This window comes from Pan troglodytes, chromosome X, assembly GCF_028858775.2.
Source record: "Pan troglodytes isolate AG18354 chromosome X, NHGRI_mPanTro3-v2.0_pri, whole genome shotgun sequence".
In the NCBI taxonomy this organism is placed as follows: Eukaryota; Metazoa; Chordata; class Mammalia; order Primates; family Hominidae; genus Pan; species Pan troglodytes.
In genome coordinates this window covers 86,811,405-86,955,583 of record NC_072421.2, presented here as the reverse complement: position 1 = coordinate 86,955,583, position 144,179 = coordinate 86,811,405, and positions in this window count along the sequence as shown.

Below are 144,179 nucleotides of genomic sequence, written 5' to 3'. Positions count from 1 at the left end.
CAAAAAGCTTGCTGGGATCTCCTTCATAATATCACTAATTTTATTCATGAGCACTCCACCTTCATGACCTAATTATGACCTAATATTTCAAAGATCCCATCTCCTAACATTGTTGCATTGGTGATTAGATTACAACACATGCATTTGGTGGGGAGTAGGAGGGACACAAACTTTCAAACCATAGCACAGATCTTAATGAATTAATTTAGGAAAGTCACAAAGACATAAACAGCAGCAGCTGCAACAAAAGCAACAATAACAAATTGCAGCAACACCAAACACCATACCTAGGTAAAAAGAACGAAACTGGAGGAATCATATTATCTCACTTCAAATTATACCACAGATCTATATTAACCAAAACAGCATGGTACTGGCATGAAAAACACATAGAACAATGGAACAGAATAGAGAACCCCAAAACAAGTCCACACACCTACAGCAAACTCATTTTTGATAAAGGTGCCAAGAACATACACTGGGGAAACAGAATTCTCCTCAATAAATAGTTCTGGAAAAATTGGATATTCATATGCAGAAGAATGATACTAGACCCCTATTTCTCACCATATACAAAAATTGAATCACAATGAATTAAAGACTTACATTTAAGACTGAACCATGAAATTATCATAAGAAAACATTGGGAACAATCTGTGCTACTATATGATCCAGCAATCTCATTGCTGGGTATGTACCAAGAGAAAGAAAATCATTATATCAAAGAAATATCTGCACTCCTATGTTTCTCAGAAAACTAAAAATTGAGCTATCTTATGATCTAATAATCATGCTGCTTAGTATATACCCCAAAACTGGAGATCAATATATAATAGAGACATCCACAATCCTATGTTTGTTGCAGCACTGCCTACAATAGCTAAGACTTGGAAGCAACCTAAGTGTTCATCAATAGATTAATGAATAAAATATGTGGTGTATATACACAATGGAGTACTATTCAGCCATAAAAAAGAATGAAATTCAGTCATTTGCAACAACATGAATGGAACTGGAGATCATTATGTTAAGTGAAATAAGCCAGGTACAGAAAGACAAACATTGCATGTTCCCACTTATTTATGGGATCTAAACATAAATAACATTGAGATTACGGTCATAGAAAGCAGGAAGATAGTTACTGGAGACTGGGAAGAGTTGCAGGGGTTTGAGGAAAACATGAGGATGATTAATGAGTACAAAAAAAAAATAGAATAAATAAGACCCACTATTTGATAGCAGAGTAGCATGACTACAGTCAATAAAAATTGTATATTTTAGAATAACTTAAAGAATGTAATTAGATTGTCTATAACTCATAAATGTTTGAGAGGATAGTTACCCCATTCTTCATGATATACTTATTTCACATTGCATGTCTTTATCAAAATATATCACATACCCTATAAATATATACATGTACTGTGTACCCACAAACATTTTAGAAAATAATAATGAAAAAAACTTAATTAATGGTATTGGAAAATAATATATGAAGGATCTGTTTCTTCTCTAGCTTGGCCTGATTATTAGGTAAAGTTTTGAGTTTTCTTTCATGTTGTATTTTTAGGGTGTGTGTGGGTTGGAGAGGCATTATAATTTACAAACAGTAAAATGTACCCTCTTCCCTATAGAGTTCTATGATTGCTGACAAATATATCCAACCATATAACTATCAGAAAAGTCAAGATATAGATTTGTTCCATTACCCTAAAACATTTTATTATGCTCTTTGTAATCAATTCTTACCCCCAGTACCTGACAACCACCCATCAGTTTTCTCTTCCTATTGTTTCATCTATTTAAGAATGTCATATTAATGAAATTACGTATAATACACACTTTTAATGTATGTTTTTGCTTTACAGAATACATTCGAGATTCATCCATGTTGTTGGTTGTTGAGTGTATTCATAGTTGATTCCTTAATTGCCGAGTAGTATTCTGTTGTATAGATAGATGTACTTTTGTCTGCTTATTCATTAACCCATTAAGGGGAATTATGTTGTTTCTGTTTTCTGGCAATTATGAATATAGCAGTTGTAAAAATTATCGTACAGTTTGTTTTTCGTGTGTGAACTTAAAATCTTATTTCACTTGGGAAATCACCTAGCAGTAAGATTACAAGGTAACATGTTAAGTGTATGATTAATGTTCTAAGTAACTACTAAACAGTTTTCTCAAGTAGCAATATAATCTTGCTTTCCGACCAACAGTATGTGAGAGATCCAGTTGTTCTATATCTTCATCAATGCTTGGTATGTCATTGAAAAAAATGTTTTTGCCATTCTAATGCATGTTTGGAGAAATCTCATGTTTTTCCCCTGGCAATTCCCTGATAACTAATGGGGTTAATTTTTCACATTCTCATTTGCCATATGAATATTTAATTTATTCAAATGTCCATTGATATGTATTGTTCTTTTTTGAAAAATTGTTGTTTACACAATGTTGAGATTTGAATGTCCTTTATACATTCTGGTTATATGTCCCTTGTCAGATATATGATCTGAAAATATTTTCTCCCAGAAAAAGTGTGAATTTTCTTTCCATTATTAACAGTGTATTTGAAAGAGCAGAAGTTTTTAGTTTGGATACTTTTCAGTTTATCTAGGTTTATTCTTCTGTGAATATGCTTTTTGTAAAATATGTAATATATATATTTTTGTAACTCCAAGAGGAAAACATTTTCTCTTACATTTTCACCTTGAATTTGTCTAGTTTGCAGTTTTATATTTAGGTCTATGAAACATCATGAGCCAGTTTTTGTATATAATGCATTTTGTATTAATTTTATTTTTATTGGCACTAGAGGAGCTAAACTTCCATGGGGAAAAAATACAAACCTTGCCCTAAACCTTACCCCTCATGTAAAAATCCATTCAAAATAGATCATGGACCTAAATGTAAAGCACACACCTGAAAACTTTTATTAAAATCATGGTAGAATATCCTTGGGTCCTATGGCTAGTCAAAGTGTTCTTAGATTTTATAACAAAATCCAAATCCATAAAACTTTGCTACATTGGACATAATTAAAATTGAAACTAAAAACATTTGCTCTTTGAAGGTCCATGTGAAGAAGAAAAGACAAGGAACAGACTGGGAGGAAATATTTGCAAACCACATATCCAACAACAGCAACAACAAAACTTGTATCTAGAGCCTATAAAGTACTAATAGCACAATATTAAATAATTAAATAACCCAATCATAAAATGGGTTAATAATCTGAATATACATTTCTCCAAAGTGGCTCTCTAGATAGTATTATAAACACACAAAAGTATTTTCAACATCATTAACCATTATTTCCACCAATTCTCTTTACCATAATAAAAGCTTCCAATGCTCAAGTTAATGTTCAGATATCTCCTAAAACAATTGTTTGAAACATCATAGTTAAAATCTTTTAAAGCTAGCAAATTAAATATTGTAAGGGTACAAAAAAGAATCAGAATTTAGTCCAGAGTGGCTGATCATTAACATTGCTAACTTTGATGAAATTAAATTTCTGTGAAGCTCCATTACTTTGGTTTTCCTAATATCATCAGATATTCTATGTGTCTTCATTTGAAGAGTTTAAGCCTATCTCATACTTAATTAGAATTTTTAAGGAAGAAGTAGTAGAATAAATATTTTTATAAACTTGATAATTTAGAGCAGTTTTAAATAAAAATAAAATCGTATGTTTTCCATATACTCTGCATCCAGTTTCTCCTATAACTAGTATCTTATATTAGAAAAATAGATTTGTTATAATTAACAAACTAGTATTGATATCTTATTAACTAAAGTCCACATTTATGCACATTTTCATAGTTTTTACTTCATGTCCTCTTCCTATCTTAGATTCCCAAACATAATACCACACTATATTAGTAGTCATGTCTCCTTTGGCTCCACGTAGCTATGATGGTTTCTCAGATTTTCCATTTCTGTTCTGATGACTTTGACAGTTTTGAGGAGTTCAGGTTATTTTGCAGAATGTTCCTACATTGCAATTTCTTTGATGTTTTTCTCATTAGGCTGGGATAATTGATATTTGGTTGCAAGATCACAGAGATTAAATGCCTTTCTTGTCATAGCATATCAAGAATATATGCTATCAATATGACTTTTTAATGTTGATATTAATCACTTGGCTATGGTAGTTTGTCAAGTTGCTACACTGTAGTTCCTTTTTTTATTCCTTTGTAATGTGTATTTTTTGGAAGAAAGTCACAATATAAAGACCACATCTAAGAAACTGGGAGATGAGCTCTGCTTCCTTAAGGTGAATGTATCTTAACAAATTATTTGTAATTCTTCTGCAGAGGAGATTTTTCTATTCTCCCTTATTTGTCTATTTATTAATTCATTTTTAATATCTGTATGGACTTGTAAATATTTATTTTATAATTTTAGCTATAATGCAATACTACTATATTCATTTTGTTCGGTCTGTCATCAATACGATGTTCTTTGTAAGTTTTCCTATCTGCCTTATTAGATAAAGGATGTTTCCCTCTGAGATGATTTGGATCTGTTTACCCATCCAATCTCACACTGAAATGTAATCCCCATTGTTGGAGATGGGGCACGTGGAAAGTGTTTAGATCATGAAAATGTGTATCCCTCATGAATGACTTAGCACCATCCCCTTAGTGATGAGTGGGTTCACACAAGATCTGGTTATTTAAAACTCTGCAGGATTTCCCATTCTCTCTCTTGCTCTAGCTCAAGCCATGTGATGTGCCAGTTCCCACTTCGCCTTCCACCACGAATAAAGGCTCCCAGAGGCCCCACCAGAAGTCCAGCAGATGCCATCACCATACTTTCTGCACAACCTGCAGAACTGTTAGCCAATTAGGTTTATTTTCTTTACAATTTATCCAGTTTTGGTCATTTCTTCATAGCAATGCAAGACTGGGCTAACACACCTTCTATTCCTGATTTTTGAGTTTTTAATCGTAAATGGATATTAAATTTTGTAAAATGCATTTAATGTATCTATTGATATGATTTCTCATATTTAGCCTGCTAACAAGATAAATTACATTGATTGATTTATGAATGTAAAACCATACTTGCATTCCTATAATGAATCAGTTGTGGTGAATTACTCTTTTTATATCTTACCATTTTTGATTTGCTAATACTTTAAAGGATTTTTGTATATACTCTATGTTCGTAAGATATGTTGGTATTTTTTTAACCGTAAGTGTTATTTAGAGCTATATGCTCTATTTTATAAATAGTTCAGGTTTTATGGCCATATTTCAGTTACTGATTTCTTCAGTAAATCTGTTACCCTCTGAGAACGTACTTTACATAATTTCTAGCATTTTCAACCTGCAAATGTTTATTTTATGGCCTATACTGTGATGTATCTTCATGAGTGTTCCATCCTGATGAGTGTTCCATCTGCACATGAGAAGAATGTGTATTCTTATGATGCTGTACAGAATATTCTATAATGCCAATTTGTTGATAGTGTTGTTCAGTTTATCTTTAGCCTTATCATTTTCTGCCTGCTCTATTTATCATTTACTGACAAGGGAGTGTCAAACTATGCAACTATAATAGGATATTTGTCTATTTCTCCTTTCAGTTCTATAAATTTTTGCATATATTTTGATGCTGTTTTGTTAGGTACACACCCTTTTATGATTATGTCTGCTTTGAGAATTGATCCTTTTTTCATTATTTAATGTTTCTTTTACTCCTGATACTCTTTTTTGTTCTGAAGATTGCTTTGTCTGAAATTAATAGAGGTAATTCAGCTTCTTTTTATGCTTTGTGTTTGCATGATATATCTTTCTTCATCACTTTCTTTAACTTCTAAAAGTCTTTATATTTAAATTGGGTTTACTCTACACAGCATATAATTAGGTATCATATTTTTGTTTTGTTTTCTTGATACTGTTTTTTGTTTCTTAATCTAATCTACAATTTATGATTTTTTATGCCATTGAACTAACAAATGTGCATTTTGTCTTTACTACATATGTATGTCCCCATAAACAAATATTCTATTAATTTGTGTTTTAATTTATATATGTTGCTTCCTACTCTAAGTACCCTTTTGAAGGTTTGATTTTTACTTAACATTATCTTTTCTTTTTTTTTCTTTTTATTTATTTATTTATTATTATACTTTAAGTTTTAGGGTACATGTGCACAATGTGCAGGTTAGTTACATATGTATACATGGGCCATGCTGGTGCGCTGCACCCACTAACTCGTCATCTAGCATTAGGTATATCTCCCAATGCTATCCCTCCCCCCTCCCCCCACCCCACAACAGTCCTCAGAGTGTGATGTTCCCCTTCCTGTGTCCATGTGTTCTCATTGTTCAATTCCCACCTATGAGTGAGAATATTCAGTGTTTGGTTTTTTGTTCTTGCGATAGTTTACTGAGAATGGTGATTTCCAATTTCATCCATGTCCCTACAAAGGACACGAACTCATCATTTTGTATGGCTGCATAGTATTCCATGGTGTATATGTGCCACATTTTCTTTATCCAGTCTATCATTGTTGGACATTTGGGTTGGTTCCAAGTCTTTGCTATTGTGAATAATGCCACAATAAACATACATGTGCATGTGTCTTTATAGCAGCATGATTTATAGTCCTTTGGGTATATACCCAGTAATGGGATGGCTGGGTCAAATGGTATTTCTAGTTCTAGATCCCTGAGGAATCGCCACACTGACTTCCAGAATGGTTGAACTAGTTTACAGTCCTACCAACAGTGTAAAAGTGTTCCTATTTCTCCACATCCTCTCCAGCACCTGTTGTTTCCTGACTTTTTAATGACTGCCATTCTAACTGGTGTGAGATGGTATCTCATTGTGGTTTTGATTTGCATTTCTCTGATGGCCAGTGATGGTGAGCATTTTTTCATGTGTTTTTTGGCTGCATAAATGTCTTCTTTTGAGAAGTGTCTGTTCATGTCCTTCACCCACTTTTTGATGGGGTTGTTTGTTTTTTTCTTGTAAATTTGTTTGAGTTCATTGTAGATTCTGGATATTAGCCCTTTGTCAGATGAGTAGGTTGCGAAAATTTTCTCCCATTTTGTAGGTTGCCTGGTCACTCTGATGGTAGTTTCTTTTGCTGTGCAGAAGCTCTTTAGTTTTATTAGATCCCATTTGTCAATTTTGGCTTTTGTTGCCATTGCTTTTGGTGTTTTAGACATGGAGTCCTTGCCCATGCCTATGTCCTGAATGGTAATGCCTAGGTTTTCTTCTAGGGTTTTTATGGTTTTAGGTCTAACGTTTAAGTCTTTAATCCATCTTGAATTAATTTTTGTATAAGGTGTAAGGAAGGGATCCAGTTTCAGCTTTCTACATATGGCTAGCCAGTTTTCCCAGCACCATTTATTAAATAGGGAATCCTTTCCCCATTGCTTGTTTTTCTCAGGTTTGTCAAAGATCAGATAGTTGTAGATATGCGGCATTATTTCTGAGGGCTCTGTTCTGTTCCATTGATCTATATCTCTGTTTTGGTACCAGTACCATGCTGTTTTGGTTACTGTAGCCTTGTAGTATAGTTTGAAGTCAGGTAGTGTGATGCCTCCAGCTTTGTTCTTTTGGCTTAGGATTGGCTTGGCGATGCGGGCTCTTTTTCGGTTCCATATGAACTTTAAAGTAGTTTTTTCCAATTCTGTGAAGAAAGGCATTGGTAGCTTGATGGGGATGGCATTGAATCTATAAATTACCTTGGGCAGTATGGCCATTTTCATGATATTGATTCTTCCTACCCATGAGCATGGAATGTTCTTCCATTTGTTTGTATCCTCTTTTATTTCCTTGAGCAGTGGTTTGTAGTTCTCCTTGAAGAGGTCATTCACATCCCTTGTAAGTTGGATTCCCAGGTGTTTTATTCACTTCGAAGCAATTGTGAATGGGAGTTCACTCATGATTTGGCTCTCTGTCTATTGTTGGTGTATAAGAATGCCTGTGATTTTTGTACATTGATTTTGTATCCCGAGACTTTGCTGAAGTTGCTTATCAGCTTAAGGAGATTTGGGCTGAGACAATGGGGTTTTCTAGGTATACAATCATGTCGTCTGCAAACAGGGACAATTTGACGTCCTCTTTTCCTAATTGAATATCCTTTATTTCCTTCTCCTGTCTAATTGCCCTGGCCAGAACTTCCAACACTATGTTGAATAGGAGTGGTGAGAGAGGGCATCCCTGTCTTGTGCCAGTTTTCAAGGGGAATGCTTCCAGTTTTTGCCCATTCAGTATGATATTGGCTGTGGGTTTGTCATAGATAGCTCTTATTATTTTGAAATATGTCCCATCAATACCTAATTTATTGAGAGTTTTTAGCATGAAGCGTTGTTGAATTTTGTCAAAGGCCTTTTCTGCATCTATTGAGATAATCATGTGGTTTTTGTCTTTGGTTCTGTTTATATGCTGGATTACATTTATTGATTTGAGTATATTGAACCAGCCTTGCATCCCAGGGATGAAGCCCACTTGATCATGGTGGATAAGCTTTTTGATGTGCTGCTGGATTCGGTTTGCCAGTATTTTATTGAGGATTTTTGCATCAATGTTCATCAAGGATATTGGTCTAAAATTCTCTTTTTTGGTTGTGTCTCTGCCTGGCTTTGGTATCAGGATGATGCTGGCCTCATAAAATGAGTTAGGGAGGATTCCCTCTTTTTCTATTAATTGGAATAATTTCAGAAGGAATGGTACCAGTTCCTCCTTGTACCTCTGGTAGAATTCAGCTGTGAATCCATCTGGTCCTGGACTCTTTTTGGTTGGTAAGCTGTTGATTATTGCCACAATTTCAGATCCTGTTATTGGTCTATTCAGAGATTCAACTTCTTCCTGGTTTAGTCTTGGGAGAGTGTATGTGTCGAGGAATTTATCCATTTCTTCTAGATTTTCTAGTTTATTTGCGTAGAGGTGTTCGTAGTATTCTCTGATGGTAGTTTGTATTTCTGTGGGATCAGTGGTGATATCCCCTTTATCAATTTTTATTGCATCTATTTGATTCTTCTCTCTTTTTTTCTTTATTAGTCTTGCTAGCGGTCTATCAATTTTGTTGATCCTTTCAAAAAACCAGCTCCTGGATTCATTAATTTTTTGAAGGGTTTTTTGTGTCTCTATTTCCTTCAGTTCTGCTCTGATTTTAGTTATTTCTTGCCTTCTGCTAGCTTTTGAATGTGTTTGCTCTTGCTTTTCTAGTTCTTTTCATTGTGATGTTAGGGTGTCAATTTTGGATCCTTCCTGCTTTCTCTTGTGGGCATTTAGTGCTATAAATTTCCCTCTACACACTGCTTTGAATGCGTCCCAGAGATTCTGGTATGTTGTGTCTTTGTTCTCGTTGGTTTCAAAGAACATCTTTATTTCTGCCTTCATTTCGTTATGTACCCAGTAGTCATTCAGGAGCAGGTTGTTCAGTTTCCATGTAGTTGAGCGGTTTTGAGTGAGATTCTTAATCCTGAGTTCTAGTTTGATTGCACTGTGGTCTGAGAGATAGTTTGTTATAATTTCTGTTCTTTTACATTTGCTGAGGAGATCTTTACTTCCAAGTATGTGGTCAATTTTGGAATAGGTGTGGTGTGGTGCTGAAAAAAATGTATATTCTGTTGATATGGGGTGGAGAGTTCTGTAGATGTCTATTAGGTCTGCTTGGTGCAGAGCTGAGTTCAATTCCTGTGTATCCTTGTTGACTTTCTGTCTCGTTGATCTGTCTAATGTTGACAGTGGGGTGTTAAAGTCTCACATTATTAATGTGTGGGAGTCTAAGTCTCTTTGTAGGTCACTCAGGACTTGCTTTATGAATCTGGGTGCTCCTGTATCGGGTGCATATATATTTAGGATAGTTAGCTCTTCTTGTTGAATTGATCCCTTTACCATTATGTAATGGCCTTCTTTGTCTCTTTTGATTGTTGTTGGTTTAAAGTCTGTTTATCAGAGACTAGGATTGCAACCCCTGCCTTTTTTTGTTTTCCATTTGCTTGGTAGATCTTCCTCCATCCTTTTATTTTGAGCCTATGTGTGTCTCTGCACATGAGATGGGTTTCCTGAATACAGCACACTGATGGGTCTTGACTCTTTATCCAATTTGCCAGTCTGTGTCTTTTAATTGGAGCATTTAGTCCATTTACATTTAAAGTTAATATTGTTATGTGTGAATTTGATCCTGTCATTATGATATTAGCTGGTTATTTTGCTTGTTAGTTGATGCAGTTTCTTCCTAGTCTCGATGGTCTTTACATTTTGGCATGATTTTGCAGTGGCTGGTACCGGTTGTTCCTTTCCATGTTTAGCACTTCCTTCAGGAGCTCTTTTAGGGCAGGCCTGGTGGTGACAAAATCTCTCAGCATTTGCTTGTCTGTAAAGGATTTTATTTCTCCTTCACTTCTGAAGCTTAGTTTGGCTGGATATGAAATTCTGGCTTGAAAATTCTTTTCTTTAAGAATGTTGAATATTGGCTCCCAGTCTCTTCTGGCTTGTAGAGTTTCTGCTGAGAGATCTGCTGTTAGTCTGATGTGCTTCCCTTTGAGGGTAACCTGACCTTTCTCTCTGGCTGCCCTTAACATTTTTTCCTTCATTTCAACTTTGGTGAATCTGACAATTATGTGTCTTGGAGTTGCTCTTCTCGAGGAGTATCTTTGTGGCGTTCTCTGTATCTCCTGAATCTGAATGTTGGCCTGCCTTGCTAGATTGGGGAAGTTCTCCTGGATAATATCCTGCAGAATGTTTTCCAACTTGGTTCCATTCTCCCCGTCACTTTCAGGCACACCAATCAGACGTAGATTTGGTCTTTTCACATAGTCCCATATTTCTTGGAGGCTTTGCTCATTTCTTTTTATTCTTTTTTCTCTAAACTTCCCTTCTCACTTCATTTCATTCATTTCATCTTCCATCGCTGATACCCTTTCTTCCAGTTGATCGCATCGGCTCCTGAGGCTTCTGCATTCTTCACGTAGTTCTCGAGCCTTGGTTTTCACCTCCATCAGCTCCTTTAGGCACTTCTCTGTATTGGTTATTCTAGTTATACATTCTTCTAAATTTTTTTCAAAGTTTTCACCTTCTTTGTCTTTGGTTTGAATGTCATCCCGTAGCTCGGAGTAATTTGATCGTCTGAAGCCTTCTTCTCTCAGCTCGTCAAAGTCATTCTCTGTCCAGCTTTGTTCTGTTGCTGGTGAGGAACTGCATTCCTTTGGAGGATAGGTGCTCTGCTTTTTAGAGTTTCCAGTTTTTCTGTTCTGTTTTTTCCCCATCTTTGTGGTTTTATCTACTTTTGGTCTTTGATGATGGTGATGTACAGATGGGTTTTTGGTGTGGATGTCCTTTCTGTTTGTTAGTTTTCCTTCTAACAGACAGGACCCTCAGCTGCAGGTCTGTTGGAGTACCCGGCCCTGTGAGGTGTCAGTCTGCCCCTGCTTGGGGGTGCCTTCCAGTTAGGCTGCTTGGGGGTCAGGGGTCAGGGACCCACTTGAGGAGGCAGTCTGCCCGTTCTCAGATCTCCAGCTGCATGCTGGAAGAACCACTGCTCTCTTCAAAGCTGTCAGACAGGGATATTTAAGTCTGCAGAGGTTACTGCTGTCTTTTTGTTTGTCTGTGCCCTGCCCCCAGAGGTGGAGCCTACAGAGGCAGGCAGGCCTCCTTGAGCTGTGGTGGGCTCCACCCAGTTCGAGCTTCCCCTCTGCTTTGTTTACCTAAGCAAGCCTGGGCAATGGTGGGCGCCCCTCCCCCAGCCTTGCTGCCACCTTGCAGTTTGATCTCAGACTGCTGTGCTAGCAATCAGCAAGACTCTGTGGGCGTAGGACCCTCTGAGCCAGGTGTGGGATATAATCTCCTGGTGCACCGTTTTTTAAGCCTGTCAGAAAAGTGCAGTATTCAGGTGGGAGTGACCCGATTTTCCAGGTGCCGTCTGACACCCCTTTCTTTGACTAGGAAAGGGAACTCCCTGACCCCTTGCACTTCCCGAGTGAGGCAATGCCTTGCCCCGCTTTGGCTCATGCACGGTTCACGCACCCACTGACCTGCACCCACTGTCTGGCACTCCATGGTGAGATGAACCCGGTACTTCAGATGGAAATGTAGAAATCTCCCGTCTTCTGCGTCGCTCTCACTGGGAGCTGTAGACCGGAGCTGTTCCTGTTAGCCATCTTGGCTCCTCCTCAACATTATCTTTTCTATATTTATCCCTCTTGATACAAGTGAATCAACTGAATTCATTTCTAATATTATATACTATTTTCTTATAAAAATAAGCTATCTCTAAGTCACCCATTTTCCTATTGGCAGAAAGTTAATTTATTTACACTTTATTTGCTGATATAAACAAGCGCTAAAGTAAATACCTTTTTTCATATGTTTCCTGGCATATATAAAATAGAACATATCTGATATAGACATTGAGGGTTGGAATTGTCTGGTCATGAAATATGCACATTTTTAATCTCACGAGATATTACCAAATGGCTCCCAAAAGTGATCATACCAATTAAAACTCTAATAAGTATTGTGTAAGAGTGTTCTTAAGTCTACCTCTTTCCCTACATTGGTGTTTATCAGTTGATCATACTTCCCAATTTCTTTTTTTTTAAATTCAACTTTTTTTTTAGATACAGGGCGTACATGTGCAGATTTTTTACATGGTTATATTGCACCCAGGTACTGACATATTACCCAATAGGTAGTTTTTCAACCCAGCTCCTTCTTTCCACCTTCCCCGCCTAGTAGTCCACAGTGTCTGTTGTTCCCTTGTTTGAGTCCTTGTGTGCTCAATATTTAGCTACTATTTATAATTGAGAAAATGTGTTACATATACACCATGAAATACTACACAGCTATAGAAAAAAAATAAAAGCATGTCCTTTGCAACAACATGGATAGAACTGGAGGCCATAATCCTAAGTGAATTAACACAGGAACAGAAAACCAATTTCTGATTTTGACTGGTGTATTTAGACTATTCAGGTATAAAGTGATTCCAAATATATTTGGAAGAAACTATATATACTATCTGTTTCTTTCTTTTTTTTTTTTTTTTTTGAGACAGAATTTCACTCTTGTTGCCCAGGCTGGAGTGCAATGGCATGATCTTTGCTCACCACAACCTCCACCTCCCAGGTTCAGGTGATTCTCCTGCCTCAGCCTCCCGAGTAGCTGGGATTACAGGCATGCACCACCATGCCTGGCTAATTTTGTATTTTTAGTAGAGACAGCATTTCTCCATGTTGGTCAGACTGGTCTTGAACTCCTGACCTCATGTGATCTGCCTGCCTCGGCCTCCCAAAGTGCTGGGATTACAGATGTGAGCCACGACGCCCAGCCTATTATCTTTATGCTTTGTATTAATTGCATTTGCTCTTTCTTTTAAATGTTTCCTTCTGTGGCTCTCTCTGCTATTTATTGAACATTTATTATGATGCCATTTGTCTTCCATACTGACATATCATTTATACTTCCTTTTCATCATTTTAGTGGTTGCCTGAGGGTTTCCTATATATATTTTTAAACAATCTAAGTTCCTCTTTAAATAATACTATTTCATTCAGATATAGTGCAGGTAATTTATGATAAATATTCTTAATTCCTCTCTCATCTCTTCTGACACAGTCATCATTCATTTTATTTAAACATATGCTATAAATACTGCATACATTATTATTATTATTGTTTTAAAGTGTCAATTATCTTTTGGGAAATTAAGAAAAACATAAAAGATATTTTACCTTTATTTATTTGTTGTGCTCCACTCTTCCTTTATTTGTGTATTCTCAATTTTTCTGACCTATATAAGTTTCTTTCTGTGAAGAACTTCCTTTAACAATTTTTGTAGGGCTAGTCTACTAGTAATAATTTTTTTTTGAGAAAGGATTTTTTTTTCAATCTTAAAGTACATGTTTTGCTGAGTATAGAATTTTTGATTGGCAGAATTTTTCTTTTAAAATTTTAAATATTGTATGCCATTATTTTCCTGTTGACATAATATCTGATAAGACGTCTTCGGCAATTCTTATCTATGTTTTGTTATGTGTGATAATTAATTTTAAGTGTCAATTTGGATGCCTCATTGTGCCCAAATATTTGGTCACACATTATTCCAGATATTTTTATGAAGATTGTTTTCCATGAGATTAGCATATAAATTAGTCAACTTTGAGCAAAAGAGATTTCCCTCTGTAAGTTGGGTGGGTCTCATCCACTCAGTTAAGAACTGAATAGAACAAAAGTACTGACTTCCCCCAAGCAAAGAGTAATTCTGCCAGTAGATATCCTTTGGATTTGAACTGCAATGTTGGTTCCTTCCTGAAACTTTATTCTGATGGCCTTCAGACTTGAACTACATTACTTGCTCTTCTTTGGGTCTCCAACCTGCCAATCCATCCTGCAGCTTTTGGATTTGCCTGCTCCCATAATCATGTGAGCCAACTTCTTAAAATAAACTTCTGTATCTCTCTCTCTATAGAAAGACAAAAATAGAGCCTATTTGTTCTATTGTTTATATTTTTTGGGAGAATCCTGACTAATACAGTGTGTATATTTTCTTAGGGTTCTCTAAGCTTCTTAGATCCATGTATTGGTGACTGTCACTAATTTAACATTTTTCAACTACTATTTGTTCAAATTTTTATTTTGTTTCATTTTGCCTTTTTCTTCTAGTATTACAGTTTTGCAGATATTTTCCCACAGTTCTTGAATGTTCTGTTCTATTTTTGTCACTTTTTTATTCAATTTCAGTTTGAAAAATTTCTATTTACCTGTCTTCAAATTTACTGACTTTTTATTTAGTTGTGTTGGGTATACTGATGAACTATGGAGAGCATTCTTCATTTTTGTTGCCATATTTTTTAAAAATAATTTATAACGTTTTCTTTTTATTCTTACAATTCGCATCTCTCCTCTTATGTGAACCTTCTGGTTTTGCCTGTCCTGTACCTTTTTCATTAGAGATTTTGACAAGGTAATCATAATCATTTTTAAATTTCCTCTCTGACAATTCCAACATTCATGTCATAAGTGAGTCTGTGTCTCATTAATACTTTGTCTTCTGACTATGTGTTGTTTGTTTATTTGTTTGCTTCTTGCCTTTTGGGCATGTCTTAGAACTTTTTGTTGAATGCTGAACATATCATATATGTTAATAGATGTTTGGTGTACATGTTATCTGGCCAAGAGTTGTGTTATGTTTGATGTTTATTGTAGCTATGGACACTGGAAGATTCATATTTCTCTAGTAATCATGTTTTTTTTCTCTCCTCTTTAATTTTGGGCTTCTCTATTCTGCTTCTCAGGAAGTTTTATTTATTTATTTTTTCTTTTAGCTCTTTCAGTTGTAATCCACTGTAACCATTATTGGAGGCATTACTAGTATATTGATCATATAGGAAAGAAGGATATAAGGCATTCTCTAGGTTTTATGTTTTATTCTCAAGCTTGGAATGCATAGTAAGCTGTGTTTCAGAGCTGTGACTTTTGTAATTCGTGTTTCTTTTTTTTCTTTAGGGGTAGACTCTTTTTCACCCTGCCTCCTAATTCCTTCCCTTCCCTTGGCAGAGTCACAAAGGGAGCACTCTTAGGATTTTTCTAAATCCACTCTATGAAAGCCTGGTGGAGCTTCTGCAGGAAAGCCTACAGAAATGAGGGGTATTCCTGTGACTGCAGCCTCCAGAAGCTAGCCCACATTTGGGCACCATATATTCATCAAAATTTCTAGTTTAACGTTCTTACTGACTTCTAGGGTGTCTGGCAGTGTCTGCTCCAGATAAGAAATTGCTCATGTGTTTTGTCCTTCTGAAAATAACTGTTTCTAAATATTTCAAGGAAATCCAGTAACTTCACTTCTCTGGTGAGTCCAAAAAGTGTCAACTGATTTTCAGTTTTTCCAGCTTTTCCTTGTTAAAAGAATGAAAGTGACAAATTCTAAGCTCTTATGTGTCTTAGCTGATCTATCTTAGATTTCTGAAGTATCCAAACATGTCATTAGCAATGATATGGAAGGGAAATTCTAGGAAAGGAAGGGCATGATCCCTTTAAATTATACAGAAGGAGGTAAGGTTGTGGTCCCTGGCTAGAACTCCACACCCAGGCCTGTGGCCACAGACCTACATGAGGACAGGCATTTTTGTTTTCCTGCCCAAATGTTGCATTTCCCAAGACCACCCTGGCCTGCCATGGCCCCATCCTGTGCCTGTAAAAACCCCAAGATGCTAGCAAGCAGACACACAGGTGGCTGGACATCGAGAGGAGCACATCAGCGGAGGAACACACGGATGGTTGGATGTCGAGAGGCACACACTGAACATGCTGGCAGGCCACCGACCAGCAGAATGACACAGAGTTTGGTTGGGGCAGTTGGAGGAGAGTCCAGGCCTCCAAGTGGCCCGACTCTAGGGGAAAATCTTCTCCCTTCTGGCTCCCCCACTGCTGAGAGCTACTTCCATTCAATAAAACCTTGGACTCATTCTCCAAGCCCATATGTGATCCAATTCTTCCCGTACTCCAAGGCAAGAACCCTGGGATACAGAAAGCCCTCTGTGCTTGCGATAAAGCAGGGGTCTAATTGAGCTAACACAGCCACCTATGCATGGCTAAACTAAAAGAGCACCCAGTAACACATGGTCACTGGGGCTTCAGCTGTAAACATTTACCCCTGGACACTGCCATGGGTCTCCCTGCCCATCTGTATGCTCCCCTAAAGGTTTGAGCAATAGAGCACTGAAGAAGCAAGCCACATCCCCATTTCACACCCTGCAAGAGGGACAAGGGAACTTTTCCCATTTCAGCAACATCATATATATATGATCATACATGATATATATGTGATATATAATTTATATAATGTTGCAAATTATAAACTATATAAAATATATTAAGTAAAATTTCCTGACAAATATTTAAAATTGGGATAGTAGAAAGCATTCTTGTCTTTTTCCTAAATATAACATTTATTTTCACTGTTTCTCAGATAAGAATTTTGTTGGCTGTTGGTTAGTTATTCACCTCAAAAGAGTTTAAAGTTCACAGTTGGCAGAATTTCTTATAGTCTTAGTAGGACTGCCTGTCTCTGAGCATTGACATCATTTTCAACATGATTTAGGCAGCTAGCATAGACATCCACTGGCTTTTTGTAATGTAGTCTTTCCCTAGGATGAACATCACATCAACCTATTAGAAAATATATGGGCAAACTCAGAGAGGTCCTACTCATGGAGAGACCCTAAAATTATACTAATAATTAGAATAATTATTCACCTCCATGTAAATGACAATAGAGAAAATTATCTTTATGACTCTTGTCCTTGCTTACTTTGATGATCACAAGGGGGCCAAGACTCCAAAATTCTCTATCATAAAGTGGATCGATTTTTATCTTCTCATGGCAGTGTATATACTATAATATGTACCCATTTTCAATCTATTCTAAATGCCTTAAATCCTCTCACTGTGCTCTCTAATGGAAAAATGCTTCAATGTTTTCCTGGATGTATCCTTTACCTTCTTAAATTTTCTGGTTGTCTCCAGAGGACAGTGTTTCCCCCAGGAGCTAAGATGAGTGAAAGAGATTCTATTATCTCACATTTTATGAACTAGTGGGCCTGAGAATATATTGTCTTAGTTTTTTTTTTTTTTTTTGCCAATTCTGGACCATTATTCTTCCCTTCTAATTTACAAAAAGAAAAAAATATCCTTTGAATTGCATGCCATACTATACTATATATTATATATGGTGTTAGTATAACATTTGTATTAGTCTGTTCTCACACTGCTGTAAAGATATTAGTCTGTTCTCACACTGCTATAAAGATACTACCGCAAACTGGGTAATATATAAGGAAAAGGGGTTTAATTGATTCACAGTTCTTCATGGCTGGGGAGGCATCAGGAAACTTACAATCATGGTGGAAGGGGAAGCAAGCACCTTCTTCTTAAGTCGGCAGAAGAGAGAAGAGTGAGTGAAGGAGGAACTTGCCAAACACTAATAAAGCCATCAGATCTTGTGAGTACTCACTACCATGAGAACAGCATGGGAGAAACCACCTCCATGATCCAATCACCTCCCACCAGGGTCCTCCCTCAACATCTGGGGATTACAATTCAAGATGAGATTTGGGTGAAGACACATGGGCTAACCGTATCACTGTCTCTCTTTTTATTTATAGACTGGCTAATTATTTACATTTCTTCCTTCAGAATTTTATGTCTGACTTAATTTATATCCAACACCACTCTTGTCAGTTGTCAGGAATGTTAAAATAAAAACAAAAAAAATCCCTCAAACTGTTCTCTCAGTTTCTTGACTTCATTAGTGTCGGTGAGCTTTTCCTTTGTCCCACCTGTGACACCTCCACCTATGATCATAGACATTATTATTTTCATTAATTACATTTACAAAATCTCAATTTCAATAAATCTATTCACCAGTCACAATATCCTATCTTTGTAGGTCATAGCCTCTAGCATCCCTTTCCAACAATTATTTGACTCTATTGGAATCAAACTTATTTACATTACCACCTTTTCACTTTTCAATGTTTTCTGCATGTATTACTTTCCCTTATTACCCACTTTAGAGTTCATGTTCTTTCATTGCAATCTCTGCCTTGTATGTACATGCCACTTGCCTGTTTGTTCCTCTCTTGCTCACACTTTTTATTTCTCTATTGTAGTTACCTGGAAGACCCTCAACTCTAGTTAATCTAACTCTCTACTTAGTCTGTACCTATAACAAAAATAACAGGTCTGGAAAAAGAAAACAAACGAACAAAGAAATAACAAGAAACTCAAGCTGAAAGGTTTCAAGTTAATTTATGACCAAAGAAATAAAGTGAATTTTCCTGCTGCTTAGCAATCATACTATCTGTCCTAAATTCACTTGATCTTCAAGACAAACATGGAGTGAATTAAAACTAAATTAACATGTCCAAATATGTATCATTGAGTATGTAGGTTATATGTGAACCTGTAAATTCTAGTTGGCAGAGTAACTCTCACAGTTAATTTTAACTTTATAAATGTTCATATGGGGTGTTCATGTCACAGAGCAGATGTCAATCCTGTGTTTTAACACTTCCTAGAGATTTTTATAGCATATTACCATTGATGGTTGAAATCAGACATTTTTCATTCTGCTCCCAGTTTCCTATAGCTTGTAAATTATAGATTGTACAAACACAAGTTCCTAATGCACTTCCACAATAAAAAAAAAAAAGCATGCATTGTGATACTGAGGATCTGCTTGACTATAACTGAGGAGTGTCCAATCAAAGCTTTGAACAGACTGACCAATCCTGCACTGTGTAGGGTGCTCATTAATAATTTGTAATTAATGATGGAAGTGAGACAGTCTAATACTGTTGTAAACCGAAGGTGTTGAAGCCTTCTTGTAGCTTCGCATCAAGGTTAAAAGATTCCATCATCAAATCCATATTTGTCACCCCTGTCCGAAATGTTCTCTGTTGGGGAGGTGGCCAAGATGGCCAACTAGAAGCAGCTAGTGTGCATGGCTCTCATGGAGAGAAAAGGAAGGGGTGAGTAAATACAGCATTTTCAACTGAAACATCCAGGAGCATGCATAAGGACTAATCAAGAAAACAACTTGACCCACGAAAAATGGAGAAAATCAAAGCAGAATGATGGCCTACCCAGGAGTGACATGGAGCCAAGTAACCTCCGTCACCCAAGGAAGTGGTGAGTGAAAGTGTGACTGCAGGAACCCACGCTTCTTCCACAGATCTTTGCAACCCTTGGGTCAGGAGATTCCCCTCATGAACCCACTCCACCAGGGCCTTCAGTCTGACACACAGAGCTATGTGGAGTCTTTGCTGAGCATCTGCTCAGGCACATGTGGAGACCCAGGAGCCTTAGATACTCAGGCTTTCTGGGCTTCCCAAAAAAATTACTTGCAATTCCAGCAAAGTGAAAGGTTAGACCACCTGTACGTATCCCTAGGAAAGAGGCTGAATCCAGGGAGCTGAGCAGTGACTGTCCGCAGGTCCCACTACCAAGGCACCTCACAGAATAAAACTCTGGCTTGGAATTTCAGCCAGCCACTGATAGTAATATTGCGACTGAGATGGAGCTCCTGGGGGTAGGGGTAGGCCACCATCTTTGCTGTTTGGGAGACAGCCGTTCCACCCTGTGGTCTTTGGAGAGTCTAAGCTGACCAGAAACAGGAGGGATCCTACAGCACATCACAACTGCTCTATGAAAATACCGCCAGACTGCCTTTTTAAGATGATCCCCTCTCCCATTCCTTTTCAGTGTGCAGGACTTCCAACTGGGGTCTTTAGCCACCCCCACTGGTGTTCTCCAGTTGACAGAGATTTGAAGCCTCCCTGGAATGGAGCTCCCAGAGAGAGGGATGGGCTGCCATCTGTGCCGTTTGAGTGACATAGTTATTCTGGCCTTTGGAGAGTACAAGGTGACTAGGGGCTGAAGTGGACCCCCTGCACAGCACAACTGCCTTATGAAAACATGGCCAGACTGCTTTTTTAAGCAGTTCCCCAATCCTGTTTCTCATCATCAGTGGGGCCTCCCAACCCGGATCTCCAGCTATCCCCGCCAGTGTTCTCTGGCTGACAGAGGTTTCAAACTCTCCAGGGATGGGGCTCCCAGAGGAGGGGTGAGCTGCCATCTTTGCTGTCTGAGTGACTTAGCTATTCCGACCTTTGGGCTTTGGAGTGTCTGAGGTGACTGGAGTCTGAAGTGGACACCCAGCATAGCACAGCTGCTCCACCAAAACATGACCAGGCTGCTTTTTCAAGCAGGTCTGCCAATCCTGTTCCTCCTCACTGGGTGGGAACTCCCAACCGTGGTCTCTAGCTACCTTCTACAGGTGTGTTCAGGCCAAAAACCGGTCTGGAGGAGAAGGCTGCCATCTTTGCTGTTACACAGCCTTCACTGGTGATACCTCCAGGTATTGGAAAATCTAAGGTGACTAGGGACTGGAGTGAGCCCCCAGCATACTGCAGCAGTCCAATGGAAAAGTGACCAGACTTAAGTGGGTGCTTGGTCCCACGTCTCCTCACTGGTGAGGTCCTCCATGCCTGGGCCTCCAGCCACCCCCACCAGAGCTACTGAGCCAGTAGCAACTGAGAAAATTCCTGGACAGAGCCTCCAGGGACAACTGAAAACTTCTCTGCCACGGCCTCTGGAGTGGAACTGATCTTTCTACCCTCAGACTAACAAAGGAGCAAAGACCCTAAGTCCTTTATCCACACCTCCAATGCGCTGCAGTTAACCCAAGGAGAGGAAGCCAGTCCATGTCCCACAGGTCCCACACCTGTGTGTGTGTGTATGTGTGTGTGTGTGTACACACACACACATACACACACAAAAAAACACAACGTGGAAGATTAAATAAAGCTAAATTAACTATTACATCACTTGCTATCACTTTTAATGAGAAATTTGAATTGCATTCTCTTAACAATTTTTAAATATACATTAATATTAACTATATATAGTTAATATAATTTTAAAATACATTATTAAAATACATATTATGTATTAAAAGTACATATTATTGTATTGTAATAATAGAAATATACATTATTATTAACTATATATGTGTGTGTGTATATATATATGCTGGATTTCTGTGTCTATTATTTGCATATTTGTTCCATGTGTACCCACTGCTTAACTCCTAAAGGTGAGACTATGCAGTATTTGTTTTTCTGTTTTTGAGTTATTTCATTTAGGTTAATGGCCTCCCGCTCCATCCATGTTGCTACAAAGGCATTATTATTTTTTATGGCTGCATGGGATTTCATGCTGTATATATACCACATTTTCTTTGCACAATCAACCATGGACTGACACTTAGGTTGATTCCATGACTTTGTTACTGTGAATAGGACTGCCATAAACATATGAGTGCAGGTGTCTTTTTGGTAGAATGATTTCTCTTCCTTTGGAGAGAGAAGCAGCAGTGGGGTTGCTGGGTCAAATGGCAGTTCTGTTTTTAGTTCTTTGAGAAATCTGGATACTGATTACCTTAGGGGTTGAACTAATTTACAGTACAAGTAATGGTAAATAAGTGTCCCTTTTTCTCTACATCCTCACCAACATCTTTTATTTTTTGAGTATTTAATAATAGCCATTCCAACTCTTATGAGATGGATTTCATTGTGGTGTTAATTTGCATGTATATGATGATTTGTAATATTGAGTCTTTTTTCATATATTTGTTGACTCATTATATGTCTTCTTTGAGAAGTGTCTGTTCATCTCCTTGCTCACTATTTGATGAGGTTATTGGTTTCTTAGTGTTGATTTGTTTAAATTCCTTAGAGATTATGAATATTAGTCATTTATCAGACTCATAGTTTGCAAATATTTTCTTCCACACTGTAGGTTATCAATTTAGTCTGTTGTTAGTGTCTTTTGTTGTGCAGAAGCCCTTTTATTTAATTTTAACTTGTATATTTTTGTTTTTGTTGCACTGGCCTTTGATGCCTTAGCCATAAATTCTTTACCTAGGCCAATGTCCAGAAGACATTTTCCTAGGTTTTCTTCCAGAACTTTTTGAGAATCCAGTCTAAAATGTAAACTTTTACTCCATCTTGAGTTAATTTTTCTATGCAGTGGGAGATAATGGTCCAGTTGCATTATTCAACATTTAGCTAGCCTGTTCTTCCTGAAGCATTTATTGAATAGGATGTCCTTTCCCCAATGTTTACTTGTGTTTACTTTGTCAAGAATCAGTTAGTTGTAGGTATGTGGCTTTATTTCTGGTTTCTTTTTCTATTCTATTGATTTATGTGTCTATTTTTGTCCCTGTGCAGTGCTGTTTGGGTTACTATCTCCTTGTAGCATAGTTTGCAGTCAGGCAATGTGATGTTTCCAACTTTGTTCTTATTGCTTACGATTGCTTTGGCTATCTTGGGCTCTTCTTTGTTTCCATATGAATTTTAGAATTGTTTTGTCTAACTCTGTGAAAAACGATGTTGGTATTTTCATAAGAATTGTATTGAATCTGTAGAATACTTTGGGGTGTATATTCATTTTAATCATATTGATTCTATCCATGGGCATAGCATGTTCTTTCATTTGTGTTGTCTACAATTTATTTCATCAGTGTATTGTAGTTTTCCTTATATAGGTCTTTCACCTTCCTGGTTAAAGGTATTCATAGATATTTTTGTGGCTATTTTAACTAAGATTGATTTATTGATTTGGCTCTTAAATTGAGCATTGTTGGTGTATAGAAATGCAACTAGTATTTGTGCATTAATTTTGTATCCTTAAACTTTGTTGAAGTTGTTTATCAGATGTGAAAGTCTTCTGGAGCAATCTTCAGATTTTCCAGATATAAGATCATCTGATCAGCAAACAGAGATAATTTGATTTTCTCTTTTCCAACTTGGATGTTTTTTTGTTTTCCTCCCTAGTTTCTCTGGGTAGGGCTTTCAGTACTATGTTGAAGAAAAGTGATGAGAGTGGACATCCCTGTCTTATACTAGTTCTTAGGAGGAATGCTTTCAATTTTTCCTCATTAAGTATGATGTTGGCTGCGGGTTGTCATACATGGCTGTTACTAATTTGAAATATATTCGTTTGATGCCTACTTTGTTGAGGGTTTTTATCATAAAGGGATGCTGAATTTTATCTGCAACTATTGAGATGATCATGTGCTTTTTGTTGTTATTTCTGAATATGTTGTAAATAACACATTTTCATATGTTGAACCATCCTTGCATTTCTGGGATAAACCCCACTTGATGATGATAAATTATGTTTTTGGCTTGCTGGTAGATACTGTTTACCAGTATTTGGTTGTGAATTTTGTGTCTATGTTTATCAAGAATATTGACCTAAAGTTTACTTTTGTGTTGCATTCTTGCTAGATTTTGGTGTCAGAATAATACTGGTTTCATAGAATGAGTTAGGGAGGCATGTCTACTCCTTTATTTCTTGTAGTAGTTTTAGTAACATTCATACCAGATTTTGTTGTACTCCTGGTAGAATTTAGCTCTAAATCCATATGATCCTGGGCTTTGGTTGGTAGATGTTTTATCACTGATTCAATTTCATAACTCATTATTGGCATAGAAAATTCCTGGAAACATGCAAACTTCCAAGATTGAACCAGGAAGAAATAGAAATCTATGTCTAATCTATTTCTTCCTGGTTCAATCTTGGAAGTTTGCATGTTTCCAGGAATTTTTCCATTTTCTTTATGCTCTCTAGTTTGTGCATGTAGAGATGTTCACAGTAATCTTTGATGGTCTTTTGTATTGCTGTGGTATCAGTTGTAATATAACCTTTATCATTTCTAATTGTGCTTATTTGAATTGCTTTTCTTAATCTAGCTAGCTGTCTATCAATTTTGTTTATACTTTCAAAAAAACAAACTTGTCATTTTGTTGATCCTTTGTATTATTTATTTGGCCTTAATTTCATTTAGTTCTACTATGATTTTTGTTATTTTTTTCTTCGACTGTCCTTGGGTTTGAATTGTTTCTGTTGTTCCAGTGCTTTGAAGTGTGATATTAGGTTGTCACTTGAAATCTTTTATCTTTTTGAAATAAAAATTTAGTTTTAGAAACTTTCCTTTTAATACTACTTTTGCTGCATCTGAGAAGTTTTGGTGTGCAGTGTCTATATTTTCATTTGTTTCAAAAAATTTTAATTTTTGCCTGAATTTTATTGTTTACACAAAGTCATTCAAAAACAAGTTGTTTATTTTCCTTGTTCTTGTATGGCTTTGAGGACTCCTCTTGGTATAGATTCCTAGATTTATTCCACTGTGCTCTGAGAATATACTTGATCTGATATAGTGATAGATTTTTAAAAGTATATTGAAACTTGCTTTATGGACAAGTATATGATTAGTTTTGGGGAATTAATCTGTGAATTTTCATCTGTGCATGAAATCCATAAATTGACTATATTTCATGCACAGATTAGAAAAATGTATATTGTGCCATTGTTGGATGAAATATTCTGATTTATCTATTAGTTTCAATTGGTCAAGAGTACAGTTTAAGACCAGAGTTTGTTACTTTTCTGCATCAAATATTTTTCTACTGCTGTCAATGAAGTATTGAACTCCCGTCTATTATTTTATGAATGTCTATCTCTTTTCTTAGTCATATTAGCATTTGTTTTATAAATCTGGCTTCTTTGATGTTGGGTGCATATATATTTAGAATAGATAAAACTTCTTTTTGAATTGAACCCTATATCATTACACAGTGCCTTTTTTGTCTGTCTTTACTGTTGTTTGTTTAAAGTCTGGCTTATGTGGTGTGATACAAGAATAGCAACCTTGCTCTGTTTTGTTTTCCATGTATGTGAAATATATTTCTTCACTCATTTACTGTGAGCCTATGGATGTCATGACACTTTAAGTAGGTCTCTTAAAGGCAACATATGGTTGGGTCTTGTGTTTTATTTTTTAAATCCAATTTGCCATTCTATACCTTTTAGTGGAACATTTAAGCTATTTACATTAAAGGATAATATTGATATGTGAGGTTTTGTTCCTGTTATACTGTTGTTAGCTAGTTGCTGTAGTCTCAATTGTATAATTACTTTATAGGATCTGTGAAGTTTATATTTACATGTGCATTTTGATAGAAGTATGATCTTTTTTATTTCCATGCTGAGAACTCATTTGAGCATTTCTTTGTATGTACAATCTAGTGGTGGCATGATGACAAATTATCTTAGTGTTTCCTTGTATAGGAAATACATTTTTTCTGCTTTATTTATGAAGCTTTGTTTGGCAGGATATGAAAATTTTGGATGGCATTTCTGTTTCTTTTAGAAGGCTCAAAATAGAGCAACATTCTCTTCTGTTTTCTGTGGAGCAGTCTGTTGACAGTCTGATGGGATTATCTTTGCATGGGATTTGTCCCCCTTTCTCTATCTGCTTTATGATTTTTTTCAGTACGTTTGACCTGGGATAGTCTGGATGACTATATGTCTTGGTGATGTTCATCTTGTGTAGTATCTTGCAGTTATTCTCTGAATTTTTTGTATCTGGATGTTTATCTCTCTAGCAATATTAGGGTAATGTTCCTGAATTATTGCCACAAATATGTTTTCCAAATTGCTTACTTTTTGTTCTTCTCTCTCAAGAATGCATATAAATCATAGGTTTGGTCACATTTCCTCATCTCATATTTCTCAAAGGCTTTGTTGATTTTTAAAAATTATTTAAAAAATATTTTCTGATTGGATTAATTTGAAAGACCAGTTTTCAAATTCTGGAATTCTTCTGTTTGATCTAGTCAACTTTTGAAGGTTTCAATTCTATTTGAATTTTCTTTTATTTTTTAATTCCGAAAGTTCTATATTTTTAACATAGCTATCTCATCTTCCCTATCCTGAATCATTTCTCTGGTTTTTTTTTTGTTTGTTTTTAATGTTCTATTTCATCTCTTTGAGCTTCATTATAATCCATATTTTGAATTCCTTATTTCTCATTTCAGAATTTTCATTTTGTTTAGGATCTATACTGAGATAGCGAGTCCATTCTGCTGGAGATGTTGAAACAATCTGTCTTTTTGTACTGCCAGAGTTCTTGCAATGATTTTTTTCCTCCTCTGAAGCAGTGTCACTTCTCAGTTTTGTGTTTGCTATCATTTGGATGGGACTTCTTTATTATTTATTCTTTTTTTCCCTTGAGGTTGTTACTGTGGTGTATCTTGTGTAAAATCATTTGGTTTTATTTCTGGATGTTTTCAAGGTGCACAGGTTTTGTATGGGTTCCTTAGTTGTGGATAGCTCTTTTGCAATAATTTTCCCAAATGCATCTTGTTGTACCAATGTGTTGAACATATGATCTGACTATCTCCTGTGGGTCTGAGAATGCAGAAATCTCAGGAAGCTTATATCTTACACTGGCACTATGCCCTTTTAGTAGTAAGTTTTGTATTTGGTAGTGAAGTTTACTCTCCAGTAGAGTAAATGGTGCTTTAGAGTAAGAGCCAGCTCACTCTCTGGTAGCTTGATAATAAATATAGGCATCTACTTTCTTGGGGAGCACTGAGGGGGAGATCATGTTGGAATGCACTGAAGTGTCCAGGTTAGGAATAAGGGGGTAAAGGCTGCACCAGCTTCTCATCCTGGGCAGGCAGAAATACAATCTTCTTCCTTTTGATGCCCCATAACAGGGCTCATGACCTTCAATTCATATGGATACTGTTCTTTGGCTCCTAACTGAAGTGTGACTAGAGTCTGTATTATTTCCCCTCTGGCAGCTACCATCAAAACAAGCTCGAGGCAGAGATACATCCCTCAGTCCAGCACAGAAAGCTCTGTGACTTGTCTGCCTGCTGTTGCCAGGATTTTATTGCTCTGTGTAAAAGGGGAAGATGGGCCTCATATTTTGTGCATGCCCATTCAGTATGGTCTTACTTGCAATGGGAGTGAAACCACTGTATAAAGCAATGGGAAGGTTGTCTCCAAGTAGTCTCACACCAAACCCCAGTGTGAGAGCCTCTACTGTGTCTGTGACAGTCGATGGGGCAGCACAAGATTACCCCTTCTCCACGTCTGTTCCCAGTCACTGGTGCTACCACCCTCAGTGATTGGTGTTTTGTTTACATTTCCTTTGTCCCAAGGTGGCTTTGATGGTCTATGTTCTCCCTGCTCCATAGGGGTGGCCCCTGCTGAAGGCTAGATCTTCAGGGATTATGCAGCTTCTCAGAAACTCGGCAGTCTCCTCTCATTGCCAAAGTCGGAGCAAGTTTTGGGGTATGTTTGCAGGATATCTGGTGATGCAATGATATAAGAGCTGAGTTTCCCTAGACAAAGCAGTGGCTCACATTGGGTACACAGACAGTATGTCTCCGACCATCTCGCTTCAGCCCTGAGAAGAATGTGGGTGCATCTGTGTGAACTGACCGCACAGTGCTCTGTCCCTGGCAATTTCCCAAACAGCCACCAAAAGCATTGCCCAGGGTAACTAAGACAGAAGGCCTCCCCAACCATTTAGTGGTCAGCAGATTGTTGCAGGCATGAGGAAAGTACAGAAGCACTCGAACCTGTCCTTTTCATGGAGCTCCGAGTCCTTTGGGGGATTAATTTTTGCAATATACTTAATATATTTGCTGTTTGCCTTTTAGGCACACCAGCTGTTTCCCCTGGGCTCTCAAAGAGATCCAGGCCTTCTTTCTTCAGCTTTCCATTCAAATCACGGCCACTCATTTGTAACTTTGATCTTTCTGAGGAGACCTGGAATCTGACATCCCTAATCAGCCATCTTAAAAACAAACAAACAAACAAACAAAAACAAACCTGCTGCATGTTAGAAGAATAGTTTTTCCAATTAAAGTAACTAAAGTATTCTTTATTGCCGGTTTTTATATTATTTCTTTCAAAACTTTGAATATTTCATACCATTCTTTCCTTTAGGGTTTCTGTTAAGAAATCCATTGATAGTATGTCAGGACTCCCTTGTATGTGACGTAGTTCTTATCTCCGGATCTGGATTATTTTATTCAAAAATTTTTACTCCTTCAGTGCCGGGCAGAGCCTACACCCATGAACTCAGCAGGAAGCAGTTATAGAAGACAGATCTCCATCCTTTTGTGAACCCCTTGAGTTTAAAAATAAGTATCTAATCTCTGAGTGAGGAATGAGGTAGGAGGCAGGATTTTACTCTGGATCAGACTGAAGACTGGCTGAAACAGGGAAGAGGCACCCAAAGCACGTCTTCATAAGACTTGCCCACCAGTGCCATGTCAATTTGCCATTGCCATGGCAACACCCGGAAGTTACATCTCCATTCCATGGGAATGACCTTGAAATTACCAACCTTTTTATAGAAAATTCTGAATAACCCACCCCTTCATTTGCATGTAATTAAAAGTTGGTTATAAATATGACTGCAGAGCTGCCCCTGAGCTGCTACTCTCATTCCACTGCCTGTGGGGTAGATTTGCTCTGCAGGAGTAGTCATGGAGCTGTAACACTGCCACCTCAATAAAGCTCTTTTAATTACCACTGGCTCACTCTTGAATTCTTCTTTAAAGTGAAGCCAAGAAAGTTTCCATTCTAATCCCCAATTTTTTGGCTCATCTGCCTTACTTCACTATAAGAAAGCACCAAAAACTGGGTAGCTTAAAAGACTATAATGCATTCTTTCACAGTTCTAGAGGTTAGAAGTGCAAGATCAAAGTATTGGCAGAACTGCTTTCTGCTGACTACTGTGAGAAAGAATTTGTTTCATGACTCTTGCCTAACTTATGATGGTTTACTGTTGATCTTTGGTGGCTCTTCACTTGCAGAAGCATCACTCATATCTCTGCCTTTATCATCACATGAAATTTTCCTTGTGTGTTATCTAGGCCCAAATATTTTTATAAAGGACACCAATCATGTTGGATTAGACTATCACCCTACTCCATTATAACATCATCATAACTAATTACATGGTTAATCATTGTGTTTACAAATAAGGCCACATTTGGAGGTACTGGGAGCTGGGACTCCAACATAAAAATGTTGGAATAATTCAATTAATAAACAGGCTACTTACTTCATAAAAAGAAATGATAGCCATGTATATTGCTAAGAATGAAATAATCATCCTTATTGTTCATGAAAAAATACGTTTCCTCTACTCTTGTGCAATCAAAGTAACTATTGTCTCTTTTATCATTGTTTTATGTCAGACAGAAAGAAATTATCTCCTTGGCATCAGATTAATGAATGTCAACATTAAATTTTGCAATAAATGATTGGCAGGGAGTTCAAATACATAGTTTGAGAACTGGTATAACTGAATAGCTGTATTTTTCAGAAACTGTAATGAATAAAATAAAACAATCACTTACAAAAAATAATTTTGTTCTATATTACATCCAGAATCTATTAGTAACTTAAACAACCCAACAAGCAGGAACCAAATAAGCCCATTAAAAAATGGGCAGAGCACATCAACAAATGATTCTCAAAAGAGCACATACAAGTGGCCAATAAACATAGAAAACTATGCTCATCATTGCTAATCATCAGAAAAATGCAAGCTGAAACCACAGTGAGATACCATTTCACAACAGTCAGAATAGCTTTTGCTGAAAAATAAAAGTAAATAAATAAAAATGTTGGCTTGGCTGCAGAGAAAAGAGAACACTTATACACTGTTGGTGAGAATTTAAATTAGTTCAGTCACTCTGGAAAGCAGTTTGGAGATTTCTCAATAAACTGAGAGTTGAACTACCATTCAACCCACCAATCCCACTCCTGAGTGTATACCCAAAATAAAATCCACCATCCTACCAAAAAGACACATGTATCCATACTTTCATCACAGTGGTATTCACAATAACAAAGTAAAGGAATCATCCTAGGTGTCCATAAATGGTGAATTAGAAAAGGAAAATATGGTATATATGCACCGTGGAATACTATACAGCCATAAAGAAGAAATAAGTTATGTCCTTTGCAGAAACATAGATACAGCTGGAAACCACGATCTTAAATGAACTAATGTAGAAACAGAAAACCAAATGCCACAAGTTCTCACTTATAAGTAGAAGCTAAACATTGGACACACACAATCTTAAAAATGGGAACAGTAGATGCTGGAGATTTCAAAAAGTTAGAGGGAGGAAGTGGGGTAAATGTTGAGAAAAACTACCTATTGGGTACCATGCTCACTACCTCAGTGATGGATTAATTTGTACTCCAAACCACAGCATCACACAATATGCCATTGTAACAACACTTCACATATACCCCTAATTCTAAAACAAAAGTTGCAAAAATATTAAAATTATAAAATATATTCTTTTAGCAACAAAAAGGTAAAATTATTTAAAATAAAAATAAGTAAAATCCAAAATCAAAAGACTTAAAGTAGTTGAATGGATATTTAAAAAAACAAACAAATAAACAAACATATGTGCTGTCTAAAAAATCCATACTTGAGATTTAGGGACTTAGGCTGAAAGGCGAGGAATAGAAAAAGATATTCTATGCAAATGTAAATAAAAGAAACGAGGGTGGCAATACTTATATTAGACAAAATAGACTATAATTCAAACACTGTAACAAGAGACACAAAAGGACATATAATAATGAATTCCTCAGGAAGGCCCAACAATTATAAACATGTATGTACATCTATTCAGAGGAACTAAAAATATCTAAAAAGACAGAATAAAGAGACAAACTGCAATACAATAATAACTGAAAACTTCAATACCCCACTCTTAATACCAAATACATGATCCAAATAGAAAATAAAGAAATAACAGACTTCAAATCATTAAAGACCAAATGGACCTACCAGTCATATACAAAACATTCCATCCAACAGCAGAAAAATACACATTCTCAAAATGTCTTAACAAATTTTAAAAGAATGAAATCATACTAAGTATCTTTTTCTCCACAATGGAATGAAACCAGAAACCCATAAGAGAAGGAAAATTAGAATACTCAAAAATATGAGGAAATTAAAAACACAATTCTGAACAATCAATGGGTCAAAGAAGAAATAAAAAGAGAAATCAGAAAATATCTTAAGATAAATTAAAATTAAGATACATAATACCAAAACTCATGGGATACAGCAAAAGCAGTACTAAATGGGAAGTTCGTTATGGTAAATGCCTACATTAATAAAGAAGATTGTCTCTGATCCAGGAGTCTTGTAAAAAATGAAGAAAGGAAGATCACAAATTAACAATCTAACTTGATACCTCAAAAACAACAATAACAAACTAAGCCAGAAGTTAGCAGAAGAAAGAAAATGGTACTATCTGAAACAAAAAATTATAATAATAAAATAAAAATTAGAACAAATCAATGAAACTGAGTTTTTTAATCAACAAAATTGACAAACATTTAACTAGACTAAGAAGAAAAGAGAGAAGACTAAAATTAATAAAATTAGAAATTAAAAGAAGACATTACAATTCTTTCCACAGAAATAAAAAAGAATCACAAACATTGGTATGAGCAATTATACAATAAGAAATTAGATAACTTGGAAGAAATGGAGAAATTCCTAGAAACATACAACCTACTAAGACTGAATTTTTAAGAAATCAAAAACCTAAAATGACCAACGACAAGTAAGGAAATTTAATTAGTAATCAAACACCTTCCAACAACGACAAAACAACCTCAAGACCAGATGTCTTCATGGATGAATTTTATCAAACATTTAAAGAATACATAAAACCAATCACACTCAAATTCTTCCAAAAAATTTAAAAGGAGGGAACACTTTCAAACTCATTTTATGAGTCCAGCATTATTCTAATATCAAAGTCAGACAAAGACACTACAAGAAAAGTAAACTTCAGACCAATATTTCTGATGAACATATTTGCAAAAACCCTAAAGAAAATACAAGCAAATCAAATTTAATAACATATTTAAAAATGTACACTGTGACCAAGTGGAATTTATCCCTGGGTTGCAAGGATGGTTAAACACACAGAAAGACATTAATGTGGTATATCACATTAACAGAATGAAGGATAAAAACCACATGTACATCTTGATAAATGCAAAAAAGTGTTTGACAAAATTCAACACACTTGAGTCATAAAACTCAACAAACTACATATAAAAGAAATTTATATCAACATAGCAAAGGCCGTATATGACAGGTTCTCAGCTAACATCATAGTTAATGTTAAAAAACTGAATGCTTTTCCTCTAAGATCAGACACATGACAAGGATCCGTACTCTTGCCACTTCCATTTAGCAAAGCACTGTAAGTTTTAACCAGAGCAATTAGGCAATAAATAGAATAAAAAGCCATCCAATTTGAGAGGAAAGAAGTAAAATACTCCCATTTGCAGATGATGTGATCTTATATGTATGTAGGAAACCTGAAGATTCCACTAAAAACCTGTTACGCTACAAAAAAAATTCAATAAGGTTGCAGGACCTAACATCTACATACAAGAGTTACTTGCATTTTATACACTAACAATAAGTTATTTGTAAAAGAAATTATTAAAATAATCCCATTTCTAATAGTGTCAAAATATTTGTGTATGAACTCAAACAAGGAGGTGAAAGATTTTGAGACAGGTGGGAAGGGGTCGCTGGAGAAACTCCAACCAGCCTGCCCACGGAGGTGGAGTCTCCGAATTTCACCACATTTGCAGCAGGGAGGAGCCTGGCCCCTCCTCTTCCAGTGTGGAAACAGATTCAAATGGCCTGGCTAGAAGCACTGTAGCAGGCCCTCTGGCCTTGTGACAGTCCCTATTTCCCCCTTTTCTTCCTTTTCACCCAACAAAACCCTGCTTCACTCATCCTTTAAACATGGGACAGACAAGGACCCCATCTTTACCTGAACTAAGGAAAAGTCTTGCAATATTTTTGGCGCACAATATGGAGGCTCGAGAAGCGGTGCGTAAAATGGGGACTCAAAATCTCTCACTGGTTTCTCAGCCTTTTCATCCTTGGACTTCTGAACTTACGGGGAACTGCACCCCCACACCCTGTTGCAACCGGGGGTCGGCCAGCCGCTTCCCCCTCCAGGCTGGGGCTGGGTCGCATGGCCCAAGGGTCTCACACAGCTGGCTGTGCTGGTTCCCAGCCTCAAGCTGCCTCAGCCTTCTCCTTCCCCAGCCAAGGGGTTTTCCTTCTCCATCAGACAGTAATTAAACTTTTCTCCCTGGTGGAGGAACCAGTTGCATAAGAGTAAGAGATTCTTCCCCAGGCAGTCTAAAACTCTTTCTTTTTTCCTCTTCTCCATCCTGTCCGCAGTTAACTTTATTTTATTTTATTTTTTCTTTTAGGACACATTTAACCAGGCCATACCCCACTCCCCCCCACCCCCCACCAACTATCACTGTGTGTATTCTCTGCAAAGTTTTCGTTGTGAAATCAATCTTTCATCTTGTTTTACATCCTGAGGGCGTGGCTTGTAACTCCAGTGTCAAGGCTTTGTTTAGCAATCCTGCCTTAGGAAGTAAGTTTCTTTCTGGTTTGATACCCGCATGTTTTCCTAGCCCTGTCTCTTAGAGGGCCCCACCCAGCAACTAGGTTTTCTTCTGCCTGTGTGTGTACTGTGCGTGATATCTGTAAAAAGAGATATCTAATTAATTTGGCCTAAAGAAAGACAAGCGCTTGGATCTAATATTTTTTACAGGGAAGTTAAAAGCTGTGGAACCTTTCAGTTCATGTGATTTTAATCTTTGAGAAACAAAAACAGCCCTTAAGACCATTGGCAAAATGCAGGTCAGATGCAAGATTTGCTAAGTGTTTTGAGGTTAAAAACTGCTTTTTGGCTTTTGGGAACTATTTGACTTGCTGGCTTCACAATTGGTAAGGCCTGGGGACATATGGAACTAACAACGCCCTTAACTAAGAAGGCAAACCTTGACTGCAGTTAGCACACAATAAAAGCAACTTACCAAGTTTTACCTTAAAGTTAAAAATTTCCAGGAGTTAATTGAAACTACTAGAAATAGATTTACATGCAAGGTGTATAAGAACAGTAAAAAGTGTTTTTTAGTAAAAGGTTATAAGAAGGCATGGAAATGTAAACTTTTGCCTAAAGGACTGTTTTGAGTTAAATTAGGAAAAAGCTGAAGGTTCAAAGAAGTGGTGGAAGAATTGTGGGAATTAATCTTGCAGAAGAGGTTCTCTGTGTGAACATATTGACTAAATTCAAAACAAGGGTATTATATGGTTGGTCTGTAAATTGAGCATTGAAATAAAAGCATAACAAGGTTTTCCTAAGGTACTAATCTGCTTTTTGGCAAAATTTATAAAAGGTTATGAAAGGTTTCTCCTTCTTTAAAACTTGAGTCATCATTTTATCAAAATAAATAACTTATGGTAATCTGGAATTCTATTTCTTAATATCAAGTGTTTTAAACCTCGAACATTTAACAGCCTTCCCCAAATCAAACTTGTGTTGCACAATTGTCTTCTGTGGCACCTGGCTTTTCAGAGGGCTACTGTGGCTACTTCAAAGGGCCCCCAAAGTGTCCAGAAAAGAGAGGTAAACAGGATTATTTCACATGTTTAGGTACCCGAGATGGCCAAAATGATGCTCAGTCTTCTTTAGGTTTTATCTTGGTGAATAATGCTAATATACGTTTCAAAATTGTATGGGATTTCTAAAATTCTAATGTCTGAGTATATGCTTTTGAAAGGTGAAGCCAGCTGGGCTTCTGGGTGGGGTGGGGACTTGGAGAACTTTTGTGTCTAGCTAAAGGATTATAAATGCACCAATCAGTGCTCTGTGTCTAGCTAAAGGATTGTAAACACACCAATGAGCACTCTGTAAAAACGCACCAATCAGAACTCTGTAAGATGGACCAATCAGCACTCTGTAAAATGGAACAATCAGCACTCTGTAAAATGGACCAATCAGCGCTCTGTAAAATGGACCAATCAGCAGGATGTGGGTGGGGCCAAATAAGGGAATAAAAGCTGGCCACCGGAGCCAGCAGCAGCAACCCGCTCCAGTCCCCTTCCATGCTGTGGAAACTTTGTTCTTTTGCTCTTCATAATAAATCTTGCTGCTGCTCACCCTTTGGGTCCGCACTACCTTTATGAGCTGTAACACCGTGAAGGCTTGTGGCTTCACTCCTAAAGTCAGCGAGATCACGAACCCACAAGGAGGAACAAACAACTCTGGACCAGCCACTTTTAAGAGCTGTAACACTCACTACAAAGGTCTGTGGCTTCACTTCTGAAGTCAGCAAGACCATGAACCCGCTGGAAGGAAGAAACTCTGGACATATCTGAACATCTGAAGGAACAAACTCCGGACACATCTGAACATCTGAAGGAACAAACTCCACACACACCATCTTTAAGAACTGTAACACTCACAGTGAGGGTCTGCGGCTTCATTCTTGAAGTCAGTGAGACCAAGAACCCATCAGAAAGAACCAATTCTGGACACACTATCAATCATAATTAAGGTTTTTATGTTACATTATTGTAAACCACGGAGATAACCAAATTTTTTTTCAACCGCGTATCTAACTGTAACTACCCTGGACATTTTGCTATTCACAGACAATTGTTGTCTTGTTTTAATTTTTTTTAAAGATGGTTTCTAATGAGCTACAGAACTATAAAAGGTGCTCCCAAGTACAGGCTGCTGGTAACTTTGTAAATTGTAACAATGGAATAAAGGAAAATGTAAGGACTAAGGAAGAACTGAAATGTTCATGAATATCAAGCAAAACAAGAGTTAACTAAATGAACTGAACTCAGAAAGCTGAAGAAACCTTTTTGATTTTTGGTTGGAATATTGCTGATCCTTGTTTGGTTTTTCATAGTGAAGGAAACTTATTTTGAACTATTTACAGTCTTCAATAATTGAGTAAGATAAACTCCTATGAACAAAATTTGGAGCATGTTTGTTACTCTCTGCCTGGTTACTCTAAAATTTAGAAACTCTCTGTGAGTATTCCTAACTTATGGCAATATAATTGCATCAGTGCAAGAAGAATTCATTTTTCTTTTGTAACAGAACACAACTTGAGAAAGTGGTCATTTTATCAAGTCTTAGATTGGAAGGGTATGCTTCCCTTTGAAGAGTCAAGCTCAACTTACAGAGCCAGTAGAAGCCCAGTGGGGAAACTGGCCTCATATCCTTGTCTGTGCAGCCCTTGTACAGGGTTCCTGACTTGTTGTCCGTAAAGAATGTCAGTTTCAAACAGGTGTAGGAGCTCCAAGTTTATCTTGGAACCTTAAGAGGTGAGGATCACCCTACTCACAGGTATTTGAAGATACAAACCCATGGTTTGGCTTGGCTTTAAAAGGTCTTATTTGAGATTCCTTGTGGAAAAGAGAATTCCATCAAAGGTAATCCAAAAGGCCTATGTAGAAATAATTATTCTTGCTCCACTTTATGCAAATAATCAGTCCAAGTATAAGACTAAAATCTATTTGAATAACTCAGTCCTATGATCATTTGTTTCTTAACAAAAATGAGGACTGGAGAGGGAGACATTATGTTCCAAAACTTATCATACGTTTGTCACTAAATTCTAAACTCATTAGTTCTTTTTAAGTTTTTGCCTACATTTTAGATTAACTCTGCTTGTTCCTGTGAACCTACCAGCAATCTCCAGCTGCAGCTCAGAAAGAACAAAAGGGATGGGTAATGTACAAATCGGTGTCAATATTCTAGTTCCGAGCAATTATCCTGCAAATCTTGCCAGGTGTTAGAATAAATAAGGAATAAATAGGGTGCCCATCACCCAGAGGTTTCCTTCTGGGAAAGTAAAACCAAGGAAGGTAACAAAAGCCAAGCACCGTGCACCCAAATCCTAGCAAGCATAACTATAGCTATCAGTTATCTGAGTGTGTCACAAGACATTCTTTCCTCTCCCTTGCTGGAGGAGAACTCAGTTCCACAGTTTCACCTTAGCCTTTAGCTTATCGTAAGGAGTCCATGCAACCCCCACCCCCACCGCCCTGAGAAACATTTTTGTCCCAGACTCAATTCCAAGCTTCGGGTCAAAGCCCTAGGAAAGAAAACTGGATCTGAGGGATCCAGAGGCAAATGACAACAGAGGTTAAAAGGCACAGCGCAGGTGAGTGTGGCTGTTTCCTGCCAATTAAGCCAACCCCAAACTTCCTGTTTCATGAATAAAAACTGTGTTAATACCCATGGCATAAATGAGGTCTAGGGAACTCTAAGGCTACTGACAGTAGGTTGGAAAGGGACATAGGTGAGAGTGGATAATTCTTATTGTCTAGGTCTCCCTGCTTCATGGGTGCAAGTCCCTGACATCTATGACAGCACCTGCCAAGGTCACTGGAACTCGGGGATGCAAGGACAGAAGAGGGAAAGAGGACCCTCTCCTCTTCCTACCTCATTTACCTCCGGGTATCTGCTAGGAAGAGAAGGGAACCAGGCATGCCTGCTCCCGTCTTTCTAGATAGGTAGCCATTCATCTTTAGTCTGTACCCCTTTCAAATGCATCCTGAGCCCCTGTGGCTCCTTTGAAAAAATGCCATCTTTTTATTCCTTTCTCCTCCTCAGGACTCTCTTCACTGATAGGTAATTGTTTCTCCACACTGTGGGACACTCCCTTCAGATGCATCCTCCAAACTATAAAGAGTAATTTCCTAAACCTTAAACTGGTTGACTTAAGATTGGGCCCAGGGGAAGGGAACCCAGAAGCCCAACTTGCCGGCAAAAGGGTAAAGTTTTTTTTTGTTTGTTTTTTGTTTTTTTAAAAACCGGTTGGGCTTTTGACCTCCCTCTCCCTGTACAAACTGGTAAAAGGCCTTGGGATCTTTCAGCTGTCCTTACCCCTTCTCTTGTTTTGTTTTGATTCATGTTTTCTAATAACCTGGTTCATCTGTTCTTGCCTTCAGGACATCACACTCAAAACAGTCATGCAACCTGAGCCTCTGACGATGGCCCCTTCTGCTGGGATCCCTTAGATAGGACTTTGAGGGAGCTCTGACTACCATTTCCCCCAAACAGCACCCCCTGTCAGCAGGAAGCAGTTAAGTTCATCTTTGTCTTTATCCTTAATCTAAGGGCAGTTAGATGCACGTCTTTAGAGGGGGAAATGAGACAGCCAATTGGAAAGGAGTCCCTGGAGAAACTCCAACCAGCCTGCCCACTGAGGTGGAACCTCAGGAATTTCACAACATTTGCAGCAGGGAGGAACTTGGCCCCTTCTCTTCCTGTGTGGAAACTGAGATTCAAATGGCCAGGTGGGAAGCACTCTAGTAGAGACTCTGGCCTTGTGAGAGTCTCTTTTTCCCCCTTTTCTTCCTTTTCACTGAATAAAACCCTGCTTTACTCACCCTTCAAATTGTCTATGAGCCTAAATCTTCATGACCATGGGACAGACAAGGACCTCATCTTTAGCTCAACTAAGGAAAAGTTCTGCAACAATTTGTATGCCAAAATCTATAAAACATTGATTAAAGAAACTAAGGTAGACACCAATAGAAAGATATTCCATTTCCATAGATTGGCAGAATTAATATTGTTAAAATATGCATACTACCAAAAGCAATCTATGGATTCAATGCAATCCCCATAAATATCCCAATGACATTTTTTCCATAGAGAAGAATCCTAAAATTCAAATGCAACCGTAAAATCTGTAGATAGTCAAAACAATTTTGGGAAGGAAAGAAATCTGGAGGTATCACACTTTCTCATTTCAAAATATAGAACAAAGTTACTATAGTTACCACTGTATGGTACTGGCATAAAAATAGACATATAGTCCGATGGAAGAGAATAGACAGCCAAGAAATAAACTCATGTAGATGCAGTTGCCTGACATTTCACAAGGGTGCCAAGGTTACCTAATCAGGAAAATATCACTCTATTCAACAAATTCTGTTGAGAAAATAATATTTACATGCAGAAGAATGCAATTGAATACTTTTTATTATACCATACACAAAAATTCACTCAAAATGAATTAAAAATCTAAACAAAAAACCGGAAACTATAAAGCTACAGTTTTACAGAAAATATTGGGAAGAAAAACAGTTCATGACACTGGCCTCGGTAATAATTTTTTTGGATATTACACCAAAAGCTCAGACAATGAAAGCAAAGATAAACACATGGGACTACATAAGAATAAGAAAGCTTCTGAATAGTAAAGAAAACGGTTAACAGAATGAAAAGATAACCTAAGGAATGGGAGAAAATATTTGCAAACGATGTATCATAACAGGACAATACTTAAAATGCAAAAGTAACTCCTTTAACTCAAAAGCAAAAAAAAAAAAAAAGAACAAAACCAAATAAAACAATTTACTAGATAGACATCTAATAGATACCTTAATAGTTAGACATTTTTCCAAAGAAGACATACAGTTGACCAACAGATATATAAAAAAGTGCTCAATATTGTTGTTATTGGAAAAGAACCGAGTTACCCCAAGTTACTGGTGGTCTATTCTTACAGATTCGGAGCAACTTCATTTCTTGCCTCCTCAGAAGAAAGAATTCAACTGAGGAGCATAAAGCAGAAAAAGAGACTGAGACAAGTTCCAGAGCAGAAGTGGAAGTTTATTTCAAAAGGCCTTAGAACAGGAAAGAAAGGAAGATGCACTTGGAAGAAACCCAAGCGGGCATGTGAAGGTAAAAGAGAAAGTCAAGTGCCCTGTTTAACCTTGATCCTAGGACTTCTATAAGCTCACCTCTTTCACATGATTCTTCCCTTAGAGTGGGCTTCCCACATGCTCAGTACTTTCCTTACTCTTTGGAGTTGAGCATGCGCAGTGTGTTAAGGGAATTATGAGCCTGTCCATCTGAGGTTTTCTTCCCTTTTCTGGTGGAATGTGCCCGCGGAAGATCATACTTCACCATTTTTGTTTCTTAATGCTCATGTGCAGGAAGTTGCTTCTCCCTTGGGCGTGCATTCAATTAATATTTTGATATTAACAGGTTTGGACCATCAGGAAATGACCTTCCTCTGGCATTACCAAATTAAAGAGGCAATGCAATAATTGCCAGACCATCACCTGACATTCTAGTGGGTTGGGGGAGAGCCCTCTCCTGCCCCACTCATGCCTAAGTATCTGTAACGACGTCACTAATTATCAGAGAAATGCAAATCAAAATCACAATCAAATACCATCTCACATCTCTTACGATGGTATTTTCAAAAAAATACCAAAATATATCAAGTGTTGTTGAAGTTGTAGAGAAGTGGGAACACTTGCACACTGTTGGTGGGAATATAAAATGATGTTTTTGATATGAAAAATCATATGAAATTTCATAAAAAGCAAATATAATGAAACAACCATATGATACAGCAATCCCAGTTCTGGATACATATCCAAAATTACTGAAATCAGTATCTTAAAGTTATATCTTCACTTCCAGGTTAATTGCAGCATTATTTACAATAGCTGAGATATAGAAACAACCTAAATGTTTATCATCAGATGAATGGAAAAATAAAACATAATATATATGTACATTGGAATAGTATTCAGCATTAAAAAAGAAATTCTGCCATATATGACAACATGGGTGACCCTGGAGGGCATCATGCTAAGTAAAACAAGTCACCCACACAGAAGGATAAACACTGCATGGTTCTTTTTTCACTTATATTTGAAATCCAAAATAAACTCATAGAAGCAGAATGGTGGTTGCCAGAGGCTGGGGAGAAGAAAGATAGGGAGTTGCTATTTAATGGCAATAATGTTTGTTATGCAAGTTAAATAACTTCTATAGATCTGCTCCAAAACATAGTGCCTACAGTAAACGATACTATGTTTTACACTTAAAGCAGTTCTTAAGAGGGTAGTTCTCATGTTGTGTTCTTCCCACACATGTGTGCACGTGCACACATATGTACACACAAACAAGAAATATGAGAAAACTTGGGGAGGTGATGAAGACTTTTATTACCTTCATTGTTGTGATGGTTTAATGAGTGTATGTCCATGTTTAAACTCATCAAATTATATAAATTAAATATATGAGGTTTTTGGAAATCAATTATAACTTAATAAAGCTGTTGAAACAAACAAACCAGCCCTAAGTGATGCCATGAGATAAAAAAAGTGATATTGCTCTGACAACAGAGGAGCTCTTGTGATGGCTTTGGGAAAAAAAAAAAAAAAGCCTTTTCAAAAAATGTCCAGTAATTGACAATTTTCCCTGTTATATTCCTTCTGAAGCAGTTATGGCTGGTCGATGTCTGTGCAACTTTCAGAAGCTTGTAATTTCACTTAAATTTTGTTTCCATCATTTTGAGAAAGCAGAAATAATCACATGCAGCAGCAGTGCTGTGGAAAGTATAATGTTACCTATCATCACAATAGGAAAACAACTAAAAGAGAATTGCAAATAAAGTTTTGCGCTCTCTCTCTCTATATAATATATATACATTAGATATAGTTATATATAGTTATGTAATACCGATTACATTAAAAAAGTATTTTCATATTACTAGTGTAAATAAGCTAAGAAGAAATGATGAGCAGAAGAAAGGAAGGAAGAAAGGAGGAAGGGAAAAAGAAAAGAAATGTGGAAGAAAAGAATGCAGCAAAAAGAGTCTAAGATGTCAACAGAGTCAAACTATCAGATCCTTTTTCAAGGTTTATGGACATTTACGTGATGACTGATATGGTGGGTTCATTGTGTCAAGAGTTAGTAGAAGAAAAACTCTTTAACTGATTCCTCCATTAAGCCTATTCTAAACCATTCTTTTACTGGTAACAAATAACAAGGGACAAACTCTAGACCATTTTGACCCATAAGGCTGCCCTTTGGCCAGAGATTGGGGCAGGTACAATTAGAAATTCCAAATCTCTTTCAATATATTTTCCCTCATGTCAACTATTTTAGAATTTCAATGAATAGCTCTATGTTCAAATTTCAAATCCCACAGCACTGCTTTAATAGAATCATCTTGCAAAAAGTTCATCCCTTTCTTCCCTTTACTTGTCAAGGCTAATTATATAGTTTCTCTAAACAGAGAAAATTACTATGCATGTGGTCTGTCAATTTCAGGGACACGGTGAGCTCAATTACTCTTGTGTAATAATTTATTTGCAACTACTCTTCAATATGTAGCCCTCATCAAACATATTTATAAAAATGGTTATTTGAACTCTTTGTCAATGACCCCTTCCCATAAATTAAAAATAACTTTAACCTAATTTTAAATTAAATGATGAGGTAAAGCTTTTAATCTCTTTCTTTAAAAAAGTAATCTAGAGAGCCATAATCTTTTTGCACATTACTCGGACAGTTGAACAAATGTACTGCTATTGTATGCTACAGTTTTCATAGTCAAGAGGACAGTAACAGTAACCTGACAAGCAGTCATTACAAACGATTTGGTTAGTGATTCCTCATCACTTTTTAATTGATAATTTAAAATGTTCTGGTCTCTGGGCTCAGTTCAAAAGTGGAAAAGGCCAAATCTCAATGCGTGAGGGCAAAGAAAGGCACATCTGAGTTTAATGAGAAACAAATTGCAAGGCAGTCAGGAAAATACAAGTGAACTCAAAACAGGTTATTCCTCTTGTAAAATGGTATAATGGAAAGAGATTTTCTTAAATCTAACCAAATGTAGGATGGGACTCCCTCACAGCATTCTGAACAACTATGGAATTCAGCTTACGTTTCACTTGACAACTGGTAAAGAGGAGGGAAGGGAGTGGAAATACTATCTCCTCCCACACCCCTATCAACTGTTGGCAAGATAGAACCAGCTAGGAATGCTGAGTTACTAAGATAAGCAACAGCAGGAAGACACTCTTTTCCTTAAACCGGAAGGGGAAAAAGGAGAGAATAGTATAGTAGTATCAAAGCCCAACAGGAGTCAGATTGTAGTGAACAACTGTAAAGCAATGAGCAATTCAAAGAATAGCATCTCCTGTTAAAAAATGTAATATAGAGGCAAGAATGGAGCAGGTTAAAAAAAATACTGTGGTGTAATAAAAAATGTATTTGGTCTTTGTTTCTGGTTTTAGGAGCTCTGTGCTTAACCTATGGGGTTACTTCCCCATAGGGTACTGCCACTAACAGAAGTTAGTGAGAGAATTGAATTGAATTTTCAAACACTTTGTTGGTATTGGAGAATTGCAGAAATGGTGTGGAAAAATACATTTATTTGTTGTCAGAATAAAATCATATATTTGGTGTCAGAACTGATGTCAGAAAACATAAAAAAAGAACCTCATGGCCTCTTTTTTCTCATTATCCTATCTCTTGCTTCTGCCTTCCCCTGGCTCAACACAGCTGGGAACAAGACCAGCAAGGTAGCGCAGGAAGCATATTCTGACATGGATGTTGTAGGAAAGAAATATGTCATTTCTTCTCATGTTAGGTTGTGTCTGAGGCTCCTTTACCAAAGGGCAAACTAACATGAGAAAAACCTATAAATATATTTGATATAAGTTTTACGTGACACAGGAATCCTTAGAAATAAAAACCCAAAGAAACAGGTAAACCTTTTGAAGAGTGATGAAGAGTGAATCGTCATGGAGAAATATAATTAGAAGACTAAATGCTATAATCTAATGATAATTAGCTTGGGGGAAGTTATCAAGGATTGTTTGTTCACATTTTTCTTTATGTTCCTGTGTTTTCTGAGATAAGAATGTTCTTTCCTTCAGGCAGATAGAGAGAATCTCTTAAATGAGGGTCTTAGGACTCAAATGCCAAGGTGCCATATTTTGAGGTATCATACCCTGAATTCCACCAAGGTCAGTCTCCTGGGTCAAGACCAGAACAGAGAGGGGTAAATAATGGATATAGGAATGGGGTTGGGGGCAGGGACAAATGCAGATAATCAATACAAAAATAATCATAATAATTTATTGAAATTTTAACAAACACCAAATTTCTCCATTCTCTAACTTTCACAGGTTGGGTTCCTTAGAACATGGACTCTGAGACAGAGGTTAGAAGTACTCTATTATAGAATGCTCTTAGATTCAATTCAATTCCTGTGGTAGGAAAGTGAAGAGTTAAATAAAGAATAGGGAGTGGTAAAGCTGCAATGCATTCTGATTGGAATGACTGAATTTAGTCTCTATGGAGTTCTGCAAATGGGGTGACCCTTCAGAGTTGCCCTGAATTAGGGCAAGAAGCAGGCCTTTATGCTCCTATAAGGATCAGTATTTGGCTGCATATCATCTTGGGAAGTGGGCATAACCTTGTTCTAGGCACTCTTCTTTAGCCGAGGCATCCTCAAAGGGGATGACTACTGAGGATTTTCTACTGGCAGCACTCCCAGCAGCTGCAGAATAAGTCCTTTATTTATGAGAGGAGATGAGGTCATGTGTTATGACATCTACCACACCAACTGTCTTGGAAATGTCAGCTTTAAAATGGACTAGAAAGATCTCTAGACATGATATAATTTCATTCACTCATTCATCCACGTATTGAACAAATACTTACTGAGCACCTGCTAGGTGTAAGTCACTGTGCCTTGGTTTGGGAATGTAGCCAAAAACAAAATAGACATGGTCTCTGCTCTTGGAAATTTAGCAAATAAGGAAGAAATGTAAACATCTAGGTGGATAGTATATGCTAACTGCTGAGATGCAGGGAATAGCAGGTGTTTGAGGCCATGGAAATGGGGTTCTCAACTAAGACTTGGAGGCATGCAGGTGAGTTATACTAAAATAAATGAGCAGAGGAGTGGTTTTAAGAGTAAGCAGGAGTTGTCTACGTGAACCAGAGAGGGGATGGTATTCCAGAGAGAAGAATCAGCCTGTGGAGTTTTAGAGACAACAGAGAAAATGCCACGGTTAGAGAACTGAAAGATGTTAAATGTGAAGAATACAGAATACAGAGGGTCATTGGTGGGGACAGTGACAAGTGAAGAGATTGAACATATAAATGATGCAAAGATTATTAAGAAGCCTATAGAACTTGTTATAGAATTTAGATTTAATCGTGAGAGTAATCAAAAGTCATGGAGGAGTTTTTAGTAGATGTAGTAATAATCATATTTGCCTTTTAATTTGTCAGAATTTCATTTTTTTCTTATTTGTTTTCTTCTTTTATTATTTGAACAAATATCAATAAATATCAATTGATAAACTACTATATGCCAGACACTAGGTGCTCAGAATACAGTGTCAAACTAAGCTTTAGAGGATGAATTATAGGGAGCGACACAAACAAAAAGACTAGTTGCGAGGTCATTACAATAGCCCAGTTGAGGGTTGTTAGTGGCTGATAGGATGATGTTTCTGAAAATGTAGAAAAGTTAAAGGTTCTTCAGGGTATTCAGGAGGTATGTTTAAAAGAAATTGGTAATTGATTGGTTGAGAGAGATGATGATGGGGAAGAAGAACTTAAGAATGACTTCCAGGTTTCTGGTTTTAGCAGATAGATGTAGACTGGTGTCTTTCATTGAGATGGAGCGTTGGGGTATAAAAAAATTTAGTTTTAACATCTTGAATTTAAAATGCATATGGGACATGTAAGAGAAGGTTAAGTGGCTCTAAAAATATACAGATTGAAAGCTTGAAAAATATCTCTTTCTAGCTAGTAATTTCTAATAATGTTACATTTACTTTTTTTTAATCTTTGGAAACTGTTTCTCTAGACATTGTAGCTTAAATTTGTTAGGTTTACCATGCCTAGCACACCTAACAAATTATGTTTATATGTACCACCAGTTGTATTGCATTAGTTTCTATCTTCATCAGAATCCTCTTACACCATTAGAAGTATGGATGAAAAGGGGGATTTCACTTACGTTGACATTGTATTTGATGTGACATAATGATGCTTCTATTTAATTCTAGTATTCTTCTAAACAACAGAATAGGATGCCGTACCCTGAGAGAACTGACATTAATTTCCTAGGCACTTCCAAAATATCTTCATTGCTCTTAAATAGTGTACAGTTCCAGGAGACCTGAGATGCATTATTATATTCTGCAAAATTCATGTTTTAGCATAAAATAAAACACTAATTTTAATTTAGATTTAATTTTTATATATTAATTCACTTATTTTTCTTTATATTATTTAGTCAACATTGGAAAAATAATTCTCCACATCTGTTTTATTTAGCTACAAAATGTTGTGATTATTCAGCAAATTCTTGAATTATATCTTTACCGTAACCATACCACTAGCATTCATTATCTGAGTTGCAAAAATAAAATATTAGTATCTACTTGATAAGTGAAAACAAGAATGTTTAATGTTAGAACTTAAAAGGGTTGGAAATCTAAATTTTATTGACTGCCTTGTTCCAGGAACTTCTGGCATGCCATTTCATTAAATCCTCACAAAAACCCTGAAAAGTAGTTTCCCTGTCCCTTTTTACCAATGGGGAAATTATTTCAGGCTACATTCCTGATAACTCCCACTTGGTGGATCTACGGACGCTTTAGCAGTTATTCCAATTTCAAAAGTCTATTGAAGCAGAAACTATCAGTGTTCTGTTTCCCTAGCCTGACTTCCAACATCAAACACCTACATTTTGACAGATGGCTGCCTCTTGCTAGTAGAACCCATTTTGTCCATGTGCATGGCTGGCCAGAAGTACCTGGGAACGAATATTTTCTATTGCACCTTTGTTAAATAAAACATATCTTTTCTTATAAGAAAGCAGCATATAACTGATATCTTGGAAGTACTTCATTTCCAACAAATCAGCATTTTTTTTTTCCTTTTTAGTTCTTCTTTACAGATGAGGTAAGAAAACTAAATATTACTTGAAACTTTAGGGAAAATGAGTGATACAAAAAGAGAAATGATAAAGAAAATGACTGATTATGATTATTGAAAAACAAATTTATAAAACTTTGTTTGGCCAAGGCAAGTGCTCATGCACTTAAAATTTTTAAATGTAAATTTCAATGTCAATTTAAAATTTAAATTTTAAATATAAATTAAATTTAAAAATGTAATTCATGGAAAAGGTAAAAAAAAGGCTTATTATGAATTATTAAATAAGAACGTCTGTGGATTTTTTAAAAATATCTCTGGGATTGACCTTTTTGCAAGCAAAATTTAACGCACGCTTTGCTTTAACTTTTGAAGAGTTTAAAAAGTCACCAGATTCTCTAACTGTCAATCAAAAAGTTTCCAGCAGTACACACTGTTCCATAGCAGTATCCCCCCATGGCAGGGAAGGAATAAATGGTGTCTGAAAATAAAGCAGTTTTATGATTCTTAAAATCCATTGAATTTTAAGACAGATGCAAAGAAAACATCACTTTCACCCATTTGTTTTAGTCTTTCATGCTTAAAATATGCTATGTTGAATTACTTGGATGGAAATAGATAGAAAACTCCCTGACATTTTTTAAGCCATTGAGCTGGATGAAAAGGTTTTGTTTCTCTGGAGAGTTTTCATGCCATCTTTTATGGTAACTGCTGTGAGTAAGAACAGACATGCAACTTTTTCATGTCATCTCTTGATCACTCTCAAAAGAGTCCCACACAATTTCAATCCTCCAAAAACTTTTGTATAATCTTCATGAGAGTGTTCAGTTCTGTGAAATATTCAATTTGTGAGGCAGGTGGGAAAAAAGAAGATATTTGCTGCTAACTGCTAGTAACTATTCAAAAATAACAAAAGGGCTATAAACTCTCTGCTAATTTTTATGGCATTAAATCAAAATTAACAAAGAAGTTGAAATTGTTGATTGTCGTGACAAGTTTTTCAGTTCCTGAAATTACCATTTGCAGTAGTACAATTGTTAGAGTGCTTTTTAATGACAATATGTGTGTTTGTTTATACATGGCACTTATACAAATGACTCACAATCAAGTTATATTAAAAGTTATTATTTAGAATGACAAAGTTATTCTATTAAAAAAAGTTTTCTTATTTTAAAAAATACCTATAATGGTGCTTCATTTTCATTTTGCATTTATATTTATGAAATTCATTATACCTTTGAAATTTATGACTTAGTTCACTTAAAATCTCCCTATTAAGAAACTGCTTAGTAAATTCCAAATGCAATTAGAAAGCAAAAAAGTTTATAATTCTAATTAGACTTAAAGCTATGATTTTATTTTTATTGTTAAATAGAAATAAAAGTCAATTCGAATGTAGGAGATTCTGTCTTATGTATAGGACCTTCTGCTTTAATTTTGTGTCTGTAGAAACTTATGGTTTAGTGTACTTTTATGGATTATTTGCTTAAATTTCAATTGCCTACTCTAATTTTCAGAGACTGAAGTGCTATTAAACATTTTCATATAATAAGAAAGGCACAATGAACCTAAGACCACGTTGACGATATTGGTTGCAGATTTACAGATTTCAAATTCAAACTACTGTAAAATGTAGTTTATTGTGTAAATGTATTAATGTAACCTAATTCCCATAATCATGTTATAGAGTAACTTATTAAAAGCCTACTTACACTACCATGGCACACTATTACTTGCTCGAATAAAGTATTTTGCTGTTATAGTCAAGGTATATTAGTATATTACACTTTCACATTTATTTGGAGAAAAGATAAAAACAGCAAATATTTTTATACTGATATTTAACCCTTAGACATAGTTCCTTGTTTAAGTGAGTAAGAGTTTGTCTTACTATAAAATTATATGAAAAAAAATTCCTGGACCAAGCCTGATCTACAACTTGCAATGGGAAATAGCAAATGCCTGTCAGAGGGAGGATGGAGGATGGGAGATATGGGAGTCAATTATCAGCTCACCTCAGAATAATTATTTTCCCTCTCTCTTGAATTTTTTGTTTATCATACCCATTGCTTCAATGCCTTTTAAAATATGACATTTGTACCTTATTTGATGTATGCAATTGTTGCAATAGGAATTTGGGCCTTTCACCATATACTGTATCTTACTTGAAACTAAATAAATGTAGCTACATTTGAATGTTCTTTTTTTTAACTTAAATATACCTTAAGGAAATAAAAAAGCAAAACACAAAATGAGAGAAGATATTTGCAGCACACATATTGTAAATGACTAATATCTGGATAATATAAAGAACTATTACAAATCAATAAGCAAAAAACAGATAATTTAATAGAAAAATAAGCTAAAGAGGATATTTGCATCACCAGTAAACATATTGAAAGGGTGTTTAACTTTATTGGTCATCAGGAAAACTCAAATTAAATCTACCATACAATACTATTATAATCCCAAAAAGAAGGCTAAAAAAAAAAAAGGCAGCGAAGATGAAGCATTGAAGAGTAAGTGGAACAATTGGAATTTTCACACAGCACTAATGGAGGAATTAACTGCTATAATCATTTTGTTAAACTACTTTGTATTATCTACTAAAGCTTAACATGTGTACATCCTAAGAACTAACCATTCCTACAATAAAAATGCACATATATATTCATGAAAAAACATATACAATGATGTTCATTGTAGTATTATTTATAATAAACACAAATGGAAAACCACCCAAATACTCATCAATAGCAGTTTGGATATATAAATTATAGTATATTCACAATGGAATATACACACAAGGTAACAAGAATTAATCATCTACAGCTATACAGAGCTGCACAGATAAATCTGGCAAGCATAACAATAAGAGTAAGAATGCTTGTGAAACCAAAAAAAAACCCTAGAAAACAAAAGAGCAAATAAAATATGATTCCATGTATATAATGTTCAAAAGCAGTAAACACCAAGCTTTGTTTTAGAATTCAGGGGAGTGATTACTATTAGGTTAGTATTGTTACAGTCTCACCAATGCACCTTAATGTAGCAGTTTTTCTCCATTCAGTATGATACTAGCTGTGGGTCTATAATATATAACTTTTATTGTGTTGCAGTATTTTCTTCTATTCCCAGCTTTTTGAGGATTTTTATAACAAATGGATATTGAATGTTATCCAATGCTTTTTCAGCATCAGTTGAAATTATTAAATTTTTTTTTTGTTTTTTTTTTTTTCTGAGATGGAGTCTCACACTGTCACCTGGGCTGGAGTGCAGTGGCACAATCTCGGCTCACTGCAACCTCCGCTTCCTGGGTTCAAGTGATTCTCCTGCCTCAGCCTCCCGAATAGCTGGGATTACAGGCATGCACCACCACACTCGGCTAATTTTCGTATTTTTAGAAGAGACGGGGTTTTGCCGTGTTGCCCAGGCTGGTCTCGAACTCCTGACCTTGTGATCTGCCCTCCTCAGCCTCCCAAAGTGCTGGGATTATAGGCGTGAGCCACCATGCCCGGCCAAAATTATTAAATGGCTTTTGTCCTTCATTCTGTTGATAAGATATATCATGTAGATTGATTTGCATATGTTGAACCATCCTTGCATCTAAACTGTTTCTTCTTTAGGATGCATCCTAATTGCAGTAACTCTGTGGTTCTTACAGACTCGTAGAGTTTCCATCTTGATAGTTTTGGATAAGATCTGGAAGAATTATCTAGATTACCAGGCTGAGACTCCTGTTCTCTTCCCTTACTTTTCCCCAAACAAACAGAGTCTCTCTCTCTCTCTTTTGAGACACCTGGAGCTGCAGGTGGTGTGACACAAGCACCTCAGTAGTCACCACCAGTGAGACTGTGTTGAGTCAGATCTGAAGAAAGCATAGCATGGGATCTTATCCAAGGCCTGCTGTAATCACTCACTGGCTACTGCCTATGTTTGCTCAAGGCACCAGGGGTCTAAAAACAGCATATGGCAAATCCAGCCAGATCTGTGTCCTCACTTCAGGGTGGCAGCTTCCCTTAGACCCCAGGTCTGTCCAGAGTTGCCATCTGGGAGCCAGAGACTAGAGGCAAGATCCTTAGAAGTCTACCTGGTGTTCTATTGTACTGCAGCTGAGCTGGTACTCTAAACACTAGATGCAGTCCTTCCCACTTTTCTGTTCCCTTTCCAAAGGCAGAAGATCCTCATCTCATGGCCACCACCACCACCACCACCACCATAGACCTATGGGGAGAATTGCCAGACTATCACTGATGTTCCCCTAAGACTCAAGGTCTCTTAAGTCAGCTTGTGGTGACTGTTGCCTGGCCTGGAACTCATCCTCCAGGGCAGTGGGATCCCCTGTGTCCTAGGACAGTTCCAAAAATGCATTCCAAGAGCCGAGTCCTAAAATTTGGGACCTCAAGAGCCTGCCTAGTGCTCTTCCCCATTGTGGGCACGTTGATACTTAAGTTGCAAGCCAAAGTCTGCTTTACTTTTCCATCTGCTGTTCTTAAGTGGGTGGAGTGTCTTCCCATAGCTACCAGAGCTGGGAAAGTGCTGAGTCTCACCTGAAGCAGCGAGTCTCAGAGTCTCACTCACGGCCCTCTATATATAGTATGTGGGTATCACTGCTGGTTATTCAATGCTCAAGGGCTCTTCAGTTAGCAGGTGATACATCCTGCCAGGACTGGTTCCTTCCCTTCAAGGCAGCAGGTTCCCTTCTGGCCCATGGTGTGTCTAGAAATGTTGTCTGTGAGTTAGGACGTGGAAAGGGGGCCTCACAACTCTGATGATGCCCTATCCTGCTGTGGCTTTGCTGGTATCCAAAATACAAACAAAGTCCTCCCCCCTCTTTCCTCTTCTCTCCTCAAGTGGAGAGAAGGAGTCTCTTTTGGCGCCATGAGTTCTGCAGCCTAGGGTTTTTTTTCTTTTTCTTTTTTGAAATGAAGTCTCGCTCTTGTCGCCCAGGCTGGAATGGACTGGTGCAATATTGGCTCACTGCAACCTCCTCCTCCTGAGTTCAAGGGATTGTCCTGCCTCAGCTTCCTGAGTAGCTGGGATTACAAGCTCCCACCACCATGCCCGGCTAATTTTTGTATTTTTAGTAGAGATGAGGTTTCACCATGTTGGCTAGGCTGGTCTCAAACTCCTGACCTCAGGCGATCCACCCACCTTGGCCCCCAAAGTGCTGGGATTACAGGTGTGAGCCACCGTGCCCAGCCCGGCCTAGGGTTTTGGGAGGGGTGATGCTAACACTCCCTTAGCCTCCCCAACTAGTGTCTCAGTAGGTAACATGCCCCTCCAGTCCACTGTCTCTGGGCCCAGTTCAGTACTAGGACTCACCATAGGTGTTTCAGTCTTTGTGGCCTACACTGCTTTTCAAGTTTATTTAACTCCCCAAGGCACTTTAGCAAGCAGTGGTGAGGGATGTGGGAACTCAAGTTCCCACTGCTGGTATTGGTAATTCCCCTCTTGTTAGGGCTGTTTTAAATGCTCTCTCCCTTGGTGGGCATCAGCTGAGTTTGGTGTGGGTTTTTTTTTTTCTGTTATAATAGGACGGCACTGAGTTTAATGCCTCACAAATGCCATGATCTCCCTCACCCTAGTGCACTAAAATGTTTCCACACCATGCCACCACTGCCAGGGGATGGTGAATGGGTGGTGTTTTGGCTATTCAAGATTTTTTTACCTACCTTTTCACTGCCTCTTTCAGTGATACAAAGTTAAAAACAGGTGCTCTGTGTGCTCACTTGATTTTTGGTTCTTATGAACGTTTATTTTGTGGATATATTTGTTAAATTGGTGTCCTTGCAAGAGAGGCAATCAATGGACCCTTCTATTCTGCCATCTTGCTCTGCCTCAAATCTCACCTTGAACAGTTGTTGACCAATTTCAACCCAAGTAGTATATCCAGCTCTGAGAAAGTTCCAAGTTGGCTAGATAAAAACAAACAACAATAATTCTTTGAGAATGGGATAGTACTTTTCCCTTTACTACTAGAAAATCAGTACTAAAAATTTCTTCCAAGAATGCAGTCTATTTTCTTCAAGGTCATCACCAAAATGAGTAGTAGAGGATGGTACCAAAGTAAGTAAAAATGCCACAAAGCTCTTTTACCAAGACTCAGCTGTTATTATTTTCTTCAATAACCACTCCCCTGGTTTCTGTAAGTTTTTATTACATTTGGTGGTTCTGAAAAAGTTGATTCTGATTGTTTTTGCTAGCTTATTCACTGCTTTTTGGGTGGGATGGACATTTTGGGTTTCCTTTCTAGCTTTTTTTTTTTCTAATATCATGTTATCTTAATAAATTTAAAAGAAAAAAATCATAAAATGTATGTCCTTGGACCACAATGGAATTAAAATTTAAATCAATAGGAGAAAGATAGCTGAAAACTTTTAAAATATTTCAAGATTAGGCACTAAACTTTTAAATAACAAATGTATCAAAGAAAAACACTCAAGGTAAATTAAAAAATATATTGTCAACTAAATCAAAAGAAAAATACAACTTATAAAAATTTGTGGAAGGCAGCAAAAGCAGTGAAGAGTGGAAAATGTATAGAATTAAATGCAGAAATTAGAAAAGAACAAATCTCTGAAATCGGTAACCAAAGTTCATCTCATATAATAATAAAGTGACAAAGATAGCCTAAAGAAAGTAAAATAATAAATGACTTAAAGTCAATAATCAACAAAATTAAAAGCAAAAATAATACAGAAAAAAAGGAAAAACCAAATCTGGTTTTTGAAAAGATAATACAATCTTTTAACCTCTAGCAAGTCTAGCCAAGAAAAAGAAGAGATAAATTAACAATATTTTTTACAAAGTAAAGTCAGTCTACTAATCACAAATAATTGACAATAACTCCTAAGAAGATATAAGCAATGATAACATTGTCACAAAATATACTGTTAATATACAAAATTTGATGCCTAGGAATACATCTAACTAATAAGGTTAAAAATTTCCACACACACACAAACACAAACACACACAAATAAATAAAAAAAAAAACTGCTAAAAGAAATCATAGGTGACATAAACAAATGGAAAAGACTTCTATGTTCCTGGATTGGAAGAATTAATGCCATTAAAATGCCCATACTGTCCAAAGCAACTACAGATTCAACACTATTCCTATCAAACTACCAACATAATTTTTTTTTCACAGAATTGGTAAAAACTATTCTAAGATTCACAGAGAAACAAAAAACAGCCCAGATAGCCAAAGCATTCATGTGGAAAAAGATCAAAGCCAGAGGCATCACATCACCCAACTTCAAACTATACTATAAGTCAACAGTAACCAAAATACCATGGTTCTGGTACAAAGCAGACACCTAGAACAATGGAAGATAATATATAACCCAGAAATAAAGCTTCACACCTACATTTATCTCATCTTCAGCAGTCAATAAAAATAATCAATGAGGAAAGGACTCCTTGTTCAATAAATAGGGCTGGGATAGCTACAAGGCATATGCAAATGAATTAAACTGGACTCCTACAATTCACCATATACAAAAATAAACTCAAGATGCATGAAAGATTTAAATGTAATACCTCAAAGTATAAGAATCCTAAAGCAAAACCTAGGAAACACCATTCTGGATATCAGTCTTGGGAAAGAATTTATGACTAAGTCCTCAAAAGCAAATGCAACAAAACCAAAAAATGGACAAGTAGGACCTAATTAAAGAGCTTATGCACAGCAAAAGAAACTATAAACAGAGTAAAGAGACAACCTACAGAATGGGAAAAAATATTTACAAACTATGCATCTGACAAAGGTCTAATATCCAAAGTCTATAAGTAACTTAAACAACTGAACAGGCAAAGAATAAATAACCCCATTAAAAAATGGACAAAAGACATAAAGAGAAACTTCTCAAAAGAAGACATACAAGTGGTCAACACACATATAAATGAATGCTCAACATCACTAATCATCAGAGAAATACAAATCATAACAACAATAAAGTACTTTTAAACACCAGTCAGAATGTCTCTTATTAAAAAAAAAAAAAAAAAAAAAAAAAACAGATGTTGGTGAGGCTGCTGAGAAAAGGGAATGCTTACACACTGTATTCGTCAGGGTTCTCTAGAGGGACAGAACTAATAGGATATATGTATATATGAAAGGGAGTTTATGTTGCTTATCAGCTTAAGGAGATTTTCAGCTGAGATGATGGGGTTTTCTAAATATACAATTATGTCATCTGCAAACAGGGACAATTTGACTTCCTCTTTTCCTAATTGAATACCCTTTATTTCTTTCTCCTGCCTGATTGTCCTGGCCAGAACTTCTAACACTATGTTGAATAGGTGTGGTGAGAGAGGGCATCCCTGTCTTGTGCCAGTTTTCAAAGGGAATGCTTCCAGTTTTTGCCCATTCAGTATGATATTGTCTGAGGGTACAAAATCAACGTGCAAAAATCACAAGCATTCCTATACAATAACAGAAAAACAGAGAGCCAAATCATGAGAGAACTCGCATTCACAATTGCTTCAAAGAGAATAAAATACCTAGGAATCCAACTTACAGGGGATGTGAAGGACCTATTCAAGGAGAACTACAAAACACTGCTCAGTGAAATAAAAGGACACAAACAAATGGAAAAACATTCCATGCTCATGGATAGGAAGAATCAATATCTTGAAAATGGCCATAATGCCCAAGGTAATTTATAGATTCAATGCCATCCCCATCAAGCTACCAATGACTTTCTTCACAGAATTGGAAAAAACTACTTTAAAGTTCATATGGAACCAAAAAAGAGCCCGCATTGCCAAGACAATCCTCAACCAAAAGAACAAAGCTGGAGGCATCACACTACCTGACTTCAAACTATACTATAAGGTTACAGTAACCAAAACAGCATGGTACTGGTACAAAAACAGAGAGATAGACCAATGGAACAGAACAGAGCCCTCAGAAATAATACCACACATCTACAACCATCTGATCTTTGACAAACCTGACAAAAACAAGAAATGGGGAAAGGATTCCCTATTTAATAAATGGTGCTGGGAAAACTGACTAGCCATATGTAGAAAGCTGAAACTGGATCTCTTTCTTACACCTTATACAAAAATTAATTCAAGATGGATTAAAGACTTAAATATCAGACCTAAAACTATAAAAATTCTAGAAGAAAATCTAGGCAATACCATTCAGGACATAGGCATGGGCAAGGACTTCATGTCTAAAACACCAAAAGCAATGGCAACAAAAACCAAAATTGACAAATGGGATCTAATTAAACCAAAAGAGCTTCTGCACAGCAAAAGAAACTACCATCAGAGTGGTCAGGCAACCTACAGAATGGGAGAAAATGTTTGCAATCTTCTCATCTGACAAAGGGATAATATCCAGAATCTACAAAGAACTCAAACAAATTTACAAGAAAAAATCAACCCCATCAAAAAGTGGGCAAAGGATATGAACAGACACTTCTCAAAAGAAGACATTTATACAGCCAACAGACACATGAAAAAATGCTCATCATCACTGGCCATCAGAGAAATGCAAATTAAAACCACAATGGGATACCATCTCACTCCCGTTAGAATGGCGATCATTAAAAAGTCAGGAAACAACAGGTGCTGGAGAGGATGTGAAGAAATAGGAACACTTTTACACTGTTGGTGGGACTGTAAACTAGTTCAACCATTGTGGAAGTCAGTGTGGTGATTCCTCAGGGATCTAGAACTAGAAATATCATTTGACCCAGCCATCCCCTTACTGGGTATATACCCAAAGGATTATAAATCATGCTGCTATAAAGACACATGCACATGTATGTTTATTGCAGCACTACTCACAATAGCAAAGACTTGGAACCAACCTAAATGCCCATCAATGATAGACTGGATTAAGAAAATGTGGCACATATACACTATGGAATACTATGCAGCCATAAAAACCGATGAGTTCCTGTCCTTTGTAGGGACATGGACGAAGCTGGAAACCATCACTCTTAGCAAACTATTGCAAGGACAGAAAACCAAACACCATATGTTCTCATAGGTGGGAATTGAACAATGAGAACACTTGGACACAGGGAGGGGAACATCACACAGTGGGGCCTGTTGTGGGGTGGGGGAAGGGGGGAGGGAAAGCATTAGGAGATATACCTAATGTAAATGACCAGCTAATGGGTGCAGCACACCAACATGGCACATGTATACATATATAACAAACCTGCACATTGTGCACATGTACCCTAGAACTTAAAGTATAATAATAAAAATAAAAAGAAAGGGAGTTTATTAGGGAGAATTGGTTCATATGATCACAAGGTGAAGTTCCAGAAAGGCCATCTGCAATCTGCAGAAGAAAGAACCCAGTAGTGGCTCAGTCCAAGATCAAAAGCCTCAAAAGCAGAGAAGCTGACAGTGCAGCCTTTAGTTTGGGGTTGAAGGCCCAAGAGTTCCAGGCAAACCACTGGTGTAAGTCCAAGAGTACAAAGGCTGAAGAACCTGGAGTCTGATGTCTGAGGGAAGGAGAAACAGAAGTAAGCATCCAGCACAGGAGAAAGATGAAAGCCAGAAGACTCAGAAAGCCAATTTACATTCCACTTTCTTCTGCCCGCTTTTTTCTAGTCATGCTGGCAGCCTATTGGATGGTGACCACCACATTTTGGGTGAGTCTTCCTCTCCCAGTCCACTTACTCATATGTCAGTCTCCTCTGGCAACATCCCCACAGACACACCCAGAAGCAATACCTTACCAGCTATCTAGGAATTCTTCAATCTAGTCAAGTTGATACCTAATATTAACCGTTACACACATCATTTGTGGGAATGTATATTAGTTCAGACTCTTTGGATAACAGTATGGAGATTTGTCAAAGAACTTGCTACAGTTTGACCCAGCAATCCCATTACTGGATATATATCCAAAAGAAAACAAATAATTCTATCAAAAAGACACATGCAAGTGTATGTTTATCACAGCATTATTCACAATAGCAAAGACATGTGATCAACCTAGATGTCCTGTAACAGTGGATTGGATAAAGAAAATGTGGTACATATACACCATGGAATACAATGTAGCCGTAAAAATGATGGACATGGATGCAGCTGGAGGCCATTATCATAAGCTAATTAGCACAAGAACAGAAAATCAAATACCGCATTATCTCACACACAGGTGGGGCTAAACATTGGGTACTCATGAGCATTAAGATGGCAACAATAGACACTAGGGACTACTGCAAGGGACAATGGTTGAAAAACTGTTGGGTACTCTTCTCAGTGCCTGGGTGATAGGATCTTTCATACCGTAAACCTCTCAGCATGACGTAATATACCAAGGTAACAAAACCTTTTGTGTACCACCTGAATCTAAAATAAAATTTGAAAAACAAAACAAAAAAATGTAATTTTTTTAACAGAAATGAACACTTGGAATTATACGTAAAAAATATAATTAGCTTTATAACTTAAAAACAATGCAAAAACACCTAGGTGTATATTTAATAAAATATGTATAGTACTTGTATACAGAAAACTACAAAACTCTAATGAAAAAAGTCACATATATAAATAAATGAAGAGATATTTCATATTTATGGATTAGAAAACTCAACATTGTTAAGATGTGAATTTTTCCCAAATTGACAACAAAGTGAAATAAAATTTCAGAAAGATATTTTGTGGTTTCTGAAAAATTAATATTAAAGTTTATACGAGATGGCAAAGGACTCTTTTTTGTTTGTTTGTTTTGGACATGGAGTCTTGCTCCGTTGTCCTGGCTGGAGTGCAGTGGCTCAATCACGGCTCACTGCAACTTCTGCTTCCTGGGTTCAAGCGACTTTCCTGCCTCAGCCTCCTGAGTAGCTGGGACTACAGGCGTGTGTGGCCATGCCTGGCTAATTTTTGTATTTTTAGTAGAGTTGAGGCTTCACGATGTTGGCCAGGTTGGTCTCAAACTCCTAGCTTCAGGTGATCCACCCACCTCAGACTCACAAAGTGCTGGGTTTAGAGGTGTGAGCCACGGTGCCCAGCCAGGACTCTTAATAGCCAACAAAATCCTGAAGAAAAAGAAAAAAAAATTTGCAGGTATGACATACCTAACTTCAGGCACAGTATAAAGATACTGTAATTGAGACATTTCATTGGTAAAAGAATAGGCATATAGATTAATAGGACATAATAGAGAATTCAGAAATACACCCATAGAAATGTAGTCAATGGGTCTTTGTCAAAAAAAAGAAAAAGAAAAACCGAGGAAATTTAATGGAGAAAGAATAATTTGTCAACAAATGTTCCTGGAATAATTGGAAATACATTATGTAAGAAAAAAAAAGTAATCTAGGCACAGTCTTTATGCCTTTCACAAAAATTTACTCAAAATGAATCAGACCTAAAGGTAAAATGCAAAACTATAAAACTGATAGAAGAAAGCAAGAGAAAATATAGATGGCTTTTGGTTTTAGATGATTTTTTCAGCTACGACACCAAAAGCAGAATTCATGAAAGAAAATTTGATAAACTGGACTTTATTAAAATTTAAAATATCTGCTGCATAATTTATGCTCTTCAGACATTGAAAGGAGAAGTTAAATACTAGAAAAACAATATATCTAATAAAGGACATGTGCCCAAAATATACAAGGAATTCTTGTAACTGAACAATAAGAAACAAGCAACTCAATTAGTAAATAGGCAAAATACTGTGCAAACATGCCATGAAAGAAGATGGTAAATAAGCAAGTGAAAAGATGTTCAAGTCATATGTAATTAGGTAATTGCAAATTAAAAGAATGGGATACCACTATACACTTATTAAAATAGCTAAAATTATAAAACTGACTATACAAAATGTTGGCAAGGATGTTGCTATGGTTTGAAAGTTTGTATCCCTCAAGATTCATGTTGAAACTTAATTTCCAGTGTAACAGTATTAAAAGGTGGGGCCTTTAGGATGTTATTAGGCCATGAGGGATCTGCCTTCATAGATGAGATTAGTGTTCTTTAAAATAGGCTTCACATAGACAGTGTGGCCCCTTTTTTTTCCCAGCCATACCTTCTGCCTTATGAAGACACAGTGTACAAGGCACTATAACAGATGCAGAGACAAGGGCCCTTACCAGACACTTAACCTGCCAGTGCCTTGATTTTGGACTTAGCCTTCAGAACTGTGAGAAAATACATTATTATTTATAAATTACTTACCCAGTCTCAGGTATTTTGTTGTAGTCCCACAAATAGACTAAAACAAATATGGAGCAATGGGAATTCCTTTTGTTTTCTTTTTTTAAAAAATTATACTTTAAGTTCTAGGGTACAATGTGCACAACGTGCAGGTTTGTTACCTAGGTATACATGTGCCATGTTGGTTTGCTGCACCCATTAGCTGGTCATTTACATTAGGTATATCTCCTAATGCTTTCCCTCCCCCCTCCCCCCACCCTACAACAGGCCCCAGTGTGTGATGTTCCCCGCCCTGTGTCCATGTGTTCTCACTGTTCAACTCCCATTTAAGAGTGAGAACATGTGGTGTTTGGTTTTCTGTCCTTGTGTTAGTTTGTTGAGAATGATGGTTTCCAGCTTCATCCATGTCCCTGCAAAGGACATGAACTCATCCTTTTTTATGGCTGCATAGTATTCCATGGTGTATATGTGCCATATTTTCTTAATCCAGTCTATCATTGATGGACATTTGGGCTGGTTCCAAGTCTTTGCTATTGTGAATAGTGCTGCAATGAACATATGTGTGCATGTGTCTTTATCGTAGAATGATTTATAATCCTTTGGGTATATACCCAGTAATGAGATTGCTGGGTCAAATGGTATTTCTAGTTCTAGATCCTTGAGGAATCACCACACTGTCTTCCACAATGGTGGAATTAATTTACACTCCCACCAACAGTGTAAAAGCGTTCCTATTTCTCTACATCCTCTCCAACATCTGTTGTTTCCTGACTTTTTAATGATTGCCATTCTAACTGGCGTGAGGTGGTATCTCATTGTGGTTTTGATTTGCATTTCTCTAATGACCAGTGATGATGAGCATTGTCTCATGTTTGTTGGCTGCATAAATGTCTTCCTTTGAGAAGTGTCTGTTCATATCCTTTGCCCACTGGGAATTCTTAATAATTGCTGGTGGGAATGCAAAATGGTTCAGCTAGTTTGGAAGACATCGTGGCAGTTTCTTAATAGTCTAAAGATAATTACACCACATGATCTAGCAATTGTGCTCTTAAGATATTTATCCAACTGAGTTGAAAGCTTATGTCCATACAAAAATGTGCAAAAAATGTTTATAGAAGCTTCATATATAATTGCCAAAAATGAGAAACAAACAATATTTTCTTCAAGATATGAATGCATAAGCAGACTATAATACATCTATAGGTTGAAGTATTATTTGGCAAAAAATAAAATAAATTAACTATAAAGCAACCAAAAGACATGGATAGATCTTAAAAGGATAGTATAGTATAAAATAAGTCAGTCTGAAAATGCTGTATACTTTAAAATTCCAATTATATGACATTTTTTAAAAAGCAAAACTATAAAGACAGTAAAAAGGTTTATGGTTGGCAGGGGTTTTGTGAGGAAGGTAGAGAAGGCAAAGGTGAAAAAAAGCAAAATTTTAGAGCAGTGAAATTAATTAGTGTGATACTGTAATAGTGGACACATGCCATTATGTCTTTGTCAAACCCATTGAACTTCACACTACATAGAGTAAACCTTAAATGTATGCACATATAAAAATAATTAAGAAGGTCAGAAGATCCGGGAAAGAATGCAGACTGTAACAAGATCTAACTGTATTATCAATGTCTGAAACAGCCTCATTGAAGAGGGTAGAGGAATAAGGTACTGACCTAAGTTACTTAGAAAATGAATAGAGAATGCAAAGCTAAATAAGAAAAAGGACTTGCCCGTAAGTACTGTACTCTTGTTAACCATGTTAATATTCATAGGATTGTGTATTAGTCCATTCTCACATTGCTAAAAAGAAATACCTGCCACTGGGTAATGGGTGTATATATATATATGTGTGTGTGTGTGTGTGTGTGTGTGTATTTATATATATAATATATATGTGTATATATATAACATATATCAGAGACCTTACAATTATATATACAATTATATATATATAACTTACAAATATATATGTGTGTGTGCATATATATATGTGTGTGTGTATATATATAGTTTAGTTTGCTCATGGTTCTGCAGGCTGTACAGAAAGCATAGCAAAATCAGCTTCTGGGGAGGCCTCAGGGAACTTATAGCCATGGTGGAAAGCAAAGGGTAAGCAAGACATCTCACATCACGGGAGCCGGAGCAAGGAGTAGGGGGTGCTACATACTTTTAAACAGCCAGATATCAGGATGACTCACTCAGTATCACTAAGACAATACTAAGGCGGATGGTGCTAAGCCATTCTTGAGAAATCTGCCCCCATGTTCTAATCACCTCCCACCAGTCCCACCTCCAACAATGGGGATTACAATTCAATATAATATTTGGTAGGGACACTGATTCAAACCATAATGTTCTGCCTTTTGCCCTCCAAATCTTGTTTCCTTCTCAGACTGCAAACTACAATCATGCCTTCCCAACAGTCTCCCAAAGTCTTAACTCACTCCAGAACTAACTCAAAATTCTAAAGTCCAAGTTCTCATTTAAGACAAGGTTAGAAGTCCCTTCCAACTATGAGCTTGTACAATAAAGAAATGTTAGTTACTTCCAAGATACAATGGAGGTATAGGCACAGGGTAAATACTTTCATTCAAAAAATGAGAAATCAGCCAAAAAAAAAAGGGGGGGTACTTCAGGCCCTATGCAAGTCCAAAACCCAGCAGGGCAGCCATTAAATTTTAAAGTTCCCAAATTATCTCCTTTGAACCCATGTTTCATGTCCGGGCCACTCTGATGCAAGGGGTTGGCTCCCACAGTCTTGGACAGGTCTGCTCCCTTGGCTTTTCAGGGTTCATTCCTCATGGCTGCTCTCATGGGCTGATGTTGAATTCCTGTGGCTTGTCCAGGTGCATGGTGCACCTTTCAGTGGCTCTACCATTCTGGGTTCTGGAAGATGGTGACCCTTTTCTCACAGCTCCACTAGGGAGTGCCCAAGTAGAAACTCTGTGTGGGAACTCCAACCCCACATTTCCCCTCAACAATTTCCTAGTAGATGTTCTCCATGAGGGCCCTGCCCCTGAAACAGGCTTCTGCCTGGACAACCAGGCTTTTCAATACATGTTCTGAAATCTAGGCAGAGGCTCCCAAGCCTCAACTCTTGCACTCTGTGCACCACAGGATTAACACCACTTGGAAGCTGCCAAGGATTATGGCTTGCACCCTCTGAAGTAGTATCTTGAGCTGTACCTTGGCCCCTTTGAGCCACAGCTGGAGCTGGAGTGGCTAGGATGCAGGGATCAGTGTCCTGAGACTGTGCAGGGTAGCAGGGCCCATGGCCTGGTCTACAAAACCATTATTTTCTCCTAGACCCTGGGGCTTGTGATGGGAGAGGCTGCCGTGAAGATCTCTAAAATGCCTTGAAGGCCTTTTTTTTTTGTATTGGCTATTAGCACTGGCCTCCATTTTACCTATATGAATTTCTGAAGCCTGCCTGAAATGCTTCCCTGAAAATGAGTTTTTCTTTTCTACTACACGTCCAAGCTGAAAATTTTTTAAACTTACACTCTGCTTCCCTTTTAAATATAAGTTCCAGTTTCAGGTCATTTCTTTGTTCATACATATGAACATAGGCCGATAGAATCAGCCAGAGAACATCTTGACCACTTTGCTACTAAGGAATTTCTTCCACCAGATACCCTAAATAATCACTCACAAGTTCCAAAAATCCCTAGGGCATGGGGCACAATGCCTCCATGTTCTTTGCTAAAGCATAACGAATGTGACCTTTGCTCCAGTTCCTAATAAGTTTCTCATCTTCATCTGAGACCACCTCAGTGTGGTCTTTATTGCCCCTATCACTATCAGCATTTTGTTCAAAGCCATTCGACAAGTCTCTAGGAAGTTCCACACTTTCCCTCATCTTCCTGTCTTCTTCTGAGCTCTACACACTCTTTCAACCTCTACCTGTTACCCAGTTCCAAAGTAGCTTCCACATTTTTAGGTACCTTTATAGTAATATACCACTCTTGGTACCAATATTCTGTATCAGTTTTTTCCTCACATTGCTATAAAGAAATACCTGAGACTGGGTAATTTATAAGGAAAAGAGGTTTAGTTGGCTCATGGTTTTGCAGGCTGTACAAGAAGCATAGCAACATCAGCTTCTGGGGAAGCTTCAGGGAACTTACAATCATAAGCAGAATGTGAAGGGAGTATGAGGCATCCTACATGGTGGGAGCAGGAGCAAGAGAGAGAAGGGGGAGGTGCTACACACTTTATACCAGCAGATGTCATGAGAACTCACTATACCAAGACAATACCAAGGTGGATGATGCTAAACCATTCACAAGAAACCTGCCCCCATGATGTAATCGCCTCCAACCAGGCCCACCTCCAACACTGGAGATTACAATTTAACATGAGATTTGGTGAGAACACATTAAAACCATATCAGGGTGTCAGTCAACAATTCTGATACTGCTATATATGTATATTAAAATTGAACAATTACATAAATGTGTAGCAGATGGTGGGAGTCAGGTTGTGCTTTTGTACTGGAAAGTTATGGGAAAACAAGAACAGGCTGAAATAATCCATATGGTAATGCATTAGAGTTGGATGCATCAGGAAATAAACATGTTTAACTAAATGTAGAGACAGATGGTAAAATAGAGACATATTTATACATATGCGTATATAAATAGGTTAGTATACACATAAATAGTTCTTTGCTCTGTCAGCAGAGTGCCTAAAAGATATAATCCTAGTAGCAACAAGACAGCTAGGGCCTAGCTCTTGGTTCCATTCTCTCTTCAAAGATGCAGGACTTCTTTGAAAAATGGCTGATACTAGGATTGCAGTAGGAAATATAGAAGATGAGCCTGAAGATTCTAGTAGTGCCAGAAAATATGGGCGTGTTCATAAACAAAGTAACATTGATGGACTTATGTCAAAGGGATACAGAAGTCAAATGACAAAGCTCTAAGTAGCCAAACCTGGCACAATTTAATCAATAGAATAACTAAAATAGTACTGTAGTATAATACAAAGTCTAAAATAAATACCTATGAGTTCAAACAGAAATAAATGAATTATTGAAAAAATTAAAATTTGGGGAAAGAGGCAAATCTTCCATCTTGGAATCCAGATGATTTACGTAAACACTGCACTCTAAAGGAAGTAGAAGATAACTTCCCATTCCTTAAATGTGGACTGCATATAGTTACTTTCCTCTAGAGTGTACTATATCTTAAGGAAATAAAATTACTTGTAAAGTGGAGAAACCTTAAAACTAATACTTCAGCTAGATAATCAAGATCAACATACTTACTCATAAATCAAGTATATACCTAGATATAATATGAGAAAAATTCCACTTTGTCTCTGTGATCTTTCTCTCCTAAACCCATATCATCAATCTAATCATGAAAATAGAATCATGGGGAATAAAACATCAGGCATATTCTAATAGGGGAACATCTTGACCAGTGGTAAGGAAAAATATATGCAAATATTTGTATTAGAGTTCTCCAGAGAAGCAGAACCAATAGGATATAAAGAGAGATGTGTAGAAAGAGATTTATTCTGAAAGATTGGGTCATGTGTTTATGGGGGATAAGAAGTCCTGTGATCTGCCATCTGCAGTCTGGAGGCCTAGGAAAGCCAATGGTATAATTCCAATTCAAGTCCAAAGGCCTGAAAACCAAGAGAGCTCATAGTGTACCTTCAGTCTGAGTGGGAATGCCTGAGAACCAGGGCACTGATATCCATAGGCAGAAGAAGATGGATATCCCAGCTCCTGAACAGTAAATTTGACCTATCTCCATTTTTGTTGTTGTTGTTGTTCTTTGTAGGCCCTCATTGAATTGAATGAGGCCTGCTCACATTGGTGAGGGTAATTTTTTTTTTTTTTTTACATAGTGTACTGATTCAAATGATAATGTCTTCCAGAAATACCTTTATAGACATGGCCAGAAATAATGTTTACCAGCTATCTGGCATCTATTAGCCAAATAAGTTAACTACGACACTTTTTAAAACCATAAGGAAGAATGTATTCGGGACTATTGCAATAGGTGTTAAGATCATCACGGTAAGGGAGAGGGATTGATTTCAGCTCTGCATATAGCTTAGATATGTGGGAAGTTATAGCCAGTGAACAGTTAAGGGGTCAAAGGATGAAAAAATACCACAAAAGACAATAGGAAAAAAGATATTTTTTGCTAAACCAATTTAAGATTATTGCTGAATGCAGGGCAGTGTGATAAATATCAAGAGTGGGAAATATTTCCAAACCAACTTAGGAGTATTTTTGCTAAAACTAGGCTATGCAAGCCTGGCCAGGATGGGGGCCAAGGTTGAGGCCTAGTCCAGAAGAAAGCTCAGCAGAGCCTGACTGAAGTTTTATTAAGAACAGAGTCTGGGCCGGGCGCGGTGCCTGTAATCCCAGCACTTTGCGAGGCCGAGACGGGCGGATCACGAGGTCAGGATATCCAGACCATCCTGGCTAACAAGGTGAAACCCCGTCTCTACTAAAAAAATACAAAAAAATTAGCCGGGCGTGGTGGCAGGCGCCTGTAGTCCCAGCTATGCGGGAGGCTGAGGCAGGAGAATGGCGTGAACCCGGGAGGCGAAGCTTGAAGTGAGCCGAGACCGCACCACTGCACTCCAGCCTGGGCGACAGAGCGAGACTGTCTCAAAAAAAAGAAGAGAGTCTGTTACCAGTGCTCCTATCAAAGTAATAAAAAATAAAGTCTGAGACAACGTTAAAGCCAAGAGTAACCTAAGGATACATGACAATCAAAGCTAATGTGGTATCCTGAATGGAATCTTGAAGTACAAAAAGGCCATTAGGTAAACACTAAGGAAATCTGAATAAAATATGGAATTTAGTTAATTCATTAATCAAAAAATGTGCCATACTAATGTAAAATATCAATAATGGAATTGTGCAAGTCAGGGAATGGGGAGGTATACAGATACTCTCTGCTCCATTTTTCTATAAATCTAAAGCTGCTCTAAAAATAGTCTAGCAAGTAAAATGAAAAAAGAGAGAAACATGTATTTCTGCCCTACTAACAAACTGATGGGTCTCCTAAGTATAACTTTATTTTGTACAATTAATTAATAAGCCATCATTATGCCTAGAGCTATTCAAGGTTTTATGGAAGATTCTATAGACCTACACTATAGCTTCTGCCCTCAGGAAGGTTGAAATCAACATATCTTCATTATTCACCTATAGACTGTGGATGCAGCAATAAACCTAAGGAAATTAGGAAAGTTTGCCCTTAGACTTCTTGCCCTTTAGATGCCACTCCCCCTACCACAATATTCTAGTCCATATACATACCTATTTCTTCTGCCTTTTCTTAAACATTATCTCATGTTGATGTTCACTCAAGTCAACATTCTCTGAGACTGATTTATGTAGGATTTGATACTGTCCTTTCTCACTTTTGACCTTCATTCTCATACCTGGTTACATGAGCTTCTTTTCCACTTTAAGAGAGGCAGGGCACACCAGAAGTTGTCTTTACTACGGAGATGTGCTACTTTCCCCAGTGCTATATTCTGGACACTAAATTTTAATTTGAAAACTTTTTATGACCCTCATCTAAATTTCCCTCTACTATTGTTTTCTCCTCCAAGCGAGACTCTTTGATCCTGCAGAGGTAAGAATGTCTTACTCTAGGTTAAAATAAAATAAAACAAAAATCCAGCTCATGTTAATGTCCTAGAGCAATGACAAAGAAATCATACCCTGCCAGGTAACAATGTAATTTAGATAATGACTTTCTAGAGACAGTGCACCTACTTTTATTTAATGCAGAGAAATGACTGGACTAATCACTGGACCCATTCTATATTTAGATACAAATACATACCATTGTGTTACCATGACCTACAGTATTTAGTACAGTAGCATGCTGTATGTGTTTATAGCCTAGGAGCCTTAGGCTATACCAGCGAGCCTAGGGGTGTAGTAGGCTATACCATCTAGGTTTGTATAAGTACGCTCTATAATGTTCACACAATGAGAAAATTCTCTAATGACACATTTCCCAGAAAGTATCCCCACTATTAAGTGATGTGTGACTATACTTGCGTGGTGTTCCTTTATCTACACCATTTAGGTGAATGTCTACTCCACATGTGCACAGGAACAGTTATTTATGAAAAACAGTAAAATCTCTGAACTTTTATATTTAGATATATCTAATCTTCAAATATATGTGGAATATTTAATTTTCTTCTAATTTGCAGGTTCAAGGGAAAGTAAAGTATTTGTTCTACAGAAACAAGTCATTTAACTTTGTTTCCTTTGTTAGGGTAATGTCAATTTTTAGCTATTTCATTTATATTAACGTTTAATTGTAAAAATTACATTAGGAACAGATGACTGAAGACATGAGGGTCATAGCTGTGTTTTTAAAACAAATAAAAATAACACTCTAAGTTTGTAGTTTCCCGGTTGCTTTGTCATTGTGACAAGATGATATCATCTAAAAAAAAACTAAAACAGCCTCATCTCCAGGGAGCCTTCAAATAGATCTGCATGCAAAAAGGTTTTATATTTTCTTTTAGCACTCAATCTAGACTGGCAGAGTGTATGTAGCAGGGTAAACATCAAACACTGAATAAAATAAATTTTATTTTATCTTCAAGAATGAGGCTAAATTCAAAAACTTGTCATATCTTCCCTGCCTGATGAAGCTAAACCTGCAAAACCATTTTAAATTACAAAATAAAAAAATCATATCTGACATTAAACACCTATTGAGCTGGAGACATTTTCTTTTTGCTCAAAGAAAAATTAGCCACACACTGCAGCTGCTTTTTTATGAAAAGCAAAGAAGAAAATCCAAAATCATGAGGAAAGTAATGATTAATCTACCAAAAAAGTTAATGTATAATTGGTAGGTCAGCTTCTTCAAAGAAATACCTGCTCTAGTAATTATAAAATTAATGAAAAACTTTCTATTTTGAGAAACACATTATTACTTTACTGCATTATTCTACCTCAACTCACGTAATAAAGCCACATAGTGAAGCTGACTTCAAAAAAACAATTTTCTTAGTTTCTCTCAAGATCTTTGGTTGTAAGATAACAAAAAGGGACACGCCATAATGTAAGGATTGCCCGGGCATCACAACCAAATATGTACATAACCCATGATCCCAGTAAGAGATAATTTTTACTATCGAATCACCATTCTTTGTCTTCAGATCTTAAAGAAATGGTGGTGTATTCTGGAAAAACCTTTTAAAAATAATTGGTTCTTGGCTTCTTCCAAGAAGGAATTCAAGGGTGAGCTGGTGGTAGAAGGAAACAGCTTTATTGAAGTAGCAGTGTTAGAGCTCCATGACTCCTCCTGCAGAGCAGGACTACCTCACAAGCAGTTTATCTAGAGTAGCAGTTCAGGGCAGTTCTGAAGCAGCTTTTATATCAATTTTAATTACATGAAAATTAAGGTGTAGGTTATTCAGAAATGTCTAGAAAAGGGGTGGTAACTTCTGGGTCATTGCCAGGGAAGGGGTAAACTCATAACTCTGGTGGGCATGTCTTATGGAGAGGTGCTTCGGATTCTTCCCTGTTTCTCAGTCTGGTCCGGAATGGAGTCCCACTTCCTATTTCTCTTTCACTCAACTTGCTATGTCATCCCCAGAGAACAACCATACCAATAATATAAAATATTTCAAAAAGCAGACTTTTAACAACAGTGTTTCAGCTTTCATAAGTTAGTTACATTCAGCCCACACTCAGTAATTTTTCCACACCATTTTTCTCTTTAAAGCTCACTTACTGTATTTATAGTTTGCCTCTTCTATTAGATACTAACTACTAAGGGCAGGACTTGTATTTTATTCATCATTACATCTCCCAAATCTGTAGAAGCAGTGTTTTAAGCACAGGAGGCCCTGAATACGGCTGGGCGCGGTGGCTCACACCTGTAATCCCAGTATTTTGGGAGGCCGAGGAGGGCAGGTCATGAGGTCAGGAGATGGAGACCACCCTGGCTAACACGGTGAAACCCTGTCTCTACTAAAAATACAAAAAATTAGGCGAGCGTGGTGGTGGGTGCTGTAGTCCCAGCTACTTGGGAGGCTGAGGCAGGAGAATGGCGTGAACCCCAGAGGCGGAGCTTACAGTGAGCTGAGATTACCTCCAGCCTGGGCCACAGAGCAAGACTCCGTTTCAAAAAAAAAAAAAAAAAAAGAAAGCCCTGAATACTAGTCTCTTATACTAAACTTGGTTTAAAGAGACCAACATACATTAAAGATATAATACAGGCATTACTAGTTAAGGGTGGAGAGCAAGAGAAAGGGAAGGGTAAGGTACAGAAGTGAAAGAGACAATAAGAAATAGTAACAGATTGTTGGAGGTGAAAAAAATATATATATAAGAATAGTAAATAAAAAAGGTAGGAGAAAGAAGACATTAGATGAAATGACCAAAAGGGAGGGATTTCAAAAACCTATTAATTGAACGTAAGACTCTAATAAATGAACTTCATTGCATTATCTTCTTGTTGTATAAATAGCTATGATGTTCCTACTGTGTATCAGTTACTGTTCTAGGTGCTGGTGATTGGTTTTCAGTAGCTGACACTTGTACAAGAGATCAAGCAGTGAGAAACAAATAAGAAATAAATATTAAAAATTAAACAGAAACAACTTATGTGTAAAAAATGATGGTAAATGATACAATAGAGCGAATGGAACCCTAAGAGTTAGTGAAGGACCATTTGAGGAGGTGATATGTATCTAAAATCTAAATGATACTGAGGTCCAGCAGTGTGACATCAGGGAGACGACCAGTCCAGAAAGTGGGAACAGGTAGTTCAAAGAGTATAATATGGGAACTTAGATAGTATATTTTTTTAAAAAGAGCATTGGTATTCCTAAAGCAAAGGGGTTAATGGAAAAGTGGTTCAAGATGAAGTTGAAGAAGAAGACAGAGGCCAGATCATGGGGCCAAGGTATGTAATTTGGTTTTTATTCCATAATAAAGGGAAGAAAACAAAGGATTTAAATGGCCATTGTGTTACCCAATTCCTAGGGATACAATTCACCTAATATTTCTATGAATGTTTCCCCATGTAGATTATGATGTAGCAGGCAAAGAAGTCCAAAGTAGACCAGTGTAGCATAAAATTATCTTGAGCTTAAGAAAGGTGAATGCATAACAATTTTGATCTGTCTAAAAGCAGAGCCTCCCAAAAGAATGCAAAAGAACCCAATTGTCATAAATCTCCTCCCTTGCGGCAACCAAGGAAGACTGACTTATCACCAGAGATGAGTTATTCAGAATTTTATATAACTTTACATGACACCCAAACAGATATGATAAAACGATCATATTTTCCATCTATTCTCCTAAGACCCCTTTGTTTTTCCTAAAAATTGTTTTTCCACAAGTGCACTATACCTCCCCTATTTCACCTATTAAGAAGTCATTTATTTTTCTGTAAATGCCCTTCTCTCCTTCCACTTTTCCTATTAAGGTGGTATGAAAAGCCCCAAATTCTAAATGCTTCCTTGAGTCACATTTTTCTGTGAAATCTCATACATAGTACAGGATTAAACCTGTTTTTTCTCTTGCTGGTCTGTCTTTTGTCAGCTTACTTTGCAGGCTCCAAAGTACAAAGCTAAGAAGGTAGAAGAAAAGATTTCTTTTGGACACAGGCCTGGTAAGCTTGGGCATGAAATGATCTAATTTATGATTATTTTGTTTTAAATTTATTTCTTGTTGCTCTATGGAGAGCGGCTTATAGGAGAAGAAGCAAAGAGACTACATAACAGGATATGGTAGAGAGAGCTATAATAATGGCTTAGACTAGAGAGATAATAGGGAGGAAAGCAATTAGAATTTTAGTATATATTTTGGATGTAGAATTAACAGAATTTACAGATAAACTGGATATGGAGAGTAAGAAAAAAAAAAGGAATCAAAGTTTTTTGTTTTTTTTTTTTACTTTACCAGTAGATTGAAATCTAGTTGCATTTATTGAGATGGGAAAGACAGAAAGAGAAATTAATGGAAGTAAAAGGCCTGCTACTTTGGTTATTCAGTTTGTCCCCTGCACGTCCCTAGAGAAGCACCATTCTCAACTTAGGCATTGCATGTTTTGACATTTGTTTGGGAAACATTTTACAGATTGCAGAAAAGTGTCCTATTTTAATACTATGTGTATATCATACTTTTCTTATAATTATAATAATCGTATCTTAAAAACAGGATTCCATTTTTATAAGTCACATAAAGAAAGGGGCAGGATAAGAGAGTTGAAATCAATACTTTTGTTCTAGCCATATTAAATGTAAGGTATATAGTAGGTATTCCAGGAGAAATGTCAAATAGGAAGATGGATCTTAGAGCCTAGAGTTCTGATAATAGATAAGGGTTAGACTTGCAGATCTGGGAATCACTAGCATTTATTAAGCATTTAAAGCCTAGAAAACAGATAAAATTACAAACGGAGAAAATACAGGTAGAAGTGACATATTAGTCATTTTTTATATTTCTTAACTTTCTCTAATTAAAGAATAAAATTCTGGATTTAGAAGGTAACCTAGAGGACATCTCCATTCCACTCTAAAATTCACGAATCATCATTATAGCATCCCTGAGACGATATCATATAATATTTGAATATTTCCAGGTATAAGGAGTTTGCAGCTATGCATGGAAGCCCATTCCATCATTAAATTATTGGAATTTTAAAAAGATATCCTCACTTACAAGTTCTGCACTGATGACAGTAGATAATTTCTGAAATGCTCGATATAATCAAGCAAAGAGATTTTGATAAGGTTCCTGGAATTGGAGTTCCCCATCTTGTTCCAGCAATCTGAATTAATGTCTCCATAAATTTACCATCAGTAAATAATGTAGCACTAAAAAGACACTGGCTCATAGTATGTTCTTATCAGATTCTAAACATATGTAATAATATTACACATTTTTCTAATCAAGACTTTATTCAATAAGACTCTTATTCACTCAATGTATTTCAGAGCTATGCCTTATAACGATTCATAATACACAGTCAGATAAAAAGTACTTTGTGGAGAAGTAGTAGTGTTCATTTTGTTGTAAAATTGCCTTTTGGTACCAAGAGAATATGCCTGCATTAAAAATATGTAAGGAATTTTCTTCCCAGGTGTTTGAGTTCAGGAATAAATTTTATATAACTAAAGTCACTCAGGGCAGAGCATTTGGAGCCTGCTCAGCAACTGCTGCTGCCCTGAAGCCAGATGCATGATATGAAGTGACCTATGCAGGTTCACTGCATTTGGCGGCTCATACTGTGGCATAGAACAACTACAAGGGCACTTCTCCTATACACTGTGATGTGACTGATGATCCTAGAGTTTTGCAACACAGGAGCCCTGGTCCCAAAAAGTAACCAGTCTTCCTCAGACCAAAATATTGGAAAAGGCAGAGAAGTGGACAATTATAATAATTATTGCTAAATTTTATTGAACAATAAAGGAAATGCTTTACCTTGACATTTTTTTTAACCTTCATAGCAGATAACCTTCATTGTAGATAATATTTTCTGTTTCACAGATAAGGAAAGTAACAAGTACAAAATGACACATTCCTGTTAACAAGTTGTTTACATTCAGTGAGAGAAAAACGTCTTTTAGGAATCATCACAATGCAATTTATTCCTCTTCAATGCAAAAAACTCTGAGTCATCTTTGACAATTTCATCTCTTTCGCCATATTTAGTAAGTTATCAGTTCTTATCAATCACACTCCCAAATGTGTATTATTCTTCTCGCCCCTGTATACCTTCATTGTCACTGCCGTAGTTCTAACTTCTTTTTCCCAGTCTTTTTTTTAAGCCTTCTAACTTGTCTCTCTGTCATTAATTTTTTCCACCTCCAAACTATTGCAGGAATATCTAGTTTTATTGCACTTCATTTTATTGTACCTCACAGATATTGCATTTTTAAATCTTTTATTGGTATATATATATAATATTTTACATATTTATGGGCTACATGTGAGTTTTTGTTACATGTACAGTATGTGTAATGATCAAGTCAGGGTACTTGGAATATCTATCACCTTTAGTGTTTATCATTTTTCTGTGTTTGTATTATTTAAAGTCCCCTCTTCTGGTTACTTTAAAATATACATAATACTGTTGCTAACTATAGTTATCCTAACCTGCTATCAAACATTACAATTTATTTCTTCTATCTAACTGCACTTTTGTACCCGTAGCTAACCTCTCTTCATCTACCCTTCCCTCCATTAACCCTTCCCAGTCTCTGATAAGTATCATTCAATTCTCTATGTCCATGAGGTTGTTTTTTTACCTCCCACATAAGAGTGAGAACATACATTATTTGTCACTCTGTGTCTGGTTTATTTCACTTAACATAATGACCTTCAGTTCGATTCATGTTGCTGAAAATGACAAGGCTTCATTCTTGTTTATGGCTAAATAGCATTGGTAAACACTAAGCTTGATTTCATACCTTTATTATTGTGAATAATGCTATCATAAACCTGTGAGTGCAGGTATCTCTTTGATACATTGGTTTCCATTCCTTTGAGTAGATACTCAGTACTGACTATGTTGGGTCATATAGTAGCTCTCTTTTTAACTGTTTGAGAAATCTTCATACTGTTTTCCATACTGGTTGTACTAATTTACAGTCACACCAGGAGTGTGTAAGAGTTCCCTTTATTCGGCATCCTCACCAGCAGCTGCTTTTTTTTTTTTCTTTTTTGCCTTTTTAGTAATACTCATTCTAACTGGTGTGAGATGATACTTTGTTGGGATTTTGATTTGCATTTCCATGGTGATTAATGATGTTGAGCATTTTTCATATGCCTGTTGGCCATTTTTATGTCTTCCTTTGAGAAATGTCTATGCGTGACACACAGCCATTTTAATTGATGCATTTGTTTTATTGTTTAGTTGTTGAGTCCCTTGTTGGATAAGTAATTTGAAAACATTTTCTCCTACTTAAGAGGTTGTCTCCTCACTCTGATGATAATTTATTCTGCTCAACCAAAGCTTTTCTGTGTAATATAGTCCCATTTGTTTTTATTTTTGTTACCTGTTCTTTTGAGGTCTTAGTTATAAAAATTTTGCCTAGACCAATTCCTGAAGCATATTCCCTATGTTTTCTACTGCTATAGTTTTGACTTTTACATTTAAGTCTTTAGTCCATTTTGAGATTACTTTTGTATATGGTGAGAAATGGGGTCCAGTTTCATTCTTCTGTATCTGGTTATCCAATTTTTCCAGCACCATTTATGGAAGAAGGTTTTCCTTCCCCAGTGTATGTTCTTGGCAGCTTTGTCAAAGATCAGTTGCCTGTAAATATGTGGATTTATTTCTCTGTCGTCTATTCTGTTTCATTGGTCTGTATCTATTTTTATACCAATATCATGCTCTTTTGGTTATTATATTTTTGTAATCTGTTTTTAAGTCAGGTACTGTGATGCCTCCAATTTTGTTCTTTATGCTTAGGATTGCTTGACTATTCTGGCTTGTTTTCCCATATAAGTTTTAGGATTTTTTTCCATTTCTGTGAAAAATGATTTTAGTATTTTGATATGGATTGTATTGAATCTGTAGATTGTCTTGGGTAGTATGTAATTTTAATGATATCAATTTTGATACACAAACATGGGATGTTTATCAATTTGTTTGTGTCCTCTTCAATTTCTTTCATCAGTATTTTGTAGTTTTCCTTATAGAGAACACACCACCTTCATTGTTAAATTTATTCCTGGGTACTTTATTTTCTTTAGCATTGTAAATAAAATTTCCTTCTTGATTTCTTTTTTGGATATTTCATTATTGCTATATGGAAATGCTCCTGTGTTTTAATGTTAATTTTGTATCCTAAAACTTCACTGTATTTATCACTTCTAAAAGTTTCTTGGTAGAGTCTTTACATTTGTGTAGACATACTATCATGTTGTTTGCAAAGATGGACAGTTTTATTTCCTTTTTTTCCAATGTGGAAGTGTTTCGTTTCTTTTTTTAGCACATAGAAACTAGCCATGTATTTAATTTTTTTTATTTTTACATTTTCTAATTTTATTATCTCAATAGCTTTGGGGGTACAAGTGGCTTTTGGTTACATGGATGAATTGTATTATGATGAAGTCTGAGATTTTAGTGCACTTATCACCCAAGTAGTGCATACTGTATACAATATGTAATTTTCTATCACTTACCCCTTCTGACTCTTCCTTCTGAGTCTCCATAGTCCATTATAGCAATCTGTCTGCCCTTGCATACCCATAGTTTAATTTCCACTTGTAAGTGAGAACATACAGTATTTGATTTTTCATTTTTGAGTTGCTTCACATAGAGTAATGAGCTCCAGCTCCATCTAAGTTGCTGCAAAAAACATTATTTCATTCTTTGTTATTGTTGAGTAGTATTCTATGGTATATATATATGACATTTTTATCCACTCATTTGTTGATGGGCATTTAGGTTGGTTCCATATCTTTGCAATTGTTTATTGTGCTGCAATAAACATAAACTACAGATGTCTTTTGGATATGATGACTTCTTTCCCTTTGGGTAGATACCCAGTAGGGGGATTGCTAGACAGAATGGTATATCTACTTTTAGTTTTTTGATAAATCTCCATACTTTTTCCCATGAAGGTTGTCCTAATTTACATTCCCACCAGCATTGTATAAGCATTCCCTTTTCCTCCCATCCATGCCAGCATCTATTGTTTTTGACTCTTTAAGTAATAGCCATTCTGGCTGGGGTAAGGTGGTATTTATTGTGGTTTTAATATGCATTCCCTAATAATTAGTGATGTTGAGCATTTTTTCATATGTTTGTTGGTCATTTGTATATCTTTTTTTGAAAAATTTCTATTTATGTAATCTGCCCAGTTTTTTATGGGATTACTTGTTTATTTCTTGCTGATTTCTTTGAGTTCCTTGTAGGTTCTGGATATTAGACCTTTGTTGGATGCATAGTTTGCAAAGATTTTCTCCCACTTTGTGGGTTGTCTGTTCACTCAGCTGATTATTTCTTTGGCTGTGCAGAAGCTTTTTAGTTTAATTAGGTCCCACTTATTTATTTCTATTGCATTTGCTTTTGGGGTCTTAATCATAAATTCTTGGCCTAGGCCAATGTCTAGAAAAGTTTTTCCTAGGTAATCTTCCAGAATTTTTATGGTTTAAGTCATTGATCCATCTTAAGTTGATTTCTGTATAAGGTGAGAGATAGGGATACAGTTTTATTTTTCTACATGTAATTACCTAGTTTCCCCAGCACCATTTATTAAATAGGGTGTCCATTCTTCAATTTATGTTTTTGAATGACTTATTGAAGATTAGTTGGTTGTAAGTATTTGACTTTGTTTCTGAGTTCTCTATTCTGCTCCATTGGTCTTTATGTCTATTTTTATACCAGTACTGTGGTGCTTTGATAACTGTAGCCATGTGGCATAATTTGAAGTCAGGAAATGTGATTGCCTCTGGATTTGTTCTTTTTGCTTAGGCCAAATCAATAACTAATTTCCTTTTACAAACGTTGCAAAAAAACTGCCTAGGAAAATTATTAACCAAAGATGTGAAAGCTCTCTACAAGGACAACTACAAAACACTGCTGAAAGTAATCATAGATGATACAAACAAATGGAAATGCATCACATGCTCATGGGTTGAAAGAATCAATACTGTGAAGATGACCATACTGCCCAAAGCAATCTACAAATTCAATGCAATTCCTATCAAAATACCAACATCATTTTTCACAGAATCAGAAAAAAACATTCTAAAATTCATATAAAACTAAAAAAGAGCCCTAAAAGCCTTGCATTTTTTTTTGGCCTGATTTCTTCTAGCTAGCACTTCTAGCACTATGTTAAATAGCAGTGGTGAAAGTGGGCATTCTTCTCTTATTCCAGTTGTTAGAGGAATTGCTTTCAACTTTATCCTAATACAATGTTACTTGTAGCTTTGTCATATATGTCCTTTATTATTTTGAAATATGGTTATTCTTGGTCTAATTGTTGAAAGAGTTTACCATGAAAGGTTGTTAAATTGTGTCAAATGTTTTTTCTTTGTCTACTAAGAGGATCATATTTTTTTCTTCAATCTGTTGATGTAATGTATCGTGTTTATTGATTTGCACCTGTTGAACCATACTTGCATCTCTGAAATAAATCCCACTTGATCATGATGTACTTTTTATTGATGTGCAGTTTGATTCAGTTAGCTAGTATTTGTTGAGTATTTTTACTTTTATGTTCATCAGGGATATTAGCCTGTGGTTTTCTTTTTTGTGGTGTCTTGATTTGCTTTTGGTATCAGGGTAATGATGGCCTAATGGAGTAAGTTAGAGAGAATATCCTCCTCTTCAATTTTTAGGAATAGTTTGAGTAGAATTGGTATTATTAGTTTTTCTTCATATGTTTGGTAAAATTCAACAGTGAACTCATCTAATCCTGGACTTTTCTGGGGAGAGGGGAGATTTTCTGTTACTAATATAATTTCATTACTCATTATTGGTCTGCTCACATTTTCTTGGTTTTTTTTTTTTTTCCGATCCAATCTTGGTAGGTTGTTTGTTTCAAGAAATTTATTCATTTACTCTCAGTTTTTTACTTTGTCAGTTTATAGTTGTTCCTAATAGACTCCGATGTTCTTTTGTATTTATGTAGTATTAGCTGTAAATCTACTTTTTCATTGTTGATTTTGTTATTTGGGTATGCTTGATTAGTATTGTTAGCAGTTTATCAATTTTGTTTATCTTTTCAAAGAACCAACTTTTCATTAATTATTTGTATTTCTTTACTCTGAATTTTGTTTAGGTTTCCTCTGATCTTTGTTATTTCTTCTGTCAATTTGGGATTTGGTTTGTTCTTGCTTTTCTAGTTCTTTGAAATACATCATTATGTTGCTTACTTGAAATTTGTCTGTTTTTCTTTATTTGCTTATTGTTATAAACCTCCCTTTAGCACTGCTTTTGCTGTATCCCACAAATTCAGTAGGCTGTGTTTCCATTTTCATTTAGTTAAATATATTTTTTAAAATTTCCATCTTAATTTCTTCATTGGCCCAATGATCTCTTTCAAGAGGACGTTGTTTAATTTCTAAGTATTTGTATAATTTCCAAAGTTCTTGTTATTGATTTCTAGTTTTATTCCATTGTGGAATGAGAAGATACTTGATATAGGTTTGATTTTTTTTTTATATTTGTTGAGACTCATTTGGTGGCATAACATATGATCTATCTTGGAAAATGTTCCATGTACTCATGAGAAAAATGTGCATTCTGCAGTTGTTAGATACAACATTCTGTAAATGTCTGTTAGGTACATTTTCCTTAAAGTCCAAGTTGACTTCAATGTTTCTTTGTTAATTTTCTGTATAGATTGTGCATCAAACGCTGAGAGTGAGGTATTAAAGTCTCCTGTTATTATTGTATTGGAGTCTTTTTTTTTAGATTTAGTAATATTTACTTTTTAAATCTAGATGTTCCAATACTGGCTGCATATATATAAATAAAAATAGAAATAAATAACAAGAAGAATTTGGGAAACTATACAAATATATAGAAATTAACATGCTCTTGAAAGAGATTATTTGGTCAATAAAGAAATTTAGATAAAAATGTTAAAAAATTAATATAAATGAAAATGGAAACACAACATACCAAAACTTGTGGGATACAGCATAAAAACACATAAAAAGATAAATTTCAAGTATGCAGTCTAATGATGCCTCTCAAATGACTAGAAAACAAGAACAAACCAAACCCCAAATTAACAGAAGAAAATCAATAATAATCAGAGGAGATCTGAACAAAATACAGACTAAAAATTGAATTATTATGTCCTTTTGCTGGATTAATCCCTTTATCATTGTATAATTATCTTCTTTGCCTTTTTTTTACTGTTTTTGACCTATAGTCTGTTATATCTGACATAAATATAGCTATTCCTGTCCACTTTTATTTTCCATTTGCATGGAATATCTTTTTCCACTTCTTTATTTTTAGTCTCTATGTGTCTTTACAGGTAAGGCATATTTCTTGTAAGCAGCATATTGTTGAATTATTTTTTGTTACCCATTCAGCTAGTCTATATCTTTTAAGTGGAGAATTTAACCTTCAAGGGTATTATTGATATAGTAGATTTTTTCATATCATATTGATAATCATTTTCTAGTTGTTTCATATATTCTTTTTTTTTCTTTTCTTTTCTTCTCTTATTGTTTGCCCTTGTGGTTCACTGGTGTCCTGGGGTGGTAACATTTGAGTCTTTTCTCTTCTTAATTTGTGTGTTTACTTTACTAGTGAACTTTATACTAACATGTTATCGATGGTAACCATCATCCTTTTGCTTTTAGAATTAAAACTCCTTTAAATATTTTTTGTCAGGTCAGCCTAGTGGTGATGAATTTCCTCAGGATTTGCATGTCTGGCAAAGTCTTTATTTCACCCTTACTTACGAGCGATAATTTATCTAAATAAAGTATCCTTTGGTGGCAGATTATTTTTTTCATTTGGCACTTTGAATATATCATTCCATTTTCTCCTGGCATGTCAGGTTTCTGCTGAGAAGTCTGCTGTTAGTCTGATTGGAGCTCCTTTATAGGTGACTAGTTGTTTTTCTCTTGCTATTTTTAGAATTTTCTCTTTGTCGTTGACCTCAGACAGACTGTAATGTTCCATGAAAAATACCTTTTTGCATTGTATCTGTTTGCATATCATTGAGCCCATTGTATCTCAATGTCTACATCTCTTGCTACACATGTAAAGTTATTATCTATTATTTCATTAAATATGTTTTTGAAAACCTTCATTTTCTCTTCCTTTCTACCTTTGAAGATACTGATAATTCATATTTTTGATGGCATTATGGTGTCTCATATATCAGGAAGGCTTTGTTAATTTATTTTTTCATTATTTTTGTCTCACTGTGTCATTTCAAAAGATCTTTGCTCAAGTTATGAGATTCTTTCTTCTGCTTCATTTAGCTTATTTTTGAAGATATTGAGTGTATATTGTTCTTTATTCAAGGACTTCTTCAATCCTAGGATTTCTGTTTGGTTCATTTAAATAATATTTTCTTTTTTGGTAAATTTCTAATTTATATTATGAATTGTTTTTCCAATTCCTTTGATTGTTTTAAGGAATTATGTTTTATCTTGCTGGGCTTATTTGGTACCATTTTGAATGTTTTTTTTCTGGAATTTTGACAATGTTTTTATTGGGTATATTACTGGGGAACTATTGTATTTCTTTCCTAGTATCATATTTTCTTGCTTTATCTGTCTTTATATTGATATCTACACATATGGTGTAATAGTTGCTTCCTCCAATTTTTTGAATTTGCTTTCATGGGAGGGGACATTTTCCCAAAAATGTACCAATAGTGTCAGTTGAGCAGTCCCCTTTGGCTTTGATTCTAGGTGTGTGCAGTTGTGTAGTCTGCATGTGAGTTTTTTGACTATAAACAACCTCAATGTACCTGTGATTTCTTCAGTGGCCTACAGTGTGGCTATTAATGGAGGCTATGGTAAAATTTTCCTGGGGATGGGGATACCATGTCGGCCAGTCTTCAGGCCCTAGTGGTAGCAGTGGAGGGTTGAGTATGCCTGTTCTTGGGCCCCAGGACAGTACACACTGTTACCAATGTTAGCAGCACCAGCCAAGCCAGTTCTTGAGTCTCAAAGAGGCGTCCTCAAACGCTGGTTGTGGCAAGAGAGGGCTGAGTGAATGAAAAGCTACCCTGGTCCCTGGGCGGCTAGTTTGATGTGGGCAACGGCAGTAGTAGTTATAGGAGGATAGAGTGGGTAATGTGCGGTATGTGCTGGTCTTGGCAGTTGTTGCAATGCAGATTGAACACCCAAAGCCCTGGACAAGTAGTTCTCATGCTTGCCCACTCTAAGCAGCAGTGACAGCATGACAGCACCATGTAAAGGTGTGGAATGGCCCCACTCTTTGTGAGTGAGCCCAAGCATAGAGGCCATGCCACCAGTGGGAGGACTATCACTACTCACAACCTCAGGCGGGCAGCAATTTTGCTCATTCACCCCAGTCCTTGGTAGCAGCAGCAGCATCTGTGGCTGCAGCGGTGTGCAGAGAAGAAAAGGGGGTACTTCTCTCTACGGAGGAGACTGAGCACAGAGGCCACTGTGATGGTTGAGGTAGAGTCACTTCCTCCAGCCTCAGAGGGTCAACTTTCAGACTCACCAACCTGGGTTTCTAGTTGCAGCAACTGCTGTGACAGAGTGCCAAGTGGGAGAGGGGATCATACTGTTTGCCTGCCAGTCCAAGCAAAAGTTTGTGCCACTGCTGGGAAAATAATCTCTTTTCACAGCACCAGAGCCCTTGGGCTCTGGAAAGCATGTGCTTTGGTCATCTTTTGGTGTGCTGCACTGTCCTATTCTCAGGGAGTGGTACTCCCTATTGGCTAGAGTCTTGAGAATCCTGTGACACCTTTGGGTTCAGCCAGCACTGTACCACTGTAGCTCTCTGAGTTTACACCGGGGGATATATGTTGGAGCTCCCAGAATGTGGAGATATGGAGGCTGTGGCTCCCCAGGGCAGGATACAGTCCCATTATGGCTATGCTCTCACAATGGTGCCCTGATCCAACCACTTAGGTGTCTGGGGTGTGAGCGACCAGGAACACATCCCCTGTCTGGTGTAATGCTCTTACAGGGTTTCCAGATTACTGACAATGGTAGTCAGCATTTCTGTGGGTAGTGGAGCTCTCCCTGTTGTTTGGATTGCAACTATTAATGGTGGTGATGTGGACTACTAACATTTCCTCATTTACTGTTTACCTGCAATAGCAAGCTCCTCTAGGCTTCAGCCAATGTCAGCTGAGCTGGCTACTGACATCCATCTTTTTCTGTGCTTCAGGTGTTTCCCATGACTTCTCTGCTGGACTCTAGTGTTCCTCTCCTAGATGCTCTATTTGTAGCATAATTGTCTATTCATAATTTGGTCCTTTGTTTTCTGGAAAACATAAATGTCTAATGTCTCTAGTCAGGTATTTTGAACCAGAATAAATATTGCATTTTTAAAAATGGAAGATCTATGTCACTCCTGCATCAAACATGTTATTGGCACCATACTTCTAACAGCATGTGATCACTATGTCTCTGTGTCATGTTTTAGTAATTCTTGAAATATATTAAACATTTTTCATTATTATTAAATCTGTCATAATGACCTGTGTGTGCAGTAGTGTACTCAGTGATCTTTAATATTATTATTATAATTGTTTGCAGGCACCATGAACTGCACTCATATAAGACAGTGAACTTAATAAATGAATGTGTTATGACTGCTCCATCAACCCACCACTCCCATTTCACTTTCCCTCCTTTTAGTCTTCCCTCTTCTCTGAGAGACAAGAATATTAAAATTAGGCCAAGTAATGACTCTAAAATGGCTTCTAAGTGTTCTGGTGGAAAAAAAACAGTAACATATCTCTCACTTTAAATGAGAAACTAGAAATGATTAAACTTAGTGTGGAAGAAATAGTCAAAGCTGTGATAGGCTGAAAGCTGTGCTTCATGCACCAAGCAGTTAATCAATTTGTGAGTGCAAGGGAAAAGTTATTGAAGAAAATTAAAAGTGCTACTGTAGTGAATTCACACATGATGAAAAGGCAAAACAGCCTTATTGCTGATGTGAAGAAAGTTTTAGTAATCTAGATAGATCAAACTAGCTATAACATTCCTTTAAGCCAAAGCCTAATTCAGAAAAAGGCCGTAACTCTCTTTAATCCTATAAAAGGCGAGGAAGCTGCAGAAGAAAAAGTTTGAAGCTAGCAGAGTTTGATTCTTGAGATTTAAGGAAAGAAGCTGTCTCCGTAAGGCAAAACAGGAAGGGCTGATGTGAAAGCTGCAGTACATTATTCAGAGGATCTAGCTAAAATAATTGATGAAGGTGGTGACACTAAACAACAGATTTTCAGTACAGATAAAATAGGGTTATATTGATAGAAGATGCTATAAAGGACTTTCATCGCTAGGGAGGAGAAGTCAGTGTCTGGCTTCAAATCTTCAAAAGGCAGGCTGAATCTCTTGTTATGGCCTAATGTAGCTAGTGACTTTAAGTTGAAGCTGAATCTAATTTGCCATTCTGGAAATCCTTGGGTCTTTAAGAATTATGCTAAATCTACTAAGCCTGTGCTCTATACATGGAACAATGAAGCCTGGGTGAAAGCACACCTATTTACAGAATCGTGTATTAAATATTTTAAACCCAATTTTATGATCTATGGCTCAGAAATAAGATTTCTTTCAAAATATTACTACTTACTAACTATGCACCTGGTCACCCAAGATCTATGATGGATGTGTCCGTGGAGATTAATGTTGCTTTTATGCCTGCAAACACAACATCTATTCTTTAGCTCATGGATTAAGGAGTAATTTAAGCTTTCAAATCTTATTATTTAAGAGATATATTTTGTAAGGCTCTAGCTGCCATAGATGTTGATTCCTCTGATGGACCTGGGCAAAGTACATTGAAAACCTTCTGTAAAGAATTCACCCTTCTAGATGCCGTTAAGAACATTTGTGATTAATGAGGGGAGGTAGAAACATCAACATTAACAGGAATTTAGAAGATATAGATTCCAACCCTCATGGATGGTTCTGAGAAGTTTGAGCCTTCAGTGGAGAAATTAACTTCAGATGTGGAGGAAACAGCAAAAGAACTAGAAGTGGAGCCTGTAGATGTGATTGTATTGCTATAATCTCATGAAAAAACTTGAACAGATGAGATGTTGCTTTTGATGGGAGAGTAAGGAAAGTGGTTTCTTGAGATAAAATCTACTTTTGGTGAAGAAGCCGAACACGTTGAAATGACAAAAAGTTTTAGAATGTTATATAAACAGTTTATAAATCTGCAGCATAGTTTGAGAGAGCATTTACTTCAATTTTGAAAAATATTCTATGGGTAGAATGCTGTGAAACAGCATTGCATGCTACAGAGAAATCTTTCATAAGAAGAAGAGTTAATTGATGTTGCAAACTTCATTGTTATTTTATTTTTAAAAATTGCCACAGCCACCTAACTTTAAGCAATCACCACCTTGAACAGTAAGCAGCCATCAACATCAAGACAAGACCTTGGAACAGCAAAAAAAATTATGACTCACTGAAGGCTCAGATGATCATTAACATTTTTTAGCAATAAAGCATTTATAATTAAAGTATATACATTTTTAGATACATGCTGTTGCATACTTAATAGACTAATGTATAGGACAAACATAACTTGTATATGCATTGGGAAACCAAAAAAATGTACATGGCCTACTTTATTGTGATATTTGCTTTATTGTGTTGGTCTGGAACATGACCAAAGGTGAAGAGTAGCCTGCATGTACAGAGATCACACGGCAGGAGAGGAAGATAGAGAGAGAGGGAAGGGAGGTGCCAGGCACTGTTAAACAATCAGCTCTCACCAAACATGCAATATCTCCTAGGTATGCCTGTGTCTTTGTTCTGTCAGAGTGATTGTTCTAAAACAAATATCTGAATTTCAGCTGTGTGGTAGATTGAATGCAGCATAGGTCAGTGGTTCTCAAAGTGTGATCCAGGACTGCTAGTCATTCACAACATAAATTCAAAGAATCTGTAAGGTCAAAACTATTTTCTGCTACCACTGGCATACTTAGTCATTGGCCAAGAGCAGCCTAAGGAATGCAAAATTTTAGCACAATGTAAATGGTGAATCCAGAGGTGTGGCAGCATGGAATGTCAGTCAACTGTGCTCCCTGGAGCTGGCCATCTGAGTAAGAGATTTCCATGGCCACTACTGTAGGGGTGGGAGAGTATGCATGTGCTAAAAACAGTGGGGTGCCCTTAGTGTGTGGTGATGATGGTGGTGGTAAGTGAACAATAGGCTCATCTTCCATAGTAAGTAGTCATTACATTACATACAGTGCTGAAAATCAAGGAATAATAGTATAAGCATGTTATTATGAAACCTAGTAGTAAATACCACAATAAATAACTAAAATAATTTTAGTGACCACCTACAACAAGTTTTTTAAAACATGTATGCCTATAACTTTGATATAGAATAAACAAAACATATTTGGACAGGTCACTTACAAGTGGAAACCTCTTCAGTGAATTCCCATTACCTTGAGAATAAAATCTGAACATATTGAAGGCAATGCATGGTGATCTATTTCCTACCTCCCTTTTGAGACATTTCTGGTATTTGCTCTTCTATTGTCTAAACTCCAGCCACTCTGGAATCACCTAACCCTCAAAACACACATTTTTTGGTAACATTAGGATTTTGGACATATGGATTTTTTGTGCTGAACTGTAGTACATAAAACCAAAAGGAAGTTTTCTAGTTGACAGAGGAGATTCAGTATTTTGAATCCACCAAACTTGATTTGAATCCACCAAAACTTGATTACCTTAGTACTTGTCCATACACATGTAATGCTCTATCACACATTATTTGTAGAACTCCGGTGCTTAGGCACCTAGCCGTGTGTGAGAATTCAAAGAATGTGCACTAAATAGACTACCTAGAACAATCATGGAACATACTGAAGCAGAGCTTTGGAAACCCAAAAACATAATGCTTTGGCCTTTCTACTGAGTAATTGAACTCTTAGAATATTTTCTTTATGTTCTTCCTATTGTACCACTATTGTCTTAATCTGTTTCTGTTGCTATAAAAGAATACCTGATACTTGGTAATTTATATAGAAAATATATTTATTTGGCTAATGGTTCTGCAGGCTATACAAGAAGTATGGGGACCGCATATGCTTCTGGTGAGTGGTGCAGGCTGCTTCCACTCATGACAGAAAGCAAAGAGGAGGCTGCAGGTGCAGAGATCACATAGCAGGAGAGGGATATAGAGAGAGTGGGGAGGGAGGTGCCAGGCTCTATTAAACATTCAGCTCTCACGCGAACTAATAGAGAGATAACTCAGTCATTACAGTATGGAGAGCACAAAGCCATTCATGAGGAATCAGCCACCATGACCCAACCACCTTCCACTACGCCCCACCCCCAACACTGGGGATCAGGTTTCAACATGAGTTTTGGAGTATCCAAACCACAGCAATTACCTATAAAATAAGGTAAATACTTAGATGCTCCCTTACCATCCTTCAAGTTCTAAAATGTTTGAGTCCAAACTATGTAAAATTAAACACCTCAAATGGGTACGAAATTTTATTTTCCTTCTTGTAATGGCTGCAGAGAGATCCATTCACTTAGTAAGCATTATTTAATACTTTATGATGTTAATTGAACTTTACTAGGTACTAGGGATATGATGTAAATGAGGTGAGAACACAAGGAACTCGCCAAAGAGAAGCTTAAGATAGATCGAGAAAGAATGACAAAAGGTTGCAAATATATAGACAGATTAACCACTCATGTTCATATATATATATATAGTTTGTTTGTTTGAGTTGGAGTTTCGCTCTTGTTGCCTAGGCTCGAGTGCAATGGCGCGATCTTGGCTCACTGCAATCTCCGCCTTCTGGGTTCAAGCGATTCTCCTGCCCCAGCCTCCCAAGTAGCTGAGATTACAGACAGAAGCCACCAGGCCCAGCTAATCTTTTGTATTTTTAGTAGAGACGGGTTTCACCATCTTGGCCAGGCTGGTCTCGAATTCCTGACCCTCAGGTGATTCACCTGCCTCGGCCTCCCAAAGTGCTGGGATTACAGGCATGAGCCACCGTGCCCAGCCTCATGTTCATAGTTTAATCAAACCACAGGCATGATTGTTCTCTCAAGTATAAAAACAATGCCAAAAGAAAACACAAACATGCACACACACACACACACATGATTATCAATATAATATTAAAACATCTGGGTTTTTATGAAGGCTTGTTTGAACAGGGAGCAATGTGCCAGGGAACATATTAGGTGAAGTGATCTTTATAAGCAAAGGCATTGTTGTAAAATAAAAAGCAGTGCCTATGAGATGGAAAGGATCATGGTCAACTGAAAGAGAAGAGGTATGCTTAGAAGTAACAAGGAATGTTATTATGGAATGAGTGAAGAAGATAGGAAGCAGAGGAATGAGAGCATTTGATTGAAGGACAGCTTTAGATGTCCAGATTAGTAGGTGAGCTTTGACCTTACTATCAAAAAGGTAATCTCTCTAATTTTGTCACATCAAAGAAACCAGTTAGGTTTTTGCAACAATGCAGGGACAAGTTTAAGTGGAAATGGCATAGAAATGGAGAGCAAAGAAGAAACCAAATCGCATTTCAAGGAAAGAATTACGTTACTCAGTAAGTGATTTAATACAGTAAAAGAGAAAAATTAACAAATTTGTAAGGAGGTGTTCTCTGAAATCAAGAGGAAGATAGTACCAATGAGTACCAATGATTACATTCGGGGGTTTAAAAGGGGCCAGATTGGTAGAAAGGATGAAGAGGTAAGATCATTAAGCTAATTTTCAGGGTTTAACAGAGCCACTAGTCTTTTTTTTTTCATCCTGGGTACAGCTAAGTGAAGATAGAAATATAAGTAAACATCTACACACTCCACTGATCTTAAGAGTTAATTAATTTAAAAAGACACATTATGGGCTGGGCACGGTGGCTCACGCCTGTAATCCCACCACTTTGGGAGGTCGACGTGGGTGGATCACGAGGTCAGGAGACCGAGACCATCCTGGCTAACATGGTGAAACCCTGTGTCTACTAAAAATACAAAAAATTAGCTGGGCGTGGTGGCAGGCGCCTGTAGTCTCAGCTACTTGGAGGCTGAGGCAGAAGAATGGCGTGAACCCAGGAGGTGGAGGTTGCAGTGAGCTGAGATGATGCCACTGCACTCCAGCCTGGGCAACAGAGCGAGACTCCATCTCAAAAAAAAAAAAAGAAAAAAAAGAAAGAGAAGACACGTTATGTTCTTACTAAACCTAACAGTATTGAGCTTCAATTATTTTTGTATCTAATGTTCAACCATCTTCAAACTGCTTAATAAACTGCAAACATGGCAAGTGCTGCCTAGATACCTCACTAAACTTTCAATATAGGAATTAGTTATTGTACAAATACTATTATACAGCTTCAGGTTACCATTTTAAAAAGAAGATTTTTATTTAGAATGAAATCTTCTATCACATTATTTGTCTTGGCTTTGGGGCTGTGTCTGAGAAAGGATGAAGTACAAATTTTTTTTTAAATATGCATACAAATTTTTAACAGTTTTATATTTCTTATCTTTTCCCTGAACACACTGATGAAGTCTATTTACACTTATATCAAAGGTTGACTTTGAGGAATGAGGGCATTCATACTAAAAAAAACAAAAATTATGGCATGACATATTCACACAATAAAGTTATTTTAGAAAATCATGGATATTTTACTATATGAATTAGATGAAAACAATCCTCCAAACAGCCTTATTATTTCAGATATTTGGATCTAGTTTTTGGATACATAAAAAAAAATTAAATCTTTAACTTCCATGTTTTATTTTAAAATATTAAAATAACAAAATAAAATGGGGTCATTCATCTCAAATAGTCTTTCAGACTGAGTTGCAATGTGGTATCCCTATTTATAGAACTAAATTATTTGCTGATATCTTGCTCTCACTCTGCAAAAACTATTCTCAGTATTCTCTTATTTTGTTCATTAATAAATCTACATGCAGGAATAACCAGCATTCAGTTCATTTACCTAAAATGAACTTAAAAACCACAGTATTTGTCTCCTCCTTTCAGTACACTTGAATTTCTGATATTACTATTATTCAAAGTCTGTGAACCTGCCTACTTTGAACTAAAACAGTAAAACACACTAAATCTACATTAACTAAAAGGAAAAATAAAAGCTCACTTGTGGTATGCATGTTTTCTTCATAATGTATTCATTTAAATGCAGATGACCCAAAATAATAAAAAATGTCTTCCCCTAGATAGTCACGTATATTACGATGATGGAGTGATTAAGACGTTGCAATTTGGGCCTCATTGGGTCAAGATTTTGGTTTCAAATCTGTTATCAAATTTTTGTCTTTAGAGCTTTGTTTACATTAAAATTATTAGTTGCAAAGGACTTTACCTGACTTAGAGTTTCACAGAATAAAGAAGAAACTGAGTATGTTTAGTAGTTATGGATGCAAGTCTAACAATTGATAGAATTTAACTTATACTGCCCCTTAAATACATAGAAGGTAACTGAATTGCAAAATAAGGACCCCTAGAAAATCTGACTTTATAAAAGAATAATGAGCACCAGTCACTGGGAATAGCCTTTAATGTAACGTTGGAAAAGCAGCAGTGGTGTTTACAGTCTAAAGCATAGAACCTTCTGATATCTTTTTTAACACACAGTAATTTTAGCAAGTATATAGAAATCTATAGTTTCTTCATTTTTTATATTGTTCCAAAAGCAACAACTAGCTTTATTAAACAGTAAATATTTTTATATCAATTGAAAACAGTCACCATATATAAATCAATATGCTATTTTACTCAGACATGTTAGGAATCTAACTGTGATGTGAACCAATATCTTCTGTGTGATGTCTCTGTATTAAAAATAATAATGTATATATGCATATTAAGAAGAGGAAATTCACCTTTAAGGATACGTTTATAGGAGGAATACAATTCAGGATAAATGTTAATAACATTGAATACCTTGTTTTCAGCTGTTTAACGTTATCTATAGTTGATATTAATGATTGCAGCTTTGTGTGTTTCTTGTATCTTTGATCTCTATTATTGGTTAAATAAATTCATCTGGGGATCAGCCTTTTAGCTCAGAGAACCTTTGGATCTCACTGTTTCTGTGTGTATTTTAAGATCACAGAAGCAAATATAATTGGCAGTAGATTAGGTTCAATTTTATAATCTATATTTTTCTACAAATGCATCTTAGTATAATATTTGTGACACAAAGCGTATAAAAATAAAAACTTAAATTTTAAAATTATCTTTTAGAGATAACATGAGAAAGATTTTGAGGTGATGGTAGTATTCTGTATGTTGATTGTGATGATTGTTATACAATCTGTGAATGTTTGTCAAAGAAAAGCTAGAGCTGGATAGCAGTTAAAGCAGTAGAACATATTTTACCCAAAAACTACTGCAATAAGGGGGGAAAATATATCAGAATAGAACTGAAATCAATTCTAAATACAATAAAGAAAAGTGGAAATTTACAGTCAAGAATGTAGGGGAGAAGGTGTAGTTGGAGAGAAATTACTAATCGAAGACATCAGGGATAAGGGAGGATTCTGGCTAAACCTACCTAACATGATTCTTGGTGAGGTCAGACCAGCCATCAGATATCATTTGGAGGATTGCTAGGGATGAGGAACACAATCAGATGTAGAGTAGGGGATTCTGGCTAAACTGGCTTAGCAGGGTTTTGGCTAAAATTGGGCAATGCAGAGAAGAACATGAAAACCCAGGAATCGAATCCTAGTTGGGAGGACAATTCAGAGAAGCTTGAATGGCGTTTTGTCGAGGAGACTGTTATTGAATATCAATCCAAATTTAATGTGCAATAATTTTAAAAATAAAATAATTTTTTGAAAACCTATTTTATGACTTTTATGTTATTTGCTTGTTTTATTTATTTATTTTGAGACAATCTCACTCTGTCACTCAGGCTGGAGTTCATTCTTTTATTTTTAAAGGAATATATATTAAAGCAACTTTACAAGTTCAGATTTATAGGGAATTAAGTGCTCACATTAGTTCAATAGTTTAATATTGTGATATACTTATGAATAGCTAGAAAATATACCTATACAATTTTTTATGGCTCTTGTATTTCTTGAACAAACATGACTAATTTTGCTTTGATAATTTATATTATCAAATAATTTCCCTGTTATTTATTCTTTTTCTAAAAAGTCAACTGAATAGCCAAGATAAATAGTAACTTTCTTATTGTTTCTAGCCCCGTAATCCCAAATATTATATAATGTATTTTACACACACACATACATGTGTGCATACACATGTATATATGTATATCTATATACATACAATATAGAATATAATTTCATAATGTCTGAAATGTTTAGAAAGCAGAAATAAAGCATGCTATTAGTTGAAGGACAAGTACAAAAATTCAATTTATCTCAAAACAGAAAAGAAATAGTTGAAAAACAAATATTTTAGTAGTAAAATAGCATGGTTGGCTGGTGAAGAAACAAATGTACAACAATCACTAACTTTTCTACGTATCAGAAATAATCGGTAGAAATATTAAGTAGGGACACAGCACATTAGTATAAGAACAAAATATGTTATCTAACTAGATAGCATCTTAAATAAAAATACTTAAAACCTAGTTGAGGAAAATTCAAAATTAATTTGTAATTTGGAGACTTGAATACATTTTAGACATTTAAAAATGTTAACTATGTAAAGATATGCCATATTTATTAACTGAGAATTAATTAAAACTCTTACCGTAAGAAGTGTTAGAAACACAATTTCAAAAAGTTAAGCAAAAAGTGAAATCTGTTGGTTTAATATCCAAACTACATGATGGAAAGAAGTGAAACTAGTCTCAGAAATTATAGGAACTATGGACTTAAATGCCGTCAGGACTCTGATTATCTTAATGTGCTTTGTCTCTGCCTGTTAGCAGCAATGGGATTGCCAATGGCACCTGACTCACAACCTTACAGGTCCAGAAACAAGGGAGGAAAGATATTTTCAGCACCAAATCTATGAAATAGATTTTTAGTTTATAAAATGAGTGGAAATAGGGCCAGGCACGGTGACTCACGCCTGTAATCCCAGCACTTTGGGAGGCCGAGGCGTGCGGATCACGAGGTCAGAAGACCGAGACCATCCTGGCTAACGTGGTGAAACCCTGTCTCTACTAAAAACATAAAAAAAATTAGCCAGGCATGGTGGCGGGTGCCTGTAGTCCCAGCCACTCGGGAGGCTGAGGCAGGAGGAGAATGGCCTGAACCCCGGAGGCGGAGCTTGTAGCGAGCAGACATAGTGCCACTGCATTCCAGCCTGGGCCACAGACTGTCTCAAAAAAAAAAAAAAAAAAAAAAAAGTAGAAATCTGTTTGAACCACATTAATAAATACTTTATGAACTACCACTGAGACAGGATGGTTGATTAACATTAAAAAATGGAAAATCCCATTCAAACTGAAAGTATAGGCTGGGGGAAGAGAGGGGAAGGTTACCAAAATAAAGAAGCAAAACATTTATGGCTACTAGGAAAATTGTGGAAAGTTGGACAACAACCCCAGATTCTGATTTTTGTATAGCGAAAGATTGCATATTGCAAGTATGTTAATACTTTAAAATCAACAACAACAAGTTTAGTGCAATTTCAATAGGATTTTTGTTGGTAGTATGGCAGTAAGGAGGGAATTTTAATATAATTTTTCTTGAAGAGGGTGTGGCAGTGAGGAGAGAATTTAGAAAAAAAGATCCTATAAGATATTTGGAGGAATAACTATGGAATATAATCTTTTGTGTTTACATCAGATCATTGTTTTCGGATACTAAGACATATGGGAAACTAATATATGACAAATTCAGTGGCTGAATTTAACAACGAAAGATAAACTATTTTATGCATTTTAATAGCATATATGCTTCTTTAATCTAGAAATAAATGAAAATGAGACTCTCTATCTTATAGAGGAAACAAAAATAATCTCCAGATGTACTAAAGTTTAAAATGTAAATATTAAAAAATCTTGCAGGAAAATCTAAAAGCCTACACGTAAAATTGAAGGGTGTTGGAGTCTTCCCTAACCAAGATAAAAAAATGTAAAGTTAAAAGGATACATGTTTGAATTTTATTTTTTAAAGAAAACAGTCTTTTGAGGCAGACTTGTCTCCTAAGGCATAACTTTATTTTGGCCTGTGAGCTCTTATTCACCTGGGGATACTGGCTACTCAGATTGTGCTAATTTTTCAGGGCCAAAAGAACTACTTCCAGAGAGGAGGTGAACAAGTTCTATTGTGAAAAGCCCAGGGGCCATAGAACCATAGTTAATCATTCACTTAACCAAACAACTCTTCAGGTCTGGGTTTCAATTTTAAATCCTCAGAAGACCATAGTAGACCACTAACTGGGGGAATGGAAAAAGAGAGTGGAGGCGGGTAAATAACACTCCAGTTAGTAGCAATCCTTCACCCCAGCAGTGTTTTATACACTGCTCTGATATTAGAATTATTTACGCTTGCATTAGCAGTGTGGAAATAAATGAAGACCAACCAAATGAAAACAAACAAAGGCTGTTTATTTAGAACTTGCTACAGTAAGGAAGTCAACCAACATCACTTGATTTTGGCAGACTCAGAGATATGCAGGGAAGTGGAAAAACTATGATAGAAAAAGGGAAAGCATCAATTATGTTCTGATTGGAGGTTGTTGGCATGAAAAAGCTAGAGGCATGCTAACTAGAAGTGGGGAATCTTAGGTGATTGATTGGTTTGGGGAGCATATTCAGCTTTCTCTTATTAGTCCCTAGTCCAAAGCTGGGAATAAAAAACAGGGAAGCTTGCAGTCGCTGATCAAGTCCTGACTATTCTGGGATGATTGCTACGTAAGTGGTTTGACTTCCTGGGCTGCTTTCAGCAGAGGCTATAGGTCAGAGTTCTGTTTTCACACATGATCTGGGATAGTCCATTTGTCTATTCAGTCAGTGGTCTGAGTTATTGCCTCAGGATTACTGTAGTGAAGAAGCAGATATTAATTGTTACAAAGGAAATGGCAAGGAGAATGGAAGAACAAAATTCAACAGTTTTTTCAAAAATTTATTCGTTTTCACATTCCACTCTGAATGAGAATCATCTGATAGGCTTGTTCTAACAGTTTACTGGCCACCACAGCCAGGTGTTCCGATCCAGTAAATCCAAGGCGGGGCCCCCATATTTGCATTTTTAACAATTTCCCAAGTGACATTGATGCTGGTTGTCTGGAATCACACTTTGAGAACCACTACTCAAATTTATTATTTCAGAGTTGAACCTGATGCCTCTTGCTATAGACTATAGACACGTACCCTTTCTCCTGCAGAAAGTTAAAACAGTCTTTTGACATCCAGGGATTTTTCTCCTTGTTGTTGCAGATTTCTCTATTCTATATTCTTTCTATAATTTGCCAGAGTTTATATTTTGGGAGGAGAGAACCAAGAACTCAGGTTAGTAATTATTTTGTCAGAAACCAAAACTACTCTAGAGAGACAAAAAGTTACTTCTGTAATGCATACATAGTTCTTTTAAATTGACGAGGAAAAAATGTAAAAATCCCAATAGAAAAGAATGGGAAATAGATGACTAGACACTTCAGAGATGATCAACCCAAAATGGTAAACATTCCACATGAAAAACATTTTAAATTTACTAAGTCAAGGAAATCACAATTAAAGTGATTAAGAGCTATCATATTAGTCTCTTCCAATATAAAATAGTAACACATTTAATATTGGCAGATATGTAGGGGTCTTTGTATTTTAACACCCTGATGAAAAAGTGTGAAGATTTGGATACCAATTTGTAAGAGTGTATATACAAAGATATTTATTGCAGCATTTTTTTGTAGGGTCCAAGAACTGAAAATAAAGTGACTGTCATTCTAAGGTAACTGTATAAAATAAAATTAAGGGGTGAAAAGAGTTCAGATACAAAGAGACTTGAATTTTTTTATAATTGCTTTATTTTTGAAATAAAAATAAATAACACCTTTAATTCTTAAATTAATCTGGGATGTATTGTGTTTATACTATTAGTTTTTATTTTCTCTAAAATGTATTTATGAAACCAACTTGATTGCATATACTAAATTTTCAGTTCGAATATCTGATAAGAGATGTCCCCAGGGCTTTTTAATAACGTATACCTTGTAATCATAGAAAAAATGGAAAAAACAAGGTTATTTTGATAAATTTTATTTATTTATTTATTTTTATCATTTATTTTTATTATTTATTTTTTTATTTTTTTATTTTTTAGATGGAGTCTTGCTGTCACCCAGGCTGGAGTGCAGCAGCACGATCTTGGTTCACTGCAATCTCCACCTCCCGGATTCCTGTGATTCTCCTGCCTCAGCCTCTCGAATAGCTGGGATTACAGGCATGCACCACCACCACCTGGCTAATTTTTGTATTTTTAGTAGAGACGGGGTTTCATCGTGTTGGCCAGGCTGGTCTCGAACTCCTGACCTCAGGTGATCCGCAGGTCTCGGCCTCCCAAAGTGCTGGCATTACAGGCGTGAGCCACCATGCCTGGTCAATTTTGATAAGTTTTAGTAACTGAAAATGTATAAGTTTTATGTCAGAAATCACTGTGAACTGAAAGCCAATAAATCAGTAAAGTGAAAATTCATATATTTTAAAATTATATGTCTTTGTTGGCCATTATATAAAGCATTTTCTGATCACTTACTAATTTATCTATTTAAAAAATACTTATCGAGCAGCTATTACGTGCCAGTCATTATTCCAAAAGTTGGGGAAACGGTATTGAACAAAATAGAAAAATAAAATTTCTGTTCAAAATATAGTGAAGAGACACAAACAAACAAATATATTTGTAATATATAAGTCAGAAAGTGATAAATATTAAGAAGAACAATAATACCTGAAAAGACAGTAAGAGGTACTCTGAGGTGGTTATACCTGGGAGAGGAAGAGATTGCAGTTTTAAATACAATGGTCAGGGAAGATTACACTAAATAGGTGACATTTTGAGGAAACCTCTGAAGGAAAAAAGTGTTTTATGTCCTATGCCTATGCAAGATATCTTAAAACGTTTTTAAAGTTACTTTTCACTCCATAAACACATAGCACATTGGTAAATGATCACTTGAGGCATTTATGTGTCTCTATCTCACCCAGTATGCAGAATGTTACTTTTTTTCTGATATAGTGTATTAGTCTGTTCTCATGCTGCTGATAAAGACATACCAAAGACTGGGTAATTTATAAAGAAAAGAGGTTTAATGGACTCACAGTTCTGCATGGCTGGGGAGGCCTCACAATCATAGCAAAAGGCAAAGGAGAAGCAAATACATGACTTTACAGGGCAGCTGGCACAAGCACATGCAGGGGAACTACCCTTCATAAAACCATCAGATCTCATGAGACTTTTTCAGTATCACAAGAACAGCACAGGAAAAATCTACTCCCATGATTCAATTACCTCCTACTGGGTCCCTCCCATGACACATGGGGATTATGGGAGCTACAACTCAAGATGAGATTTGGGTGGGGACACAGTCAAGCCATATCATATAGGGAGGACTTCTTTAAAGTGGGAATTTCATCTTCTGCTTTTAAGAAACAAAAGGGAGAAGGAAGATCAGAGCATTTTTCTTGAATCTGCTGTTTTTTAAGTGCCTTTAACTGAAATTGCCAATATGCCAGAGTGGAATATTTTGGGATGTTGTATTCTGTCATGAAGTAGGTTGTACCTGTATTATTAACTATATTTTATACATTTTATAAAGTTCTAAATTGAATACATTGAACATTTAAGAGATTAATGACTGGGCCAATGTTAAAAACACAGAAAGTCAAAGAGCTTGAAATTTGAATGATCAGAATTAGAAATAACTGACCCTAAATTGTGTGCTATTTCCAATAATGCCAAAAAATGTGATTGTATTATTTGTCTAAATGAAGGAAGTGTATAACTAGCTAAACTACTTCTTAAACACTTATTTAATTTATATTCAAATCATTAAATAAAACTGTCAGTGTATTTATCCAGAGAATTTTTCTCCCTTTGCACTGTCTGAGAGAAATGAAGGGATTTTTCCTTATTTTATTCCTTCAGCCTTTCAATACAGAAAGGAAGTTTTTATAGAAAACAATTTGCCTGAGAATATGATCTGAGGCCAAAAACTTTGCTGAAGGCACTGTAGGAGTGAGACCTCAGCCTAAAACATGTAATTTTGAATGCGCTTTTACTAGCCTTGTGTACATAAAAAGTTCTCGAAGCTAATAGTGAATATGTACGTAATCTTGTCAATGATGTTCTGTAGAAAAAACAGCATATATTAGCAACTACATTATATACGGTCATTTAAAGTGGGTAATTAAATTATTATAACAATTATTGTTTCACATGTAACTTCTGATGTCAAAATACAATGCTTTCAACTAAAAGAGAAAACTCAATAGCTATTATATTAACAATCATTGCTTACACAGAAAAAGCATCTCTTAGTTTTATGCTTCTTACAAGATCAGAAATATCATGAAGTTTTTGAAGCTTTGAAGAATTTTTAAAATTTTTATTAGAATTATCTCAATTAGGAGGTTTTAAATTTAATGGGTGGACATATTTACAATTGCAGTAGAATGGCTAACACATTTCTTAAAGTATACAATGTAATTAAAAGTTACTTTACCCAATTCGTAATGTAGATAAAATTCCAAATTTTGATGCCACAGTTTTGCAATAAATAAAGTGTCATAAATCAACATAATAAATTATAGAATATAATGCCACAAATTATTTTATTTTTTCTGCATTAATTTGACATGTTTGATCATCAGCTGATGATATCCAGATGATCAGTCCTGCCGTGCTTTTGATAGATAAGAAAGACAACTCCAATTCTAAATCTAGCTAAATCAAGTTCATTTATCCCTGTCATTCAATTGATGTAAGAGGAGGAAAAGTCTGAATTAAATCCAATTTTCTGACTTAAAACTTATTTTATGACTCACATCCACCTCTTCTCACAGCAAGTGAATTGGTTGTTAGTCATAATGATCTTTTTAAATATAACAACTTGAAAGAGTTGAACTTTTTAAACCAACTTCATAGTTGATTCCCAAGTATTGTCTGTCCAATGGAGAAATTAAGAAAATTTAGGCATCCTGTACAAGGGTAAAGATTGTTCACTGTCTGACTTGTGAATTATGGCCTTGAAATCAATTCCAATAAATGGTACTTACATTTAACTAACCATTTTAGGAACAAGAATGCTGCCTGTTCTTCCATAGCCTTATACTCCTCAAAAACATTTTATCTAAAGAAAGTATATGTTGAAGGAAAATGAAGTGTTTTTACCTAACCCTGTTTCCTCAGTTACCTAATCTGCACATTGAAGATAATAACAGTAACTAACACACCTGTAAACAACTTAAAATTGTGCCTAATGCAGAGTCCGCATTCAATAAATGCTAGTATGGAATATATTGCAGTCTAGGACAACACAGCAGTTACAAGAAATCCTAGATTCTTCTCACAGTTTGTATGACTAGACCAGAGAGGTGTATCTTGGGGGCATATTCAATTAATACAACAGGAAAATATTTTCAATAGTGACTACATTTTCAATCAAAATGGGAAATACATAGCACACTGTCATCACTAGCCACCCACCCAACTATCTATGTTCATGTAACTTTTCTCCATTTAAAGAAGACATAATCTCCAACTCTTATCTCAATGTAGCATGCCACTACCATCTATTTGAATATGGAACACAAAATGAAATCTATTTTCCATCTTTGACTTAAATGATCACATGGTAGTATGGAAAATGAAACCCACAAAAAGAAAGCCAGATATCTAGGTAGCAAACATTAATGATCCATTAATAAATGTTATTAATGATTTATTAATAATGTATTCACTACAAGATTCCCTCCCAACAAACACTAATATAAATGTTTTAAAGCCTGTGGGAAGAGAGACACTTCAGGTTGAACAAAACAAGGAAAAAGAGAAGATAAGAGAGAGAAAACTAACAATAGATTACTAAGGGGTGTCGAAGAGAAGCCACATACAAAAATTCTCTGGAACAGAGTATGGCACTCTTTTGGGATGTTTTAAAGGTTGTTTCAACTGGATTGAGATGAAGTGTCTAGTAGTAAATATTTCAAAAGGAAACACAGTTTATTACCTAGGAAAATATTCTGGTTGTGTTTTCTTATGGCATAAAATTATTATCTTACCACTGTGACCAGCAATTGTCTATTTCATGTCGGTTTGTTTTTGTTTTATTTTTCATATGAGTTTTCTGAGATCTAGTGCATGATTGCAGGCTAAAACATGAATCGGAAAAATGTTAATGTAATTGGCATAAAATGTTCAATGTAATGTGCAGGAAAATTGTATTCTGCAATAGTTTTTTTGACTTAAAAGTTATGCAATATAAACTACTTTAAATTCATCCTTACCAAGTTATGCAAAGTGTTTTCCTGTATTCATTCACCTTTTTAGGGTATTTTTAGCTTTCTTTGTTTCATGCTGTTTCACAATCATTATTCTAACTTAAAGTTTTGTGAATATCAGCTTGAAAAGAATGAAAAATGTTGGGAAATGGTGCATGGAAGGTTGATACAGAGGGAAAAAGTCCATTTCATATTTTTGAATCAAAGAATTATAGTGGCCTACTTTATACTAGATTTTAATTTCTATTATGTGACATTTCCAATGGAAATGTAATCTTTATAAGATAACAATAGTTTTGTTTGGTCTTATGCTTTAGAAAAGAGAATCGCATTGGAGTTAAGCAGACCTGGATAAAAATCTAAACTCTGGCACTGAAAAGCTCAATGATATGGATAAGTTATTAACTTTCTTTGAGCAACATAGTTGTAAGGAAGGTATAATAATTATAATTCTTTTCCCATATGAAAATGTGGTTTTCATATTTATATAAGATATGGCACATAAAACATTTTATAAACATTCCTCCTCTTTTGAAATCAGATTTCAGAAGGAAACAGAATCTAGGGAACTCCACAGATGATAACAGGTGAAATGCTAACATATGCTAAATTAGGGAAATACAACCTATATACAAGCAAGACAGAGCTTTAAAATCCTATTGTTTGATGATTCTGTTTGCTGGGAAAATGTAAACCTGACTCACAGTGCGTCTCTATTACAGATGTATGGGCAAATAAATGGGCTAAGAAAGAAAAAAAAAAGAAAATTTTGGCTGGTTATTATCAGGGTTGTGTGGAGTAAGTTTGTTTCATGTTTGTTTGGCATTAAAACAGAATGCCCAACTCTGCCTGGGTAAAATTTCCATGAAATTCAATAAACATTTATTAAATATATTATATAAATATATATTTAATGATATATATAAATATAATAAATACGTCGGTATTTAACGATAAATATAAATATAATATATACGTCGGTATTTAATGACACCTATAAATATAATATATACGTTGTTATTTTACGACACCTATAAATATAATATACACGTCGGTGTTTTACAAGACCTACAAATATAATCTATACATCGGTATTTTACGACACCTGTAATATGTATGTCGGTATTTTACGATACCTATAAATATAATATATACGTCAGTATTTTACGATACCTATAACAAATACGTCGGTATTTTACAATACCTATAAATATAATATATACGTCGGTATTTTATGACACCTATAAATATAATATATACGTCGGTATTTTACGACACCTATAATATATACGTTGGTATTTTACGACACCTATAAATAAAATATGTAGGTCGGTATTTTACGACACCTATAATATATAGGTCGGTACTTTACAACACCTACAAACATCATATATACGTCGTTATTTTACGACACCTACCAATATAATATATACGTCGGTATTTCACGACACCGACTAATGTAAGATATACGTCGGTATTTCACGACAACGACGAAAGTAACATATACGTCCGCATTTTACGACACCAACGAATGTAACATATACAACTGTATTTTATGACACCGACGAATATAACATATAAAACGGAATTTCACGACACCTAGGAATGTAAAATATATGTCGGTATTTCACGACACCTATACTATATACATCGGTATTTTACGACACCTACAAATATAATATATATGTCGTTATTTTACGACACCTAGGAATATAAAATATACGTCGGTATTTCATGACACCGATTAATATAAGATATACGTTGGTATTTCATGACAACGACGAATGTAACATATACGTCGTTATTTTACGACACCGACGAATCTAAGATATACGTCGGTATGTTACGACACGAACGAATCTAAGATATACGTCGGTATTTCATGACAACGACGAAAGTATCATATACGTCCGTATTTTATGACACCGACGAATGTAACATATATGTCGGTATTTTATGTCACCGACGAATATAACATATACCACGGAATTTCACGACACCTACGAATATAAGATGTACGTCGGTATTTCGCGACACCTACGAATATAATATATACGTCGGTATTTCACAACACCTATACTATATACGTCGGTATTTTACGACACCTACAAATATAATGTATATGTCATTATTTCACGACACCTACGAATATAATATATACGTCGGTATTTCATGACACCGACTAATATAAGGTATACGTCGGTATTTCACGACAACGACGAATGTAACATATAGGTTGGTATTTTATGACACCGACGAATGTAACATATACGACGGAATTTCACGACACCGATGAATATAAGATGTACGTCGGTATTTCACGACACCTACGAATATAATATATACGTCTGTATTTCACGACACCTATACTATATACGTCGGTATTTTACGACACTGACGAATATAACATATACGACGGAATTTCACGACACCTACAAATATAATACATACGTCGGTATTTCACGACACCTATACTATATACGTCGGTATTTTACAACACCTACAAATATAATGTATATGTCGTTATTTTACGACACCTAGGAATATAAAATATACGTCCGTATTTCACGACACCGACTAATATAAGATATATGTCGGTATTTCACGACAACGACGAAGGTAACATATACGTCGGTATTTTACGACACCGATGAATGTAACATATACCTCGTTATTTTACGACACCGACGAATCTAAGATATACGTTGGTATTTTATGACAGCGACGAATGTAGCATATACGTTGGTATTTTACGACAGCAACGAATATAACATATACATCGGTATTTTACGACACCGATGAATATAACATATACGTCGGTATTTTATGACACTGACGAATATAACATATACGTCGGTATTGTACGACACCGACGAATATAACATATATGACGGAATTTCACGACACCTATGAATATAAGATATACATTGGTATTTCACGACACCTCTGAATATAATATATACATCGGTATTTCATGACACCTATAGTTTACACTTCGGTATTTTACGACACCTACAAATATAATATATATTGTTGTTATTTTATGACACCTACGAATATAATATATACTTCGGTATTTCACGACACCGACTAATATAAGGTATACGTCGGTATTTCACGACAACGACGAATGTAACATATACGTCCTTATTTTATGACACCGACGAATATAACATATACGTCGGTATTTTACGACACCGACGACTATAATAGATACTTCGGTATTTTACGACACGGAAGAATATAACATATATGTCGCTATTTTACGGCACCTACGAATATAACATATACATTGGTATTTTACGTCACCGACGAATATAACATATACGTCGGTATTTTATGACACCTGTGAATATAACATATATTTCGGTATTTTATGATACAAGCGAATATAAGATTTACGTCGGTATTTTACGACATCTGCGATTATAAGTTATGCACCTGTATTTTATGACACCTGCGAATGTAAAATATACGTCAGTATTTTACGACACCAGTGAATATAAGATATACGTCGGTATTTTACAACATTGTCGAATATAAGATATACGTCGGTATTTTACGACACCATCGAATCTAAGATATACGTCGGTATTTCACAACAGAGACGAATAACAAATATACGTCGGTATTTCACGACACCGACGAATAGAAGTTACACGTCGGTATTTTATGACACCGACGAATATAACATATACGTTGGTATTTTACGACACCGATGAATATAACATATAAGTCGGTATTTTACGACACCTATAAATATATTATGTACGTCGGTATTTTATGATACCTATAATATATACGTCGGTATTATACGATACCTATAAATATAATATATACGTTGGTATTTTATGATACCTATAAACATAATATATACATCGGTATTTTACCACATCAACAAATATAATATATAGGTCGTTATTTCACGACACCTATGAATATAATATATACGTCGGTATTTCATGACACCTACGAATATAATATATACGTCGGTATTTCATGACACCTACGAATATAAGATATACGTCGGTATTTCACAACACCTACGAATATAAGATATACGTCGGTATTTCACAACACCGATGTACGTCGGTATTTTACAATACCTATAATATATACATCGGTATTTTACGATACCTATAAATATAATATATACGTCGGTATTTTACGATACCTATAAACATAATATATACGTTGGTATTTTATGACACAAGCGAATATAAGATTTATGTCGGTATTTTATGACACCTGCGATTATAAGTTATACGTCGGTATTTTATGACACCTGTGAATGTAAGATATACGTCAGTATTTTACGACACCGGCAAATAAAAAATATATGTCGGTGTTTCACTACACCGACGAATAAAAGATATACGTCGGTATTTCACGACACCGACGAATATAAGATTTACGTCGGTATTTTATGACACCTGCGATTATAAGTTATACGTCGGTATTTTATGACACCTGCGAATGTAAGATATACGTCAGTATTTTACGACACCGGGAAATAAAAAATATACGTCGGTGTTTCACTACACTGACGAATAAAAGATATACGTCGGTATTTCACGACACCAACAAATATAAGATATACGTCGGTATTTTATGACACCGACGAATATAACATATATGTCGGTATTTTACGGCACCTACGAATATAACATATACATCGGTATTTTATGACATCTACGAATATAACATATACGTTGGTATTTTACGACACCGATGAATATAACATATACGTCGGTATTTTACGACACCTATAAATATAATATATATGTCGGTATTTTACGGTACCTATAATATATACGTTGGTATTTTACGATACCTATAAATATAATATATACGTCGGTGTTTTACGATACCTATAAATATAATATATACTTCAGTATTTTACAACCCCTATAAATATAATATATACGTCGGTATTTTACGACCCCTATAAATGTAATATATATGTCGGTATTTTACAACCCCTATAAATATAATATATATGTCAGTATTTTACGACACCTGTAAATATAATATATACATATGTATTTAACGATATATAAATATAATATATACGCACATATTTAACGATATATAAATATAATATATACATACATACTTAAAGATATATATAAATATAATATATACATATTTAATAATATAAAAATATAATATATAAATATATCTTTAATAATATATATAATATATAAATATATGTATTTAATAATATATAAATATAATATATGAATATATATTTAATAATATATGTAAATATAATATATGAATATATATTTAATAATATATGTAAATATAATATATGAATATATATTTAATAATATATGTAAATATAATATATGAATATATATTTAATAATATATGTAAATATAATATATTAATATATATTTAATAATATATGTAAATATAATATATTAATATATATTTAATAATACATAAAAATATGATATATAAATATATATTTAATAATATATAAATTTGATATATATATTTAATAATATATAAATATGATATATATATTTAATAATATATAAATATGATATATATATTTAATAATATATAAATATGATATATATATTTAATAATATATAAATATGATATGTAAATATATATTTAATGATATATAAATATGATATATAAATATATATTTAATAATATATATAAATATAATATATAAATATATATTTAATAATATATATAAATATATGCTGTGGACAGAAGCACTCTGTGAGGCTACTGTAAAAGCAGGAAATGAATAGTAACTCCTCAGAGCCTATAAACTTTGTAAGCTTATGATTATAAATTTCTCAACAAACTAAGAGCTTATAGAATGCATATTTTTATTTTGGCTCAATATTCAATACAATTTCAAAACTACTTATGATGCTGTCTTCTGTATCATAATTGTCCAGTTGTCCCTTGGTATTTATGAATAATTGGTGCTAAGGCGGCCCTCAAGTAATAAAATCTGTGAATGCCCAAGTCCTTATATAGAATGATGAAGTATTTGCATATAACCTATGCACATCCTCTCGCATGCTTTAAATAATCTCTAGATTACTTATAATACCTAATACAATGCCTACACATCACATCATTCATGTGGATCCAAGATAGTACTCAGAGTGTGGCAAATTCAACTTCTGCTTTTTGGAACTTTGTGGGAGTATTTTGCTGAATATTTGTTTTTCTGATTTGGTTGAATTCACTGACATGAAACCCATGGCTGCAAAACCCACTCATACAGAAGGCCAACTGCATATGTTGTTTGTAAGCAGTATGAATATATAAAAATATATATAATATATGTGCATATGTACATATCATATAATTTCTCCTTTGCACATATATCCAAAACTGCATGTATATAATTTCTTCATATATATATGCATAATGTATATGATTTTGATATTTTACAAAGTTTCTTGAACTTTTAAAACATAATAATTATAGCACATGACTATTTCCATAGTTCAATATGTCTAGGAATAATTAAGTTTAGTTTTTCAGCCTTCCGCATAGGATTGTGTGTCTTTGGCCCTCTTTCACGATAGTTCAGATAATTTTTTCTCAATAGCACTTATGTGTTAGAAAGTGTATAAGTATGTTAAGTCTTAAAACCTTCTTGAAATGTGGGCTCAATAATTTATAGAACAAGTTTTATGTCACATTTAATTAGAATCTTAACTAGAATTATGAGCTTTATTAGATCACTCTGGCATCAATTACTTATTACATAAAATTATAGAGTCAGAATAGTTTGGTGAAAGCACAAGTAACCAAATAAAAAAATAAATAAATAAAGCTTTATTAAAGTAAAAGCCATTTATATTACAAATAATAGCACCTAGAAAATAAAAAGACAATCTACACAAAGGGAGAACATATCTGTAAACCGTATGTCTTATAAGGATCTGATATACAGAATATATAGAGAACGTATAATTCAACAATAAGTAGTCAATCCAATAAAAAAAAAGTGTTTTCCTTCAAATAAGCTATACAAATGGCCAATAAGCCCAAAATATAAGCTTAATATCATTAGTTATTAAGAGCATGCAAATCAAATCTACAATGCAAAACTTCACAGCCATAATAATGAGTTTAATTAAAAAAATTATAATTTGTTTTTGAAGATATGGTGACATTGGAATGCTCATATGTTGCTAGAGAAAATGGCAAATTTTGCAGCCACTTTGGAAAACAATTTGGTAATTCCTTAAAAAGTTAAACATAAAGTTACCATATTGCCCAGCAAGTGTACTCCAAGCTATATTCGCAAGAGCATTGAAAATATATTTTTACCCAATACCTTTATACACAATTATTCATATCCACACTATTCATAAGAGCAAGAAAGTGGAAATAACCCAAATGTCCATCTAAAGAATGGATAAACAAAATATTTTATTATACAAACCATAGAATATTACTCAATGATAAAATGGAATGAAGTACTGATAAATGCTACTATAAGAATAAACCATAAAAATATAAGAAGTAAAATAATCTAGACACAAAAGGCTATCTAGTCCATTTAGCAATTTACATGAAATGACTGGAATAGGCAAATCCATAAAAACAGAAAGTAGATTAGTTGTTGCCAGGGTCTGGGTGAGGGTGAGAATGGCACCTACTTTACTACTAATGAGTAAAGAGTTTCTTTTTGGGATGACAAAGGTGTTCTGCTATTAACTTGTGATTATGGCTGTACAACTTTGTAGGTATACTAAAAGCCACTTAAATGTACAATTTAAAAGGGTTAGTTATATTATATATGATTTATATCTCAATTAATATAAGTAAGTTGGTTTTCAAAATTTAACAGCAGAAGCCTTCCGATTTTTAATCAAACCTTATACAACCCTCCAATATACGCAGAAACAAATAAAAGTTGAGCTGCTCTGTTTGAAGTGGGAGATGTAAGATTCAGTGCTATCACACATGGCTTTTCCCTAGCCCACTAGAACAGTATAAAATGCTGAATTCTCACAGAGTTTAAAAACTATTGGGTAAGCTGGACGCGGTGGCTCATGCCTATAATCCCAGCACTTTGGGAGGCCGAGGCAGGTGGATCACGAGGTCAGGAGTTCAAGACTAGCCTGGCCAAGATGGTGAAACCCTGTCTCTACTAAAAATACAAAAAAAAAAAAAAAAAAAAAAAAAGAAACAAATTAGCCGGGTGTGGTGGTGGGCGCCTGTAATCCCAGCTGAGAATTCCTTGAACCCAGGAGACGGAGATTGCAGTGAGCCGAGATCGCACCACTACACTCCAGCCTGGGCGACAGAGCGAGACTCCATCTCAAAAAATAAATAAATAAATAATAAAAATAAAATAAAAACTATTGGGTAAAATGTCTTTTGAAGTCTCTTGTAGCTCTCAGAATCTGTTTATATAAATATAGTCTAGTTAGACAATTTCAGTTTAGTTAACAAGTCACTTAAAATGCAGTCTAATTCACATGGTCACCAAATGCCTAATTTAGAAACAATTGACAACCACTTCATATGTGAAAAATAACATAAGAAATGCATAGAGTGATCTAACATTGTTTTAGTTTAAACAATCTGCACTTGAAAACACTAAACTTCTTCCCACTTTAATGAATCATTTTTTCTAGGTCATTAAATTATATTGATGTCTTAGGAAATATATGTGGAAAATTAAGTGAAAATAATTGTAAAAAATATACATACACATATATGTGTATATATATGATAATAGAGTTCTAACTGTAATATATTAAACACTTAAATCCATTAATATTATTTAATTTATAAAAAAGTCATGGGCAAAATATTTAAAGAGCTTTTTCATAATAGATGTTACACAAATAGTCAATAAGCAGCACTATATAGTGGTATTTGAAGGTGAATTCATTTTTTTATGTTACTTATATTTAACTTTTAGTTTCAGCAGTACATGTGTAGGTTTGTTATATAGGCAAATTACATGAGGTGGGGGTTTGGTGCACAGATAATTTCATCACCCAGGTAATAAGTGCAGTACCTGATAGGTAGTCTTTTGATCCTCACCTTCCTCCCATCTTCCACCCTCAAGTAGGACCCAGTGTCTGTTGCTCCCTTCTTTGCGTCCATATGTACTCAATGTTTAGCTCCCAGGTAAAAAGTGAGAATATGTGGCATTTGGTTTTATATTCATGTGTTAGTTCACTTAAGATAATGGCCTCCAGCTCCATCTATGTTGCTGCAAAGAACATATTTTCATTCTTCTTTATGAGTGTATAGTATTCCACAGTGCATATGTACCATATTTTCTTTATCCAATTGACTGTTGATGGGCTTTTCGGTTGACTCCATACCTTTCCTATTGTGAGTATTCCTGTGAATAATAATCATATGCACGTGTCCTTATGGTAGAATGATTTATATTCCTTTGTATATACCAAATAATGAGATTGCTAGGTCAAATGGTAATTTTGTTTTAAGTTCTTTGAGAAATTGCTAAACTGCTTTCCACAAAAGCTAAACTAATTTACATTCCTGCCAGTTGTGTATAAGTATTCCATTTTCTCTGCAACTTTGTAAGCATCTGTTATATTTTTACTTTTTAATTGTAGCCATTCTGACTGGTGTGAGATGGTATCCATTGTGGTTGTGATTTGCATTTCTCTAATGATTAGTGGTGTTGAGCATTTTTTTCATATGCTTGTTGGCCATACATACATCTTCTTTTGAAAATTATCTGCTCCTGTCCTTTGCCCCAGTTTTAATAGGGTTGTTTGTTTTTTGCTTGTAAATTTGTTTAAGTTTCTTATAGATTTTGGATATTAGGCCTTTGCTGGATGCATAGTTTGCAAATATGTTCTCCCATTCTGTAAATCATTTGATTACTCCGTCGATTATAGTTTCTTTTGCTGTGCAGAAGCTCTTTAATTAGGTCTTATTTGTCAATTTTCATTTTTGTTGCAATTGCTTTTGGAGTCTTCATCATGAAATCTCTGGAAGATCTTATATTCAGAATGATATTTCTTAGTTTATCTCCCAGGGTTTTTATAGTTTTGGTTTTACATTTAGATCTTTAATTCATTTTAAGTTGATTCTGGCATATTGTACCTTTGTTCTCATTAGTGTCAAAGAACTTCTTGATTTCTTCCTTAATTTTATTGCTTACCCAAAAGTCATTCATGAGCATGTTGTTTTTAATTTCCAGGTAATTATATTAAGTGATTTTCTTAGTATTGTTTTGGGGTGGAGAGTTTTGTAGATATCTATTGGGTCCATTGGATCAACTGTTGAATTCAGATTCTGAATATCATTGTTAGTATTCTGCCTCAATGGTTTGTCTAATACTGTCAGTGGGGTATTGAAGTCTCCCACTATTATTGTGTGCTTATCTAAGTTTCTTCATGGGTCTCCAAGAACTTGCTTTTGAATCTGGGTGCTCCTGTGTTGGGTGCATATATATTTAGGATAGTTTGCTCTTATTACTGAATTGAATCCTTTTACCATTATGTAATGCCCTTCTTTGTTTTATTTATTTATTTATTTTGGTTTATCATTTATTTTGTCTGAAATTGTAATAGCAACCTCTGCTTTTCACTGTTTTCCATTTTCTTGGTATATTTTTCTCCATCCTTTTATGTTGAGTCTGTGGGTGTCATTACATGTGAGACATACCTCTTAAAGACAGCATACCATTGGGTCTTGCTTCTTTTTTTTTTTTTTTTTTTTTTAAGATGAAATTTCTCTCTTGTTGCCCAAGCTGGAGTGCAATGGCTCGATCTCAGCTCTCAACTTCTGCCTCCCTGGTTCAAGCGATTCTCCTGCCTCAGCCTCCTGAGTAGCTGGGATTACAGGTATGTCCGGATACTTTTGTATTTTTAGTAGAGATGGGTTTTCTCCATGTTGGTCAGGTTAGTCCTGAACTCCCAACCTCAGGGGATCCACCTGCTTCGGCCTCGCAAAGTGCTAGGATTACAGGCGTAAGCCATGGCACCATGCCGGTCTTGCTTCTTTATCCAGCTTTCAACTCTGTGACTTCGAATCAGGGCATTTTGCCCATTTACATTCAAGGTTAGTATTGATATGCATGGATTTGATCCTGTCATAATGTTTTTATTAGGCAGACTTGATTGTGTGGTTGCTTTGTAGTGTCAATGCTCTATGTACTTGTGTGTTTTTGTAGTGGCTGGTGAGGATCCTTGCTTTCCATATCTAGCACTTCCTTCAGGACCTCTTGCAAGGCAGGTCTGGTGTTAACAAATTCCCTTACTATTTGCTTGTCTGAAAAGGATCTTATTTTTCTTTCACTTATGAAGCTTAGTTTGGCTAGATATGAATTTCTTGGTTGGAATTTATTTTCTTTACAAATGCTAAATATAGGCCCCCAATCTTTCCTGGCTTGTAGGATTTCTGCTGAAAATTTAACTCTTAGCCTGGTAAGGTTCTCCTTGCAGGTGACTTGCTCCTTCTGTCTAACTGTCTTTAATATTTTTTCCTTTCATTTTTACCTTGGAGAATCTTATGACTATGTGTCCTGGGGATAGTATCTCACAGAAGTTCTCTGCATTTTCTGAATTTGAATGTTGGCATCTGTAGAGAGGTTGGGGAAATTTTCATGGACAATATCCTGAAATATGTTTTCTGAGTTGCTTGGTTTCGCTCCCTTTTTCAGGGACACCAAAGAGTCATAGATTTGGTCTCTTTACATAATCCCATATTTCTCAGTGGTTTTGATCATTCTTCTTCATTGACTTTTCTTTGTTTTTGTCTGAATTAGCCGATGTTTCTCCTGTCTGTGTCTAGTTGGCCAGCTTGCTCTACAAACTGAAGGTGAATTTAGATTAGTTAAAAAATGTATATTTTAAATTTCAGGGAAATAACTAAAAAGTTCACTTGATTTTTTAAGAGAAGAGATAAAATAAGATCACTTAAAATTTTCAATTAAAATCAACTAAATCTGAAAAAGAAACATGAAGTATAATCTGCTTTACTCAAAGTCTACCAATTTAAATGTTAATCTCATTTTAAAAATATTCACAGAAACATCTAAAATAATGTTTGAACCAATATCTCAGTACTATAGCCTAGCCAAGCTGACACATAACAGTAACCATCATAAACTGTATGGGCTTAAGTCTGATAATTTAGATAAAATTGACCAATTCATTTAAAGACACATCCTACCAAAACCCCTCACACGGAGAAATAGCCTGAATAACCCTAGTGGTTAAATAATATAAATTTTTAATTAACACCATTCAAAAAAGAAATTACTGGGGTCAGATGGTTTTACCAGTGAATTCTACCAAACACTTAAGAAAGAAATGATACAAATCCTCCACACTCTCTGCAAGAAAATAGAAGCAGAGGGAATACTTCCTCACTCATTCCATGGGGTCAGCATTACATTAATACCAAACTCAGTTAAAGACATTACAAGAAAAGAAAACTATAGACCCATATTTTATTAACAAAGATACAAAAATATTCAACAAAATGTTAGCAAATAAAATCTAACAATATATAAAAGAATTATACGCTAAAACCAAGTGGCATTTATTTTAGGTATGCAACACTTATTTAACATTCAAACATCAATTGATGTATTCCACTACATTAACAGACTAAACAAGAAAAATCATATGATTATTTCAATTGACACTGGAAAAACATTTGACAAAATACATCATCCATTAATGGTAAAAATTCAACAAACCAGAAATAGAGGGGAACTTTTCAATTTTATGAGGAACCATTACAAAAATTCTCCAGTTAACAATATTTAATTGTGAGAAACTATACACTTTTTCTATAAGATTGGAAATAAACTTAAAATGTCAGGTTTCAAAATTCTTATTCACCATTTTACCAGAAGTCCTCATCATTGTAATAAGGAATGAAACAATAATAAAATATATATGAATTAGAAAGAAAGAAAACTGTATTTATTTTCAGGCCACCTGACACAGAAAATCTCAAAGAATCAATAAATTCACTCTTGTAATTAATAAGCAAGTGTAGCAAGGTCACAGGTTATAAGGTTAATATCCAAAAGTCAATTAATTTCCTATATAGCACCAATAAAAATTTGAATTTAAAATTAGAAGAAAATAATATCATTTGCAATAGAATCCAGAAAATGTGATACTTATCTATAAATCTAACATAATGTTTATTGAATATACATGTGTAAAACTATAAACCCTTATGAAAATTATCAACTAATATATAAATGGAGAAATATGCTGCGTTCATCAGTTGAAAGACTCAATATTGTCAAGATACCAATTCTTCCCAACTAAATCTGTAGATTCAATGTAATCCCAATCAAAACCCAAGCAAGATATTTTATAGATTGTAACATATTGATTTCAAATTTGTATGAAAGCACAAAAGACATAGAAGCAGGGCAAAAAATTTGTATGCTTTTCTCTGGATAATGTGTCTTTTTTTATAAGGGCCTCATCTGTGAACCTAGAAATTAATAAAAAGAAATATTCCCTTTTTCTGACACAGACCTTACACTGTGCATAAAAATTAATTTGAAATGTATCATAGACCTGAATGCAAAACAAAAAAACTTTAAACATTCTAGAAGGTAACAAGAGAAAGTTTAGGTGATCTTAGGTTTAGCAATAGTCTCTAGTAAGTCTCTAGAGACATATTCAGGAAACAAAAAAATGATGCAGTTGGAATTCATTGCAATTAACAACTGCTCTGTGAAAGACAAGCCACAGACTGGAAAATAATACATATTTTAAGTAGACTACGTTGTTTGTAAGCTATAATTGATGAACTGTGTGACCTTTTGTCAAAAATGAGGCTGCTTTTATGTGTGTGTATATATATTTCTTTTTTTTTTATTTTACTGAAATGCACTGTATGTATATATGATTGGGAGTACTTTAGAAAGACTGTAGTATTGTGAAAAATAATTAGTAGCAATTTATTTTGTTGCCAAGGAAAGTATAGACAAATAATGTTTCCTAATTGATATCTATCTTTTAAACAACCAATTAGTCCTATTCATTGGAAAACCTGGTGTATAGATTTTTGTTTTGACTTGCTTCTATATGGATTCCTTTAAGAGAAAGCATCATTCCTTTTATTCATATTCAAATCCATTAACACTGAAATTACTCCCTATTTTACAAGTAAATAAATGCTGGACTCAATGGAAGGCTTAATAAAAAGACTATGCAATGAACAGGAACATTTATTAAAGGTTGATAAATTCATCCACAGAAATAAAAAATGAATATAATGATATATACAAAAAGAAGATACTTGAGTGCAGCAAGGTAAAATTCATTTCAACATTTACAATATTTTATTTGTGTTTCTATTTTATGGGCATTCTTAACAAAAATATTTCAAGGGTAAGAAAATCATAGATGTTCAAAAATACTTTTTAAATATTGAGAAAATATGTCTATACTAAATACTAATTATTGTTATTGGGTCTGTAACAAGTTATCCTCCTGTTTTCAGTTTAACAATCTTGCAATTCCTTTTTTTTTTTTTTTTTTTTTTTTTTTGAGATGGAGTCTAGCTCTGTCACCCAGGCTGGAGTGCAGTAGCGCAGTCTCGGCTCACTGCAACCTCCACCTCCCGGGTTAGCAATTCTTCTGCCTCAGCCTCCCGAGTAGCTGGGACTACAAGCACGTGACACCACGCCCAGCTAATTTTTATATTTTTAGTAGAGACAGGGTTTCACTATGCTGGCCAGCCTGGTCTCGAATTTCTGACCTCATGATCCATCCACCTCAGCCTCCCAAAGTGCTAGGATTACAGGCGTGAGCCATTGCACCCGGTCAGGCTTCCAATTCTCTATAGAAAAAAGTTATGAATGAGGAAAATTATTTTATGTAAAATAAAATGCTGTACATATATATAATTTAAATGGCCACATGGCAAGATTTTTTCTAGATCTTACCTGAAATCTTTTCCACTTATCAAAGTCTATTGATAAACTCTGAACTGTCCAACTTAGCTTGATGACACCGCTATAGCCATGACTCAGTGATATATTTTCAATTTGGGCATCCAACATACAAATCAGGAAAGCTAGATGTATAAACACCAGCGGCATTTTGATGCCATAAGCTTCAAAATTACCTCAGATGTATGCAGCCATCTGTGTGGAGAGACCACAGCAATAAAGCTTTTAATCACCTGGGTGCAGGTGGGCTGAGTCCGAAAAGAGAGTCAGGGAAGGGAGATAAGGGTGGGGCCGTTTTATAGGATTTGGGTAGATAAAGGAAAATTACAGTCAAAGGGGATTTGTTCTCTGGCGGGCAGGAGTGGGGGTCCCAAGGTGCTCAGTGGGGGAGCTTTTTGAGCCACGATGAGCCAGGAAAAGGACTTTCACAAGGTAATGTCATCACTTAAGGCAAGGACTGGCCATTTTCACTTCTTTTGTGGTGGAATGTCATCAGTTAAGGCAGGGCAGGGCATTTTCACTTCTTTTGTGATTCTTCATTACTTTAGGCCATCTGGGCTTATAAGTGCAAGTCACAGGGCATGAGATGGCTTGGCTTGGGCTCAGAGGCCTGCCACCATCTTTCACACTTCTTATCTTACTGACAAACACTTTATCAACAACACTTAGAATGTTTGCTCCCCTAAAATGAGAAAGAGACAGTTTCTGATTTCAGTTTTTTTAAAATATATATAATTATAAATTTATAAAAACATTGCAAGTACCCTACAACATAATACCAACATAATGCCTCACTATTGCTGAATGTGTTAGTGTGAAATTTCTACAAGCAAGGGCATTTTCCTACATAACCACAATATAACCATAGAAATCAGGAAATTAAAACTGATACTTTGCTGTCATCTTATTGTCAGACTTCATTCAAGTTTCATCAGTTGTCTCAGTAATATCCTTAACAATAGAAAGATCCAATTTAAGTTCATGTGTTACATTTAGTTGGTATAGGAGAGAAAACAATTTCTTTCCTTTCCTGTTTTGGACTCCTTAGTCGAGACACAAGAAAATTAATAAAAGTCTAATTAATAAAAGAAAAACAAGTAAAGTTGATTAATGTGTGCTATTAATCCCATCATATGAGAAAGGCCACAGTTCAAAAGTATTTCTCTCTCAAAGTGGCTGCTTAAGGGCCTTAATTAAATAGTATTTTAACAAAGAGCCATAAATCCTACATAGTGAGAAGACAAAGAATATAGCAGTTGCAGTCTTTTAAATGGTGGAAAAATGTGTAAATATAGTAAAATCAGTTTCCAGATTCCTCTGGTGCTTCTAGTGCCTTCTCTAGGCAGATAAGCAAGTGCTGTCTTCAGCAAAGAAAGATTTATGTCCTACCTGCAGTCATATTAATGCTGAGGCAGAGCATTCCCCTGCATTTTCAAATGTCTTTAATTTAATAATCCCCAATATTTTGGACAAAAGTATTTTTGTTTCCTTTATTGACATGTCTCTTTACTCTCCTTTATTTTTGAAGAGTTCTTAAATCTTACTTTGATGTTCATTACCTTTGCACATTGGAAGATTACAGGCCAGAAATTTTGTAGAAAGTCTCTATAGTGGGTTGAATAGTGTTCCCCCAAATTCATGTTCACTGGGGACCCCAGAATGTGACCTTATTTGAAAATAAGATTTTTGAAGATGTAATGACTTAAGGATTGAGATGAGATCATACTGGATTAGGATGGGTTCTAATTCCTTAAAAGAAGAGAAAAAGACACACAAAGACACAGAGAAGCCGGCTATGCGAAGATCGTTAACAGTGGTTGGAGTGAAGGGCCTACAAGCCAAGGAACACCAAAGGTTGCTTGGGGCCACTGGAATTTAAAGGAGGCAAGAATGAGTTCTTCTCTAGAGCCTTCAGAGGAAGCATGTCTCTGTTGACACCTTGAATTCAGGCTTCGAGCCTTAAGAATTGTGAGAGAATAAATTTCTTCTGAGTTAAGCTATCGAGGTTTGAAAATTTGTGATGGCAGCCCTAGAAGACTAATGCAGTCCCTTAATTTGGGTTTGTGTGATTCAAGTTATACATTTTTGGCTGAAAAATTACTGAAGTCATATTTTTCCCATTCTTCTTAGTTCATCTTCAGTGCACAGAATTTTGATTTATCCCATTCCTGATAATGTTCCTTTTACTTACTTGATTGAGGTGATATCTGCCAGTTTTCTCCACTGCAAAGTTACTTGTTTGCTTTTGTAATAAACAGGTGTTTTGTGGGGAGATGCATTAATACTGTGGAAAGATCCGTCTTGAAAACTTTCTCCACCAGCTTTAAAATTGGGGCTGAAATAATTATTAATATCATGGCAATAAAAAGGTGATTTTCACTTCCAATATTATGTCTACATTTTCACTAGTTGATCTTCTACTGTTAAAAAAGAGATTTTTCCCTCTCTGATTAATTTATTCATTTATTTATTTATATCACTATGGGCTCATGAATATTCAATGGGTTAAATTTATTATTATCGTTATTTATTTTGATGCTCAAATTATACCTAATTTGGCAGTGAAGCTCCTTCAAACTGGCTCCTATATTCTCTTGACATGTTCCCATCATTATTTGAGTACTTCTTTGCTTTCTAGCGTAACACAATGTTCCAGGCTCATCTTGTTTTTTTTTTAACCCCATCTCAGTTTTGAAATTGGCCATTTTTTCTAATAAGCCCTTCTTTCTGCCAGTGGACAATGGCATTTAGAAAGCAAGATCTGGGTGCAGGTATGCTCACTGCTATTAGGTAGCACCGTTCCCAGACAAAGGTAGGAAATATATATATGTGCAAACTCACACGTACCTAAACTTATATCTACCTCTACTCCATCTCTTTATATATTGAAAAAGATTAGAGTTTATGCCAATAACTTTTATTTCAGTATAAAACCACAGTGTTCATTCTAATGTTCTGCCTTTTCATATCTGTGACTGCCTTTTCTGACAGTGAAAATTATGACCTCTGTTATCTTAAATATACTTGTTTGCTTAATCTGCTCTCTGTATAAGCAATCACCAATCACTGCTTCTAACATTTTATCCCTTGTCCACCCACCACACGTTCCAGCCTGTTTGCCCACTTGGGTACGGATACCACATGCTGGGCCATTTGGTATCATAATTTGATACCAAATGGCCATAATTTGATCATCAAATTATGATACCAAATGGCCCAGCATGTGGCATCAGTACCCAGTACCATTATGTCCTTATCCCCATGCATGGATCCCAATAGTCTCTCAGATCTCTGCATGGCTCTTCCCTCACTCTCAAAATTGCACAGATGACAGCCTTGTTTGGCCCCACCTAATGGCTTTTAGATTGCTTTATTCAGGAAGAAAGGCAGATGGGTTTTGGCTTTTAAAAACCTGTTCCATTCCTCCTCCCTAAGTACTATCTCCTAGCTCTAGAGCTTATTTATACTGTGCTGGATTGGTTTCCAGGTTGGAAATAAAACTTTTCTACTCAGTACTCAATCTTGATCTTTAAGAACCATTATTTTCTTTTAACATTGTACCTATATAAATATAGCAATTATTATATTTACCAAATTCACTATTAACCTGTTTTCAAAAGCTGTGTATTTACTCACAAAGGAGTTTCAATATAACCTGCTGAATTTGAGCAAATAGTAATTCAGTAACCTAGTCAAAATTATTGAATCAGTATGACCAAAGCCACTGACTAGCTGCTGGTTTATATAGAAAGTTCTTTGCAACTGTAACCAAATTACCAACTTAAAAAGAGCCCTATCGGACAGACTGCTATACTTCTTTCATATGCCTGACTCTTTGAGAGGTGATAAGTTACTAATTCTGTGTTCAAAATATTTTGGGCTACTAACAAAATAAGAAATAAAGCTCAGTATCCACAAAATGGATAAATGTTTGTCGTAGAATCTCTTTTTGATTTCCTAAAGAAGACTAGAAAATCAAAGGGCTACATTCAAGAAAGAGTTTACAGCATAACACATTATTTCCTAACACCCAAGGGAACATCATGAAGTATGGGAAGTATGGGGGCTCTTGGTTTTCCAGGTGTAAGTATTATGTAATTGCTCATGTGATAATAGAGAGTAACAATATGCCTGCTCTGTTCAGATCATTTGTATATGTTATCCTTCTTTGCTTTGTGTCCTCAAGTTTGGCTCTCTCATTACAATACTGAAATAATTAAATCCAATATCCCGTTTCGTTTCCTCAAACAATAACAATTATAATAACAGCAGCCCCAAATGAATATTAGTATAATTAGAATGTTCAATAGATTGAGGAGAGGTATGAAGATTCGCCATTTCATATTTTCTATATACAGATTTTTATAACTCATAAGGCTGAGTGTTATATATAAGAAGGACATGGATTTTTGGATCCCAAAATATAAGTCTGAATCCGATATCTTCCATTTAGTATCTGTGGACTTTGGGCAAATTACCTCACATCTCCAGGTCTTGGTTTCCTCATTTCGAAAATATAACAGACAAACACACCTACCTAGATAGCATTATTGATCGATTCAATGACACATTGCATGTAAAGTGCCAGGTATTGTATCCCAGTTCCTTCTGCTTAGAACTTGGAGATTACATATATATCTAGGTGCTTGAAAAAGAGAATAATCCAGGAACAGTTTGGCTGTATTCTCACAAGGAGTGACTAACATTGCAGATTTTAATCTGCAGGGGCTGCAGAAAATGAATTCCCATCCAGTTTAATATCATTATACAAATGGTTCAAAAGGAGTGTGGGGAAAATGAAGAACATGGTTGTAATAAAGGGCTAAAGGATAGGCCAAAAGGATTCTAGGCTTCTCTGACTTGTTTTGGTTTTTCAGTTTTAGGTGTGAAAAATGACTGTATTTCCGGAAAGAACTGTCACAGATGGTACAGGAAAAAGATTCCTGCTGTAGAAAAGATAAATCAATGCCCTGGGAGATAATTAGTAATTTAGGGAACTGGGAAGCGCAAACTAAGATAGAAGCTCAGTTGGTTAAACTAAATATACCCAGTAGAAGTTAGACAGAAGGCTGTCTGCGGCATATGCACAGATTATGACTTCAGATGCCCTGAGATTGAGGCCATGATCTCATTCAAAACGCTTGTGTATTCATGAAAAAAACCGTTTAATACACTCAAGGTTTTACTCTCATTAATTGAGAAATTGTGCAGAGATGAACCTACAGAAGGTAAATATTTTTATACCTGTGTCAGTGTATGGCTAGGGAATAGCTGAAGTGATTTGGTTTTTATTCAAATTTCAAAACTGAATTATCACTGCTACTTGTAAGTATCCCATAAAATCCTAACAGGCTCCAATAGAAGGATACAGTTCTATGAGACTCGCTGCAAAAACACTCTGCTTTGGCTGGGCGTGATGGCTTGTGCCTGTAATCCCAGCATTTCGGGAGGCCAAGGCAGGCGGATCATCTGAGGTCAGGAGTTCGAGACCAGCCTCTCAAAACCCGTCTCTACTAATAATACAAAAATGAGCCAGGCATGGAAGCATGCACCTGTAATCCCAGCTACTCAGGAGGCTGAGGCAGGAGAATTGCTTGAACCTGGGAGTCAGAGTTTGCAGTGAACCAAGATCATGCCACTGTGCTCAAGCCTGGGTGACAGAACCAGACTCCGCCTCAAAAAAAAAAAAAAGAAAAAAAAAAAAGAAAAAAGAAAAAAAGAAAAACCACTCTGCTTTAATGTGCTCACAAATTAGTTAGTGCTGTTTCTTGAGGTGTTGCCTAAAAACATGGTCCCAATTCAGTCCCCAAGAGCAGGTTCATGGATCTCATGCAGGAAGGAATTCAGACCAAGTCACAGAGCACAGTGAAAGAAGCAATTTTATTAGAAATTATTCTGATACAAAGTGGGGAGTCCTCAGAAAGTAAGAAGAGGAATACCCCCTCTTTTGTTAGTGCCTCTACTTAAAAGAAACTATAAGGATATATAATTAAACTTGGAATGTGTCTACACGCTCACTAAAGGTAGGGGCTATTGGTGTTATCAATGACCATATTGATGACTATTAATCTTTTAACCTAAGCTTGCTCATTAATTTGTCTTTAAGTACAGAAGGCTACATCTTAGGACATCTGGACACTTGGCAGGCTTGGTGGGAGATGCTCTGTATGTCCACAATTATTCTGTAATTATAAGTGGTTGTCAGCTTGGAATGTGGCTATTTATTAAACCAGAGGCCTGGTACTTAGGGATTCTTCTAACAGAGCTATCTTGTTTACAACCTAATTTACACTCAGGGAACAGTTCAAGTACAAGAGAATTGTTGGTAATTATGTACTGAAATCAGTTTCTGTTTAAGCTCAAATTTCTATCTAAGCTACACTAATATGATTTAAAGTGAACTTGCTATTATGCAATAATCTGTTAAGTTATATATCATTTATGTTAATATTGTAGAAGATTGTTAATGTTTAATATTGTAATATTTAATATATTAAAAAGAGGCAGATATTTTGTGAGGTATATATAAAAATTTAAGTGTATACTTTCTCAAAATATATGTAAACATGAGTGACTATCTTTGAATACCTAACTATATACATGAACATACTTTCACATTAGGCTAAATGGCACGATGGATTTTTTAAGGTCTATTTATATTTGAAGTGAAGCCACAAACATTGATTTCACTTACTCATTTGGGTTGTAACTCAATCAGCTTGACATAACTAAAAGAGAAATTCTCAAGCCTTTAAAAAAAGCAAGCATCAACTGAGGAACATTTTGGGATAAGAAACATAGTTTGATCAACAACGAAAATGCTTTCACAACTGAAGATTGTGACTGAAAAACACTGAACATATTTGAAGACACTTTTGCAATGTAGACACACTTTGAAATAATGTTACATGTTTTTTTCAGAAAGCATTCATCAGGCTTACCCATCAAAGGTTAATGTCAAGGGTATGGAATCATGAAAAGGAGGATAAATGAACTATTGAATTGAAATGTTGATAAAGGACAGAAAACAAAGGAAAGCGATAAGTGGAAATTTAGAGCTGAAAATTACTTTTCATTTGATATTGGAACAAAAAAAGAAATTAATCTCAGGAAGGATTTCTGAGATTTTCTAAAACATATTTCCAAAGTTGCAATATAAATTAGTTTGAAAAGATGAGGGAAGCGTTCACTTTTAAAGAGTCCCATTTACCAAATATCTTTAACATGTTCTATGATCTCAAATTTGAGTTTTTACGAAATTGTTTCGCCCTCTGTTTATGTGGCTCCTGTAATAAAATATGAAAGTAAACGGTTTAGCTATGTCTGAATGCAAACAGAAAACTGTACTAAAATTATCCCCAATACCTTTCTAGAAGCCAGTGTACTTGTCCTTCTTCTTCACCTCACTATTGTCCTCATATTATTATTAATACTAACAGTTTTAAGATACTGAATTATGTGCAATTTATGGACTGTACCTATCTTTAATTTGATTATTCATGTATGAAACAAGGAGTTGGACTGGATGATCTTTACATTGTCTTCTATGCCTTAGAAAGTTACTGATTTTTAATTCTAGTGAGAATTTAGGAACAAATACAGAAGGATTAAGACAAGTTTTCAACATTTTAAATTGATAAAGGTAAGAAAGGCATAAAAAGCATGAAGGCCAAAACACACAAAAAAAATTTATGCTGCTTCATTTTAAAAGCTCGTTCTCCTTAAAATTGAAAGAATCTTTCTAATTAATTATATCAGAGGTGCCACACATTTCTTGAGGAAACTGAATAAAATGATTTGTATAAGTATTAATAAATATGAATTTGATATCTGATGAAATCTCATAAAACTTGGGTTATAGAAAAAATTTTTATCAACTGCTCATTTATTTTTATACAATAATTATCCAATAAATGTTATAATAATTCCTTTGCAGCTTTAGTTCCTTGACCAAAATCATGACAGACTAGGGCTCTCTTTGTGAAAACAGTCTGCTAGATACTTCTCTACACAAGTTCACAGAAAAAAAAAGTCTGCTAGATTCCAATTATGATTCTGCAGAGATCAGGATTTCTTTTTCTTAAGAACGAATGGTCTTTTCATCTTACCTATACTCATTGAAGAATAATTTTCTTGAAAATTAACTGCACCCAAAGATTTTATAGAGCAACAAAAAATAATAAAAACTACACTTTAGAGAAGAAAGATACAGAGTAGCTTCTATGAATATTTAATATTTGTGAATATTAAAATTATCAATAAGTTACCAAATATGTAAGGTACACTATGCTAACCAAAAGTTGATTATCTTGTATGGGTATTGATAGAGCCAGGAGGCAGACAAATGCCTAGCAGATAGGGAAGGCTCCCCAGAGAACTTCCTTCACACCCAGGTCGTTGTGAACAGTGGGCTTTCTTAAACATGCCCACAGCGAAAAATTCCATCCCTTAACACATGTGCAATAAGGGAAGTAAATCAATATGGAGTGGCTCAGACTTAGGGCCGGCATGGGCACTAAAAGAAGGGGGAGGAGCCACCAGGAATTTGTGCTTTATGTTGACGAGGAGCCTGGTCTCTTCAGCTCCTGTGTGTGGAGGCCTGGTATTCAACTTTGATTACTTTTCACTTAATAAATTTCATCCTCCTCACTCTTCATTGTCCACATGCCTACTTCTTTCTCGTCATGAGACAAGATCCCGGATTTAACTGAGCTAAAGAGCAGAAAATCCTGCATCATTTTTGTGGCCTGTACAGGGCCATGAGGAAGGGTAAGTAAAATGTGGACCCAAAAATCTCTTTCCCTTTCATTTCTAAGCTTCTTCAACCTTAGACTTAGTCCGAGGGCAGGGAAACTGCCCTTCCACGTCGCTCTCAGGGTTCAGGAATGTCGGCCTCAGTGCAACTGAGTCTTTTCTATGGCATTTTCTTTCTTTTTTTCAGGACTGCAATGGCATTTATATTTTCTTTTACGGTATTAGGGGTGTTCCACCCCCACCCCAACAGCCACAGGCACACAAGCAGGAAGGATGGGCAAACAGCCCCTTCCTGCTCCCCCTCCTCTCCCAGCTGGCGTGCATGGCAGTGTCTGCTGTGCGTGAAGCATCAAACAGCCATGTAGGGCGTAACTGAGCCATAGCCACTGCCTGGGCCTCAGGGCAGTCTCGGGGGCCGCAGGCCCCACATGGCTGGCAAACCAGCATTCTCTGCTTCACATCCAAGGAGCCGTCCCCTCCTCCAGCCCAGGGGTCCAGCTCAGTACAACAGCAATTAAAAGTTTTTCTCTCTGTTGGAGTAACCTATTTGCATAAGAATAAGAGGATCTTAGGCCGGTGTGGTGGCTCATACCTGTAATCCTAGCACTTTGGGAGGCTGAGGCAGGTGGATCACAAAGTCAGGAGTTCGAGACCAGCCTGACCAACATGGTGAAACCCCATCTCAACTAAAAATACAAAACTTAGTGGGGCGTGTTGGCACACACCTGTTATCTCTGCTACTCAGGAGGCTGAGGCAGGAGAATCACTTGAATCTGGGGGGCAGAGGTTGTAGTAAACCAAGATCATGCCACTGCACTCCAGCCTGGGCAACAGAGCAAGACTCCATCTCAAAAAAAAAAAAAAAAGTTTTATCACTCAGTCATCTTCCCTGCCCCAGACTTAAGATGTTTTTTTTCTTTTCTTCACTCTGTCAGGAGTTAGCTTTTATGCGAGAGGTTTTGTTTCTTTGTTTTTTTTTGTCCTTTGGAAGACATCTTGTTGGGTCAGGACCCCTATTTACATTTACAAGACACCCATTTATCTCCCTTATTTGAGGAGGCAACAGTCAGTCTGGCAAGGGACACCTGGGGCTTGAAGAGTTTATGTACCCCCAAGGCAATTGCTTTGTCCCAAACTCAATTCCAAGATTCAGGTTGAAACTCTAGGAAAGAAAACTGGATCTGATTGATCCAGAGGCAGATGACAACTGAAGTTAAAATGCACAGTGCAGGTAAGCATGACTAATTCCTGCCGATTAAGCCAAGCCTCCCATTTCGTGGATAAAGCTCATGCTAGTATCCATGGTATTAATGAGGTCTAGGGAACTTGAAGACTACTGACAGCAGAGGGAAAAGGCAACACATGGGTCAGAGTGTATGATCCCACTCTTAGACCCCCAGTTAGCATGGGTGAAAACCACTCTGAAACCCATGGCAGCACCCTGTCGAGATCACCAAGACTCGGGGCTATAAGGATGGAAGAAGGAAAGAGGATGCTTTTCCTTTTCTCCCTCATGTATCATGGGTATTCGCTAGGAAGAAAAAGGAACCAGGGATGCCTGGCTCCCCTCTTTCTATATGAGTAGTCAATCCATTTTCAGTCTGTACCACTTTCGAATGCATCCTGAACCCCTTTGACTCCTTTGAAAAAAAAGATGCCTTCTTTTTTCCTTTTTCCTTTTCTGTCCTCTCTTTACAGATGGGTAATTTTGTCCCTGTACTACAAGATACTCCCCTCAGATGAATCCTCCAAACTAGGGAAAGTTAATTTGCCGAACCTTAAACTGGTTGACTTAGAATTGAGTTTAGGGGAAGGGAACCCAGAAGTCTGACAGGCCAGCAAAGGGGTAAAAGTTTTTTTTCACAAGTCAGACTTTTGGCCTCTCTCTCCCTGTGCAAACCAGTACAAGGAATGATAAGGATCACTGTTTATATCCTCTGTAAAGTTTTCATTAATGAAAAAGGATTTATGAGGTTGATCTTAAGCTGTAGTGAATCTGGTTTATTTTGTGCTATAAATTTGTCTTTTTGTGTCATTCTGTCATTAAGAGGGGTTCCTTAGGATAGAACACAGGCTAAGGACCCCATAAGCTTGCTGTTCAAAATGACCCAGCAAGCTGGTTGGTCGGCAACAAACTTTGCCACAGTTCAACAAACAAACAAACTGGATGAAGTCTCCATCTTGTTTTATGTCCTGAGGAACTTGACCTTGTAACCACATGGTGGTACTTCTTCTTGGTCTACACCTTCCAGGGAACAGGAATTTTGGGGTTCATGGCATAGTTCTCTCTAAAAATGATTAAGTAGTTAAAAGCTTTTGCAAACCCAAAATTACCTACTCTAGACTCCTTCTGGGAAAGGGAATGAAGACTGCCCAGTGCTATAGCTCAGTAGCTAAGGCTTTGTTCTTTCATAGTGGTGGCCCAAGTTCAATTCTCAGCATAGGTAAGGAGTCCTTTCCGGTTTGATATCTGTGTGACATTTACCATTTGTCGATTCTCCTCCCCTCCATGAACCATCTTGAATTTTCCTTCCCCTGGGCACCTGGGAGGCTACCTTTGGTAGAGTTCAAAAGCCGGAAATATTGGCCACTTTGCATGTCTAAAGTCAGGTAATAAGTGATTTAAATGGACTTAAAGAGAGCTTGGCTTAATTAAAAGTGGATATTCAAGTTATAGGCATGTTTAAAAGACCTTTACATTTGTTTCTCTTCTTGGATCTTGTTTTTCTGGAAAGAGGTTTTTTTCTCAGTCGACTGAATTACTTTTCTCCACTTTGTGTTGCCATTCATAATGTACACATGTGAGGCCCTAAGATAACTTCTGATGGCCTGGGAATCCCTGGGAAAAACAGAAAAGGCACCATGGATTCCTCTTTGGGAAAAACCTGTTTTCCTCAGGGAACCACAGGAATTGGTTGACAGCAAATACATGACTCTCAACATCTGTTTTTGTCTTTCAGCTATACCTGCTTATTGGGCCCTAGAAACTGCATGTTTTCCTAGCCTTGCTCTTAAAGGGCTCCACGTGGATGCCAATAATCCAATTAGGAGATTGGCAAACAAAAAATCTTGTAACTACTGGATCTTTTTCTATCTGTCTGTGTAGTTATATATGTGTTGTGTATAATGTCTATAAAAAAGAGCTCTAATTAATTGGCTTAAAGAAAACGAAACACTTAAATCAACTATTTTTTGAAGGAAAGGTGAAAGCTGTAATACCTTTTAGTTCACGTAACTTTATTCTTTGAGAAATAAAAACAGTCTTAAAGATTATTGGTAAAATGCAAATGTCGTTAAAATAAAAAAGGTGGTCTAACTTAGGCAGGTCAGATACTAAGTTTGCTAAGTGTTTTATGGTTGTAAACTGCTTCTTTGGCATTGATAACTGTTCGACTTGCCTGCTTTACAACTTGGTAAGGCCTGGAGCCATGTGGAATTAACCACTCCCTTAACTATGCTGATAGGATTCAAACTTTATTGGCACCTAGTGCATAATTAAAACAACTTACCAGATTTTACATTAAAGTTAAAAATTGCTGAGAGTTAACATTATAATATGTAATTGAGACCACTGAAAATGGATTTACATGGAAGGTGTGTAAGGACAGTAAAATGTGTTTTTTTAGTAAAAAATTATAAGAAGGTATAGAAATGTAATTTTTTGCCTAGGGTTAAAGGATTGTTTTGAATTAGATGAGATAAAACTGAAGGTTTAAACAAGTTGTGGAGGGATTGTAAGAACTAATCTTGGAAAAGAAAGTCTGTGTGTGAACATATTAGCTAAATTCAAACGGGTATTATATGATTTTTCTGTAAATTGTGCATTGAAATAAAAGCACAACAAGGTTTCCTTAAGGCACTAATCTGCTCTTCAGCAAAATTTGTAAAGGGTTGTGAAAGGCTTATAAGAATCTTACCTCATAGTCAAACTGGTTAAGATTGGATAGAATTGCCTATAATGTTTCATTTAAAAAATTGGGGTTGACATTAATAGTAAACTAATGTAAGGGTAAAATTTGGCTTTCTCTCCCTTGTACAAGATTTTCATGTAATAGTAAATAATAGTAAAAAATTTCCATTTGCCTTGCAGATAAACTGCCAAGACAAAGAAAGAGAAGAAAGGAGACAAATTGTTTGCAAAGCTGTTTTCCCTCTTAATGAGTAAAGGTTTTTACCTTGTTTTATAATTTTTGAGTCATCATTTTGGCAAAATAACTAATTCATGGTAATCTGGAATTCTATTTCACGACATTAAATGTTTTAAAACTCTAACATTAAACAGGCTTCTCAAAATCAAATTTTAGCTTCAGGGTTGTCTTTCCTGACCTCTGGCTTTTGGATGCTACAGAGGGCTCTTGGAGAATCCAAAAGAGAGGTAAACAGAATTATTTGACAAGTTTAGTTACGTGAGATTACTAAAATGATGTTTAGTCTTCTTCAGGTTACATTTTAGTGAATAATATTAATATATGTTCCAAAATTATATGGGATTTCTAAAATTCGAATGTCTGAGTATATGCTGCTATCAATCATAATTAAGGTTAAATTATTGTAAACCAAAGTGATAACCAAATTTCTTGTCTATTGTGTATTTAATTGTAACTACCCTGGACATTTTGTTATTCACAGACAATTGTCTCATCTTGATCCTCTTCAAAAGATGATTTATAATCAGCTATAAGACTTTGACAGGTGCTCTCAAATTCAGGTTTCTGATAACTTTGGAGATTATAATATTGGAATAAGGAAACACATACAGCATTAATGAATAGCTGAAATGTTCAGAAATATCAAACAGAACAAGTGTTAATAGAATGGACCAGGCATGGTGGCTCACTCCTGTAATCCCAGGATTTTGGGAGGCTGAGGCGGGAGGATCACTTGAGACCAGGATTTTGAGACCAGCCTGGCCAACGTGGAGAAACCCTGTCTCTACTAAAAATACAAACATTAGTTGGGCATGTTGGCATGCACCTGTAATTCAGCTACTAGGGAGGCTGAGGAAGGAGAATCACTTGAACTGGAGAGGTGGAGGTTGCAGTGAGCTGAGAGCATGCCACTGTATGATAAGTTTCAAAACTTACCATACATTTGTCATTAAATTCTAGACTCAGTTGTTTTTAAGTTTTTTACCCACATTTTGAACTAACCCTGCTTATTTCATGGATCAACCAGTGATGTCTAGCTGCAGTTCAGAAGAAACAGAAGGGATGCGTAATGTAAAAGTCTGGATTAATATTCTAGTTCTGGGCAATTATCCTACAAACCCTGCAAGGTGATACGAGTAAATAGGCTGTCCATAACCCGGAGGTTCCTTTATATGGGAAAATAAGACCAAGGGAGCTAATCAAAGCCAAGTCCCATGCACCCAAATCTTGGCAGGCATAACTGTAGCCACCAGCTATCTGGGTGTGCCATCAGTCTTGGGATTTTTGAGCTGTCCTTACCCACCCCTTTTTGTTTCGTTTTGATACATGTATTCTAATAACCCGGTTTGTCTCTTCTCACCTTCAGGCCACCAAACTCTAAATGGTCATGCAAATAGTGCCTCTGATGATGGCTCTTTTTACTCGGGACCCTTAGATAGGCCTCTGAGGGAGATCTGACTGCCATCTTCCCAAAACAGCGCCCCCTGTCAGCAGAAAGCAGTTAAGATCAGTCTTCATCCCTATTCTAACACAGTCAGATGTACCTCTTTAGAAGCGGGAATGATAGAGGCAGGAAGCTGACAAATGCCTAGCAGATAGGGAAGGGCCCTCAAAGAACCTCCAACCTGCCCAAATCATTCCACACAAGGGGGTTGCCTAAATATGCCCACACTCAAAAATTCCATCCCTTAACACATGCACAGTAATGGAAATAAATCAATGTGGAGTGGCTCAGACTAAGGGTCGGCATGCACCCTGAGAGAATAGAGTCAAACCCCCAGGAATTTGCACCTTTTGTCGGGGAGGAGCCTTACTTTTGCAACTCATGTGTGGTGGCCTGGTATTCAAATTTGTGAGGTGGAAGCCTATGTGCAGGACACCTCTCTTTACTGAATGCTTTCCTTTCACTTAATAAATTCTGCCCTCACCCCCCTTCATTGTGTCCGTGTGCCTACTACTTCCTGGTGATGAGACAAGATCCCGGATTTAGGTGAGCTAAGGAGCAGAAAATCCTGCATCAGTATATTCTGTACCGTGATTCTCAGTCATCAGCATGCATCAGAACCACCTGTGTCCCATCCTCAGCGATTGAGTGATGGGGCCCAAGAATTTGCATTTCTAACATTTTCCTAGGTGATGCTGATGCTGCTGGTCTACGAACAACATTTTGACAACCACTCATCTATGACACTGATTTCCAAATTTAAGCACTAAACCTGTTTACATCGGAATAATTCAACAGCTGAGAAAAAATAAATTTCTTGTTTCCAGACCTAGAAGAAACTGATTCAGCATGTCTTCAGTGGATTGCAGAATGCTATTATTTCCTAAACCCTTGTTTTCCTGATTCTGATAATCAGTGAAGTTTAAGTGTTTTCCTTTTTGTTCTTTTCAGTCTTCTGGTTTATAGACTTCCTATATAGAGGCAGATAAAATCAATGTATCTTCTAATATCTTTTTCCAATTATATAGGGAGAAATAAAGGACAATGAAAATCAGGTAGAATATAAACCTGATCATTTTAAAACCTGTAGGGAAACTTTATTATAAAATTTGCTTCTGGAATCACATGAAAGCAAAAGATGCTGTGGGTGAGTTTCCACACAGATAGAAACTAAACGAAGAGCTTTATATCATTGATCAAATTAATTAAAAAACAATTGGTAGTTTATTTGCTTTTCAAATAAAAGGAAGACAAAGACAGATACTGTGATGGTAGATTTAAAGATGTCACATAGAGAATGCCAGAGACATTTCAGAAAGATTACAATATTCTGATGATAATAGAAAACCAGAATAGTGAAACCCTCTTATAAATTGCTTCCCTATACTATGGATTTAGTGGATCAAGGTATTTCCCATGCATACAGAGGTATAATTCATCTTTCTCACACTCATATGTAGAATCTTCTACAAAGAATAAAGTAAAGCAATCATAAGCCTTTGTGATAGATGAAATTTCTTTAAATCATTTTTAAAGACCTTGTTAGGTTTTCTATTTCAGCTTATTTTAAAGCAGGATTCTTTTAAAATGAAAGACTTTTGATGACTTCTAAGAAGGCAGTTTTCAAAGAGTAGCTAGTTTTTAAGGTAATTTTTACTGCTAATAAATGTGCTATTATATTTAAATTTTAAGAACCATTTAGAAAAAGAATTAATTAATGATATGAGGAGAAAAAAACATGTTTATCATTTTTAAAAAGTGGGAAATGGCTCCCCTCAGATTAGGGGCACAGTCATAAATGACTTGTGCTTGATGTTTAAAAAATAATACTTTTTGTTGCTTTGTTTTCCCTTTCTCTATCATTTTCTCTCTCTCTCACCCACCATAACACACACACACACACACACACACAATTTAATTACAATGCTAGAAAGATAAACTAAGACCATCCATTGAATTACCTCAGGTAGTCCAAATTGATCTAATAATCAAACAAGTCTAATAATCAATTCTAGCTATGAAATCATTATTAAAATAAATTGGGGCTGATAATAGTAGGGAATTCAGGCTCTATCTGGGTAGTACACCTTAGAAGAGTGATCTATAAAAAATATTTACCTTTTGGTTTAATTTTTAAGCCCATTTATCTTAATAAGCCTTATATTTGCATTAAACATAGCTATACCCTTTTAAAATAATCTCATGAAATAAATCACAGCCATTATATAAGTAGAACAGTACAATTATACTCAATTATTTACTTGTAAGTGTTTAACAATCAGTTTCTGGAAAAGAAGTATATATGTATATATATATATAATTTTACTAACATAAAAGATATGTAGCACACAATGCAAAATAATAAAGAAAAAACTTTACTGTAAATTCATATTGCCAATTGATTATTACAGAATATTTTTGAAATTTTTGTTGAACTCTTGTTGCCATATCCTACTTATTATAATTGACAAATGAGTGTACTTTTGCCATGAATGTTGGTTGACATTTTTGTTTAGGTTAATGAATGAGACAACAATGAAACAATAAAGGTGTATGTTGGAACTTCACTCATTCATCAATGACACGAACTGTTTTATCACAGAATTGGATAATGGTTTATTTAAAGGGGAAAAGCTTTCCTTTTGCCCTCTAAAGGTTTACTGAATGTTAACTGATAACAGCCAGATTAACAGAAGAAAAAGGTATGCAAATTTATTTAATATGCATAAGCATAGGATAATTTCAGAAAAATGATTACCCAATAACCCAATGATGCCCACATGCTTATACACAATGCTACATAGGGGTAGGGGAGATGGGGAAAAGGATAATTGTTTGAGCCTGGCAGGCGGAGGTTGCAGTGAGCCGAGATCGCACCAGGGCACTCCAACCTGGGTGACAGAGCAGCGAGATTCTGTCAAAAACAAACAAACAAACAAACCCTAAATTGGTAGCTGTGGAGACAATAGACTTAATAGCCAAGTGCGAAGTATCCAATTAAGCCAGTCTCTCATTCCTAGGTATAGGTCAGTCCAATTAAATCAGTGTGCTCATTTTAGAAGATGGCATTGCAGATGGTCTCTGAAAGCTAGGCCACTATATGGTCTAGGCAAACAGGTTTTAGTAAGAGGCATTTCTATGGAAATGAAAATAAAACAAAGAGTAATATTTGGAGTAGTTTATTAAGTAGTTTCTGTGTCCAGTAGTAGAGAAAATGTCTAGATTTCGCATTTGAGGTTCATTTTCAATTCGAGCAGAAGCAGGCAGTGTCTATCTGAAAGATTCTTTTACTTTGCAGTTTACATGTTATTAAGTTTGTCCAAATGTAAGCTGTTGTGGTGATTTTTCTTCAAATCCAAATTGTGTTGCTTTGGCTTGTAGGGCCTCAAGATAAAGGCAGTTTTAATTTCCGGTGATTCCAAATAAGAAGAATAGGCAAATAGGGCTGGGCGTGGTGGCTCATGCCTGTAATCCCAGCACTTTGGGAGGCCGAGGTGGGCAGATCACAAGGTCAGGAGTTTGAGACCAGCTTGGCCAATATGGTGAAACCCTGTCTCTACTAAAAATATAAAAATTAGCTGGGCTTGGTTGTGGGCGCCTGTAGTCCCAGCTACTCGGGAGGCTGAGGCAGGAGAAATTGCTCTTGAACCTGGGAGGCAGAGGTTGCAGTGAGCCTAGATAATGCCACTGCACTACAGCCTGGATGACAGAGTGAGACTCCATCTCAAAAAAAAAAAAAAAAAAAAAAAATAGAAGAAGAAGAAGAGGCAAATAATTGAAAACCTTGGTTTAGATTCTCAAAGACAGTAAATAATTCAAGATTCAGTCCAAATTGCAGGTAAATAACAAAACCTAAAAAAAAGATATAGAATCTAATAATGGATGTATTATAGGTTTTATCTAAAACATTTTTTTCTCTAACTCCCCCATAGTTTAACCAAAGATGGTCACTGTCAGAATGGCGTGTTTGCTAAATGAGTTTCACTTTTGGACTGATTATGTAAGTGTAGCAAGATTGGTGATTGATAATATATGCTCTTTTTAAAGTTAGCTTTGTTGAGAGGTTTTCATAAGAAACCTCAGACTACACTTTTGGAAAAGCCATTTGAGGCTAATAAGCCAAAGCAAAAATGTGACATTGCTGTGCCTATATTACGTATATCAGTTGGTTGAATACCTCTTTTCTTGAGGTCCCCAAATAACTTAAAATCCTGGGCATGTCAAAACTGACATTCTTCACTTACTAAAAGGCCAGCCTGTCTAGACAAAATACCAGACCAGGTTTTCACAGGTTTTATTTGGCTTCATAAATCCAACCTCAGTTTCTGAAAGCCAACTGGTCATATGTGAAATATAACATTCCAGTCAAAGCCTTGGTAGTACCACCAGTGTCCCCAATTGTCCTGTTATAAAGAGAAGATATTTTTGAACTTATGAAAATTACTATATTGTCATAAAATACGAGTATTTATAAATAGTTTTCAAATTCTGAAAGAATTAGTTAGGATGAAAGTAAATAATTCAGTTCTACTCACAAAAGTATGCTTTTTCAATTTGCTACAAGCTATATATAGTTTAAAAAATGTTTCCCTCCATTTGAAAAGCAAATCATTTAAAAAATCAGCAATGTTTTCAATAAAACATTATTAAAATATAGTTTCTTTATCAATTGAATGTTATGTAATTAATTCTTATTCTGCTTAGTGTTGGGATAGAAATTTTATGGGTCCAGTTTTTGTTTCTTTTTTATTAGAATTCTGGAAATTTAGTCAAATCCTATAAATTCAAACATGTTAGAAACCTGTACTTATGAGAATATTAAAATTATTTTCCTACATACCTTCTAGAAAACACAATACTTTAAAATTTGTAACAAGTTTTAAGAGAAATGCATCAGAATAAAGCAATTTACTATGCACAAGACTTAAAATGGACGTTCTTAAAAGCCTGATGAGAATTCATTATAACAATAATATAATCAACATGGAAATTTGGTTATTTTTATAGCACACAACAAATTTACATTAGAGTTATGACTGATAATGTATACCAAGTACATTAGTCAAGATTCTCCAAAGGGACAGAACCAATATGATATATGTATATATATAAAAGGGAGCTTATTTCGGAGAGTTGGCTAACATTATTACAAGGCAAAGACCTACAATAGACTGTCTACAAGCTGGGGAAAGAGAGAAGCAAGTCAGTAGCATGGCTCTGTCCAACTCTGAAAGCCTTAAAACCAGGGAAGCCGACAGTGCAGCCCTTGGTTTGATGCCAAAGGCCCAAGTGGAAGACCACTGACGAAAGTCTCAGAGTCCAGAGCCTAAGAACCTGGAGTCTGATGTTTAAGAGCAGGAGCAGAGGAAGCAAGTGTCTGGCCTGAAAAGAGACAGAGAGTGAGAGGACTCAGCAAGCTACTTAACCCCTTTTTTCCACCTGCTTTGTTTTAGCAATGCTGGCAACTGATTGGGTAGTGTCCATCCATATTGAGAGTGGTCTTTTTCTCTCATTCCACTGACTCAAACGTCAATCCCCTCTAAACACACCTTCAGACGAACCAAGAAACAATACTTTACCAGATATCTAGGCATTTCCTAATTCAGTCAAGTTGACACTCAATATTAGCCATTACGCAAAGACTTATCAGATTTCTAGGAATCTCATACATTTCAGATCAAATATTAATAACAAATTTATACAAATATGACTCAGAGTTAAACATCATTTCTTATTTGATAAGCTTTCCATATAATTTTAACATATTAAGTAAGCCAATTAGTTTAATAAGTCTCTCTTTTCTTTCCACGGGCCCTTCTAGATTGTCCAAAAGTTAGCTTGTGGTCAAATAAACTAAATTTAGAATTTGGAATTTGATTTTAGGAAGACTGTCAAATATATCAAAGGTTTAAAACACTTGATCAAAAGAGGATCATAGGTCATTGTAAAATAATAGTCATCCATTTAAACAAAGTGATAATTATAAGTTTTTAAAAGCAAGTAAAGGAAGCTACATAGGAAAAGCAAAACCTTAATTCTTAATATTTAATTTTTGATAACATATCACTCTCTCTTTTTGCAGTTTAATCAAAATGTGAATATTTTACTGTCTTTTATTAATACTATATAAAAAATTCAGTTTAAAAAGACCAAATTTTAGTTTTATATCAGTTGTATTAAGGCTCATTTTCTAAATTTTTATTTTATATATTTTTTTATGTTTGTTCTTATTTCAATAGGTCTTTGGGGAACAGTTAGTGTTTGGTTACATGAATAAGTTGTTTAGAGGTCATTTCTGAGATTTTGATACACACATCACCCAAGCAGTGTACGCTACACCAGTGTGTAGTCTTTTATCTCTAACATTCTCCCATCCTTCACCCTGAATCCCCAAAGTCCATTGTATCATTCGTATGCCCTTCCATCCTCATACCTTAGCTTCAACTTACAAGTGAGAATCCACAATGTTTGGTTTTCCATTCGTGAGTTACTTCACTTAGAATAATGGTCTCCAACTCCACCCAGGTTGCTGTGAATGCCATTCTTTCAATGGCTGAGTAGTATTCCATGGCATTTATATACCACATTTTCTTTATCTGCTTGTTGATTGATGGACATTTAGGCTAGTTCCATGTTTTTGCAGTTGTGAATTGTGCTGCTATAAACATGCATGTGCAAGTGCCTTTTTCATATAATGACTTATTTCTCTCTTGGCAGATACCCATTAGTGGTATTGCTGGATCAAATGGTAGATCCACTTTTAGTTCTTTAAAGAATCTCCATAATGTTTTCCATAGTGATTGTACTAGTTTACATTCCCACCAGCTGTGTAAAATTTTTCTCTTTTCACCACATCCAAACCAACATCTATTACTATTATTATTTTAATTATGGCCATTCTTGAAGGAGTAAGGCGGTATTGCATTGTGGTTTTGACTTGCATTTCCCTGATAATTAGTGATGTTGAGCATTTTTCCATATGCTTGTTGGCCATTTGTACATCTGCTTTTGATAATTCTCTCCTCATGTTTTAGCCCACTTTTTGATAGAATCATTTGTTTTGTTCTTGATGATTTGAGTTCCTTGTACATTCTGGATATTAGCCCTTTAATAGATACATAGTTTGCAAAGATTTTTTTCTTACTTTGTGGGCTGTCTGTTTACTCTGCTGATCATTTCTTTTGCTGTACAGAAGCTTTTTAATTTAATTAAGTCCCATCTATGTATCTATGTTTTTGTTGCATTTTGTTGCATTTGCTTTTGTGTTCTTGGTCATGAAATCTTTGCCTAATCTTTGCTAAGCCAAGAAGAGTTTTTCCAATTTTATCATCTTCAAGAATATTTATGGTTTCAGGTCTTAGGTTTAAATCTGTGATCCATCTTGAGTTGAGTTTTCAATAGGTGAGAGATGAGGATCCAGTTTTATTCTTCTACATGTGGCTTGACAATTATCCCAGCACCATTTGTTGAATAGGGTGTCCGTTCTTCACTTTATGTTTTTGTTCACTTTGTCAAAGTTCACTTGGCTGTAAGAATTTGGCTTTATATTTGGGTTCTCTGTTGTTTTGCATTAATCTATATGTGTATTTTTATACCAATACCATGCTGTTTTGGTGACTATAGCCTTAATAGTTTAGTTTGAAGTCGGGAAATGTGATTCCCCCAGATTTCTTCTTTTTGCTTAGTCTCGCTTTGGCTATGCAGGCTCTTTTTTGGTTCCATATGAATTTCAGCACTGTCTTTTCTAGTTCTGTGAAGAATCATAATGGTGTTTTGATGACCAATTCAATGAGGATTGGTGTTTTGATGGAGAATCACAATGGTGTTTTGATGACTAATTCAACGAGGATTTAATTCGTAGATTCCTTTTTGCAGTATGGTCATTTTCACAATGTTGATTCTACCAAGCCATGAGCATGGGCTATGTTTACACTTGATTTTGTCATCTGTGATTTCTTTCAGCAGTGTTTTGTAGTTTTCCTTGTAGAGGTCTTTCACCTCTTTGGTTAGGTATATTCCTAAGTATGTTATTTAATTATTTATGTTTTACAGTTATTATAAAAGGGGTTGAGTTCTTGATTTGATTCTCAGCTTGGTCACCATTGGTATATAGCAGTGCTACTAATTCATGTACATTGATTTTGTACCTTCAAACTTTACTGAATTTATTAATCAGATCTAGAAGCTTTTTGGATGAGTCTTTAATGTTTTCTAGGTATACAATCATATCATCAGTGAACAGCAACAATTTTACTTCCTCTTTACTGATTTGGATGCCCTTTATTTATTTATTTATTTATTTATTTATTTTTGTCTGATTGCTCTGGCTAGGATTTCCAGTACTATGTTGAAAAGAAGTGGTGAGAGTGCACGTACTTGTCTTGTTCCAGTTTTTGTGAGAAATGCTTTCAACATTGCCCCATTCAGTATGATGTTGGCTGTGGGTTTGTCATCCTTGGCTTTTATTGCCTTAAAGTATGTTCTTTCTATGCCGATTTTGCTAAGGATTTTAATCATAAAGTGATGCTAGTTTTTTGTCTCTTGCTTTTTCTGCATATATTGAGATGATCACGTGATTTTTGTTTTTAAATCTGTTTATGTGGTGTATCACATTTATTGACTTATGTATGCTAAGCCACCCTTGCATTCCTGGTATAAAACCATTTATTTTTATTGGTTATTTTTTGATCCGCTCTTAGATTTGGTTAGCTAGAATTTTGTTGAGGATTTTTGCATCTATGTTCATCAGGGATATTGGTCTGTAGTTTTCTTTTTTGTTATGTTATTTCCTGGTATAGGTATTTGGGTGATGCTGGCTTTATAAAATGATTTAGGGAGGATTTTCACTTGCTCTGTTTTTTGGAATAATTTCAATAGGATTGGTACCAATTATTCTTTGAATGTCTGATAAAATTCAGTTGTGAATATGTCTAGTCCTGGACATTTTTTGCTAATTTTTGTGTTACCATTTCAATCTCATTGCTTGCTATTGATCTGTTCTAAGTTTCTGTTTCTTCCTGGTTTAATCTACGAGGGTTGCATATTTTTAGAAAATTATCCATCTCCTCTAGGTTTTCTTGTTTGTGTGCATAAAGGTGTTCATAGTAGCCTTGAATGATCTTTTATGTTTCTGTGGTATCAATTGTTATATCTCCTGTTTTGTTTCCAATTGACTTTATTTGGATCTTCTCTCTTCTTTTTATAGTTAATCTCACTAATGGTCTACCAAGTTTGTTTATCTTTTTGAAGAACCATCTTTTTGTTTTATTTACCTTTTGTATTTTTTTGTTTCAATTTCATTTAGTTCTGCTCTGATCTTTGTTATTTCTTTTCTTCTGTTGGGCTTGGGTTTGATTTGTTCCTTTTCTTCTAGTTCCTTGAGGTGTGACTATTGATTATCTATTTGAGCTCTTTCAGACTTTTTGATGGAGGCACTTAATGCTATGAACTTTCTTCTTAGCACCACTTTTGCTGTATCTGAGAGGTTTCAATAAGCTGTTTCACTATTGTAATTCAGTTCAAAGTTTTTTTTTAAATTTTCATCTTGATTTCATTGTTGACCCAACAATCATTCAGGAACAGATCATTTAATCTGTGTCTATTTGCATGGTTTTGAGGGTTTCTTTTGGAGTTTATTTCTAATTTTATCCCACTGTGGTCTGAAAGAGTACTTGATAAAATTTCTGTTTTCTTAAATTTATTGAGACTTGTTTTGTGTCCTACCATAAAGTCTATCCTGGAGAATGTTTTATGTGCTGATGAACAGAATGTATATTCTGCAGTTGTTTAGTAGAATGTTGTATAAATATCTGTTAAGTCCACTTGTTCTAGGATATAGTTTAAGTCCACTGTTTCTTTATTGACTTTCTCTCTTGATGACCTATCTAGTGCTGTCAGAGGAATATTGTAGTCCCCCACTATTATTGTGTGACCATCTATGCCATTTCTTAGGTCTAGAAGTAATTGTTTTATAAATTTAGAAGCTCCAGTGTTAGGTGCATTTATATTTAGGATTGTGATATTTTCCTGTTGGACTAGTCCTTTTATCATTATATAATGTCTCTCTTTTTTTTTTTTGACTGTTTTTGCTTTAATGTCTATTTTGTCTGATATAACAACAGCTTGTCCTGCTAGTTCTTGGTTTCATTTTGCATAAAATATCTTTTTCCACCCCTTTACCTTAAGTTTATGTGAGTCCTTATATGTTAGGTGAATCTCTTGAAGATAATAGATCCTTGGCTGTTGAAGTCTTATCCTTTCTGCCATTATGTATCCTTTAATTGGAACATGTAGTCCATTTACATTCAATGGTAGTATTGAGATGTGTGATATTATTCTATTCATCATACTAGTTGTTGCTTGAATGCCTTGTTTTTGTTTTTTTGTTTGTTTGTTTTTTCATTGTGTTATCCTTTTATAGGTCATGTGAGATTTATGCTTTAAGCGGGTTCATATTGGTGTATACTGAAGATTTGTTTCAAAATTTAGAGCTCCTTTTAGCAGTTTTCATAGGCTGACTTGGTAGTGATGAATTCTCTCAGCATTTGTTTGTCTGAAAAAGACTATCTTTTCTTCATTTGTGAAGCTTAGTCTTGCTGGATACAAAATTCTTAGCCAATAATGGTTTTGTTTAAGGAGGGTAAAAGTAGGACCCTAATCTCTTCTAGCTTGTAGGCTTTCTGCTGAGAAATCTGCTGTTTACCTGATAGGTTTTTCTTTATAGGTTACCTGATGTTTTTGCCTCACAGCTCTTCAGATTCTTTCCTTCATCTCAATTTATATAATCTGATGACTGTGTGCCTAGGTGATGATCTTTTTGTGACGAATTTCCCAGCTGTTCTTTGAGCTTCCTCTATTTGGATGCCTAGATCTCTAGCAAGATCAGAGAAGTTTTCCTCAAATAATTTTCCAAAACTTTTAGATTTATCTTGTTTCCCGGGAACTCCAATTATTCTTAGGTTTGGTCATTTAATGTAATTCCAAAATGCTTAAAAACTTTGTTTATTTTTTTATTCTTTTTTTTTTCTCTTCATCAGATTGGGTTAATTTGAAAGCCTTGTCTTTGAGTTATGAAGTTCTTTTTTCTACTTGTTTGATTCAACTGTTGAAACTTTCCAGTGCATTTTGCTCTTCTCTAAGTGTGTCTTTCATTTCCAGAAGTTTTTATTGTTTTTTATTTGTGCTATCTATTTCTCTGGAGATTTTTTCTTCCAAATCCTGTATTGTTTTCTTAATTTCTTTAAGCTGGTTTTTACCTTTCCCTGGTGCCTCCTTGAGTAGCTCAATAATTTACCTCCTAAATTATTTTTCTGACAGTTCAGAGATTTCTTCTTGGTTTGGATCCATTGCTGGTGAGCTAATGTGTAATTTTGGGGGTGTTGACAAATTTTGTTTTGTCATATTATCAGAATTGTTTTTCTATTTCTTTCTCTTTCGGGTAGACTATGTCAGAGGAAAGATCTGGGGCCCAAGGGCTGCTGGTAAGCTTCTTTTGTCCCATGGGGTGGGTGTGATCCTTTGATGTGGTGCACTCACATTTCTCCTAAGGATGGGACTTCCTGAGAGCTGGACTGCAGTGATTGTTATTGCTCCTCTGGGTCTAGCCTCCCAGCAGAGCTACTGGGCTCTGGACTGGTACAGGGTAGTGTCTGCAAAAAGTCATATGATATGATCTATCTTTTGGTCTCTCAGGTATGCATACCACCACCTGATCCAGGAGAGGTAGCAGGAGAGTAAAGTGGACTCTGTGAGTGCCCTTGGATGTAGTTTTGTTTAGTGTGCTGGTTTTCCCCAGTGCTGGTTGTGCTAGCAGTGAAGTTGTCATGTGGACAGGCTCAAGACCTCTGGTTAGCCAGAATGTTCCCTGCAGTGTAATTAGCTGTTGTCTTCTCCTTTCTTGAAGCAGGGTTGTTCTTCAATGAGTTGCTGTAATGGGTTGAGTTGGTTGGCCTTCAGCCAGGAGGTGAAACTTTCAAGAGAGCGTTAGCTGCAGTAGTATAGGAGGCATACAAGCTTGCTCTAAGGTTTCCTGGATAGATATTCGGGTTTCTCAGGTGATGGGTGGGGCCATAGACCTCCCAAGTGATTATGTCTTTTGTCTTTGGCTACCAGGGCTAGTAGAGAAAGAACATCAGCTGGGGTAGGGCAAGGCATGTCTGAGCCCTACTCTCCTTGGGTGGGGCTTGCTTTGTCTCAGTGTTTTGTCTTTATTATGGAGTTTGCAGTGGCAAACCACTTCTTTCAGTGGGTCTGTGAATTCTTTCAGTTTTCCTGATACTTTCCTGCAGTAGTGCTTGGAACAAAAGTTCACGATGCTCCATATGCTGTTCTGTCCATCCGAGTGGGAGCTACAAGTTAGTCCTGCCTGCTATCTGTCATTGATGAATGCTCATTTTTAAAAATCCTTATAATAAATTTATTAATTTTAGTTAGTTTGATCACACATAAAATTATTTTGTAAGTTTCTTATTTTATAAATCTTTATAATATTTGTACTCATTTTAGTTTATCTATATAATTTTTAATTAAAAAAATTTGAAACAACTTTTAAATACCAGGTAAACTAGACAAAATTACGTTTTCTTTAACAAAAACCACATCCTCATGCCTTTTTCTTACCTTTCTCCAAACAGACATATCTTACATTTTTGTAAATTTTGTATACTATCATTTTTTTAGTTTTAGTTTTTAATTACATAATTACATAAAATAGTAATTAGAATGTTTAACTTTTAGTTATCTTAGTTATTATTTGGCAACATATTTTATCTTAATTAAAAATGATTTAGAATTAAGATAAATACCTATCATTTAATTTAATTTAGAAATACTTTAAGGGTATAGTTGTCAAAGAAACTTGAGAAGTCTTTTTAAGTAAAGAAATGTTAAATATGAATTCTAAATTTGTCTTCAAAGAATTAATATGTCAGTATGTTCAGTTCTTTGCCTTGTATTTTTAAACTTAACTTCCTTGTAAAGCAACCTTTTTCCATTATCTAGTCTACCCTGACTCATTCCGATCACCTGCTCCACCCTGACTTATTCCGGTTACCTGCTACCTGCTCCACCCTGACTCATTTTTCTCCACCCTGCATAACCATTTTTTTTTCCCACCAAGGAACTCACCCCATCATTCTCTAAATTAGCCAGTTGGAATCAGTTTAGCCTGTGCGGTCCAACCCTAGCCAATAGGGGAATGACACAGTAGCAGGCGCCACGTGCATCAGGGATAAGAACCCCTTTCCCTCCCTTGTCCAGGTGTGCACTCGCCATTGCTCCATCTGTGAGGGTGCACCCTTCTATAGAAGTACCTTGCCTTGCTGAGAATTAAAAAGAAAATTTTATATTCGAGTGCTATTTCTTTTGTGGCACCGAAACTTTATATATAATGGTTTTTAGATGGCTCACTAGAAACAGTGGCGTTCAGAGACTCCCATCAAAACGAACCATAGTAAGCATGTGAATCCTTTACTAGCAACCAAGGTATTGAGGTTCTCTCATCAGAAATGACTAGGAGGCTGGCGTGATCCACGGACAGCAAGGAAGAGCAATGTGGTGCTGTGGCCCACCTGAAGCCACATGGGGCAAGAGAGCCCCCACCACCCCAGCCAAAGGAGGCAGTGAGTGAGCATGCCACCCAGCCAGGGAAACTGTGCTTTTTCCACAGAACTGTGCAACCCACAGATTAGAAGATCCCACTCGTGAACCCATGCCACAGGGAACTAACATCCCAACCCCAGACCCCTGCAGATTCTCAACAGACTCTTAGCTGGAATCTGCTTAAGCCTAGCAGGCTCCTGGGGGGAGGGGTGACCAACACCACAGCTGCGGCTGCCTGCTGTCTAAGCCATTTGAGCTCCTCAGGGGATGGGAAGCACTCAGCACTGGGACTCACAACTGTCTAACATGCTAAGCTCCCCGGGCAATGGAAGGGTGGCATCCATCTCTATAGCTCTAGGCTGTGCTTTTCCCCTGCTGGAGCCAGGGAGGCTGGACCACTTGGTCAAAAGACCTTTCCCCCACAGCCCAACACACTGACTGTGGCAGACTGCAACCACAGTGCCTCTTCAGGCTTGACTCTGACTCATCCTTCCTCATTGGGAACTTCAATAACTCTAGCCAGAGGCTCAGGGAGAGAACCTGGATCTCCCTGGGCCTGAGGCTCCAGGGGGAGGGGTGGCCACAGTCTCTGCCGACCAGCAGACATAGCCTTTTCTCCTGGTAGTTCTGAGGAATCCAGGCAGCCCAGACTAGTGGGTTTTTCCCCGGTGAAGCACACCCCCTCCACCAAGGGACAGACAAAGTGCTTCATTAAATGGGTCCTGTTCCCCGTGCCACCCAACTGGGTGGGACCCTCCAACAGGGATTGTTAGACATCCTACACAGGAGCCTGTGCCTACTGGCATCAGGTTGGTGCCCTTCGAGGTCAGATATCCCAGAAGAAGGAGCAGGCACCTATCTCTGCTGTTCTCGAGGCTCCTTAAGTGACATCTCCAGGCGTGGGAGTGAACCAGGTGAATAGGCTCTGAAGTGAACCCACAGAAAACTGTAGCAGCCCTACAGAAAAGGGATCTGAGCATTGAAAGAAAAACAAACAAACGGAAAGCAACAACAAAAACATCAACAACAAAAGGCCCCAAAAAACCCTATCCAAGGGTC